Source organism: Oncorhynchus nerka, linkage group LG3 (genome assembly GCF_034236695.1).
Source record: "Oncorhynchus nerka isolate Pitt River linkage group LG3, Oner_Uvic_2.0, whole genome shotgun sequence".
Lineage (NCBI taxonomy): Eukaryota > Metazoa > Chordata > Actinopteri > Salmoniformes > Salmonidae > Oncorhynchus > Oncorhynchus nerka.
In genome coordinates this window covers 19458622-19591333 of record NC_088398.1, presented here as the reverse complement: position 1 = coordinate 19591333, position 132712 = coordinate 19458622, and the positions used below count along the sequence as shown (strand labels likewise).

Sequence of the window (132712 nt, the reverse complement as noted above, 5' to 3'; positions counted from 1 at the left end):
CACTACTCTGACTCTAGCCACCTCAACCTGCCTCTCTCGCACTGAACACTTCCGATACCCAGCAACATGGGCAGCCCTACAGTTGACACACACAACTTCATCCACCGAAACGATACACAATCCTCTATCCCATGCCCTCCTGCACACTTAACACGTCATGGAATCTCCGTCCTACAAACTGCTGCGACATGACCATAAACGGTGCACCTGAAACAGCGCAGGGGATTGTGTACCAAAGCTCTAACAGGATTAATCCTAAGGTGACTCAAAACTCAGAAGGACTGACAGTGACTCCTCTGTTTCACCACACTCACCACTGGGTCTTGTGTCACAGCAAACGGAGGGCATCACAAACACCAGGAATCTTCAGCTTCAATTGATCCACCTCCACACTTAACGCTACCCCAGAAATCACCCATTTCAATTGTGCCTTGTTCCTAAGAGCAAAGCAAGAAACAGATCTCGAACCAAGTTACGTGACACCGAGCGCCCACTCCCCCTGGTCAGAAGAAACACAAAGAAACATCACAAGTCCACTACAGGTTACCTGATTCAACTGCACCCACCTCTTTTCCCTCCCACCCTGAAACCACAAATGGATCCGCCAAAAGGTAAGGACCCACTTTCTCCAAAAATGTCACTCCTACTGGACCAGATTCTTCTTTATCATGTCCATTGATGCCAGGCTCGGCGTCCGAGCTGTTCACTACACCTTCCACCTCACTTAACTCACCCTCATTCACTTCCATTTCCCCTCCAGAACTCGGTCTGGCACACGGCTCACTCTGTTCGCACTTGACATCAATCCTCTTCAACACCCCATCTCTATTTTTATCACCATCTTCCTCAGTTTCAAATTCAACCTTTCCTTTCCTCATTTATCTTCAACCTCTTCTTCATCTTTTTCCCCTCTATTCTTCGTCAGAATACACCTCTCTGTGTCCCTATCCCAATATTCCTCTTCCACTGACTTTGCTTGCGGCCCGGTGGCATCCCGACGTAACTCTCTCTCATAATCCTGCTCACCTCGGAAACGTGTCTTCTCCGGGCGCCAACATTCTGAGAGCATGATCAGAGGCCCCAAACTTAACTCTGTTCTACTCTCGTCACGGTGGAAAACCTTCAGCTCTCCGCTTCTTTAGTCTCTCTGAACGTTGGACCTCGTTCAACGCATTTCCGCCATGTCGACATTTCACAAACAAATTTTACACATCATGTTTTAAAATATATGTTGCTCTCAGGGAATGTAATTCATGGAGCACTGCTCAATTATAGGTTATAGATATGAAGCGCTCTTTGCATTTGAACATATCAAGGGAGGAATCACGGATGCATTTAATTGATGCATTTGCTCCATACACACGCTTGTTATTCTTCATCTTCTATAAATTTCTCTTGGCGGATGGCAACCGAGAGGTGCGTACACCGCCATTGTACTGGAGTGTGACGCGGGTCACGGCCTCTCTATTAATCAATTCCTCCTCTCTAGCCCTGTGTTTCCTCCTACTGTTCTGGAGTGTTGAATTCATTACACTTTGTGACACAAACAATAAGTGAAATTTACGAGGGAAAAGGGAAGAAAAAATGCCCGACCAACTAACCAACTAAACACCCATTAAAACATCAGCACCTTTCCACTGCTTGGGTCTATCTTATCCTACACCAGGCCGGCAGCTTCGGAGGACGGGCCACAGTCATTCAACACACCTTCTAACTCTTCTGTAGTAAAATTTCATACACCTCAAGTACTTCTCTGCTGCTGCCACCACAACATCTATTTTCTGTGATTTACATTCCCTTTCTAAGGTACAGATGATAGCCATGGCTACGAATGCTGAGAATCCAACCTTACTGAAGCACATGTGATTCCTATCACTCTCTATTGGCTTCAGCCTACTTAACGGGAGTCTCTTAGGATCCTTCTCTCTGGACCCATCTTCCTTTACTACACTCTTCACTGCCTCGGCATACGACATCTTCTGTACTACTGTGATCCTGGCAACCTCAACCTGCCTTTCCATCACCAGACACTTCTGATCTCCAGCACCATGGGTACTCCTACCTACAGGTAACACACACACAACTTTTCCCACCGATGCTGCAACCTGATCTCAGAGCATTTTGTTAGTATATGTTACGTCTCGTATGGTTTCTTCATTTGTGGATTTCATCACTCATTTCACATGATATGTTACGAATTACAATTTGTATTATATGTTACGAATTTTCAAAATGTACAATATGTTACCAATTTGCAAAACATACCTTATGTTATGATTTGCAAAAAGTATGATATTTTATGAATTCTAGCTAGGTAGCTAACGTTAGCTAGCCTAGGGGTTAGGGTTAAGGTTATGGTTAAGTTTAGGAGTTAGGTTAAGGGGTTAGGGCAGGGGTGGGCAATTCCAGTCCTTGGGGGCCTGATTGGTGTTACAGTTTTTCCCCAGCCCAGCTAACACACCTGAATCACCTAATCATGATCTTCAGTTTAGAATGCAATTTGATTAATCAGCTGTGTTTGATATGGATGGAGAAAAAGTGTGACACCAATCAGGGCCCTGAGGACTGGAGTTGCCCACCCCTGGGTTAGGGGAAGGGTTAGCTAACATGCTAACAAGAAGTTGCAAATTAGCTAAAAAGTAGTAAGGAGTTGAAAAGTTGCTAAAATGCTAAGTTGTCCGTGTTGAGATTTGAACTCGCAACCTTTGGTTGCTCGACATTTGCGTTACACACCTACCCATCCTCCCCTACCAACCACCCTACTTTAGTTTTTGCCTTAAGTAACTATATGTCTTATGAAACCATACCAAATGTAACATATCATACTAATTTGAATGTTACATATTTTCATGTATTATGTTATGTCTAGTCTATGAGACCAGGCTGCAACTACACATTCCTTTGTCTTATGCCCTCCTGCACACTTCTCACATCTAGGAATCTCCCTCCTACACACTGCTACAATATGACCATAATCTTGGCACCTAAAACACTGTAATGGATTTGGGACAAAAGCGCTCATGGTGCTTGTTATTCTAACAACCACTAACAAGCCATACCTCTGGTTCATTCAGCCATTCCTATGGGGGACATTAATGCAGAAAGAATGGGGTTATGGGATAAACGCTGAAAATAAGGTCTGAGGTTAACACAGGTTTAGGAGATCTTATACTTTTTGTTCTATGAGATAATATCAGTCAGTAATGACATTTATGAATTATGAAGCTTGTATGTGCTTTATGTGCTTCTTTAGATTACATGAATGCAAATAAAATCACAAAAATTGAAAGAAAAAAATCTCTAAAAACTGATGAAGATTATCTCCAGTGGCGTGCAGTTTTGTAAATAATTGCATGCTATTCTAACATTTTTCCATGAGGCTGAGAGAAAATGTTGCTGTTTTAAAGCTAATTTCCTGCACATATTGCCACATATGTCGCTGCATGTAGATTTTTTTTTTAAATTCAGTAATTGACACAAACTGTCTCCAATCAATCAATGTCTGGATGTGTGTTTGGCAGGGGGGGGGGGGTCACCTGGGGGGTATACTACAAAGCAGCATCAATGAGTTAGTCAGCTAACTAAAGATTAAAAACCAGAAATAACCACCTATTGTCTGGTTCATTAAGAAATATAAACTTAGATATGTGTTTTTGGTTGTGGAGTCAACTACATCATGCCATTTCAAGCTTATCTTTCTAAAAAATATAAAGTTATGTCAGAATATTGAGCTGAATATTGAGCTGAGCTTTGTAGCATACCCCTCTGAGCCAGGGGAGGCTGAGTTCCGTGAATCTTGATTGTATACCAAACCTATCATTTGAACTCACAAATATAAGAAGCTTGTGGGAACGTCAGCATGGAAGATCTGCCCATTACATTTTCATGTCCTTTAAAAAAAAAAAGATCCATCGACCTCTGGGTTATGGGCCCAGTGTGCTTCCAGTGCGCTTCCAGTGCTCCACTCTGCTACTAATCACCCAGATTGACCCAAACCCACAATCCATGGTTTTGAAGGAAAGTGCCATATCCATTAGGCCACTGACACAAGTACAGACTGTATGAACTGAAAGAAGCAGGGAACCTGTGATCCCCTGCTCCATGTGCTTCCCATACCGTATGTCTTCGTTCTGTGGTCCTGTGGTTATGAATAGAAAAGTCATCTTTAACTCGCCAACAACCCACTGACGATGGATAGAAAGTTCAGTATGACTCTGTCCATATGAGTATTATTTCATTGTTTGTCAGTACATTCTTTCAGTCTCCAGTTCCAGTACATTGCAACACTCTGTTTTAGCATGTATGTCAGTATAGTCCTGTACAGTGATAGATAGAGGTGTGGCGATGTTTGACCCAGAGCTTAGGGAGTGCACACCTTGGCTGTCTGTGGTCGTGCCCTATAACCCTTGGCGTCTATAGTCGGTAAGGACCATATACTAAGGGGGTTGTACATAGGACAGGGGTGTGAAGGGGGGTACACGTCATCCTCCCACCACCGTACCTTACCCCTGGGCCTGGCCCATATCCGGTTGACAACAGGAGCTTTGGACAGGGCTTTGGGCACCTTGTAGAGGTACACGTCATATTGGATCAGGGGACTGCAGGGGGGCCTCGGCTTGGCGTTTTTGGGAAGGTAGAGCTCCATCTCGATGGTCACCTCGCCCTTTAAGAACACACGCACAGACACACACACACACACACACACACACACACACACACACACACACACACACACACACACACACACACACACACACCAGCTCATAGACACACATCTGTGTGGTTACTTCTACCTAAAACGGTTTCCTACAGAATTGAAACACCAACATAAAGTGCCTTAATAGGACATTGAGCCACCACAAACCAGAACAGCTTCAATCCGCCTTGGCATAGATTCCACAAGTGTCTGGAACTCTATTGGAGGGATGCGACAGCATTATTCCACAAGAAATTGCATAATTTGGTGTTTTAATGGTGGTGGAAAATGCAGTCTCAGGCGCCGCTCCAGAATCTCCCATATTGGGTTATATACATAATGCTAAGCATGATGGGATGTGGATTTCTTATTTAACTCAGGAACCACACCTGTGTGGAAGCACCTGCTTTCAATTTACTTTGCATCCCTCATTTACTCAAGTATTTATTTTATTTAGCCAGTTACCTGTACCATCCAGCTCTTTACATATAACCTTTCCTTCTACCCCTAACCTCCATTGCAGCCGTACATTGATCTACACAGGACAACACATCAGAGAAAGGCCAAACTCTGTGGTGTGAATAAATGTATATTTTTTTCCCTCTCTCCTTTCTTTGGGGAAAGTGGGAGTAGGATTTGACCTCAGTGTGGTAACGTATGGGCACATTTCCATCAGAAAGGCTTCTCTGATGATCGTCTGCATTCCAGACATCCTCATTAATAAACCAGAGTAATGCCAAAATGGTTCAATCACCCTGCCTTTTAGTTTTAACACTTGCTTCCCAGCTGCTCTATGAGCTTTTCTGCCAGTCTGTGTGTTTGTGTATACTTTGACTCTGTGCAATTTTGTGTGCTTCGTGTGTGCTCGTGACTGTGCGTGCGAGCATGTATGTTTGTCTGTGTGTGTATGTATGTGTTTGCGTTGGCCAATCCTGAGGCTCCCTGTGGAATTCACACACCATCGTTCCACCACATCCTCAGCCAATGGCAGTGTGCGGATGAATCCAACATCCCAGCAGGCTTAGGGAGGCAGAGAAAAATATTGACACGCCCTCTTTGTGCCCTCTCTTCCCCCCTTACCTCTCTCTCCCTACCTGAAGCGTGCCCTTCCTCTCTCCTCTCCAGATAAATTATTTGGTAAAGGTGAGCAGGAGTGCATTCATCGTCAGAACGGTGTAAAAATGCTATAAGAACACAAAGTGATGTTAATGTCAGCTAGAGAGAGAGGAAGTATTGTAAGGGGGTTATGTGGAATCAGTGTATTTAACGTCAACAATTCATGTTTTCCTAGATAAACATGAAATCTGCCTAATGCATTCTTGATTTTATATATCTATTATACATCATTTTCTGAGTCTCAGAACAATGCGACACAGTCTGGCTGTTCTAATCGTGTGTGTGTGTGTGCGTGTGTGTAGTCGTGTGTGTGGGGGTGTGTGTGTGAGAGAGAGAAAGAAAGGAATGGTGAGGTCATTGAGTTGGTCCTCTCAAGCTTGGACCAAAGCGACAGAATTGGTTTCCATGGCAACGGTGCCCCCTCTGTCTGAGGCTGCATTTGTAAAGACCCTCCAGCAACAGGGAGGAGAGGAGCGATAGGAGAGAGACGAGAGAGAAGAGGAGAGAGAGGACTGGGGGAACGATGTGAAACATTTTCTGGAGAGAGAGGGGGAATAAGCCAGACAGAGAGGGGGAGAGGTTGATGCCAGAAAAAGAGATATAAAGGGAACAAAAGGGAAAGAGGGTGGGGTGGGGGGCTGTATAAAAATATATTTAGAAAGGGCGAACGGGTTTTAGAGGAATAGAGATAGACCTCTATCTCAGTGCCCAGCTCTCTCAACCACACCATCACCTCTTGTCCTGTGGTGTGATGGACACTGTGCTCTCTCTTCCCAGAGACAAGCCTGAACACACACCCACCCATACACGCACGCACGCATGCATACACACACACCCCCACACACATGCACACAGAAACACACACAAACAGTCAAACCCAGAGTGGCCCCCAGGGAAAGGAGTCCTCAAGTTTCATTGGTGTTGATTGGAGATGGTGGAAATGAAAGAGATGAGGGTAGAAACATAACAGATTCATTGGAGAGTTGTTCGGTCTGCTAAAATGCCAAATAACAATCCCTAATGTAACGGACGTCAAGCTGTTCCATGACAAGTACCACTTTCTCCTGATTGGTCTCACACCAAGGCTCGAACCCAGGCACAATTGAGGAGCAAGTTGCTGAGATATAGCTCATGCAGGTTGAGTGATTTTATATTCCCTGTCCATCCCAAGGACACACAAACGTTTCAGCTTTACACCTTCTTCAGTGTGTGTATGTGTGTGTTTGTGCAAAGCGTAAACATTTTGTCTGAGAAAGGTACAAAGCCAATAGGTCTTCTCGTTTGAACCATGGGTGCTGTGTTGTTCTCTGACATTACAGAGACTGAGGGAGAGATAGAGAGAATGTGTTAAGTGCTGTTGTAGCTGCTTGTCTGCTGTTCATTCCCATAGCCAAACTTTTCCTCTGTAGTGGTTTGAATATTTCTCTGTCCCTATTGATGGGAAAGGGTTCCTCCATCCCCCATCCACGCAACCAAAGGTCCCACAGCCTGAGAAGGGCCCTACAATACCAGACTCTGTCCAATCAGTCTAGAACTCTCTCAATGATCACTCCGACAAAGGCATGGCATCGGAGAGGCCTCCTTTGAGACTCATTGAGAATGCTGTCCGGTATGAAAAATGATGTGTGAACGGGGAATGTAACAGAGGGTGTGTGTGTGTGTGTAAGGAAGAAAGATAGTTATTTGTGTGTTTGGCATGAGTGGTGAGAGAAGAGTTTTTGTTTTGTGTGTTTCAGCTGCAGTTCTGTGAGAACGCAAACTACAGGATCCATGCAAGCTGCAGGTGTGTGGGTGTGTGTGTGTGTGTGTGTGTGTGTGTGTGTGTGTGTGTGTGTGTGTGTGTGTGTGTGTGTGTGTGAGCGCAACCTAAGGAGCTACCAAGATGTAATAAGCCATGCAAGAGTTGGAGAGGGAAAGGGACAGTCTTGTTCAGGAAAACACAGGGACAAAGGTGTCATGTTAAAAAGGTTTATTTCAACAACTCAGATTTTGTTCTCTGTTTTGAAGTCTGTATTCCCAAAAAAGTACAAAATAAAACAAGTACATCAAAGGATTAGAAATCACATCAATGAAAACGAAGACACATTGTGTTGTTTCTTTTATATCAATCCAAGCATTTTTTTCATATATTTATACATACTCACTTAATTAGTCAGACAAACATCGAAACCTCTCAGTAACTTTTATATTTTTTACAATGTTTAACTTCTTTTTTTAAACTCCATATGATTTTTTTCTTTTTACAAAATACACCAATGCAGGCAGGGGAATATGAGTGTATATGTGAGTGTGTGTATGTACATATATGTGTGTGTTTGTGTGTTCTGGTGTGTCGGTTTGTGTGTTCTAGTGTGTGTATGTGCGTGCGGGCAGGGGGTAAGGGGGAGCAGAGTGACAGCAACGAAGGGGCAGGGCAGCGAGGCAGGGGGGCGTGATTGGGCGTAAGGGGTCGCTATAGGCGGTGGCAGGTCAGGGGGGAGTTTCAGCTGGGGTGGCGTGTTTTTTTTTTTTGCAGCGGCGTGGGCCGCTTGGTGGCAGTGTTGCCGTGTTGTAGACGGTGGTTGGCTGGTGGTAGCAGTTGTAGGCGTGGTGGCTGGGATAGAGAGCAGGACTGGAGCTCTCATCCCGACCCAGGCTTCTACATCATGTTGTTCTGCAGTGAGTTTACCTCCGAGGAGTTCTCCTCGCCCAGTACCTTGTGGTTCTCGTGTTTGGGGGTCAGGGAGTTGTGGATGTTCAGGGAGTCGTCCTCCTTGGGCACCGGGGCCTTCACGGGGTCCTCCAGCTTGTTCTGGGCATTAGGATCATCCTGCCAGGGACGGACGGACAGATGGACAGAGGGAAGAGAAAACACGGTTAGGCCCACCCAGTCAGACCGCACAAAACTGTTATAAACCAAACCCTCCCTCTGGTCTACCATGTGGTCTTTTGTTGCATCCTGTTATTGGGACTGTCACAGCATTGGCCAATAGATGGCCTTCAACCAATCAATTTTTAGACCCTTATAGACAGACCACTGCAATTGCATATTTTCATTCCCTTAAAGAGATGACAATATCTGAAATACCATCTTAACATCTTCAAATATTAGAGCCTCTAACTCCACCTGTTACCACCCCTCTCCCTTCCATCCCTCTCTGTAATCCGATTTAATATATTGTTTGGATATAAATATCCCAAAATCCCATATTATCCTCACACTACCTGACTATCCGTCAATGGAAGAGAGCTGTGAGTCAGCTAACTGTGAAAAAGACCCATGTACGTTGGCCGTGGCTATCCATTTGTTTCAACATCATGCTCTCTTTGCACATTTGTTTTGGTTGAAGTGACATAGAGGTGATTGGAGAACTGTATGAGCGACTCCCTCCCACCCTTCATAACCCACCAACAAGCACCCCATCCGTCCAACCGGGAAGCGCATGCACATCCACATGCAAGAACCCCCCCACCATCACTCATCCAGCCCCCTTCACCTCGCTACTGTCCCAATTAAAACACAATGAGCTGTGCCCTCAATGGCATTAAACACATTGTCTGTGGAACCACCTTCATACATACCTACAGTACAGCTGGAGCTGGAAAAACAATGCATTAGGAGACAACTCTGTTTCACTTCAATTCATCCTTTTGGCTGCATTTAATTAAGGTCAAGAACAAGAATGGATTGGCATTCATTTGAACCTGATATTCCTAGCCTGTTATCCTCATTAATATTGCATAGCTTCATCGACCCTGCTGTGTTGAGGTAGAAGTGTCTGCCTGTGCTCAGGCTGACTGACAGACACACACGTGCACACACATATACAAACACACACGCATATACACACAGTCACACACACGCGCAAGCACACACGCACGCACGCACACACACAGGCACGTGCACACACACAGGCACGCGCACACACACAGGCACGCGCACACACGCGCACGCACACACACACACACACACACAAACACACACACACACAGGCACGCGCACTGCAGACCCTGAGGGCTGTGCCATTACGAAACAGAGCTGAATGCTTGTTATTCAATGGCACACAAAAGGGATGGCGAGAGCATTTACCCATTGGCTGATGGCCTAGATAGTAACTTCGGGCAGGACGTGGGGATACGTCACTTCCATGGTTACAGGATAGGGGCCATCTTTCCTTCCGTCAGCGTGAAACTGGAAAATGTGTTTGTTTGTTTGCTGTTGTTTTCCATTGTATTGGGGAACGAGGGTGAGAGGGACTTTGTGGGGAGTTTTTGGAACAGAGATATACGGGGTGTTGAGATGAAGATGAAACATGGACAGATCTTTGTATCCTTCCTGCTTTATGCCTATGTCTGTATGTGTGTGTGTGTGTGTGTGTGTGTGTGTGTGTGTTCAGAGTTGATGTGAGTGTGTCTGGAACAACAACTTTGTGTGTGTGTGTGTGTGTGTTCAGAGTTGATGTGAGTGTGTCTGGAATTGCGTGTGTGTGTGTGTGTGTGTGTGTGTGTGTGTGTGTGTGTGTGTATCTGTGTATGCGTAGTAGAGGAAGGACACGAAGAGGGTGGGACAGGACTGAGTCAAACGATTTGTTACAGATAGATAGAGAGCCTCAATGGTCTTCACTGGCACGGCACAGTACAGTATGGCTCAGCACAGCACAGCAAAGCACAGCCTACGGGGCAGGACTGGACAATAGGGACACCGGTACTATACATCCTGGGACTTTAATCCACAGCACAGGACTGGCATGTCAACATTACAAGGACATGTCAGTATTATGAAAACATGTTACTAAGTATCAGTACAATCCTATCATCACTTTATCAATGTAATATTAATTCAATCAATACATAGCACATAAACATATACATGTATGAATTACTCTAAATATAGACGTTTACTTATCATCTTTATCATTTTGTCAATTGACTGAGTTAGAATGGAATTGACACAAGCCATAGTTAAAGATATGCTGTAAACCAGCATGGTCCATAAAATGACAAGTATTAATGTTGATAGGAGATTAAGGGTAAACGGATACAATCCACTGTACTCGGTCCATGTAATGCTGAAAATAGAGAAACTATTCTCCCTACAACAATATTTCACTCTCTAGTTGTATTATCTGTGTTTCTGTATATATTATAGTGTTTTTATGCATGTTGGAGTGTGTACCGTTTCTGACCGTGTGTTTATCTGAAGAGAGAGTCTCTGTCTAACGAGATTTCTCTGGTTTCAGTCTACTGCAGTGTTTTCTCTTCTGCTAAGAACTCATGTGGGAAGGGTCGATATCCCCTTTCTGAAGGACCCTACAAGGACAACAGCGTACTGCTACTGGACTGCTACAATGCTTATCTCTGTGCCATTTAACCTAGATAAGACTGTACATTTCACATTTTAAATTCTGTTTATTTCGTAGTTGTTATTTTAAGAGCCCACAATATGTAAAGATATGTATCATGTCTAAAATCAGCATTTACTCAAATCCGGAAATGATCCATTAAGAGGTAATGGCTAACTTAACTTATAAACTGACTTTAGATCAGCACTTAGAAGTAACAGCACTAGGTTCTGACTAGCCAAGTTTGGGGCCGTGGATTGGTCCGTTGAGTTGAGAGAGGGTGACTGACAGGGTCACAGTACAACGAGAGCCGTTTAAGGGAGAGGGGGACGGGCCATCTGAGGGGGTTTATCTTACCTCACTGTCGGGCTCCTCTTTGGTCTTACACTCCCAGGTGTATCTGCTCATGGTTTTCTGAAGGGGGGGAAGAGGGTTATATACATAACATCCTCAGAGAGAGAGAGAGAAGAGAAGAGAAGAGGAGAGGAGGGGAGGGGAGGGGAGGAGGAGGAGGAGGGAGGGGAGGGAGGGGAGGAGGAGAGGGAGGGAGGAGAGGAGAGGAGAGAGGAGAGGAGAGGAGAGGAGAGGAGAAGAGAAGAGAAGAGAAGAGAAGAGAGAAGAGAAGAGAAGAGAAGAGAAGAGAAGAGAAGAGAAGAAGAAAGAGAAGAGAAGAGAAGAGAAGAGAAGAGAAGAGAAGAGAAGAGAAGAGAAGAGAAGAGAAGAGAAGAGAAGAGAAGAGAAGAGAAGAGAAGAGAAGAGAAGAGAAGAGAAGAGAAGAGAAGAGAAGAGACCTAGTAAGGGGAACTTCCTAAGGATGATAGCTTATATTCCCAGCTCACATTGAGAGGTAGAGGCTGTCTTGCCCATATAAGGACACTGAAGGATTTGTCTCAGTAACGATGGTGCTTTGTGGCCTTGACATTACCATAGTAAATGTTAGATGAAACTTTTCTGAGGGTACCGTGTTGACATAGAAACACAGGGGTTTTAGTTCATGAACTAGATGGAGGGATTTGAGGTATTGGTTATTCACAATATTAGTTTATGTTTTCTGAGCTTTTTTTAGTAAGAAGTATGTCTCTATGGTGTTGACTGTTCTCTGCAGATGAATCTACATAGTATTTTAATGGACCTTTTTTCCAGATACTCTATACTGGTGCTCTATATGAACTCCTATGGATAGAGAGATGTACTAATACATTGACTTAGAGCTGTAGAGCTAAGCTGCAAACCCAGGTTGAGACTCAAAGAGCAGAGCTATCCTGTTTCAGTGATTAGAAGATGTCTGGAAGATGGGGGTGTTGTATGGTGTTTTATTTGGTTGTGGATGATATTGGGTTGTGGTTACGGTTAGTAGTGTTCTGTATCATGGTATGAACCACTGCAATATGATGCCCCCCAAGTTGTCACTATATTTTATTTACAGAAACATTATCGCAATTACCCGGAAGGAAGAATAACACTGCATCTACAAACAAACAAAGAAACGAGCAAAAGAAAGCTAAGTGAAGCAATTTGCTTGTGGTTATACCAAGTACGACGACCAGAACTATTTGATGAGTTGTGAGAATGTGGCGCCACATCTTATGTCGTAGCACTACTTCTACTCATGCTGCTACGACCATGTTAGCGCTATGCTACCCCCATGCTTCCGTTAGTTGTGCAGCTAGGTCTATACTCTCCCCCGCCACCTACAGGCAGCAGGGGGACGTTGCATCTCAAATGCTTATCCTGACTTAATAGCCCCGCCCACCGTGCACACATCTCGCATACCATCCGCTATCAACCTGATAATAACCCCATAAACTAAATACATTTAATGCCCCCAGATTCACCGCCCCCCCCCCCCCCCAAAGCTCTATTATCGACCAATCAAGAGACTTTCTTCACTTTTCTAACCTATCCAGCCCAAGTCAGGATAAACGAGTGAAACAGACGGACAGAGATACAGAGGCAGAGCGACGGACAGGCTGCTGCAGCGGCTGACATGGCCACCAGGGGGGGCCACCATGTGAGCGATAGAGCAGGCATGCAGTGACATACCGATCGAAGGGAGAGCAGATCAGGGATAGATGGGGTGGAGGGGGTTACAGTGAGGGCTATAGGAGTTCTCTCTTGGTCAAGTCTTAGTCTAGGCAGATAGGCAGAACTGACCACACCACCGGGTCAGGCAGATGTATAGGTAAGATCAACTTATTTCACATCTGCAGTGTGTGTACATGCATGTGTGTTTTTGTGTCACCTTCAAGTGGGATCAATAGCTAACAAAAAAACTCAACCAATAACTGACAATAAGCAATGCACAGTAGAGACTTTACAGCCACGTTGTTGCTATGGTAACAGTGTTGCCTCAGTAACCGGGAGTAGTACTACGCCTGTAGACTTGTCCCATAGCGAAGGAGAACGCCCCCACTGTAACACCCGTCTTGTACCCCGGAGAGGTGACACTCAAGCCCATGCGGAGGAGGGAAGGAAGAAAAGGGTGAGAGAGAGACGAGAACCACGTTACCTGACAGATAATGTTATCATAGTAAGCCAAAGCACGGGCATGAGGGACGTTAGGAGGGGTGTCGCACAGTTTCCTTACATTTGGGTGGGAGCCCTCAGCGATGGTGGACAGGGAGAAATTATCATTGTGCTGCTCCGATGGAGGCCGGTACTTACTGCTGGGAAGAGGAGGAGGACAGGGAGGGGACCAGAGACGAGAGGAAGGGAGGACAGGGAGGGGACCAGAGACGAGAGGAAGGGAGGACAGGGAGGGGACAGAGACGAGAGGAAGGGAGGACAGGGAGGGGACAGAGACGAGAGGAAGGGAGGACAGGGAGGGGACCAGAGACGAGAGGAAGGGAGGGACAGAGACGAGAGGAAGGGGAGGACAGGGAGGGGACCAGAGACGAGAGGAAGGGAGGGAAGGGAGGGGGAGGGGACCAGAGACGAGAGGAAGGGAGGACAGGGAGGGGACCAGAGACGAGAGGAAGGGAGGACAGGGAGGGGACCAGAGACGAGAGGAAGGGAGGACAGGGAGGGGACCAGAGACGAGAGGAAGGGACGACAGGGAGGGGACCAGAGACGAGAGGAAGGGACGACAGGGAGGGGACCAGAGACGAGAGGAAGGGAGGACAGGGAGGGAACCAGGGAGAACAGGTAAAAGAGGATTAAACGAGGAGGAAAGTAGGAGTGGTCACATTGTGGAGGAAAAGGAGAGTGTCGATGGGGAGGGGGAGATTGAAAAAGAGGATGCAGCAAGAGGTGGAGAGAAGAGAAAAAAGAGAGATGAACGGAGAATAGGGAGGATTCAAGGACGAGGGGAAAGTATGTGAAAACAGGGGGCAAAGAAGGTGGGGAGAGAACAAGCAAGAGAGAACTATGTTAGTTACAGTATAGTGCAAGTGTAAGACTTCAGTTTGCAGATGACAGACAGATACCCTCTGTGATGCAACAAATCAGCTGTGAATCAAAAGTAGACTACAGCTATTTCCACTGAAAGTCAATCCTGGGTTGCATTCAATAGAGCACACTGTATAGCAAAATGTTTTGCAACTGAAAACAAAAATGAGAGGTACTTTCCAAACAGGCAACAATGACTCACCATTGACCTACCATTGAAGCACTGTGATTCACTTTGTGTACCCAATTAAACACTTGGAGAAACTTGATATCCAAAACAGACTTCCCAAACAGTCATTTGTCATTTTATGTTATTCTCGAAACGTCTGCTGGCTGGAAAGAGTTTCTCAGTTTCTCTGTCTCTTCTCAATCTCCTTTTCTCCCTCTCCTCATCATAACCATAGTTAAACATCCTCTGAAGTAGACCCATCAGTTCCTACTATTGTCTGACTGAGATGCCGCGCCAACATTTATATTTAATGAGTTCATATGACAGGCCAATCAAAGCTCAAGTAATAAGGAGGGAGAGGAGTGTGCTAGAGAGATGGAGTAGAGAAATAAATAAATAGGGAGACAGAAAGAAGTTTACAATATTTATTATTATTATTTTAATGATGTTAATATTGAAATCTCCAAAGTAAGCTTTGGCAATACATACATTGTTATATCATGCCAACAAAGCAAATTTAATTTAATTGAAAGGAGGATACTACAAGGCTGAGAGAGAGAGAGAGGGGGAGAGAGGGAGAGGGAGAGAGAGAGAGAGAGAGAGAGAGAGAGAGAGAGAGAGAGAGAGAGAGATTTAAGCCGTGGCCCAGGAGAAAAGGGACTAAAGCCAGGGTGTGTCAGTTTTAATCTGTCTCTTCAGCCAGAACACACTCTCCTCTCTGCAAAGATAACGTTACCTGCATCTCTCTCTCTCTCTGTCCTCTGTCCTCTGCCATTCTTGTCACCCCTCTCGCTTTCTCTCTCTTTCCCTCCCTCAATCCCTACTATTTCTCATTCCCTTTCTCCCCCTTCCTCCCATTCATGACCTCTCTCTTTCCCCACCTTCCCCAGCACCTCTCTCCCTCCATCTCTCTCTCGCTCCATATTTCTCTCTGCCTCTCTCTCTGACAGGGAAGCATACCTCATCTTGACTGCGGCACATACATTGTGCAGGCCACTGCAATTATCTGCAGCAGATGGAGGGAGAGAGAGGTGGGCGTCTCATGTATACATGAGCCTCATCAGCAGTGTCCTATACACGCGTGCACACGCGTGCGCACACACACCCCCAGGTCGCACAGCTGTATGTAGGTCAACTTCATCTCCCCTGCCTTGTCTCCCCTCCCCTCTCATACACTCCTGATCAGACTGCCCTACTTTCAGCTGCAGCCAGAGCAGCAATGACATCACTATTTTCAGCTAGCACCGCGCGCTAGCCATCAGCACGCTATCCACCGCACTGACTGCTCCACTTTCCTTCATCATCATCATAATGCTAACATCATCATCCTCAGCTAAGAAATGTGCATTGCTGATGGAAGCATCCACACTCATCCACCCTCCTACATGACTTCACTGTTGCTAGGCAAAACGACTAGCGAAGGCACAGCCGCATCTCATACTGCACTCGTTCTATCTATCCTCATCCTGTTCTCTTTCAATGCAAACTCAATCCCTCCCTTTCTCTCTCTCTCTCTCTCTCTCTCTCTCTGCTTTATCTTTTCTCTCTTTCTGCGTTTCTTCTCTCATCTATCTTGTCATCGTGTTTTCCGCCCCCTCCTCTTCCTCCGCATTCCTTCATTGTCTCCTTCGCTCATTTAATATCCTCCCCCCTTTATCTGATCCCATCCAATTCTCCCCCTCTGTCTGTTCTGTCTATCGCCTCTCCTTGTTTGTGACCCATCCCCCATCCTCCTCTTTCCAGTCCAGCCTCCCTCCCTCCCTTCCTCCCTCCCTCCCTCAGCCTCTTCTCTCGAATACTAAATATGATAATTTTAAAAAGTGCAGGAAATGCTAAGCTTTGTTGATAGTGAGTGTGATTTTTTTTTAAATCACATACATATGCTGTGAGAATACAAGAGCTCAAATACCTGTCTATCTGCTGCCTGGTTTTTCTAGTCCATAAGCTCACCTGCATTTGCACAGACAGTTTTCCATGGGTTCTATGATCTCTGGTTGATCTGCCTGGTTTTTCCTGGTTTTCTTACACCTTTGTGCTAACTGGTTTTATCTGGTCCATAGACTCCCCTATATTTGTGCAGGTTTCCCCAGGCCCCCGCTGTAAGCTTACCTGCGTTTGCGCAGCTTGCTGTTCTCGGTCTTGAGCACGTGGAGCTTCTTGGCGAAGCAGACGATGATCATGAAAAGCAGCAGCACCATGAGGGCCGACGCCCCGATGGTCAGACACAGCACCTGGAACTCTGTCACCACCGACTCACAGCGGGAACCCTTGTGCCAGATGTAGTCCTGGACGTTACACCTGCATGGAGAAGGAGGGATGGAGAGAGAGAGGGGAGCAAAAAGGAGAGGAGAGAAAAAGAAGAAGAAGAAAAAAGAGGAAGAACAGGAAGATGAAGATGAAGACGAAGAGGGGAAGTAGTAGTAGTGGAAACAATAAGGCGTGTGTAATGGAATACGGAGAGGAAAGAGAAGAGCAGCCAGTGAAAGATATGGTGACAGATGAAATGGCCAGATAAGGGAAGAGTGGAGAAAGGCCATGAGAGGAGCGTAAAGGAAATAAATCAAGGATGGAGAGAAAAGAAGGGCGGGTGAGAAATGGAAGAGGGCTTATTTACCAAATAGAACACGTCAACAAAATTGTGTGTGTGTGTGTATCTCTGTCTGTGTGTGTGTCTCTGTCTGTGTGTGTGTGCAGGCTCTAAATGATTTAGATTAGGGTGAGGGCAGTACCACTGTGTCATTCATAGTTCAAGCTTGAACGGTTGGCACACATTTACATCCAGTTTGCTCTGTTTAAGAACATCAAGAATTTCTGTTTATAATTATCCCAAGTGCTTCATTATGTGAGTCTGAAAGCTTTCAGGGCTGAATTCAATCCGTATCGTGGAAGTATTGTGGACAATCTCAGATTTGTACTTTTTTTATTTTACCTTTGTTTAACCAGTTAGGCCAGTTGAGAACAAGTTCTCATTTACAACTGCGACCTGGCCAAGATAAAGCAAAGCAGTGCGACAAAAACAACAAGACAGAGTTACACATTGGCAAACGTTCGATCATACAACACAATAGAAAAATCTATGCGGGAACATTGTCTTTCAATTTAAATCGAGCAGTATCGCGGACCTTCCACGATACAGATGAAATCCAGCCCTGGATGTGGGGTCTAAAAAATGCTCTTCAACATCCCACATATGCAGCCGTGTATATCATTTATGGAAGTGAAATTTCAACTCTTAGTCTAAAACAGACTCTCAGATGCCTTAATTAAGTGTCACCAGCAGGCCGTCAACATGGCTCTATTTGAAGGGATAATGTGATCAGAGAGAAGAAAATAGAACAAAACAAAGAGCCAGAGGCTGTTTTCCACACACACACACACACTCACACACACTCATCACACACACTCACACACACTCAACACACACACACACACACACACTCAACACACACTCAACACACACACACACACTCATCACACACACACACACACACACACACACACACACACACACACACACACACACACACACACACACACACACACACACACACACACACACAGCCATCTGAGCCCTAGACTCTTTTTTTCTCCAGTTTGCCAGTGTACGGTTTCCGCCTGGGGACAAAAATGACAGAGGCAGATGGCTTTTTGTGCTGACTATCTGGCATCTAAATATCTCAGTTCTTAACAAGACTGGAACCTTACTAACCAAATGTGCTGCTTCACATGCTTGTAACCACTACGAGAATGAGTTGTATGGCATGTTGCATAAGAAGACATAGACTCTATAAACTGGGTCGATCACACTGGTTACAAGGGGAAATGGTAATGTCTCTCACTGCTTATAACTTGAATGAAACCATAGTAACCAGATACTATGTATATTCCTGCTGCTACTGTATCTAGAACCTAAAAGGGTTCTTGGGTTGTTCCCACAGGAGAACCCTTTGAAGAACCCTTTTTGGTTCCAGGTAGAACCCTTAGGTTCCAGGTTGAATATCTGCACGTGGATTTTAGGGGGAAATCACCACTTACGGATGGACTCACATTCACTTGGAAGAATTTGAATGTGAAGAGCAAAATAAATGCACCTCTCCCTTCCCCTGTTCCCCAAACACAGGCCAAGAGACCTACAGACTCACACAGATGAATGTAAATGCCCAGTATGAATGGAGGTGTGAGTATGGCCTTTGAGATTCACAGTTTCAATTCAGCCCAGTAAGCGGGTGATGGGGAGCTCGGTTCCTTACAGCACCACTTCCTGCATCCTGCCCCCTTTCTGTCTGAGCTGAACGTGCCAACCGAGGAGCATTGGCTCCGTGCCAGGGTACCAGGGTACCCTCCGTGCCAGAGTACTGTATGTTGGTACAAAGAGGTAGTTTATATAGGAAAGAGAGAGAGAGAGAGAGTAAATTTAAGGAGAGGGTAAGGAGGATGGTTGGTTGCCATGGTGATCCAGCTGAGTCACACAAGAAGCAGATGCAGCACTGATATGTAATTCCACCGCACACACGCACACACACACACACACACACACACACACACACACACACACACACAGCTCTCATGAGACTCTCTCTCGCTTAGTAATCTCTTTATTTCTCATTCTCAATGTCCTCTTACTCCCTCCTTTATCACTTTGCCCCTTGAGTTTCTCCATCGCTCTAATTTATCACTGATTTACCACCTCTTCTTCTCCTCCTCCCACTATCCTTATGTCTCTCTCTCCCCTTCCACTCTCCTGCTCTTTGCCAGCTGCCTCCAGCAGACTTTGGTTTTGACATCATTTAAATGGTGTCCTAAAACAGCAGTCCTAAAAACCGTACAATTTGACTTAAAGATTTTGGTTGCACGTTTTCTCAAGTGTTAAAATCAAACTGAAACAATCCAACTGAAATAAACCCAGTAGAAACATTCACCATTTACCTTAAAAGGCTTGGCTCTTGCTATGCTTGGTTCTCTCTCTCTGAGCTCCTCGTTTAAACACTCACGACTCCCACAGCTTTACCCTAACCAGTTACCCAGTGTAACCACAGAGCCTTCCCTCCCTACCCCATCATTAACTCAATTAAGATTTACCACAACCCCCAATCGCAACCAAATACAGCCCTCTAACCCAGTGACACAATGGAATTACCCGAACCTGAGCCACATCACAAATCCCCTCAATATTAACTTGATTAGGCTTGTAAAGGCTGCTCGACTGCCAACTCCCCTGGGATAGATACCCTAACCTGGCCAAGAGGAGGGGGGCACAGATGGGACGCCCCCCTACTGGGAGGCCCCCCACAGTGTTGTGGGGTGAGGTTGACGGGGGATGAGGGTAGATGGGGGATAGGAAGGAAAGGGGGTTGGGGGCAGGTTAGTGGGGGGTACTGTACAAAGGGAAGGAGAACGAGGGATAATGAAAGGGTAATGGAGTGTAAATGGAGGGGAGGATCAGCAACGTTAATCAGAGCCCAGCATGACTGTCACAACATTGAGCAGTGTTTCCCCTAGTTTAACAACTAGAGCCCCAGCTTAGTCGACCCCGAATCGATAATAAAATAGTAAATTGAAACTCATTTAATTGACAAATGAATGTGTGGAAAGTCATTAGGTGGGTTGCACCATGATCAGGAAAGTGTTATCGATAGAGGAAACAAATCAGTCAAACTATCACCCATATGCCTCCTCTGGCAATACAAAACCCATTACCCTGCTGGGTAACGCTTTACTTGACCCCTAGCGTCATAACACATTATAACACGGCCATAACCATGTCATAACAGCTGACATAACTTGTTATAGCCTGCCATAATATGGTCATAACACTGTCATGACAAATAAATACATTTAGACCTGTTGCGATATATATTGCGTTATTTTATATGGTTATGACACCTACATAAGAGTGTCAAAACTCACTCCATTACACCATAGCTGACTTGCCAACAGTATTTTTATGTTATATAATATTTTCAGGAATTGGCCATATTAAATTATCATTGTAATTGTGCACACATTGATGTCAGACATGCACCTACCCCAATGCTCTGTTGCTGATAACTGGGATGAATGCAGGAGAAGATTTTCAGAGCAGAACAAGACACCCTCTTTTTAACTGATGACTGACACAAGGGCATGTACGTGATAGGCCTATGGTTATAATCCTTAGTCCAAGTAAAGTGACGCAGGATGGTCATAATGCTTCACGACAGTGTCAAAAAGTGTATTTCTTTAGTCCAAGTAAAGTGACGCAGGATGGTCATAATGCTACACGACAGTGTCAAAAAGTGTGTTTGGGTCTGTGTGTTTTCCCTGATCTGAGCCCTCTCACTAGATCTTCATCTCCTGTGTCTGACCTCTTGACCTCTTGAATGACTCTGTGCTCTCTTACTTCTGCTTATTGGTGGAGGGGGTCTTAATATAGCCATAATCCTAGAGGAGAGGGAGTGTGTGCGTGCGTGCGTATGTGTGTGCGTGCACATGCATATTTATTTGTGTGTATACTTGTCATAATGCGACCCAAAATTTTAAATCGCCATGATTACATGGGACTCCTGGTGGTAATACCTCTTTTTAATTATATCAAGCTGCAGGACACACACACACACACTAAAACACAGCTATAACTGTATACACACACACACACACACACACACACACACACACACACACACACACACACACACACACACACACACACACACACACACACACACACAAACACACAAACACACACACAGAGTTAATTTAACCTGGCTCGTCCTGATCTGTTTCCATACTGGCAGGCAGGATGAGCTCTGACTCATTTTCTCTCCTTCGGTCCCTCCTACTTTTTCTCTCTTTCTCTGCCATGTCTATCTCCATCCATCTCTCTCTCTCTCTCTTTCCCTCCTACACTCCATTTTACAGAGTGTTGTCCTCAGTCCTCCAGCTTTGGGGGTAATTATAAAAAATGTTAGCGCTCTCAGGCCATGTCAGTTAGGACAGTAGAGAGAGGTAAACTATTGACGTTAGGTAGATCAAACATTCAAATTAGAACCACTTCATATCCAAACCAACGCACACATGCGCACACACGTGTAGAATGCAAATGCTTACAGTGAACACATACATAGCAGGACATGGCTTTGTCGGTAAACCCCAGAGAGAGATGTGGAGGGCAGACACAACCAACTACTTGTTGGAGTGTGTTATAACAGAGGGCAGAGCCCTTTGCATTCATCCCACTGTAATTCAATTGGGCTGGTGTATGAATCAGCCCCAGTTCACCGTTACACACAGACGCACACAAACTGGGCTAAAATTGTGCCAGAGCTCCACTGACCCATATTGCTTCTTACTCCAACCTCAGACAGAAGTTGGACTGTCCCTCAGTGTAACACAGATCTTCCCTGACTCAGTCCAACAGTCTCGTGGGACAGTGTCATCTAACATGGACTTCTCACAGACATCAAAATCAATGTACGTTAGTGTTTACTGTTTGTTTATGGTTTACTATGATCTCTTTAAGCCCACCAAAGACCTTGTCTTCTATAAGTGCAGTGATAACCATTTACATTTGAGTCATTTATCAGATGCTCTTATGCAGAGTGACTTACAGAAGCAATTAGGGTTAAGTGCCTTGCTCAAGGGCACATTAACAGACTTTTCAACTAATCGGCTCAGGGATTTCGAACTAGCGATCTTTCGTTTATTGGCCCAAAGCTCTTAACCACTACCCGCCGCCACATTGCTGTAATATCCTAGTTAAGTTTTATGGGAGTGATTTGCGATATTGCTCTTGGCTTTCCAATGATTATAAACCAGTATAAAGGATAAGACCAATCTCTGCAAAGATTGGGCATCTGCCATCTCAATCACACACCTCATCTCTGGCCATTAGGCCTGCTGGGAGATTACCTACTGCTGACCTGCCACAGGAAACTGTCAGACTCAAGAGGTCAGGGTCAAGATCACTCAACAGTTGAACTGTGAAGCTGCACACTGGTGAGAAACTGTGTGTCTGCGGGGGGAGGAGAACAGAGGGTCATAATGTCATGATTAGGGCCTTGAGTTGGGAGAGGTTCTACTGGGTTCATGGTAAAAGCAAAACATATATGTGTGTGTGTGTGTGTGTGTGTGTGTGTGTGTGTGTGTGTGTGTGTGTGTGTGTGTGTGTCTCACTCAATCTGCATCTGTGTGTATGCGTACCTGCATGTGTGTGTGTGTCTCAACTTGAGTGTATGTGCACACATACATTTGTGTGAGCTCTCCTGTCGTGTGAACATAATCCCGTTGGCATGGCGACCCTGTCTGTTCGATACATCTGTGCCAGCTCTCATTGCCATCATCATCTCCATCAGCGCTAGTCAGGAGGCGATGGTCATCCAGGGACTAACTACCGCGCATACATTTGCATGCTAATCCACACAGATGTTTGCTAATTTCTGATCTCTCCCTGCTGATTGGTTAGTTCGGTGAGTTACAGGATTAAGGGAAATAAATATCTTGGCATAGATCTGCATAATGACCGGCAGAATGGTTTTATAACAATGGGTTGGATGAGTTTGGGGAGGAGGGGGTTTTGTTGAAGGAAGGGCCTTAGACAGAGGTACTGCTGTGCCCCTCAACAGTTTAAACATCTAGAGATTTAGTGCTCCATTCCATTTAAACTCAAGCTAATACCCAAAATTGAATCAGACATGGGATTTGAAACCCTTTCTGAATCCCAATCTACATATTGGGAAGGTTTCATTTCAAATGCCATTGTTGGGTTCTGATTTCTTGACTTATGAAATCATGAAATATATTTATTCCTTTCACTGAGGGAGAGAGGGTAATTTATCATATTTACATAATGTCAAGCTATGTTATTGTTAGCCATCAGGGATCCTATGGGAGGAGGACAGACACCGTCTGGTACGAGACAACATGACAGCTGTGAGTTGGGGAGGAGTGAGCACTTTGGGGCAGAGGTCAGGTCAGATGAAATGAGGAAGAACAGGTATCACTACGGTTCGGTCAAGCAACAGAGGTGCATTGGCTGTTCAGATGTGTAGGAGACTCAGCATAGGAGAAAGGCTTAAATATCAGTGCTTGTGTGAATATGTCTTTTGTCTGTACAGCTGTTTGACCCTTTGGGATGAATAAACTTGGTTTGAGCTTTCATAGTGTTCGTCAAGTTGAACAGTTGGCGCTGCGAGCAGAGTTCACCACGATTTGCAGTCCAACCAGAAAGTCCAGATCAGTGGAGCAGGAGCTGGCAACAAACGAGGTAGGCACAGTTCCTACACCTGTTTCCACTCATTTTGACATCTTTGGGAGATGAGAATCGTAGGCTGAAAAGTTATAGGATACGGACCTAGAAAGCCTGAGTTTATTCCGTAGGCCCATTGTATTATGCCCGGTCGTAGATTTAAAGGGAGTAAGTCCTGAGCAGGATAGTTCATGTAGAGGGTAAGACTCATAGAGCGAGAGGGTAATTTCCGTGCAGGTGGTCCTGTGGAGGGTAAAACCCTAGTGTAGCGGTTTATCAGCCAGACCCGTAAGGAGGGTGGAGGTCCCAGCCGCAGTGGCCATGCGGCAGTAGAGTGGGTGTGGATGGATAAAGTGACATGCTTGTGTACTAGGATAAAAGGTTGCCATTCAGGGTTAGAAGAAAATATATTTGAACGCTGTTGGATTTGGGTGTATTAGCAGTAGCAATAAAGAGAGGTTGGTTTCATGTCCTGTTGGGGTGGGGAACCGTGACAGATTATGTGGAAATAGGAAGACAAGTGTGAATCATTTTGGTAATGTGTGTTATCAACAACAGTGATATTTGAGGCGCAACACTGGAATAAGACCTTAGGTAACATGTATTCTCCAGTAATACATTTGCAGACGCTATAGTATTGGTTCTAATACAAGGTATTAAGTGCCGTGACCAATTAGTGCCGTGACCTTGGAAAATAGTTGTTAGAAGGTGTCTATTAGAGACGGGAGTGAAGAAATCTAAACACCCTGGACACAGTCGGGAGAGTTTGGGGAATAATAACTATTGAAATGGTGACAGACGGCCCCGATTCTCCCTGTAAAGCGGAGCTAGAGTATTTTAATAACGCCATGGAGATGCTGAAAGAAGCGCACAAGCATTCTACCAATTCGGCTCGAATATGGGAAAAATTTTGCAAACTGGATGAAATTGGGAAACATTTCCCTGCTGACGGAAAATTCGAATCAAATAAAAAACTCAGAGATGCTTTGTACACCGGCTTTGATGACAGGGTTGAAACCTGTGATGAAAACGGCAATTGCGAGGGCAGTGGAAGAAATAGAACAGGATGCTTTGAGAGTGGAATATAACTCTGCTAACTTCGCAGACTCACAGCAAATCCTTCGGAAAGTAGAGGGACAGGAAACTTTCACCTAGCGGTGTATGATTTCGGTACAATCGATATCGGTTCATAGAGATTACAGTTTCTATATGAAGGAAGACGGATGAGATCACGTTTTACACAACTTGTTAATAGATGCCAGGGATCAAATATCGCAGATTCTTTATGATGAGAAATTTGCTAAATTTGCCCAAGGAAAAAGTATTTTGGGTTAAAGAATCTGCCAAGGGGATGGATTCTAATTCAAATTCAAATTATCTTGCCGAATATTCCTTGAAAAACTCTGAAAACCTTGGGGGGGGTTTAATCTCATGAGACAGTTTATGTCGTTTTATTATAAAATAGATTTACATTTCATGTCGTCTTATTCTGAAATAGATTTCTAGAATGGACGAAAGGGTGGAGAGGTCATGAGGAATAAGCATAGGGGTTACCAAACCTAAAATTAACCTCATATTTTTGAACATTGTGGTGCGGGGGTTATGGAGAATCATGGGGAAAAGAGACTCCGTGGTGATATAAAGTCGCCGTGTCTAAGGGTAGTATATGCTAAATAAAGGATACATAAAAGTTGGGGTGGATTAAAACAAACGCTTAAGGATTGGAGTAAGGACAGTGGATTTACCAATATCATGTTTGGTTTATAAGGAATACTTTTGGATTGCTATGTAGCATTAGTGAATGCTAAGGAAAAGTACACTTTCTTTTCCAGAAGAGGAGGGGGTTTCATTATCTCTTGTTGGAATGTTCCCTGAGACTGTGGTCTTGGGGAGAGCAGTTAGTGATATTCGGCATACACGTATCTGGAGTAGGCCATAAATGGAGTTCCCAGATAAGGAAGGCCTGTTCATGTGTGTTTTTGACCTACGGTTTACCACACACACACCAGCACCAGCACCCACACCCAATTTACCGGTCATGAATATGCGTTAGTGGTGTTGATACTGTGGGATTTATTTTGTGGGGTCTTTTCAATTTGGTTTTCAATTGGGTATGCAGAATGATGGACATGTTTAAAATATTTTAAAGTGATTCTGAAGGACATGGAAAGAAAGGGGAAAGGGAATATTTAATGGTGTTGAATGCCCTGTATCTATCCTGACTTTCTGGTGAGGCCTGATCAATCTCACTAGAAATTATCGAAACAGGTGGGATTTAATTATAAAATGAATGAGAAACACTAGTCTCTATTCTGTTTTACCGTTACTTGATGGGATACCATTATTTCCTTATGGAGTTATCAAGAGTTGTAATTCTACGTTGATTGGTTATTCGAATTAGTTTATTTTTTATTTAACATGTTGTTCTTGAATCACGATGTGAATCATGTGTTCAAAGGGGAAATGAACTTTTTTGTACTTCCGGCGCCGACAGAGATGGCCGCCTCGCTTCGAGTTCCTAGGAAACTATGCAGTTTTTTGTTTTTTTACGTGTTATTTCTTACATTGGTACCCCAGGTCATCTTAGGTTTCATTACATACAGTCGAGAAGAACTACTGAACATAAGAGCAGCGTCAACTCACCATCAGTACGACCAAGAATATGACTTTCGCGAAGCGGATCCTGTGTTCTGCCTTTCACCCAGGACAACGGAATGGATTCCAGCCGGCGACCCCAAAAAACGACTTCGAAAAAGGGGAAAACAAAGCGGTCTTCTGGTCACACTCCGGAGACGGGCACATCGTGCACCACTCCCTAGCATTCTCCTCGCCAATGTCCAGTCTCTTGACAACAAGTTTGATGAAATCCGAGCAAGGGTAACATTCCAGAGGGACATCAGAGACTGTAACGTTCTTTGCTTCACGGAAACATGGCTCACTGGAGAGACGCTATCGGAGACGGTGCAGCCAGCTGGATTCTCCACGCATCGCGCCGACAGAAACAAACATCTTTCTGGTAAGAAGAGGGGCGGGGGCGTATGCTTTATGGTTAACGTGACATCGTGTGGCCACAACAACATACAGGAACTCAAGTCCTTCTGTTCACCTGATTTAGAATTTCTCACAATCAAATGTAGACCGCATTATCTACCAAGGGAATTCTCTTCGATTATAATCACAGCCGTATATATTCACCCCAAGCAGACACATCGATGGCTCTGAACGAACTTTATTTGACTCTTTGCAAACTGGAATCCATATATCCGGAGGCTGCATTCATTGTAGCTGGGGATTTTAACAAGGCTAATCTGAAAACAAGACTCCCTCAATTTGATCAGCATATCGATTGCGCAACCAGGGCTGGAAAAACCTTGGATCATTGCTATTCCAACTTCCGCGACGCATATAAGGCCCTGCCCCGCCCTCCTTTCGGAAAAGCTAACCACGACTCCATTTTGTTGATCCCTGCCTACAGACAGAAACTAAAACAAGAAGCTCCCGCGCTGAGGTCTGTTCAACGCTGGTCCGACCAATCTGATTCCACACTCCAAGACTGCTTCCATCACGTGGACTGGGATATGTTCCGTATTGCGTCAGACAACAACATTGACGAATACGCTGATTCGGTGTGCGAGTTCATTAGAACGTGTGTTGAAGATGTCGTTCCCATAGCAACGATTAAAACATTCCCAAACCAGAAACCGTGGATTGATGGCAGCATTCGCGTGAAACTGAAAGCGCGAACCACTGCTTTTAATCAGGGCAAGGTGACTGGAAACATGACCGAATACAAACAGTGTAACTATTCCCTCCGCAAGGAAATCAAACAAGCTAAGCGTCAGTATAGAGACAAAGTAGAATCTCAATTCAACGGCTCAGACACAAGAGGTATGTGGCAGGGTCTACAGTCAATCACGGATTACAAAAAGAAAACCAACACCGTCACGGACCAGGATGTCTTGCTCCCAGGCAGACTAAATAACTTTTGCCCGCTTTGAGGACAATACAGTGCCACTGACACTGCCCGCAACTAAAACATGCGGACTCTCCTTCACTGCAGCCGACGTGAGGAAAACATTTAAACGTGTCAACCCTCGCAAGGCTGCAGGCCCAGACGGCATCCCCAGCCGCGCCCTCAGAGCATGCGCAGACCAGCTGGCTGGTGTGTTTACGGACATATTCAATCAATCCCTATCCCAGTCTGTTGTTCCCACATGCTTCAAGAGGGCCATCATTGTTCCTGTTCCCAAGAAAGGTAAGGTAACTGAGCTAAACGATTACCGCCCCATAGCACTCACTTCCGTCATCATGAAGTGCTTTGAGAGACTAGTCAAGGACCATATCACCTCCACCCTACCTGACACCCTAGACCCACTCCAATTTGCTTACCGCCCAAATAGGTCCACAGACGATGCAATCTCAACCACACTGCACACTGCCCTAACCCATCTGGACAAGAGGAATACCTATGTGAGAATGCTGTTCATCGACTACAGCCCGGCATTTAACACCATAGTGCCCTCCAAACTCGTCATTAAGCTCGAGACCCTGGGTCTCGACCCCGCCCTGTGCAACTGGGTACTGGACTTCCTGACGGGCCGCCCCCAGGTGGTGAGGGTAGGTAACAACATCTCCACCCCGCTGATCCTCAACACTGTGGCCCCACAAGGGTGCGTTCTGAGCCCTCTCCTGTACTCCCTGTTCACCCACGACTGCGTGGCCACGCATGCCTCCAACTCAATCATCAAGTTTGCGGACGACACAACAGTGGTAGGCTTGATTACCAACAACGACGAGACGGCCTACAGGGAGGAGGTGAGGGCCCTCTGAGTGTGGTGTCAGGAAAATAACCTCACACTCAACATCAACAAAACTAAGGAGATGATTGTGGACTTCAGGAAACAGCAGAGGGAACACCCCCCTATCCACATTGATGGAACAGTAGTGGAGAGGGTAGTAAGTTTTAAGTTCCTCGGCGTACACATCACAGACAAACTGAATTTGTCCACCCACACAGACAGCATTGTGAAGAAGGCGCAGCAGCGCCTTCAGGAGGCTGAAGAAATTCGGCTTGTCACCAAAAGCACTCACAAACTTCTACAGATGCACAATCGAGAGCATCCTGTCGGGCTGTATCACCGCCTGGTACGGCAACTGCTCCACCCACAACCGTAAGGCTCTCCAGAGGGTAGTAAGGTCTGCACAACGCATCACCGGGGGCAAACTACCTGCCCTCCAAGACACCTACACCACCCGATGTCACAGGAAGGCCATAAAGATCATCAAGGACAACAACCACCCGAGCCACTGCCTGTTCACCCCGCTATCATCCAGAAGGCGAGGTCAGTACAGGTGCATCAAAGCTGGGACCGAGAGACTGAAAAACAGCTTCTATCTCAAGGCCATCAGACCACTAACATTGAGTGGCTGCTGCCAACACACTGACTCAACTCCAGCCACTTTAATAATGGGAATTGATGGGAAATTATGTAAAATATATCACTAGCCACTTTAAACAATGCTACCTAATATAATGTTTACATACCCTACATTATTCATCTCATATGTATACGTATATACTGTACTCTATATCATCTACTGCATCCTTATGTAATACATGTATCACTAGCCACTTTAACTATGCCACTTTGTTTACATACTCATCTCATATGTATATACTGCACTCAATACCATCTACTGTATCTCGCCTATTCCGCTCTGTACCATCACTCATTCATATATCTTTATGTACATATTCTTTATCCCCTTACACTTGTGTCTATAAGGTAGTAGTTTTGGAATTGTTAGCTAGATTACTTGTTGGTTATTACTGCATTGTCGGAACTAGAAGCACAAGCATTTCGCTACACTCGCACTAACATCTGCTAACCATGTGTATGTGACAAATAACATTTGATTTGATTTGATTTGAAATTACCAGTTCCCTGGGGCCCTGCTCTTTGGGTAAATATACAAATGTATTTTGTTCAGTCTGCATATAGAAGGAAAAATATATGTTAATGAGGGTTGACAGTTACTCCAAATGGATTGTGATATTTGTATTGCTGATTTAATTAAATGGATTGTGATATCTGTACTGCTGATTTAATTTTTTGTCTTTGTTTCGATACAAATTTCACCAGATTGGGTCTGCTGGATTGTTGGGATTCACCGATGGGTTAGATTGCTAACTCCCTGATCTGGTAACTCTTCCGAGAGGTCGCCAGTAAAATAAGGTAGCCTGCAGAGATCTGTTTTACTATCCAGGTCTTGATGCCCTCAATCTCACACAAATTATCAATGAACCTACCAGGTACAACCCCAAATCCGTAAACACAGGCACCCTCATATATATCATCCTAACCAACCTGCCCTCCAACCTGCCCTCCCTCTGCTGTCTTCAACCAGGATCTCAGCGATCACTGCCCAATTGATTGCGTCCGCAATGGGTCTGCGGTCAAACGTCCACCCCTCATCACTGTCAAACGCTCCCTAAAACACTTCAGCAAGCAGGCCTTTCTAATCGACCTGGCCCGGATATCCTGGAAGGACATTGACCTCATTCCGTCAGTAGAAGATGCTTGGTTATTCTTTAAAAGTGCTTTCCTCACAATATTAAATAAGCATGCCTCATTTAAAAAAGGATACAGACCGTGGTTCACTCCAGACCTGACTGCCCTTGATCAGCACAAAAACATCCTGCATTAGAATCGAATAGCCCCCGCAATATGCAACTTTTCAGGGAAGTTAGGAACCAATATACACAGGCAGTTAGGAAAGCAAGGCTAGCTTTTTCAAAAATAAATTTGCCTCCTGCAGCACAAACTCCAAAAAGTTCTGGGACACTGTAAAGTCCATGGAGAATAAGAGAACCTCCTCCCAGCTGCCCACTGCACTGAGGATAGGAAAAACTGTCACCACCGATAAATCCACAATAATTGAGAATTTCAATTTGCATTTTTCTACGGCGGACCATGCTTTGCACCTGGCCACCCCTACCCTGGTCAACAGCTCTGCACACCCCACAGCAACTTGCCCAAGCCTCCCCCATTTCTCCTTCACCCAAATCCAGATAGCTGATGTTCTGAAAGAGCTGCAAAATCTGGACCCTTAAAAATCAGCAGGACTAGACAATCTGGACCCTCTCTTTCTAAAATTATCAGCCAAAATTGTTGCAACCCCTATTACGAGCCTGTTCAACCTCTCTTTCGTATCGTCTGAGATCCCCAAAGATTGGAAAGCTGCTGCGGTCATCCCCCTCTTCAAAGGGGGAGACACTCTAGACCCAAACTGCTACAGACCTATATCTATCCTACCCTGCCTTTCTAAGGTCTTCAAAAGCCAAGTTAACAAACAGATCACCGACCATTTCGAATCCCACCGTACCTTCTCCGCTATGCAATCTGGTTTCCGAGCTGGTCATGGGTGCACCTCAGCCACGCTCAAGGTCCTAAATGATATCCTAACCTCTATCGATAAGAGACAATACTGTGCAGCTGTATTCATAGACCTGGCCAAGGCTTTCAACTCTGTCAATCACAACATTCTTATCGGCCTTGGTTTCTCAAACCTGGTTCACCAACTACTTCTCAGTTCAGTGTGTCAAATCGGAGGGCCTGTTGTCCGCACCTCTGGCAGTCTATGGGGGTGCCACAGGGTTCAATTCTCGGGCCGACTCTTTTCTGTATACATCAATGATGTCGCTCTTGCTGCTGGTGATTCTCTAATCCACCTCTACGCAGACGACACCATTCTGTATACTTCTGGCCCTTCTTTGGACACTGTGTTACCTAACCTCCAGACGAGCTTCAATGCCATACAACTCTCCTTCCGTGACTTCCAACTGCTCTTAAATGCAAGAAAAACTAAATGCATGCTCTTCAACCGATCGCTACCAGCACCTGCACGCCTGTCCAGCATCACTACTTTGGACGGTTCTGACTTAGAATATGTGGACATCTACAAATACCTAGGTGTCTGGTTAGACTGTAAACTCTCCTTCCAGACTCACATTAAGCATCTCCGGTCCAAAATTAAATCTAGAATCGGCATCCTATTTCACAACAAAGCATCCTTCACTCATGCTGCCAAACATACCCTCGCAAAACTGACTATCCTACCGATCCTTGACTTTGGCGATGTCATTTTCAAAATAGCCTCCAACACTATACTCAGCAAATTGGATGTAGTCTATCACAGTGCCATCCCTTTTGTCACCAAAGCCCCATATACTACCCACCACTGCGACCTGAATGCTCTCGTTGGCTGGCCCTCGCTTCATATTCGTCACCAAACCCACTGGCTCCAGGTCATCTTTAAGTCTTTGCTAGGTAAAGCCCCATCTTATCTCAGCTCACTGGTCACCATAGCAGCACCCACCCATAGCACACGCTCTAGCAGGTACATTTCACTGGTCACCCCCAAAGTCAATTCCCCCTTTGGCCGCCTTTCCTTCCAGTTCTCTGCTGCCAATGACAAAAAATCACTGATGCTGGAGACTCATACCTCCCTCACTAACTTTAAGCACCAGCTGTCAGAGCAACTCACAGATCACTGCACCTGTACATAGACCATCTGTAAATATTCCATCCAACTACCTCATCACCATACTGTTATTTATTTATTTTTGCTCCTTTGCACCCCAGTATCTCTACTTGCACATTCATCTTCTGCACATCTATCACTCCAGTCTCTATCACTCCAGTGTTTAATTGCTAAATTGTAATTATTTTGCCACTATGGCCTATGTATTGCCTTACCTCACTTATCTTACCTCATTTGCACACACTGTATATATCCTTTTTTCTATTGTGTTATTGACTGTTTGTTTTGTTAATTCCATGTGTAACTCTGTGTTGTTGTTTGTGTCGCACTGCTTTGCTTTATCTTGGCCAGGTCGCAGTTGTAAATGAGAACTTGTTCTCACCTAGCCTACCTGGTTAAATAAAGGTGAAATAAAAATTAAATAAAAATGAGTCCTGAGACGGTGCATGTGGAGTGAGCGATGAGAGAGACAACATACAAACTTCTCTCATGCTCCTGGTGTACTGGTGGGAGAAAGGAACCAGACTGAATGGTGGTAGCGGCTCAGGTGAGAGACTCGTGTACGTGGGAAAAACTGATGCATCTATTTGGACATTGAAATCGGGGCATTATCAAGTGCCATCAAACGTGACAGGCAAGAGTTACATGTTGGGAAGATGAACTGTAACGCTATCTGAAGAAGACACGCTAGAATGTTAAGTGCCTGGAGAACAGGGGGGGGGGGGGGGGTCAACCGTGCCCGTAATTGTTTAATTGGGGTATCAGGTTTATTGCGGAAGGTCTACACTCTACGAACAATTTAGATAAGAACGCATTGACATACCGATCTTTCAGTACCATGCCACTCGCGACAGGAACACAGGGACAAAGGGGGCTGTAATGAGAAGAGTTATTACCGGCAATAAAAGGTCCCGTTTATAAATGTACATTCTAACCGTGATGATGTGTGCTAGGTTGAGAAACTCGAATTTGAGCGATAGACTAAAGCACTAAGGACTATTATTCTAAATTTGGGTTGGATCATTTATAAAATGTTTTAGTTATGATTGGGATACCTTCGACAGGGAGGTTGTTAGAGAACTCACTGGATGATGGCTTCGTTCAACAATGAAGGTTTTTTGTTTCTTTTGTTTTACCATGTCATCAGACTTTTTATGTTAAATCTCATCAATACATATAGATTGCTGGATGTTACGGTACAATTAATGGCATACAAGGCCCATAGTCTGTGTCTTGTGTTAACACCCAAGGATGAAAATTAAGCTGACGGGCATATGGAGACCAGCATCACATGGGCATAGAACGTAATGGATAGACGGTTCTTTCCCCAATCTTAGAAATTATTGTATTTTCTCTCTTCCCTGCTTAAGTCAATATGTTTTTAGGTTTCGTGGAACATAAGAGTGATCATTGTTCCAGAGGAGGGACTGAGGTATATTGACTAATTGATTTGACATTGTTTTAGTATGGTTATAACTTTAGAAGTGCATTAGGAGTAGTGACCATTGTGTTATGGGTTTGATTGAATGACTTATGTGCAAATGTATCTGTAGCAGAAGCCTGGTACACATGAGGCCTGTGTTTGAGACATAATGTTTACATAAGGCTGTTAAGTGGGATGGAATGTGACTGGGGTGGAGACCTGTGGGGTCTCATAAATAAAGGTTGTGGTGACAGAGTGGTATCATTCTCAGAGATGTCTTTTGTTACAGGAGATAGCTCGTAGGATAGGGAGGACAGCTAACTGTACACAATATATTATGAAATTCAGTTGAAAGTTAAGCATACCCAGATCATGGTGAGAGTAGCAGAGATAGTGTTGGCATTTCAGACACTATTGTCAACTTTCAAAAAACCTGTGTCTCAGAGTTTTGTTAGGTTGAATATTCTTCCAACGTCATTAATCTCTATCCCATTTTATAACAGCCAGCGAACACTTGACAAATTCCATGCAGTAGTTATTCTCACGGCAGTCACTGTAGAGGCAGTAATTAAAGGGGGCTATAGTAACAGCATGGAATTGGACTACAGTGCAAATTAGCGAATTTGAGGTATGCATAGTGCAGTGTCAGTAATAGCAGGGGTTACTTTAGTAGAATTGTTGGGATATAATTTTATGAGGACTCATGCCACATGGCTTGGTAGCTGGTACCTGGGAGACCGATGAGGTTATCGGGGGGCTGTTATTCACGTCACAAATTAGTGATCTTGCCATAAGGGGAGAGTCTATGTTGTCCTGTTGTCAGGAAATGACCCGTGCGTTGCAGTGTGTATATTCCCAGGTGAAAGCGGCACATGAGGAGCAGGAGATAACCAAGGGTACGGACTGAGTTCTGGAGATTGAGTGTACATCAAGATACACCAGGCGGGACAGCGTTGGTCTGGTCCATACACAGTACTCCTTTCAGCACCTGCAGCGGTAAAGATCGTCATGTCTCTTCTCGGTGAGTTCACGCTTCTCACGTTAAATGAGATCCAGCTGCATAATGGGTGAGCGTGAAGACGCCTTGAAAGAGGAAGCGAAGCTAATGAGAGAGAGAAAAACACTAGATTTTACTGTAGACATACAGATGGGTTGGGTCTGGGAGCTACTTTAACCACCATAGTTAGGTTGGGTTAGTTGCTTTATTGGTTAATGCATCATATAAAAGGATAGATGTTGGGGTAATTGTCAGAGGTGTGGACTCGAGTCACATGAGTGGGACTCGAGTCAGACTCGAGTCACAAATATGATGACTTGCAACTCGACTTTGACTTTAACACCAATGACTCGTGACTTGACTTGGACTTGAGCCTTATGACTCGACCTGACTTGATACCCTCCCAAAGCCCAAATATGAAAAATGATACTATTAAAAAAGATTGCCAGCGCATCAACTCTTCATTTAACGGATTACAGTTAGAATCGGACAGCAGCCAATCAAATTGTGCCAGCTGAGAAAAAGTTGTGCGTGGCAGTGCAGAGGAACGCCGGAGGGTGAATTCAGATGGAGCCTTTGGAAAGATAATACCCCAAATTATTTTTGGGGATATAAAGACGACGCTGTATCAACAAAAAATTGATTTTAATTAGCAAAATATGCGGGAAGAAAATTACAGACAGGCGCAACAATTTCCAACTTTGTTCGACATTTGAAGTTGCACAAAGAATGGTAAGTCGTGGCTAATATAGCCGACAGCTATATATTTTATTACTTTACTAGTATCATGTAGGCTAATGTAATGTTATATCAATGAGCCTCTACACAGTCAGTCAGTGTGGGAACGTGATTATTGCACCCAAAATGGAGCTACAACTGGCTAGGCAGTTGGTAGCCTAAATCCTGCCTGATGTTACTGCTGTTCCTAAAACCATTGACATACGTTAGCCTACTGTAACCAGAGAGAGAGAGAGAGAGAGAGAGTGTGTGTGTGTGTAAAGGTTGGGCGATTGTGTACAAGCCTACATCGTGCACGATCGCACCCCATAGTGATCCTCGATAGTCGATCACTACTGGGGGGGGTCTTTCTCACGGCTACCCATGTATTTCCATGGAAATATAAAGTTTAATAGGAAAGTAGTAAATATATAGATGATTTGCGTAAATGTAATATACTAACTACTACGCTTGTTAAAAATGTGAAATGGTATTACATTTTGTGAAGAGCATATTATGACTTTAGGACTTGACTTGATACTTGCCGGTCTTAACTTGAGACTTGACTCGGACTTGCCTGTCTTGACTTGGGACTTGACTTAGACTTGCCTGTCTTGACTTGAGACTTATACTTGTGACTTGTAAGACAATGACTTGGCCCCACCTCTGGTAATTGTACACTTGATAACATTCTGAAGACATTGATGTGAAAGCATATACAGTGCTGAGTTACCTCAAGAGGATGTAGTAGTGATTAGTGATACGCAATTGCCTATCAGGTGACGTGCCTATCATGTGGCAACGGAGGAGATGGGGAACAAAGTGAAAATGGCATGGCTTGGGAACACCTCTCGGAGCCTGTGGCCGGAAAGGGGAAGACTGGGCGAAAGCATGAGGAGGTTCTCTAGGGCCTTCATGTTTGTGGAATCCAGCAGAAAAGTACCCTGGAGGCACAGTTAGGCGAGAGAGAGTGGGAATTGTCATGTTATCAGACGTTGGGTTTTCATGCATATATAATTATGCATAGCTTACATAGCTTGTTAATACTGTTATGTTTTGTGTTTCTCGTTGCTTTTCAAGTCTTGTGCTGTCACTATATTAGAAACCAAAAGGAGAAAGTTGAAAAGAAAGAAGTCCGTCGAGTTTTTACTCTGATAATTAGAACCTAACACCATGTTACCTGATGTGATGGATGAATCAATGCCGCTCGTTTGATGGTTGAGGCAGAATACCACAAGATTTGTCTGTCTAACATCTTATTCCAACCAACCAGCCCCTCCTCCCCCATCCACCCCAGTGACCGTATGAATCCTCAACCTAACATGATGACATGTCATGGCTTTTCCTACTCATGTAACCTGGCTTACACGTTCTCCTCATGGTGACCTCTATAAAGACCTGTTGACCTGGTATCAATGCACCAGGATTGGGAACCTTGTAAAACACACAAAATCACACAACCACCCTTTCACCAAACTTAATCAGTGTTTCATCTAGAAGTACATGTTTCACATTGCAATACATGTTCATATAAAGTAATTGCCTTTTACAATGAAATGCTCACATTACTTTTGATATGATTCCCTTCTAATGTGTTGAAATACATTTGACTATTACTTCATCCGACCGCTGTTAATTGATAATCACTTAACCGTTTGGTAAACCTATAGATTTTATATTGGTTGGTCTACTGCAGATTTTGAGAAGTACAATGAAAATGTATGTTTGTTCATTAAGTAGAAACATGTGAAGTATGATATATACTGTACTGCACGATTACCACTATTCTGATATTACTTCTCAGTAAATTTAAAGAATCAGACAATGACAAGATCAGAGATGTACTGTATGTAATGCATCCCCTATACTGTGAACATATATCCAAAATGATGTTCCTGGGGTATTTTTCTCTACTAAAATTGCATTGGCCAATACAGTACTGTAATATATGTCATTTACGAAGCAGGTATTTTTATCCACACATTTTTGCATGTGACCCCAGTGGGAATCAAACCAACCACCCTGGTGTTGCTAGTGCCATGCTCTTAATACTGTAACTGAGCCACACAGGACCACTGCAATACGTACAATACAATACTGTAAAATACAATACATGATTACAGTACAAGTGGAAGGTGTATGACTGTCATCCCCATGAGCATGCTACCCTCCGCCAGGCCATGGACGAAGCATGCAATGACATCAGAATGCAAAGCTGTTATCAAGGCAAAGGGTGGCTGCTTTGAAGAATCTCAAATATAAAATGTATTTTGATTTTGTTTAACACTTTTTTGGTTACTACATGATTCCATATGTGTTATTTCATAGTGTTGATGTCTTCACTATTATTCTACAATGTAGAAAATAGTAAAAATAAAGAAAATCCCTTGAATGAGTAGGTGTGTCCAAAACTTTGACTGGTACTGTAGGTCAAGCTTGGATCCACCATGCCCCCCCCACCACAGGTGCATGAACAATGAGGACATTTACTGTGATGTCGATGAGAACCTACAGACAAATGCTCTACTGGCTTGATGCAAACGTTATGTTTCTTTCATTCATTGAATTTCTTTCATTTGATTACAGCACACCTATATTGTAATGACATCTGAACAATATATTTTTTGCATCAATGATTGTGAAAGATGTCTTCAATTATCACACACCTTTGATCACACATAGGATAGAAATGATGGGAATTCGATGTTCCATTTTTGGTTGATATTGCCTAATGTGAAAACAGTGTAATATTCTGTAATGTACAGTACTGTAGCATATTGCATTCAAATGAACATTTTGAAACATGTACAGTATCTTGCATTTTTTTGCTATTGGATTAACTGGTTGTTAAAATAACTACATTGAGAAGATATCATCATTATCATTCCTAAGAGTTTATACGCCGCGCACCAAAGCGACTGAAAAAAACTGTATTATACATTGTCTGAGGTTGAGACTGATAGGCTGTGGAGCTTTGGCCAGTGTTGACCATACTCACATGATGCCTAACATTTGGAAATATAATTAGGACAAGACGATAAAATATATGGAAATAGAATTTGTGTGTGTGTGTGTGTGTGTGTGTGTGTGTGTGTGTGTGTGTGTGTGTGTGCGTGCGTGCGTGCGTGCGTGCGTGCGTGCGTGCGTGTGTGTGTGCGTGTGTTTGATTGCGTGATTGATTGTGCACGTGTGGGTCGCGTGACTACCACACTACAACCGGATGGTTGAAATTGATCTGGCAAAACAATGGCCGTATCCTCATAAACGTCTCTTTAAAGCATCCAGGAACACGTGTTGCTTTATATTCTCTAGTCTAAATCACTGAGCTGCCTCATATGGGAGCCCTACTTTCATTTACATGGATATAGGGTTCTGTCTATCTCTCTTTCTCCCCTCCCCTCTCTCTCTCTCCCTCCCTCCCTCTCTCGCTCCGTCTCTCTCTCTCTCACTCTCTCTCTCTCTGTGTTTGTGATGGGGAACTGTTTTCCATCCTCCATCTCATTCACTCATCAGGCTAGCTCATACTTTCTAAACACATTGTCAAGGGTGTAGATATCTGTTATTGTAATATAGATGGGTTTTATTGGGTTCAATGTTTATCTCTGATATGTTAGTGAATTTGATTTCTTCCATCTGGATGCCTTGCCTATGATGTTAGTGCGTGATGGCTGTGTGTGCCAGAGTGTGTGTGTGTTTGTGTGTGTGTGTGTGTGTGTGTGTGTGTACGTTCATTCCATCTCTCACCTGCAGAAGACCCCCATTCCATCCAGTAGGTAGCACTGGCCTCCGTTGAAGCAGTAGCTGGGCAGTGTGTCGCAGGGGGAGCGGCAGGTTCCATTCTGCTTCACGTAGCCCTGGCGGCAGCCACCGGCTCCGTCTGAGCCATCCACGGGTAACGCTGGAGGGGCTGCCGCAGGGCCCTCTGGAGCAGCAGCAGCACCTCCACTGGGCAGACTCTTGTCTGGGGTGAAGGAGCCGGAACCTGGGGGAGCCCTGGGCCTGGAGCGCGATGGAGGCCCGGCAGTTAGCCTCAAGTCGTCATCCCCATCCAAGGTATCAGTAGTGGTGCTGTAGGAGTACTCATCAGGGGTGGGCGACGCACCGTCTTCGTACGGCGTGAGGTAGTCGTAGTTGTCTGGCATGGCCCAGGAAGTGGGGTCGCCACCCTGGAGCTCGTGGGCCAAAGAGGAGGGAGAGGGCGGGGCTAGGTCCAGGCCGCGGCCGCGAGAGGCAGGGTCGAAGAAGTCCACCGTGAGGACGTCTGGGCGGGAGGGGTTAGCAGCAGCGAGTGGAGGGGCAGTGGTGGTGGCCAGATTGGCTACTCCTTCTTGGAAGTGGTGGTCCAGGTCGAAGACGTTGTCTCTGGCGTTCAGCCACGGTGGGTCAGTGTGCTCCTCTTCATCATCTTCCTCCTCCGTGCCACGGGGGTTGCTAGGCAGCAGGAGCTCTGTCTCTGCTGAGTCAGGGCTGATCCTGGGCGGGGCCACCACCTCCTCCTCGGCTGGCAACACCCCTTCTCCCAGCATGCCGCTGCCTTGCTCCTCCTCGGAGCGGGGCATGTGGCCGGGCCTCTGGGTCACTGTGAAGATGGGGCTGACTGAGGTGCTGATCCAGGTCACCTTGGTAACGACATCATTCACTTTGGCCGCTTCTTCGACCTTACTGGGCAGGGATGTCACATTGGCTGTGGTGTCCAACTCAGTGAGATTGGCCCCCAGAGTGTTCCCTGCAAACATACAAGAAAACAATGCTGTCAGGGCCATGACTGAATATCCTTTAATCAATCTGTCCACTTAATGTCATTCATAATAAAAAACACGGACACAAGAACTAGACCTAATATAAGCGGCAGAGACACAGATGTAGGATCTCAATTGGAGCCAGTTTCCTACGACATGAAAATAATCCGGCAGCAACAAGAAATGTGAATTATTATGTGCATTAGAATGAATCAACTTTTTTTGTAGGAGTTGATACATTTTTCATTAGGGCAAGTCAAGTCTGACATTTTTTAAGTGTAAATTACAAACCTTAGAATCCTTTTTAAATCTCAGATACACTACATGTTTGCATTTCCTGCTGTGCAGGAAAATTCTCAGCATCAAAAGAGTGATCAAATGAACATCCTACATCTGTAGTAAACAAACACCAACCGAAACAAACTATGAGATGAACAGTGACTTTCTTGCATTGAGGCTTCAGCCAAAAATCCACACACGAGTTGTGTCAGCCATTGAATGACTGAACATATCGTGACTCAAGTCCCTAGTCATTGGGCGGTATCTGTCTCCCAAACTGGCTCAACAGTCCAGCATTACCCTGAAGCTAAAATGCAAAACAAATTAAACCAAGATGGACTGGCCATATACTTAACCACTGGTAAATGACTTCAGCCAAGTGTAGCTCCTTATTCCTCTCCTAAAGCAGCTTTGGCGAACCCCATGGATTATGTGTAATAATTGACTAATGTACTTGAATGGCAAGAAACTGGGATTAGGGATTATGGTTTGGGGTTTAGGGGCTCCGGGGCTCCCTGTGGGAGGTGGAGTGATCTGGAGGGGAGACGGTCATATGGCATCTTCAGCCTGCAGTCTCACAGAGAGCAGCGCTGAGAGAAACACAGTGAGACACATTACTTTAACCAGACAAACATGTAGTTCAGTGAAAAAGTGTTGGACTTTTTGTTTTCTTTCACAGAAATGCCATCATCATATTTAATAAGCGCTATGCCATTTGTGACGTGATGTCTCGGTTTCAGCGTGAAAACAAAGAAGAAGAACCTTCACACCCACACGAACCATTATCTCATATGAAACAAAATAACTATTTCTTCATTAAACGTGGTGCGTGACAACCAAAGAACTCACAAAGCTTCAACAAAACCAGTTGCTGTTGTACTAGAATTATTTCTAGGAAATATACAGTGGGCCTATAGAGTATTACATTACTAAGCAGATAAAGGTTGTTAATGGGTGCCGTCATGTTAGTATTATGGTAGCAGCCAGGTGGAATCCTGGGTGTTTTACTGCTGTAGTCAGAGAAACAGAGGCTTTCAAAAAGAGGATGAATTTGGAGTTAATCCATCCACCAGATAGACTCGCACTGCTGTTAAAGACATCATCTGACATTCTGAGCAGCAACGCTTTGGCCAAAACCACTATGGCATGCCACGCTTACACACATATCCAGGGAATATACTTAAAGGAATATACTGCACACACACACAGACACACGGACACACACACATACACACACACACACACACACACACACGGACACACACACATACACACACACACACAGAGACGCACGGACACACACGCACACAGTCATTCCCTCATGAAGTGATCAACTCTACAGAGAACAGAACAGGCTAACTCTGTGTGAGTAGTCCCCAGGGGAGCAGGCTACTCAACAGACAGCTCCCTCTGACGGTAAAGAGACACTTTAGTCACACTTCTGTATTTGTTCAGCTCTAACAATTACTCAGTCAGTTTGTGTCTTTTATAGTTGTACGTCTGGAAAACAAACAGAGACAGAAAGTAACGTTCCAAAGACAAGGTCTGTCTCGTTGTTTCTGGCAAAAATGGCCAAACAGTAACATAAGTCTATGTTTCCTGTTGTTTTCACAATCAATAACTAAACGTCCCTTTTTCAGGACCCTGTCTTTCAAAGACTAAAAATCCAAATGACTTCACAGATCTTCATTGTAAAGGGTTTAAACACTGTTTCCCATGCTTGTTCAATCAACCATAAATAATTAATGAACATGCACCTGTGGAACGGTCGTTAGGACACTAACAGCTTCCAGACGATAGGCAATTAAGGTCACAGTTATTAAAACTTCGGACACTAAAGAGGCCTTTCTGCTGACTGAAAAACACCAAAAGAAAGATGCCCAGGGTCCCTGCTCATCTGCGTGAACGTGCCTCAGGCATGCTGCAAGGAGGCATGAAGAATGCAGATGTGGCCAGGGCAATAAATTGCAATGTCTGTACTGTGAGACGCCTAAGACAGTGCTACAGGGAGACAGGACGGACAGCTGATCTTCCTCGCAGTGGCAGACCATGTGTAACAACACCTGCACAGGATCGGTACATCCGAACATCACACCTGCGGGACAGGTACAAGATGGCAACAACAACTGCCCGAGTTACACCAGGAACACACAATCCCTCGATCAGTGCTCAGACTGTCTGTAATAGGCTGAGGCTGGACTGAGGGCTTGTAGGCCTGTTGTAAGGCAGGTCCTCACCAGACATCACCGGCAACAACGTCCCCTATGGGCACAAACCACCGTCGCTGGACCAGACAGAACTGGCAAAAAGTGTTCTTCACTGACGAGTGGCGGTCTTGTCTCACCAGGGGCAATGGTTGGATTTGCGTTGATCTTCGAATGAATGAGCGTTACACCGAGGCCTGTACTCTGAAGCTGAATCGTTTTGGAGGTGGAGGGCCGGTCATGGTCTGGGGCGGTGTGTGACAGCATCATCGGAATGAGCTTGTTGTCATTGCAGGCAATCTCAACGCTGTGCGTTACAGGGAAGACATCATCCTCCCTCATGTGGTACCCTTCCTGCAGGCTCATCCTGACATGACCCTCCAGCATGACAATGCCACCAGCCATACTGCTTGTTCTGTGCATTATTTCCTGCAAAACAGGAATGTCAGCCATGCCAGTGAAAAGCCCGGATCTCAATCCCATTGAGCACGTCTGGGACTTGATGGATCGGAGGGTGAGGGCTAGGGCCATTCCCCCCAGAAATGTCCAGGAACTTGCAGGTGCCTTGGTGGAAGAGTGGGGTAACATCTCACAGCAAGAACTGGCTAATATGGTGCCGTCCATAAGGAGGAGATGCACTGCAGTACTTAATGCAGCTGGTGACCACGCCAGATACTGACTGTTACTTTTGATTTTGACCCCCCCTTTGTTCAGGGACTCATTGTTCCATTTCTGTTAGTCACATGTCTGTGGAACTTGTTCAGTTGTTTATGTCTCAGTTGTTGAATCTTGTTATGTTCATACAAATATTTACACATGTTAATTTTGCTGAACATAAACGCAGTTGACAGTGAGAGGACGTTTCTTTTTTTGCTGTGCTTATAACAGTATTATTCAAAGTATGGTCAGTGCTGTGGCCTAACAGCCTTAGAAATATTTTTGTGATACGTGGCTGTCATTTATGTGCAGTATAAATGTCTAGATTTCATGGGATGTCGGTTTGTCAGGGTTATTAAGTTAGGAGTACTGGAGTTGTACTGCATTGGGCATCAACTCTTTCATCAATTAAAACATTCCATACATGTGGTTCTCTCTTCTAAAATGTCATATAATCACTATATAAGCAATGTCATATCATGGAGAATCATAGGCTGTCCAAAATTTGAATCTTCAAGTGATTACTTCAAGGTAAAAAAAAAAATCATCTTCAAAGGATTCTTAAAACCTTTTACTACAGTGGGCTAAATCAGGGTCACACAGAGTGTTTCTTGGTAGTCTTAACCAAATCTACTTTGAAAAAAGTATACACCTCACACACATGGTTATGTGCTTAAAGAAAAGAAAACACCTGAAAAATGTCAGATATAGAGTTGAAATATATTACATTTGAGTTTGCATACCAATATAACACTGTTTATACTATACATCACAGAAGACTGAAATATAACAAAATCGTTTTACATAGAAACACCGGATTTTCAGCAGGTTTTTATAAATAACGTTAATTAATTATGAAATTACAAAAAATATGAATACCATTCCACCCATGAGGCCACTAGGGGGCGATTTGGTCATTTGACTGCAGGAAAGGTTATTAATCACTTAACAACGTAGACACACACACACACACTCTCTCAACCCCTTCCGTTTCTCTCTGTCTGTCTCTCTCTAAGGAGGACACCAGTGGTGCTCTTGAAGAGCCACTCTATTGGAGGCAGCAGTGTGTCTGTCTGCCAGGGAGCTTTGCTGATTCTCTAAAGTGAGTCTCAATTAAAAATGCATCCTCACATAGAGTCTTGTTAACCTAATTGGATTAACAAGGAGACTTTTGACAGGTCACTGATTTCGCTGGGCACCACCAGCCAGGACTATGGTTGTAAAATTCCGTGAACTCTTCATAAATTCCCTGGTTTTCCAGAAATTCTGGTTGGAGATTTCCAGATTCCGGGAATCCTGCAACCGGGATATCGGGAAAACCAGGGCATTTATTGAAAGTTCACGGGATTTTGCAGCCTTAGCCAGGACCCATAGATAGAGATCCACTGTGAACAGCAGATCCATATCTCCCACTAGTACACAGCTATCTATCTCCTCATCACCTGACCAGGCCACAAATAAAGGCTTTTGATTCAATAAGGAGAACTGAAGTTTAGTCCTAGACACTTCTGCTCACATGCAAGGAGAGTGGGCCGGCCCGTATATATGTGTGGCTGTTTCTGAAGTCAAACTAGAACACATTAAGTTGCTTACGCCATTCTTGGAGTTACTTGAGTTGAGGTTTCCATTGAAAGACTTGTATACACCAGAGACAAATAGCAGTCTCATTCTCTTTAAACAATGTGAAGACACTGATTTGATTTATCCAGTTGCAAGGCGAGACTATTAATACCAGTCCAAAAATACTTCATATTGCGTTTGAGACTGTTTGTGATCAAGAAAAGTTTTAGGAGATCAGAGAATACAAAACCTGCATGTAATTATCTAAAAAAAAAGTGAGTGATCAAAAATGCAATGTAATTTAACGCCTAACTTGAGGTGGGCCTACAGAGGCAAAACTATCGTGTAACTCATGGACTGATATCAAAGGGAGGCTTGTGTGAGATAGAGGTAGGTGACTTACCTATTCAGCATGAGTAACCATACATCCTGAACATCAACCCAATCCCAGCCAACAAGATACACTGTGCCCACTATGACACAGAGTCTGTTAACAAGGCTGTGGTATACGGGATGCCCAATAAAATGGACATTAGATCCACAGGTCCAGCAGGGTGGCAGCCTGGCATGATGCCACAATGGCCTGAATGGGGATTGCCAGGGCATTGCCAGGGTAGGGTCAGGTCCCTGTTTAGACCTGGTCTTCTCACTGTCCCCGGCCTCCACCACTGATTGTCCCCCTGGCCCAGATGGAATCAGGCTCACAGGGGCCACAGCAGACCCCCGGACTTAGGGCTGTCAGAGAGCGGTGTGTGGCGGCCTGGGAGGATGGGGGGGATAAAGTGGTCTTTGTGCTCCACTTTCAGACAGGACAGTCAGACAATGTTACATAAGGAACCCCCTCCCCCCTTAAAATGTATTCTGAGGTGTTTGGGGGGTATGGGGGGGTTGGGGTAGGTTCCAGCCCCTGTAGCGGAGGGCGTGGGTGGCGGTAATGAGAGATATTTGGCATTGCCAGGGGCAACAGGGTTGATGTTGGCTATCTGCCAAGTCTTTTGTTTCCTGGTTAGTTGGGATGCGTTGCCTACCTCCAAATGAAACAGGGGATTGTGATTGGCTATGACAGACAGTAAAGAGGACGGTGATTGTTTGTGACAGATTTTTAGCTCCCAGACAGTGTCTGCTGACACTGACAGAAGGATATAGGGGTGAAGGGTCAATGGTCAGGGTGGCCAGAGCAGTGAGATAAAGTGGGAAAGAGGGGGAGGGAAAGAGGGAGGGAAAGGGAGGGAGGGAAAGAGAGGGAGGGAAAGAGGGAGGGAGAGAGAGGGAGGGAAAGAGAGAGGGGGAAATGGGAGGGAACGAGAGAGAGGGAAAATGGGAGGGAAAGTGAGGGAGGGAAAGAGTGGAAGGGAAAGAGAGGGGGAAAAGGGAGGGAAAGCGGGAGGGAGGGAAAGAGAGGGAGGGAAAGAGGGAGGGAGAGAGAGGGAGGGAAAGAGAGAGGGAAAATGGGAGGGAACGAGAGGAAGGGAAAATGGGAGGGAAAGAGAGGGAGGGAAAAGGGAGGGAAAGAAAGGGAGGAAAAGGGAGGGAAAGCGGGAGGGAGGGAAAGAGGGAGGGAAAGAGAGAAAGCAGTTGAGAGAGAAATGGAGAGATAGAGCGGATGGAGGCACAGAATAAGCGAGAGAGAGTATGGAGATGCCAAGAATGAGAGTGTGTGATAGGAGGATGGTGTCGTGAAAAAGATAAGCAGACGAAATGGCAGTTATGTGAGCATGAGAGAGAGAGATGAACAGCAAAGGATGATAGTCAAGTGAAAAGGATTGTGAGGTTGTGTGTGAGAGAGTGAGTGTGACTGATCACTCGTTTCCATTGATTTTATAGTGAGCTCCCTCTAAACAATCCTCAAGAGAGGACCTTCATACTGTGTATAGACACACACATACACGTGTGCACGTATAACACACACACACACACTATATAACCATATAACCATATACTATGAATAATGCATTAACCTTTTTCTCTTTACTCAATACCATTCATTAATATCGATGAAAGTGGATATGCATGAGTCTGCATTCAGCAGACTAACACCCCTGCACTGATTTCCACCTACCACTGTGCCACTCTCTCAATCTCTCTCTCTCCTTCTCTCTCTCTATACCTTCCTCCCTCCATCACATTAAACCTTTCATTTTTGTGCTCAACAGGTGGCAGGCTGGAGAAGGGCTGTGTTGCCATGGCAACGGTCTTGCCCTCACTGTGCAGAGAGAGTGGATGCAGCGTTGCTAACCTAACAGATCTGCACACAAACACACGCATGCACGCACACACTACAAGGACAAAACGCTAATACTCACATTTCCAGACATAAATATTCATTGCGTAAGAACAAAGGGTGTGTGTGCAGGTGTGTAGCTTACATAACACTTGAAGTTTGTGTATGCCTGGTTGTGTGTATGCATGTGTGTTATCAAAATGCAGAACAGGGAGCCTGTCCTCTCTCAGCATGCCCCTCCGGTGTCCATACTCTCCTCCTTTACCTTCCTGCTTCCTCCTGATTGGTTTAAGTCAGCGGTTCCCAACCAGAGGTAATAGGAACCCTGGGGTACTTGGCCTATCCATAGGGGGCACTTGAGACTCATGATACCATAAAATGCACACGAGGGGGTACCACAGGGGTCCTCCAGGCAGAACTAAATTCAGTTGGTGCTATACAGTAACTAAACAAGGTTGGGAACCACTGATTTAAGTGATTAGCCTAATTAAAAATGAAGGATTCGATAAACTCCCGGCTTTCAAAGGCATCCAGGGATCACACAGTCCACATTAATCCAGCTCATTAATCAGTCATCTTATTATCCATTTTATGCTTGTTTTTCCTTTTGTTCTGTCTTGGGCTGGTTCAGCTGAATGTGCTAGTGTGGTGGATGTCTTTATTAATATATAATAACATATGCCATTTAGCAGATGCTTTTATCCAAAGTGTCTTACAGTCACGCATGCATACATTTTACATACGGGTGGTCCAGGGAATGGAACCCACTGTCCTCGTGTTGCAAGCACTGTGCTCTACCAACGGAGCTACAGAGGACCACCTCTTTGACAGGGGGAGGTGGGGGAATGAATACTAATAGGACAGGGCTCAACTACATCGGTGATGTAATACGCTCCTCTCGCATTGCAGAGCACGGTTCGCTTTGTGGAGGAGACTAGATGTGCGCTGACACATTCGGAGGCGCGTGCACTGACATGAACTCACTGACACGCACACAGACTACTAGAAGGTGCAAGAACACAAAGGTACACACTTATTCTTAACACTATCACAACCTATGGGAATGCTCACACACACGTTTAAACGGCTGGCCAGGTCAAGCCAACCCACACCTATGTTAATGGTCCCCTGCCGGCAACTGGAGGCAAAACCTTGGAGCAGGGGGGTGCAGGTGGTAGGACAGAGAGAACGGGATAACATTATTGTGTCTTCTTCTCTGCTTCTCCCCGTGCTTCTCCTCCTCTGATGAGATGCAAGGTCACTCCACAATCCCCCTGAAGCAACACCGAGAGGAGCTGCCTAAAGCGGGTTTCATGTTACACATGCAGAGGCGTCTTTGCGCGGAGCACGCCATTGTTTGAGATGGAGGGAGGTGGATTGCAGATGTTCTACCAAGCAGCATGTGAGGTGCACGGGGTTGAGGTACACGGGGTTGAGGTACTCCTAATGATTGTAGAGAGAGAGAGAGAGAGAGAGAGAGAGAGAGAGAGAGAGAGAGAGTAGAGAGAGAGGTAGAGAGAGAGAGAGAGAGAGAGAGAGAGAGAGAGATGTAGAGAGAGATAGGGAGGGAGAGAGAGAGGTAGAGAGAGAGAGAGAGAGAGAGAGAGGGAGAGAGAGAGAGAGAAAGAGAGGTAGAGCGAGAGAGAGAGAGAGAGGTAGAGAGAGAGAGAGAGATGTAGAGCGAGAGAGGGAGAGAGAGAGAGAGGTAGAGAGAGAGAGAAAGAGAGGTAGAGAGAGAGGTAGAGAGAGAGAGAGAGAGAGGTAGAGCGAGAGAGAGAGAAAGAGGGGTAGAGCGAGAGAGAGGGGTAGAGCAAGATAGGGAGAGAGAGAGAGGTAGAGAGAGGTAGAGCGAGAGAGGGGGAGAGAGAGGTAGAGAGAGAGAGAGGTAGAGTGAGAGAGAGAGAGAAAGAGAAAGAGAAAGAGAGAGAGAGAGAGAGAGAGAGAGAGAGAGAGAGAGAGAGAGTGAGAGAGAAAGAGAAAGAGAGAGATGTAGAGCGAGAGAGAGGTAGAGAGAGAGAGAGAGAGAGAGAGAGAGAGAGAGAGAGAGAGAGAGAGAGGTAGAGAGAGGTAGAGAGAGAGAGATGTGCACTATTTCTCCAATTTACTTTATATTGATTTTAAAATTACTGTTATGATCAAAATGTGTGTTTTTTCCTAAACTGCTATATAAAAGGCTGGGGGGATTTGGCTTGAAGATTAACACACTGCTTTTCAAAGATAATCTGTTCGTGGCAGATGTGTGTCAGCAGGCCAGAGGAGAGCAGAGGAAAGGAGGGAGAGGCAGGCAGGAGGGAGAGGCAGGCAGGAGGGAGAGGCAGGCAGGAGGGAGAGGCAGGCAGGCAGGCGGGCTGGGAGGCTGACCTTCCCAGAGTCCATCATTCCCAGAGGCCATCACCATGCTGGCCCCAGGGACATAAATCCTGGAAATGTGGCTGAGCCTTGACTACCATTACCCCCTCCATCACCCGTCCAAACCCGCTCGCTCACACAGCCATCATTCTGAGTGGGGGAGGGGAGATGCCTCTACATCCCTCACAAAATGGCACCAAGAAGAGGTGCCCTGTCCCTAACATCTGTCATTGTTAGGGACACCATTCTTTGGTCACCACAGTGTTCACAGTAGAAGGAGCAGGTGGTGCCACTGCCACAGCCCACCAGTGAAGCAAGAAAATGAATAAAAGCCTAGTTCACAAATTTTGTGGAACTAATGTTTTTAATTGTATTTTTATCAGAGGGTTCTGCACCCTCAGCACACCTACTTTCCTGCAGCTATGATTGTATATATTTGGCAAGGCTGACATTATATTATATATTCATCCATTTAATCCGGACATTGTTTAAGCATGTCTTGGCGCATTGGTACCGTCTTCGGTGCCCTGTTGCTGGGCGGTGATGGGCATAAACGGATCCTCTTTTTGCCGGTTGGACAATAGTGCACCAACCCGGACCTGCGACGCGCCAGGGAGATTCCAGTCTCCAGAGGCTACACAGACTGACATATGGATAAATAAATATAGCCTATCATCCCATCCTTCCGCAGACTACATTGCCTGTAGAGTACCAATTCCCGCTCCCATTCCTACAATCACTGGGCATCATCCTCCCATCCAAGCAGAAGTGGCCAAACATAAAATATAATGGTAATGGCGACCGCGTAAGGAAATTGAAATGAAATGAATCGACTAGATTAGGTAGACTATATCCCCATGATGTCATATTGATTCTATCCTTGGGCTATTCATATCCAACAACATTATTAACATGTAAGAAGTGCTGTGATTCAGCATGAGACAATGAGGATAAAGAGTTTTCAGTGTCTTTTCATGTTTTCTATAAAAGCCAAGGCGCGCTGTATCAGAATGTCCGTCCAAATTGGTTGATGAATAATGCAACAGAGACTCCGACCGTAATCCTGCCTTTGTGTCGCCTGGCTCCATCACTGCCAGAGTGACAGCAGCAGCCTAGGGGGAGCAGTCCTAGCGCATCGGCTCGCCACTATTACCCGGTAACACCGATACAGAGAGTGGGTCATTGCTGAAAGGCAATTGTGCCATCCGGCTCTCCAAAAACCAATACAACCTCCATGCAATTGCCACTCTTTGGAATTGACACATTGCCCGACAATATCCCACCCAAAAGGTCATATCATAACCCAAATAAAATATTGGTTTGCGTCCTGGGTAAAGATAACCTATGGTGCAGTGCTTAATTAATTACACTATTCTGAGAGTGAGCGCATGACCAGTCGGCTCTAGTCTACAATAGAAGGCTCACTGGTCCCCTTTGTTGGACTGACTCTCTGTGCAAGTGTGTTTTGTCACTGGTTTCACGGTGGTCAGCCTATCACACGCATGCGAGGGAAAACAAAGAGACAACCCATGCTTTCTTGTGAGTCAAAAATGATATGATTTCTTACCATGTACAAAGAGGGGAATCAAGTGTAGAACCAGAATGCTTGACAGCAGCAGTAGCCTCCAGCATCCCGTGCAAAACCTCGCTTCCTTTCCGTTCATGCTTGCGTGTGATAATGGCCAGAAAATCTGATTATAATCCCTCTCAAAATGAAGTGAGTAAATCTTCCGATTTGATTTGTGCCCCCTATCCACGTTAGACTCCCGCCTCCTTGCGCTTCTCCATAGTAACTTCGTCTTGAGTGGTGTGCTAGTATTTACTTCTCCCGCTTCTTCAATTAACCACAGTTCAATCGTTCAAGGCCCCGTCGCCACCGAATATCGGCCAGACGGAGACCTCGCACAGCCAAGGATGGACGTTCCGTACTGGAGCTGAGTTGAGCGCAAGCGAAAGCTGCGGCTCGGTTGGTTTTTGATTAGAGCGATGGCACTTCACCATAGGACGACTGGGAACGCTCCGCGGAATGTGATGCGATCGGCACTGTTCTCACCATCTGGGAAGGGAAAAGGATTGTTGCTGCCCCCCTCCTCCGGTCTCCTACCCCTCCTCTTCCCAAGGCTTTTTCCCTTTCAATAATTTGGACCAATTTGCTATTCAACTGAGACTTGGATCTTGCCAGTGCACACACTCAGCTCGGCGCTTCAGCAGCCTTTTGAACACAATTTATAAACGGAGACTTAAAATAAAAAATGATAATACTTCTGCGTGAGCGTGCAGGCGTGTGCTTATTTTCCACTGTCAAATGTTTCAAGCATTTCCCTGAAGAGATTGATGCTTTGGCCAAATGTTTGAATAAATCAAGTTAAAAATAAATCATGGGTTTTAAGCACTGTGGTCAAACTATTCGGTGCATGGGCCACATGCCACATAACAGTTGGATGAGAGGGAGATTTAAAGTAAAGTATTGTTTTAATGCTTTAGAAACAACATGTTTTGGTTAATTGTGTGTTAAGATAAAGAAACAAACAGCAGAGACGGGGTGGGGTGTGAGAGACATTGGGATGCAGTGATGAATGCACGAGGGCCCAGGATACTGACGGTAGGGGTCTTGCATTCTTTCACAAGCTACCAGCTCTCACAGCCTCAGGTCAGAATTAGGCTACATGTTCATCCATGTTTCTCAAATGTGAAATTTCGAAGTTCTTCCAAACGTGACATTTCAAGGTGTTTAAGGTTTAGTTTAGTTTAGGCATTTACATCCAAATTCTTAAGATTAGGCATTAACTCCGAATGAATAGGCTTAAAACAATAGCATCAAAAACGTTCTATTGCTGGATTCCAACATGCAATCTTTGGAATCAGAGGCAGATGCTTGAAGCTATTTAACAATGCTCACTGTTGCCCCTAGTGGGCGTTTTACACTTCATCTCCCAACGTTCTCAGACATGGGTGGACTTAGAATACTGACTTGTATCACGAGTGACCTGGCTGGCCACAAGACCATGCAGGAAGACCATGGAGGAAGAGGGGGAAGAAGCCCCGGCAACAGGCTTTTATGTTGTGTGTGTGCGTGTTTTTGTGAGCGTGTGAATGCTTGGCTGCACGCGCACATGTGTGTGTTAATTGTGGAAAGTAAGTCCAGTAGAAATGCAGTGTGAAACAAATGAATAATTGACTTCAAATGAGACTTTTCAACGTTTTCACGTAGGCAGGGTTCAGCTAAATTAAGGATGGTACTCACACATCCTACCTCTCCAACACACCTGACCTGAAGATGATCACTTTGCTTTCTTGTGAGGGCTTTGTGTGTGTGTATATGTGTGTGCCTCAAGCAGTCTGCAGCCCCCCTGCCTACCAATACTCCTCTTTGGGGGAGCAGACAGACAGACAGACATACAGTACAGTACCTTCAGACACAGGGCTGGTGGCCACTCATTCTCCCCTCAATGAACTTTGCTAAGATCTAGAAATCATCTATCAGAGCTCTCCTTCACCAACTGTTCTCAAAGTCTGCAGTCCCCATCCTTTAAAAAAAACATTATACAGAGACATTGTTAGTATCCTCTATGTCCTGAGTGACTATGTATATAGTAACATTTGAGATGGGATCGATTGAGTCAGAGCGACTTGACTTTCACTACCCTCTCTACTCACCCGACAACCCCCTTTATTTTCCCTTAAGAAATGCACCCATCCGGAGCTGAATCAGCCATTTGGCTATGTGTGAGTCAGGTTGATGGGTTAGATGAGGGGATTTCCCCAATGCCCAAATAGACCCCCCAAACCACCTCACCCCAGATCTGTCTCTGGGTGTCATATACTCATTTTGGGTTAATACCTCTTACAGCTATCATGTCTGCTCTAGCCAGGACTGTTGTTATGAAAGCCTCACCAATCGGTTTAATTTTGAACACGGGGCCGTCAACAACGTTGGGATTAGACAATAATCCTCACTCTCCTCTCCCCAAAAATATGTCTGCCCCCCCACCTCAGGGGAACAATTATTATCCGGTTCTGGTGACACAGGGGTACTGGGTGCAGGCAGGCATGCATGCACACAACAACAAAACAAACAATGTAACAATTAGGCAGTTTCTCAGACACCCTGGGGAAGACTGAGGTCATCGTAGGTCAGACTGGAAAGGTGGGAGGTTCAAAGGTCATACCTACCCATCTAACAATCAAAAAAAAGACTGGGACATAATGGATTTTCCCCTCTGATTCCCTTTTTCTTCAATGTTCTAGAAACACCTCCCTTTAGCTCTGTTGTTGAAATGTTCTCAGAATGTTTCTAAAGCTATTGTAGATTATACCGTTGACAGACATTAGACCGTTATCCCTAACCTTTATCTAAGAAACACTGCAAGATGTTTGCTGTGTGGGTAACATATCCTGTGTTAGGTATGAACATGATAAAGTGAGATTGGAGAAGAGTTTAACAGATGATCTCAGGTCATTCAATGACCCACATTACTTTATATACTTACTAATAATATCTCATTATGGTTTCATTATTACAGCTGTGTGGAAGATAGTGCTAATGAGGCCAGACAATGACCTTTTAGGCTGCTTCGCTTCTGAATTCCAGCTACTGTATACATGCCCAGTGAAAACGCTCATGTGGGAGTTTGAGACAGAGGGAGAGACAGTGTTCGTGTGGGAGGTGTCTGTGTGTGTGTGTGTGTATGTGTGTGTGTGTGTGTGTGTGTGTGTGTACATACTCGTAGTTGTGTGTGTGGTGTGGCATGAGGTCTTTATCAATGAATGGAGAAGAGTCTCAGTGGTTATTTTTCCTGGATGAGATACATGGTTGAGACATGTATACTCGGATGGACAGACACACACCGATTCTATTGTACAGATCCATGTTCCAGATGTATTTTACAATCCACTTCCAGTCCAGTTAAAACCCATACTGCCACAGCCTTCCCTTTTTCCCCATCCCTCTTTGTCCTCCTCCTCCCACCTCCTCCTTCTTTCCGTTGCCGTCTGAGCAGTGCTTCTATTCCTAGTGCCGGGTTGGGCTTTGGGGAACACAAGCTGACGTGCTGCTAACCAGAGCAGAACTAAACTGTTTGTACCCCCCTTTTAAAACAAACTCCCATCCCCAAACCCCCCCCCTTTTAAAACAAACTCCCATCCCCAAACCCCCTTTTAAAACAAACTCCCATCCCCAACCCCCCTTTTAAAACAAACTCCCATCCCCAACCCCCCTTTTAAAACAAACTCCCATCCCCAACCCCCCCCTTTAAAACAAACTCCCATCCCCAACCCCCTTTTAAAACAAACTCCCATCCCCAACCCCCCTTTTAAAACAAACTCCCATCCCCAACCCCCCTTTTAAAACAAACTCCCATCCCCAACCCCCCTTTTAAAACAAACTCCCATCCCCAAACCCCCCTTTTAAAACAAACTCCCATCCCCAAACCCCCCTTTTAAAACAAACTCCCATCCTCAAAACCCCTCCCTCTTTGTTTAAACCCCAAACATAGCACGTTGAACAGGCCACCAATTATCCAAACCATCGTCCCCCTCCATACATACTGTACGTAAGCTTCAGCCTCACCCGTTCCAGTCACCTCCCCCTCTCCTCTCCCTCTCTGCACCCAGCAGCAACACCTTCCTCATCCTTCTCTCTCGCTCTCTCTCTCTTCCTCCCTCCTTCGGCAGAAAAGCTTCAGTAATTTGCACGAGCATTTGTTACTATGTACATAGCCAAGGCAACCACCCACTCACAGGCTCCAGAAACTAAGATGGGAGTATAAAAGAATGGTCTAATGCACAGATGGAAACCCACATCCACACACACACGCACCACACACACGCACCACACACACACACACACACACACACACACACACACACAAACATACTTCTCTTTTTTTCTTTGTAAACCAGACATTTCCTGGACCAGTTTTCCTCTCTGCAAATTTACCAGTGTCAAAATAAAGCACAGCCTGGCACGTGTCAATATTTGATCGCCTCTCGTACGTCAATTCCAGTAAACCATTGAGATCAATTTAGCAACATTGGCTCCAATGAGACTGGTGGATGTTTGGCTCATGGAAATGGCACGAGACTAATCTCTGCAGGAACCAGTTAGCCGAGGCCAATGACCAATATGAGAGTGAGAGTTGAGAGGGACTGGCGACTCATGACTCCACCATTCCTAATTCTACAGACTCCATGTTGACATAGTAAGTCAGTAAATACAAGGTTCATGAATAAACAAGACATGACAGTGTCATCAACAGCAGAGTGGGGCCTGTTGAAGGGTTGGTGTGTGTGTGTGGGGGGGGGTTCTGAGTAGAGAGAACAATGAGAGTTAAGTAAGTTGCACACAACACACATACACTTTGATATTATCACGCTGCATTTTTGTACTTTCATTATATCACGTCGTCAACGTGGGCCGTGGATATAGAGATCAATCCTAGCCACTGGAGCCTACTGTCGAGCCACTGACGATTTCTTCTTGCATAATTTGAAGTTTGAGACAGTGACAGACAAAATGGATGCAGGTAATGAGGGAGATGGGGCGAAACGGAATGTTTATGTATCCGTCGGCCAGGACGCAATGAGGCGTGGAAACACAGGTCATAATAGCTCAAGTGTGTGTGTGTGTGTGTGTGTGTGTGTGAGGAGATAGAGAGAGAGCTCTATTGTCATTGTCCCCTCATGTGTTCACAGCTAATGCGTTCTCATCAAATACCCAGCAGAAAGATGACAGAACTGCAGGAATCCAAGCGGGGGCTGCCAGAGTTGCTTTGCCCATTAGGAAGCACTGAAACCTCTTGTCTACAGCACTTTTACAGTCTATGACTGGGATAATTAGCTAAGTACTGCTCAGCAATGGCTTTCACTCAATCAGTCGAGCGGAAGAACAGAATCGGAGCAATTCAAAGAAACATTTGGTAGCCCTGTGTACAACTAAAAGCATGGTAAGTGAGGCTGATTGTGTGTGATGCTACTTTATGCATGAGTCATCCATCGCCAGTGTTTACATTGCAACAGTACAATCGAATGGTATCTAAATGTCATTTCAGGGTAGTTCACACTGGCTTTTGTCAGTTCCATTTACATGTCAAAGGTCACTTCATAGTGGAGAAGGGATAGATGGGCGACTGCAGTACAAAGACTGACATAAAAAATAAAAGCTTGCTTGACCATTTCCCTCCAAAAATACAGTAAATATTGAGTAATAACTGAGAAATGTTGTGCAATACTACCGTAAATTAATATGGTCTGATACCTGCGTTGGAGTGATTAAAACAATGAGATGAGAATGTCTGTGAGGAGAGAGGGATGGTGGGTGAAGGAGAGGAGAGATAAGGAGAGGTTTGCATACGTCACTCCTTTCCCCATCACCCCCTCTGGCAGTGTGAACCGCCGCCCTACTTTAACATCCTCCATCTTTAATAAACCCCTCGCTCACATCCCCCTCAGCGCTTACAGTATGAGACATCAACCGGTCAGACAGGAGCACAACACACACACTTGTCTTACTGCAAAAGCTGATGTGTGGTCTCTGGCACAAAATGGCTGCCGTGCACCACCCACCTAAGTGGATGCTATGTATTGGTTGTGGATGGAGTTAACCATACACAATGTGAAGTGCTTGACGCATGGTGAAAGCACTATTTCAATGCAGTCCGTGATTATTATCATTATAGCACTAAGCCACTGTTCTTTGACACTAACCTGTGTGATGGATTGCCCATGGCGCTACTTGCTCTAGTGCTATACAGTGAAAGAATGTCGCCATGGCAACATCCTCCGTGAAAGGGCAAGGACCCTCTGTGCGTCAGATAGAGATGGAACCTACCTGTTACACAGGCACAGGCGTACGCACGCTGCTAAAAAAAACAGATGGTGTTACTCACACAGGCTGGCATTATTTGCTTCATCCTCCCTACATTTGCATTGCGCTGGAAATATGTTTTCAATGGCACAGAGCATCTATTGCAGCCACACACAGAAACGGGGAACATTTTGCCTAGGTTTGTATGCATTATGGTTTTATGAGGACACTTCTATCCTCTTCTTCCCAATGCCCTATTCATAGACCTGTTTAAGGCCTGTCAACACAAATCACTTCATATTCATGAATCTGTTTATGGATGATACTTATGCATCTGTTTATGTTTACAGCCACTAAATCAAGCACATAGGGCTGGACTATTGGCCCGAAGGGAAGGATGAAATTGACACACCATTGCCATTACCGGTAAGCAAGACAGCTGGGCTGATGCTAAAAACAGTTTGACACAATAGCAGCATGTTAGGCTACTTCAATTACTAAGGGTACTCGATCTGTAGCCTAAGCAACCAAAGCGAGAAACAGGAAGATGGGACTGCAGAGGGAGCAGCGAAGAAAAATAAAATGTTGAAAATCAAGGTGAAGGTAAAATGAGGAGAATGAACATCAAGGGGGAAATCAGAGGAGAGAAGGGGAGCGTGAAGGAGAGCTATGCTTGAGTTGTGAAGAGTAAAGCTCATTGGCAGTGGCAGAATCGGCACAGCTGTGGGAGGGCAGAGGGAGACACTGTGTCAATTATGAAACATCTCATCTCATTCAGGGAGCAGCTAGTCTCTATCCGCGTGCCCATCAGCAGCACACTCTCTCGCTGCGTCTATCTCTACCACTCACTCAGCTGGGGAAGAGGAAGGAGAGTGTATGGAGGACCGGGAGGTTGATCCCCTTGTCTTCTTTCCTCTGTGACCACTGGTAAACAGAAGGACTGGATAGGTGTCCTGTCCACCATATTGCCATGCTTTTATACGAGACCAAAATGTAAACTCAACATATACCAATTTAAAAGATTTTACTGAGTCACAGTTCAGATATGGAAATCAGTCAATTGAGATAAATTCATTAGGCCATAATCTATGGATTTCACATGACTGGGAATACAGATATGAATCTGTTGGTAACAGATACCTTACAAAAAAATGGTAGGGGCGTGGATCAGAAAACCACTCAGTGTGACCACCTCATGCAGCGTGACATCTCCTTCACATAGAGTTGATCAGGCTGTTGATTGTGGCCTGTGAAATGTTGTCCCACTCCTCTTCAATGGCTGTTCAAAGTTGCTGGATATTAGCGGAACACGCCATCGTACACGTCGATCCAGAGCATCCCCAACATGCTCAATGTGTGACATGCCTGGTGAGTATGCAGGCCATGGAAGAACTGGGTCATTTTCAGATTCCAGGAATTGTGTACAGATCATTGCGACATGGGGATGTGCAATATCATGCCAAAACATGGTGATGGTGGCTGATAAACGGAACGACAACGGGCCTCAGGATCTCAACACGGTATCGCTGTACATTCAAATTTCGATCGATAAAATCCAATTGTGTTTGTTGACTGTAGCTGCCCATACCATAACCCCACTCCCACCATGGGGCACTCTGTTCACAACGTTGACATCAGAAAACTACTCGCCCACACGACGCCATACACGTGGTCTGCAGTTATGATGCCGGTTGGATGTACTGCCAAATGATCTAAAACCATGTTGGAGGCGGCTTATGTTAGAGAAATTAACATTCAATTGTCTGGCACCAGCTCTTATACCAACTGCACACTCCCTCAAAACTTGAGACATCTGTGGCAATGTGTCCCCAGCACAAGGTGCACCTGTGTAATGATCATGCTGTTTAATCAGCTTCTTGATATGCCACACCTGTCAAGTGGATAGATTATCTTGGCAAAGTAGAATTGCTCGCTAACAGGTAAATAAACAAATTTGTGCAGAACATTTGAGAAATATGTAATATTTCTGGGATTTTTACATGTTGCGTTTATATTTTTGTTCCGTGTAGACGCCCTTTCAGGTCTGGAGAGGAGCTGTTCAAAACATTGAGCCTGTTTATGTGAAGAGAAGTAGATCGTACAGAGTAGGGGTATGCAACCCTGTTCTGTTTCAGGCACCACACCTGACCATCTGAGCTGATTGATCAGTTCAGTGATTGCCTAAATTCAACACACCTGGTCTTCCAGGTCGGTTAAATCAAAAGCATGAGGTGCTTGTGACCCTCCAGGACCAGGGTTGCCTAACTCTGTTCTAAAGGGTGATGCTTTGTCATTACTGTATCTGTACTGCGTGATCACTGTTTCCCTCCTCTACGGTTGCTCAGATAAAAATAAAAACACCCCTCCCAACCCCCACTCAACCCAAGACATAATCGTCCCTCATCCCTCTCAATAACATCCTCCTGGCCAATCTCCATGGGCAGAGAAAGCCCCCCCTCTCGCCAGATTACAGTGCTGGCTGCCTGGGATTAGGGCTTAAATGACACCAGGATGAATAGACGCCGTTATAATTTTTCCTCATATGCATTTGCAGCTGCTGCATAAGAGCCTAAGCAGCAAAACAACTACACAAAGACCCATCTCTCCCCTGTAGCACCTTGCCTTTGTCCTAGAATCCTCACCAGACAAAATGAAATATGGCTTTAGTTATTTTTTGCAACCATAAAATTATTACCCCGAAATATCTATAGAAAACGATAGGAAAGAGAATATTCTTAACTATTTCCCAGGATAATGTGAGCATTTCGTCGTGCTCTAGATATTTTACACTCCCTGAAATAATACAATATCTATAAAAACCGAACGCGTAAGCACGAAATCCAACATTTAGTTCAGAATAAATTAACTACTGAAAATATCAGACATCACTTCATACAAAAACAATTTATTAGACATTGTCCAGGTCCAAGTACCAACAGACCTGAATAAACAAACAAAAAATGCTACAAACTTCCAAGAACAAAGATAACTCAATCTACACAAAGTTCATTCTTAAAAATACATGACCATAAAACTGAAAAAAGATACAAGATGTAAGGGGGTTCTCATCATTTGTGATATAACAGACTGGAAAGACCTTGAATGAGGAAGTGTGTGAGAGCGTGAGAGAGATGCTGTGTGTATGCGTGTGTGATATTCTACCTGAGGGGGGGGGGTAACAGTAACGCAGCAGTCACGTGGGCAGCGAATGAGAGAGGGGTACTAGAGGTAGCAGAGGGGTGCGTAGAGCAGAGAGGTAGCTAGCAGAGAGCAAGAGCAGTTCTACAGAGGTAGCAGACAGACAAAGAAGGGGGGGAGGTAGAGGTAGCAGAAAGGTGTAGAGGGGTGTTGAAATGAATGGAGATGGATGAAGAGAGGTAGCGCTAGCAGCTACATTATCAGCACCAGAACAGCTAGAAGCCCACTCCACCACCGAGGAAGAGCACATGGTTTTTAACTACAACTATATCACCATACCTAGCTCACTAAAAGGATGGATGAAGGTCAGTGGGATATTCGGCCTGCGTGTGAACAGCCCCCAGGGTACTAGAGCAGGGTTCAGCGAAGTGTGTGAGTAGTACAGTTCTACGCCTGGCTGGTGGGGGCTATGGGTGATGAGAGGGGGGGGGGGCAGAGCAGCTCAGCAGACAGTCATCAAACACCCGTCTCTGCTGTACGCACATTCTGCTCTTCTGACACGCCAACAACAAACAACTGAACACACGCTTCGGACTACAGTGTTTAAGCTTCAGAAGAGCAAAGTGGAGAGGTAGATTCTCAGTAAGAAGAGTGTGTGTGAGGGGAGGGTTACTGGTCCCATCTGTGTGTCGAAGGAAACCCTCATGATCCCATTCATTACAGTACACAACACACATCCCTAAATGATCAACTAGCTCCCCTGGTGTTGTGTTGGGGGGGAAGACGCAAGGGAGGGGGGAAGACGCGAGGGGGGGGACGCGAGGGAGGAAGACGCGAGGGAGAGGGAGGAAGAGAGGGGGAGTTGGTGTTGCGCTGAAGGAAAGGAAGAGACTAGTGTCATTCGAAAAGGTGAGAGGAAAGAGGGAGTTCTCCGATTTTCTCCCAAAATATTAGCTTCATATTCTTTTAAATAGAGAACAAACACAATATATTATTTTAAATGACTGGGAGGAGCCCATCTGATCTGCCCCACACCAGACTGACTGAGGAGAAAACAGTGTTCTTACTAGGAGGGCCAGAGTCACAGACCCCTTGACGCTGTGCCCTGAGAGGGAGGTGTGTGTGTGTGTAAGCCAGGAAGAGTTTTTGGAGTTGAGAAAACACCCAGCCAGTAGCAAGGCCATCAATGAGCTGAGGTTTTACAAGAGGTGTGTGTGTGTGTTGGTGTGTGTTTGTTTGGGGGCAGGGATCTTAGTTGTCAGCAACTCGTGCTGGGGCTGCCGCTTGAGGTCCCACAGACGCTGGGGGCATACCATCAGGCTGTACAGGCGAGGGGCCAGGGTCTGAGGACAGAGAACACACTGGTTTGAGAATGGGACACACCAACACACACTTTCTGGCTGAGTAGGATCTGGAAGGCGGATACAGATAGCATACTCACACATGCCGTTGGGGGCTCCAGGGTGGCGGGGACCCATCATGGGAGGCATGCTGCCAGTGGGGGGGCCACCAGGCATCATGCGCCCTGGCATGGGCTGACCGGGCCCTCCCATTGGTCCTAAACAGAAGGAGAGGCTTGGTGAGACTCTTGGCCTATCACAGAATCAGTGTGCTGGAACATGTTTTTGAAAACAATGCTAGCTGATATTTGGTGTTATTCCCTTGGATATAGTTCCAGGACTGTTGGGGTCTTTGTGTGCTTCTTTGCTGAGAGTCTTTGTGCTCCAGTGTGTGTGTCCTTACCTGTCTGTTGCGGGTGGTGGGGACCCATGGGGTGGAACCCGGGGCCGGGGGGGCCGTGTCCAGAGTGCATGGCGGGAGGGGGTCCGTGGTGGGGGGGTCCGTGGTGCATGCCTGGCCCTGGGGGACCATGGTGGGGTGCGGGGCCCTGGGCCGCTGCACTGGCCTGCTGCTGCTCCATCTGCTGGCGAGCCTTCATCTCAGCATACTTCAGCTGCTCCATGTGGAAGGCCTGGCGCTCCGTCAGCAGCTGCTGCCTCTGCAACTCCAACTGGAGGGGGGTGTCATAATTTTATACTATTAATCATGATTATCATTCTCAAAAGCCCATTGTCCACAAGGACATAAGGTTGACCATTACTCATAGTATCACTTTGAAAAGATAATCATGTCAATAAAGCTAATTTAATTGAACACAGAGCGAGAGAGCGATACATCAAGTCAACAGTGGTATATGACCAGGGTGATGATACAGAAACAGCTTCATTTTATGGATTGATAAATCAAAGAACGAAGTAGAAGCTATAAAGACAAGCGGATCCGAATAGCTGACATTATGACAAAGGGGAAGAGCGGTACAGCGGGAGAGAGGAAAAGCGATGGAATGAGACTGTGGGGAGGAAGAGAGGGGGCAGTGAAACAGGACCACTCTGGAAGCAGGAAGGAGAGAGGGAGCAATGGCTGGAAATGTCGATAAAGGGATTGATTGCATGCAATAAACCACTAACACTCTCTCTGACACGGAATCAACGGGTGAATTCCATTACCATCACAGCGATGGAGAGGTGGAGAAAGAGATGGAAGGAGGTGAGGGAGAGAAAGTCTATTCCCTGTGTGTGCCCTGGTAAGTACATTTGTAGTGGTGGAAAAGTGTGGAGTAGTAAGACAGTGAGGAGTGCCCTTATTTAGTGTGTGTGTGTGTGTTTAAGACAGAGACAATGTGTATATGAGAGTGTGTGTGTAACCCAGTGTTCACAGCCTGTGGTAACGGTAGGAGAGAGGCAGCCTGGGTGCTGTTCCAGAGGGTTATGTAATGGCTGGCTTTTTCATGCACTATTTATCAGGCTGTTCAACTGGGCTGCGGTCCACAGCAGCTCCACGCTTTACAGTTTTACACAAACACTTTCCACTGTCTACCCAGCAGTTAGTTGACCATCTTATTTTACTGCTCTTAAACCATGTGTAACCAAATGGACAAAGCAACGATGCCTGACCCCCCCCCCCCCCCCAAAGTGCTTTCCCTTCATGGGAATGCATGCTTTTTACTCGACTATCCTCTGTGCACTCTGCAACTACCCCTCATAATTACCACCCATTATTAATGCAAACGTTTAATATTGACACTTTTCACTTCCTCTGCTCATGTTGTAGATATAGGCCCACTCCCAAAACCAGCTCGTTGTCCTTCCAAGTTACCCATCTGCCGTTGGCTCTCCCTCACACACATCTCTGAAATGCCTGGATGGATGACAACTGACACGGATATAGCCTAGATACCACTACAATCAAGATGCATATCCAATCCTTTCACATCCCAAAGGGGTCTGAAACTACAAGCGACTTCAACCCACATGCAGTCTCCCACTGAACTACATTTCCCACAATCCACCTCGGCGCCACTACTTACAGCCTCTTTCTCTCGGTCCATGATGGTTTCCAGCTCCTCAAAGTGTCTAAGTTTGATCTCCAGCTTCTTCATCTGAGTCTCCACCAGCAGAGCCACCAGAGATTTGATCTTCCTCTCCTCCACCGCCGCCAGGTGCTACAGGGAAAGGGAGAAACACAGAGGAAAGAGATGTAACAGAAATCGAAATATAAAGCTTCGCCAAACTAGACTGGCCAGGTAGCGTAAGAGTAGCGCAAGCACTTTTGAGCCGTGGGCAAAACTGACACACCAATCAATGAGATGCTACACCGGCAGCGCAAGCATAGCATGAGTGAACGGAGCTGGAGCTGCTGAAGCATCTGTTAAGGCCTCAGGTCTATTTCAAGCATTTCGTTGACTTTTCCCAACTGACAAGTCGGCTCTCGCTTTTGATTTCTGTCTCCGTTTGCTTCTTCTGGTTTCAAACACCAAAAACAGCACATACCGAAAGCGCTATGCTTGCGGTGTAGTTTGAGTTTGATATACAAAGTGCTATACCCTTGGACCTCTGGAAGAAGCTCACCTTGGCCTTGGTGGCAGCTGAGGCGAGGGCAGCAGCGGCAGCAGTGGCAATGTTACCCTCCCCTCCGTCCGGCTCTAACTTCTTCCTCTCCTCTTCCTCCTCTTCCATCGTTCCCTGCTCCTCCTTCTCCTTGTCCTCCTCCGAGGTCTCCATGGCCTCCTCCTTGTCTTTGTCTGAAAACATTGCATAAACATCATTCAAGTCAATGCTGGACTTCTACGACCCTCCCCCAAAAATGGATGATTCAATCGAAGCGGAATAGCCATATACTCTACCTGCTGTAGCCTTGCCCTCTCCTCCCTCGCTCTCCCCCTCCTCCCGCTCCGACGGCTCGGCCATCTCGCTCTTCACCTTCTCTCCCTCAGCCAGCTTCTCAGCAGACTCACTGGGCTTCTCTGCCTCGTCCTTAGACTCAGCCTGAGACAACAGAGACAGGTAAGACTGTGGCGTTACAGCTGATTATATTTACAGAGCCTTCGGAAAGTATTCAGACCCCTTCACTTTCTGCACATTGTGATATGTTACAGAAATCCTCAGCAATCTACACACAATACCCCATTATGACGAAGCGAAAAGAGGTTTATAGAAATGTTAGCAAATTTATAAAAAAATATAACACAAAAATAGCTTATTTACATAAGTATTCAGACCGTTTGCTATGAGACTCGAAATTGAGCTCCGGTGCATCCTGTTTCCATTGACCATCCTTCTGATGTTCCTAAAACTTGGGAGTCCACCTGCAGTAAATTAAATTGATTGAACAAGATGGCACACACCTGTCTATATAAAAGGTCCCACAGTTGACAGTGCATGTCAGAGCAAAAACCAAGCCATGAGGTCGAAGGAATTGTCCGTAGAGCTCCGAGACAGGATTTGGGAAGGCACAGATCTGGGGAAGGGTACCAAAGAAATTGCTGCAGCATTGAAGGTCCCCAAGGACACAGTGGCCTCCATAATTCTTAAATGGAAGAAGTTTGGAACCCCCAAGTCTCTTCCTAGAGCTGGACGCCCGGCCAAACTGAGCAATCGGGGGAGAAGGGCCTTGGTCAGGGAGGTGACCAAGAACCAGATGGTCACTGACAGAGCTCTAGCATTCCAGAAGGACAACCATTTCGGCAGCACTCCACCAAATCAGCCCGCTTGGAGTTTGACAAAAGGCAACTAAAGACTCTCAGACCATGAGAAACAAGATTCTCTGGTCTGATGAAACCAAGATTGAACTCTTCGGCGTGAATGCCAAGCATCACGTCTGGAGGAAACCTGGAATCATCCCTACGGTGAAGCATGGTGGTGGTAGCGTCATGCTGTGGGGATGGTTTTCAGCGGCAGGGCGAGGGAGACTAGTCAGGATCGAGGCAAAGATGAACGGTGCAGGGTACAGAGAGATCCTTGGTGAAATCCTGCTCTAGAGTGCTCAGGAGCTCAGACTGGGGTGAAGAATCACCTTCCAACAGGACAATGACCCTAAGCACACCGCCAAGACAACACAGGAGTGGCTTCGGCACAAGTCTCTGAACATCCTTGAGTGGCCCAGCCAGAGCCCAGACTTGAACCCGATCAAACATCTCTGGAGAGACCTGAAAATAGCTGTGCAGCGAAGCTCCCCATCCAACCTGACAGCGCTTGAGAGGATCTGCAGGAACTCCCCAAATACAGGTGTACCAAGCTTGTAGCGACATACCCAAGAAGACTGAAGGCTGTAATCACTGCCAAAGGTGCTTTAAAGTATTGAGTAAAGGGTTTGAATACTTGTGCTAATTTATCATATATTTTTTAATACATCTGGAAAAAATTCTAAAAACTTTCTTTGCTTTGTCATTATGGGCGTGTGTGGATAAGAGGGGGGGACAATTTAATCAATTATAAGGCTGTAACGTAACAAAAAAATGGGGAAAAGGTCAAGCTTTCTGAATACACTGTATATGCAGGTCAGAACTGAGAAACACCTAACTGAAGATTATAGCTAGACAGGTCCTTGAGAGCGAAGGAGAAAATATACAAAACCCAACAAGGGTCAAAGCTAATGCCCTGCATTTCAAAAAGCCTGCAGTAAAGCCATCGGGACAAGAACCGGCGTGGATCGGCAATGGCTAGTGACGGTTAATGAAGATGTCAACCTCTACAGTGGTCAACCACGCATGGCTAACGTTATCTGTGGCGTTACATTTGCCCCGTGGCCATCCTAAACACAGAGAAATAGGACAGATGGAGAGAATAGAGGAAGCGAAAGACGGAGAGTAGTAAATAGAGGGGCAGACTGTACGACTGCCAGCTTTAAAAATAAAGTTAAAAACGGTTTGATGTCTTCTGTGCACATATGAATGTCCCCTACGACATAACTGCAATGACATGTTCTTCTTTGTTACATTATCTCGCTGTCATACTGTGTTCAACCGTGTTCGATCTTGCCTTGCCATCTTGTTTCAAGAGGATCACAATGCAAATAAGTCCCAGGCTTTATTGTATGTTATCCTCCGCGATTTAACAATGGAAATAAGTCCCAGGCTTTATTGTATGTTATCCTCCGCGATTTAACAATGGAAATAAGTCCCAGGCTTTATTGTATGTTATCCTCCGCGATTTAACAATGGAAATAAGTCCCAGGCTTTATTGTATGTTATCCTCCGCGATTTAACAATGGAAATAAGTCCCAGGCTTTATTGTATGTTATCCTCCGCGATTTAACAATGGAAATAAGTCCCAGGCTTTATTGTATGTTATCCTCCGCGATTTAACAATGGAAATAAGTCCCAGGCTTTATTGTATGTTATCCTCCGCGATTTAACAATGGAAATAAGTCCCAGGCTTTATTGTATGTTATCCTCCGCGATTTAACAATGGAAATAAGTCCCAGGCTTTATTGTATGTTATCCTCCGCGATTTAACAATGGAAATAAGTCCCAGGCTTTATTGTATGTTATCCTCCGCGATTTAACAATGGAAATAAGTCCCAGACTTTATTGTATGTTATCCTCCGCGATTTAACAATGGAAATAAGTCCCAGGCTTTATTGTATGTTATCCTCCGCGATTTAACAATGGAAATAAGTCCCAGGCTTTATTGTATGTTATCCTCCGCGATTTAACAATGGAAATATGTCCCAGACTTTATTGTATGTTATCCTCCGCGATTTAACAATGGAAATGGAAATAAGTCCCAGGCTTTATTGTATGTTATCCTCCGCGATTTAATAATGGAAATAAGTCAATGGAAATATGTCCCAGACTTTATTGTATGTTATCCTCCGCGATTTAACAATGGAAATTAACAATGTTATCCTCCGAAATGGAAATAAGTCCCAGGCTTTATTGTATGTTATCCTCCGCGATTTAACAATGGAAATAAGTCCCAGGCTTTATTGTATGTTATCCTCCGCGATTTAACAATGGAAATAAGTCCCAGGCTTTATTGTATGTTATCCTCAGATTTAACAATGGAAATAAGTCCCAGGCTTTATTGTATGTTATCCTCCGCGATTTAACAATGGAAATATGTCCCAGGCTTTATTGTATGTTATCCTCCGCGATTTAACAATGGAAATAAGTCCCAGACTTTATTGTATGTTATCCTCCGCGATTTAACAATGGAAATAAGTCCCAGACTTTATTGTATGTTATCCTCCGCGATTTAACAATGGAAATATGTCCCAGGCTTTATTGTATGTTATCCTCCGCGATTTAACAATGGAAATAAGTCCCAGACTTTATTGTATGTTATCCTCCGCGATTTAACAATGGAAATAAGTCCCAGGCTTTATTGTATGTTATCCTCCGCGATTTAACAATGGAAATAAGTCCCAGGCTTTATTGTATGTTATCCTCCGCGATTTAACAATGGAAATAAGTTTGTTATATGTTATCCTCAGGATTTAACAATGGAAATAAGTCCCAGGCTTTATTGTATGTTATCCTCCGCGATTTAACAATGGAAATAAGTCCCAGACTTTATTGTATGTTATCCTCCGCGATTTAACAATGGAAATATGTCCCAGGCTTTATTGTATGTTATCCTCCGCGATTTAACAATGGAAATAAGTCCCAGGCTTTATTGTATGTTATCCTCCGCGATTTAACAATGGAAATAAGTCCCAGGCTTTATTGTATGTTATCCTCCGCGATTTAACAATGGAAATAAGTCCCAGGCTTTATTGTATGTTATCCTCCACGATTTAACAATGGAAATAAGTCCCAGACTTTGTGTGTTATCCTCCACGATTTAACAATGGAAATATGTCCCAGACTTTATTGTATGTTATCCTCCACGATTTAACAATGGAAATAAGTCCCAGACTTTGTGTGTTATCCTCCACGATTTAACAATGGAAATAAGTCCCAGGCTTTATTGTATGTTATCCTCCGCGATTTAACAATGGAAATAAGTCCCAGGCTTTATTGTATGTTATCCTCCGCGATTTAACAATGGAAATAAGTCCCAGACTTTATTGTATGTTATCCTCCGCGATTTAACAATGGAAATAAGTCCCAGGCTTTATTGTATGTTATCCTCCGCGATTTAACAATGGAAATAAGTCCCAGGCTTTATTGTATGTTATCCTCCGCGATTTAACAATGGAAATAAGTCCCAGGCTTTATTGTATGTTATCCTCCGCGATTTAACAATGGAAATAAGTCCCAGGCTTTATTGTATGTTATCCTCCACGATTTAACAATGGAAATAAGTCCCAGACTTTGTGTGTTATCCTCCACGATTTAACAATGGAAATATGTCCCAGACTTTATTGTATGTTATTCTCCACGATTTAACAATGGAAATAAGTCCCAGACTTTATTGTATGTTATCCTCCACGATTTAACAATGGAAATATGTCCCAGACTTTATTGTATGTTATCCTCCACGATTTAACAATGGAAATAAGTCCCAGACTTTATTGTATGTTATCCTCCACGATTTAACAATGGAAATATGTCCCAGACTTTATTGTATGTTATCCTCCACGATTTAACAATGGAAATAAGTCCCAGACTTTGTGTGTTATCCTCCACGATTTAACAATGGAAATAAGTCCCAGACTTTGTGTGTTATCCTCCACGATTTAACTCATGTGCATGTATGGCTTTTTCAAGTTTTATGTGTGCTGTTTCTTTTTTAAATGGTTGAATTAATAAACTAAACTAAAGACCTCTCACCCCTGGGCCGTCTCACCTTGTCAGGCTGCTGGGAGTCGGAGTCTGTGTCCATCTTCTCTGTTTCTGCTGGCTCTACAGTGACAGACAGGGAGAGAGGGGCTTTGAGAAGAGGAATAGACAAAGAACAAGACATCTCTCAAGAGAAAATGATCACAAACAGACGATGCATCCCAAGTTGAACCTCACCATGATTCAGACATTGATGTGGTTAGGAATGACAGTATGTGTGTGTGCGTGCGCATGTGCAAATGTGGGAGAAAGTGAGCGAGTCGATGCCGAGTGAGAGTGCATGAATGTGTGCGTTTGAAAAAAAAATACATGTCCGCATGTGCATTTGGACGCGTTTTTTACTATGCGAGTATTGACCTGTATGAGAAATGGTAGACTGCTTTGGGGAGGGTATTGAATGCAATTAGGCCATTTATTGGTTGTTGATGCGTGTATGTGTAACATGCATTTATTCATGTATAATTGCTGATTGAGCGATTGCTGTGTGTGTGTAACAGGCATTGAGGCCGTGGCATAGTGTGTTGACCCAGTTTCAACCCCTTCCCCCACGCCCCATCTGCTGTTCTAATCCACTGGTTACCACGACAGCCGGACACATAGACATTACACACTCTGAAGAAACCTGAAACATCTACGTCGCCCCCCACTGGCCATCCTGATTTCAACTGGCAGGCACCTCAAAATGTATTGGTGAGAATAAACATCTGGCTTTACCCGCGCGAGCACACACACACGCACAGGAGGTAGGTATAAGGTCTAGGTGACCTGCGAACAGCTGGCTACGAGCAGCCTCGTCCTAACCTGTTAGCTGTGGTTTGTCTGTGTCTTGGCCATTTGCTGCCCTCCACTGGTAACACTCAGTACTCCGTCTAAATGTGGGGGGATGTATATGGGTGGGTATATGAGTGAGTATTGCATGCATGAGTATGTTGGATGTATGTGATGAGAGAATGTTTCTGTGTGTTTATATGAAGGCCTGTGTGTTTACACGATTCTATAGGCATTGCTATTCGATACGGTGACTGAGATTGGCTGTTCCAAACAAATTGCTCACCAGAGGTCTTCTGCAGAGAGACAAGAGAGCCATGAAAAATAATCTTTGTCAGTCATTGAAATAAAATTGCTGATATCAAATTGGCTCCTTATTTAAAAAGATGGAGAACGAGCTACGAAGGAAAAATACTGGAGTTTTGGTGCAGGTACAACCAACTAGCGCAAAAATAATATACTGATATTGACAAAACGGTACGAAAAATGATATCCCAATAAATAACTATTGATTCACCCGATTAATGTTGTATACCGTGTGATCGTTTTTATGTTTGTGTACGCACAAGAGTATTTATCTATCTTTGCAAATGTGCGACTGTGTATCTGAATGCATGTGTTTTGCTCCGAGTGTGTGTGTTACCGGTCTTCTCGGGCTCCTCGGGGGCGGTTCCTGCGATGCCGCTGCTCTCCAGGCCATAGGCGGGGTCTACCTTGCCCGTGCTGCGGGCCGCCTCCTGCACCTTCTTCACATGGGCCTCCACCAGCTCTGCTGGCACCTCCTCACGCACACGGCTAAACTCCTCTGGAGAGAGAGGGAGACACTGTAGTTAGCTACACACACAAAGATATGTTCAAACACACAGCGATATTACACACACAACCGTGTCATTACGACACACTACATGCAATGTGATATTACATACAAATTAAAAACATTTTATTTTGTGAATAAACACATTGTGATAAAACACCCTTGCAAATGACCCACGTACCCAGTCCCCACAACACGTACCCAGTCCCCACAACACGTACCCAGTCCCCACAACACGTACCCAGGGCTGCCTTGGCGGCGGCGGAGGCCACACGGGGGTCCACCACAGAGGCCAGGAAGGCCACGGTGCTCATGACAGGGTTGCCTGACTGGCTGAAGGGTACGGGCTGGTAGGCCAGGGGGCCCAGGGACGACTCAGAATTCTCCAGGTAGGGGTCCTCGATGGGCAGACGCAGGAAGTGCAGGATACACTCGTCCTGGGTGCGCGAGCCCACGTGTTCCGACACCTTGTTCCAGTCGTCCTTGTACATCTCCAGAGCCTGGTAGGGAGGCGATAGAGGAATGAGAAGGGTTCTGATAGGCTGGTAGGTTTTAGATTATGTGTGTGATTGGTCAGCTGGTCTGTTGTGACTGACGTACCTCCAATAGGAGCAGAGTCTCCTGCTCGGTCCACTCCCGGCCACCGCTGGTTCCTTTACTCTTGGGGTTCTTCTTGGAGTAGAGGTCATTACGCAGGCCAAAGTTCTGCATGTCAGAGGGCTTGTCTTTGCCCTTCTCTGGGAAGTTGAGCATCTGCTGGCCAGAAGGGATCTAGAAGGATGGAGAGACAGGGGAGGAGGTTGAAAGGAATCACACTGTGGTCAGAGGATGCAATGAATACTTTCACAACATTTATGACCCATTAAATAATCAAACTCAACGGTTACAGACACACAACGCCTGTATGTGTATTTGGATATAACTCGCTATCGGCACTAACTTTCTTGAGTTTAAAGACCCTTCCCCTAGCCCCTACTCCCTCAGTATCCAACTACCTGAAAGAACTGGATAGATGAAAGAAATATGACCATAGCTCCATGTAGTTGTTTATCTAACCTGTGGGGGGCGGTGGTGCATCGGCGTCAGGCCAGAGGGGGTGTCAGCCAGCACGTTGAAGTGGGGGGTGGGCGGGGGGCCCATGGGGAGGGGGCGGCTCTCAGCATCCACCTGGTAGTTCACCAGCCCCCACTGCTCCAGGAACGCATGGACCCTAGTAGAGAGAAAAAACAAACTGGAACAGTAAGGGACAACCTAAACGTGTCCTATAAAAAACAACATATATTACAAAGTGTCTTGCATACGGTGCGCCCTGACGAACAATGTCCTAACTTTTGCCCTAGGGAATCCATTTCACGTTAAACCCTTGACCCTTCACCTCATGACGGCACACACGTCACCCGTCAGGTTCCTGCGGCAGGAGGTGGAGGTCAGGTACTCCTGGGGGTTGAGCCGGTACGTGTCGATCATGAAGTTACGGTAGGCCAGGTATCTGACGGGGACAAACACATTTTACAAAAAAACACAGAAGGGTCTGAACAAATAAGGACGTCATGTGTTAGACAGCAATGGATGTGTATTTGTACGATGAAAGATTCTTAGTGAAAGCGTGCGTCTGCAGTTCTTTAATGGGTTGAGTGAGTTGATGTGTTGGGCAGTGTTCTCCACTGACTCACATTTCTGGGGACTTGGACTTGTTCTTGCCGTTGAAGAACTCTGGCAGTGCACGCCTCTCAATCTCGTGGATACTGAAAGAGGGGGCGGGGGGGTAAACTCAAAACACAGCCCAACACCCCCATGCTACACTCCCCACACACTAAGAACAGTGGGGCCATCCTCACCAGTTGTAGTCGAACCAGGCGGCGTAGCTGGGGATGATGATGTGGTGGGTCTGCTCGGTCACGTTGTCCTCGCTGGAGTCGATGAGGCGGTTGACCTCGGCCTTGCCCTGCTCCTCCTCCTCCTGCAGGGGGAGACAGTCACACGGATTGGATCAGACCAACATAGGCAAGAAAGGAGAGCAGAATTTTGGCTGGTGCTTGCTTGGTCAGTTTCTATTATATATGAATGGAGGATACAATATTAGAAAAGCAGGAGTTCCAGATTAAATCAGGAATAATCCCACCCCAAATGGAGAAAAACTGGATCTGAATGAGTTAACGCTGCACTGGAAAATGCTCGTAATCTAACGCATGCCTCAAACCACTCGTAGAACAGCTAAGTGCATTGTTAGCTGCTTTTTTGCCCTCCCGCGTCACTTGATACACAGTAGACCTCAACTAAACATAGAACCACATGGTTTATCAGTCTGTGACCGCTGATAACGTCAGAACAAAGTTGACTACAAATACAAAAGTTGCCAATATCTTTGCGATGGATACAACAGAGTTCTATTTTGCTAATTGTAGGCTACTGTCTAATTTGTCTCAATACATTTCATGATGTGTAGCCTATTGTAGGTGGTAATAGGCCGTAGGTGGTAATAGGAGCTGATCAGTCATCAGTATTGTGAAATAATTATAATTTTAAGAAAATATTTGAATGGAGAAAGCTGATTGAGACCAGTACTCTCTTTCGATCCTATCAGTATGGACACATATTCCAACGATGCACTTCATGACCGTTCTCTCAGCGTGGTGTTTTTGGAAATGCATGTTACGTCTTCGGCAGTTGTAGGAAATATGCATTGTTAAAAACAGCCGTAGGCCTAAGTTCCATCGCTATCGGGAAACCGGGCCCAAATCTACAAATGGGTAGACATTGCCTCTAAAACAGAAACCAGGTGAGATATTTTTCCATCTCCCGTCTGGATTTGCTAAGAAGTGGGGGATAATCTGACCGTGGATCTATCAATGACGACTATAGTTGTGGGTGAATAGGGAAAGGTTTACGATGAAGAGGGAGAAGAGACAGCATTGAGAGGCAATCATTAAAGGGTTTTCAGGAAAAGCTGGTGTTACCTTGCCTCCAGAGACCACAGAGTCATCCTCCAGATCATCTAGAAGACAGAGAAAGCATTAGGACGTCACTATCCATTGCTTGACACAATACATCTCGGTGATTGACTGTTTAGTACTGGGACAGGCAGATACTTCTACACATACACACTCACCCAAATCTGCCACTGCCCCTCCCTTCACTGGGGTGTTCTCGCTGTCTTTCTTAGAGTTCACTGAGGACAGGGGAGGGGAAAAAAGGCTGAAGAATAGCCAGAGTATAGTAGGGGTGAAATGCACTGACAGAGGCTATTGGCTCTCTTTTCTCTTGTAAGGTCTCTCTTCAAAAGCAACCACGGAAATAGATACAGAGGGGGGAGGGGGTTGCAGAAGTGGGACATTGCAGATGGGACTGGGTCAAAAAGGCCATTTTTAGTTAAGTGCGTTTGGCTTAGAGCACGTTCAGCTGGAATAGCACTCCATTCAATGCACCACTGAAGAAAGTCCCCCCAGGCAATGCCATGCCATCTTGGCAAGGACAGAGCACACAGTTAGAAAATAACTCACTCAGAGGAAAAAACTGCAGTTACTACAGAGATGAATAAACTGCAAGTCAACATGGTGACAAGCATAAGATTGATGCACTGAGAGAAAGAAACAGGACCATGAGAGAGAGAATGGGAGACTTACAACATGTGATTTAGAGTGACTGAGGCAATGAAGGAGAAGAGGGGACCACGAGGAGGAGGAGAGGTAGGGGTGAGAAAGAAGACAGAGTGAAGGATCAAGAGGGAGGAGAGCAGATGTGGGAGAGGGAGACAATGAGAGGGACGAGTTGGACAATCAACTGACCGTTCTTGGGCAAAGTGACCTCCTCCATGCTGGGAACAGGCGAGGGGTCCTCCATGTCCTTGGTCAGGTCCTCTTCCTCCTCCTCGTCCTCGCCACGGTGGCCACGACGCTTCCAGTGAGACCCAGGGTTCCTGGGGACAGGAGAAGAGATCAAGGGTCAGTGGAGTTTTCCTAAGACACTGATCCATGGTCAGTTTAGTCATTTTCTCCCTAATGACTAAGGTTAGGATTTGGGAAGGTTAAGCTGGTCATAGATCTGTGGCTATAGGGGGACTCACCCCTTCTTGCCACCCTTCTTGCGGGACTCAGCTGGGGTGGTCGGGGGAGATGGCGAGCGCCTCCTCTTCTTCCCGGCGGCGTTGGCCTTGCGCTCCTTGCGATCGGGTGTACGGGAAGACTGATCAGAACCACGAGGGATGGCCAGATGAGAGAGAGAGAATGAGAGGATGGAACAGTCTCACACAGAGGGGAGTGGGGGAGGAGGAGAAGAGGGAGGATGTGGTGGTGAGGAGAGGAAGGAAGAGTTTGAAAGGACGGGTGACACGACACAGACAAACAAGACAACAATCCACAGAGTGCAGCAACTCACTTAAACACACACTTCCTAAGAATCCATAACACACGCCCCAGAGTTTGGCCTACCTCCTCCTCCTTTGGGAAGATCCTCTGGCGGAAGCTCACAGTCTTCTTGTTCTCGTCCACCTCATAGTCTTCCTCATTCATCCACTCGTTGAAGGCATCGGTGTCCAGGACCCACTTGGCATGCACCTGGGAGAGGAGGAGAGGGAGAGAGCAGTCGAAACTAATCCACTACTCAAGGGTGGTGTTGTCTGCTAGTACTTTTCAGGCTGGTGGCGGAGGTTGATTTGGCCTATATAAAACATTAACATGACTGGATGCTCCATTCTCACCTTCCAGGGCTTCTCAGAGGTGGGTGGGTCCTCCACATCCCCCTCCACGTCACTGGTGGACACCCAGGTGTCATAACTGACCACACAGAGAAGAGGGGTTAAAGGTTAGTAACAGGTCACAGTGGGTGGACATGTAAGAGGGCAGAGTGGACCAGCAAAGCTGTAGTCTAACAGTGCCAGGCTCTCACCTGTCTGGGTACATGCCCCAGTGCACCAGCACCTGCTTGTCCTTACGCATGACCGGACGCAGCCACTCCTCTGCAAGACAAACACACACTTTTTTATCAGCGTATACACACATACTCGAGTAATGCATACAGACTACTGTATTAATAATAGTATATTACTGTATACACACATTACACTTTCTTTGAAATGTGATATGAGAGTAGAGTAAGCCTCTGTAAGGTGACCATAAGGAATTAGATTCAAAGAATATAGCACAATCCAGACTACACCAGAACTTAAGGCATATATATAAAAATATATAATTTTTGAACATTTCATCAATTTAGCAGACGCTCTACCAACTGAGCCACATGGGACCAAGTAACAAAGTATATGATATATACATTGCAAGGGGGAGCTTTATTTCCTTTCTCAGTAGAGCACATCACTTACCATCCTCCTGCTGGGTTAGAGAGGGGTAGATATGATGGGTGGCCTTAGACTTGTCCTCGGTGATAGAGCCCTAAAGGAAAGGAAGGAGAGTAGCTTTATGATGCCATTTGAATTTCTGGTGAATGGTGAAACAATCCTACCATTGGTTGGTAGGATTTGGGTGGTCGTGTCTTACCTGGTGTCTTTTGATGATGTCCTTCAGCTTATTGGCCTGCTTCTGCTCCATGTCAGGCACCAGGAACACGGTTGGTCGAGTCAGGCAGTTATTCTGAACCAGGGTCTTCTCTACATTCAAGAACATCTCCACATTCCTGTCCATCCTGGAGGGGTTCTGCAGGTCAAACCTACGCCTGCACAGATAGGAGGGATAGAACATGTTGTTAATTACAGTCTCAACTCCACAGGGCATCTTTTTCCCCCCTCCCTCTATTGGAGCAACCACTACCTTCTACGGTGATTCCGTGATTAGGTGGGAATGATGCATTTTATAAAAAAGTATTCAAATCAAGACCCTACTCACCAGCCCTGCTCGCTCTTGAACTTGTAGGTGGAGCCCAGGATATGACACAGAGCACCCCCTGCCTTGAAGTCCAGGAAGGTCTTGGTCTGATGAGGCAATACAGAAGAAAAGGCGAGGGACATTCACGCAAGCTAGCTCAGATAGATAAAAACATGGCAAACTACTGTGACATAAAATGTGCAGAAGTGATTGGGAAGCCCTAAAACACTACAGCCCACTCTTCCCTTGCCCAAAAAATATCACTGTGTGTGTAGGTCCCGTCCCTGTCCTGGTCAGGTGTAAAGATGTGTGTGGAGGAGATACTCACAGGTAACTTGGTGAGGGCAGGGTTGTTCACCCTCCGTCCGAAAGCATCTTCCTGGAACTGAAGCAGCTGCACCACCAGCCCTGCCAGGGACTTATTGGAGGGAGAGTCTGCCTGTACATACTGAGACACCACAAAGCCACTGTGTTAGTCAGGGCGGCACACTCATGTGTGACAAAGGAGGGATTGAATATTGTGAGACCACAGAAGTTTTAGGCTACATTGGTCAGACAAACACATGGCCAATGCAGGCACACAAGATCTCATGAGTAGATAGCTCATACTATAACAGCAAAACAGCAGCCTTTAGGTAAATGTGGGGTGATATGACATCACTTTTTCTTTCAGTGAGGCCCCTTCCCTGGTCACTGAAAAGAGTGGCAAAGTATATGAAGCAAAGTAACAAGAAAATAAATACAGTAGAAAATAGTTTACAGTAGCTAGCTATTTCTTTTCAACAGTTGTTTTGGGAAATCCACATCCATGCTGAGATGTTTTGCTGCAGTCAGCAAAGGCAGCCATTGCTTGGTTGTGTGTGGAACACTTTGTCTCCAGCGCAAAGTAGTTCAGTGCGAGGTAGTCAAGGTTTCCCATCAAGACGATTCAGCTAATTACTTGGACATAAATATAAGTCATCAATGGACCAATCGACCTGTCTGCTACTCTCTGGTCAATCACAATGTTACCAAACGTTACTGTAGCTAACTAATGTTGTTAATTACATCAAGTCCCGTGCCTTGCCAGCGTTGTGCTGAAAATCTCCCCCTTGACAGAATTCCCCCCTTCGCATTCATTGCAGCGACTTGGTTGCTAGTTGAGATTTCTGCACTTCACGCATCTTAGTAAGTAGCATGAAGCATTTTTGTCTGCAGTTTTCGGTTTTGCTTCAAGTGTATGAAGTGGTTCTAGCTTGTATGGCGCCCTGAGTGACCCCCCCCCCTTCAGCGGCCGACCGCCCCCGGGGGCGCCCCATGCCGCCCATACCTACATCCGCTACTGATTTGTATTAGTCTATAAATAAATCTCGTTGCCAAAATTCGTCACCCCTCCCATGTCTTATTCGACTAGTATTTTTGAAAGTGTAAGGATAATAATTCAGCCATAGTTGCTCTGAAATGTGTATTGCTTGCCAACATCTTATTCCCTCTTTGTTTAATATAACACACATACACACATTACGCATTTCGGTTGCCTATCCTTACGAAGTGTGTTATATAGAAAGTATTTGACTCTGATGTGTGCCACAGAAAGTATTTAACTCGGCACAACACCTGTTCACCGCAACAATGTTTACATCAATGATACCGTTTCAAGACATGTTAACTAACTAGTTATCTTACCTACTTAAACTAGTTTTCGTTGCGTTAGATAGCCAGCTACGCTCAGATAGAGTCAGATGAAAACAGGAGTAATTACGTTAGCTACCTTGCTACCCTAGATTGGTAGGTTACACAAACAGACAACTCTTCAGCTAGTGTCGGCGGTGCAACAAATCAAACGGCCGGTACGATAGCTATTCAGTTAGCAGCTAATGTTAGCTAGCCTAACAATCGCTTGACATGTAATGTTCATGTTGTTGGGTAATGTTGTGATGGACATCTTTAGATGCATGAAGCTAGCTATCTAGTCATATCTAGTTTGCCACAAGTACTTAATAGGAGCGATATATTGAAAGAGATATCTAGATAGCACTTCCATTGTGTTAGAGACGCGTGCCGTAACGTTGGAAATCAATGGAGGTTAAAACCACCGCTCGCTAACCTTTTTGTAGTGTTTCCCGATCCATTGGCGCACCGAATCGATCTGAGAGACCGTTTCTGCGCTCTCCCAGTATTTCGACGAAGGACCTCCATCTTTCTTACGGCCCACCGTAGTACCAACGCCCACAGGGCCGGCTGCAGGTCCCCCTGAACCCGTTCCACCCGCTGCAGTTGCCGCTGTCGCCATTGTTTCTTGTCCTGTCCGCTGCTATTTCGCTTCTCAACCGCGTCACTCACCAGGGGGGATGCGCATGCGTGAAGTTATTTAATCTCGCGATAAAGAGGGTTCATATGGGTGATCTGCTTTTCATAGACAAGTATTCTTAGCGTGGCCGTTAATTTAATGCAGAAAGTATGTTACTCAATTATGATGCATTTTTATCTCGTTACAATATCCATGTTACATCTAGAGAGGTCGCCATAGTCTTTGATGCAATTCCATCTGGAACTCTCATGTTGTTTAGAGGTGTAACCAGACCTCACCCTCTTGACCTACCCTCGCTTAATCCAGTTGACTCTCCAGTAGGAAAACATTTTTTCTGGATATCTGGATATTGTATCCATTCCTTATGTCACAATTTACTGGAATACATTTGTCAATAATTTCAGTTGGAAAAAAGACTCGTTATTACCACACAATTACCTGCTTGTTAACAAGGTCAAAGAGGTCTCTTTCAGAATGCGAATCATTACCTGAAGAAACTCAAAAAAATACATTAACATTAACTGTGCTTTTTGTGTTGAGCATCCAGAAACAGTTTTGCATTTATTTTTGCATTGTCTGCTTGTAAAGAAATTATGGAAAGGTATTCATAGTTTTATAATTGTTAATATTCTTCATGACTTTTGTTTTTATGTGAGAATGTGCTATAAAAATGCTATAACTATAAAAATGATTTTTTAAAACAATTTTACCTCATAAATCTAATTGTGCTAATGGCAAAATGTAATATTCATAAATGTAAATTCACAAATAAAAAAACACTCTTCCGTGTTTTCCATAAGGAATTCCAGCAGTACATTAAGACCATTCAACATTCTTCTAATAAGAAAGCTGTTAAATCAATCAATGTGTGCATCTTTTAAGGTCTTTGTATAATCGGTAATTTGTTGTACACCCTAGCATATGTTATCATTGTCTGTTTGTATACTTCTTGTATGTATACTGTTTTTTCTGCAATAAAAAATACATGAAAAATAATCATAAATAAATCAATTAAAGGTCAGGGTTCCATAGCCACAGGCAATACAGCAGAAACTGGATAGGCAGCAAGACCAGGTGGACTGGGGACAGGGACACCCTTACAAAAAAGATGACCGTTTTGAAACGTGCAGTAACTGCAGTCGACTGTGGTATTTTGGACGCAGGAATTGCATAATAACTGTAGTGTAATGCAGTGTAACTGCAGTTATAGTCCCTAGGGCTCAGGTCCTGCAGGGGGGGAGAGGGAGAGAGAGATGGTAGAATTAGAGGGAGCACCTAATAAGACAGGAGAATTACACCAGATAAGACAGACTGACACTTTTCTCCAGAACATAGACTACTGCAGCATAGATAGTGAGACTGGGGATCGGGGGAAACTGTGGCCCTGTCCAACGATATCCCCGGACAGGGCCAAACAGGCAGGATATAACCCCACCCACTTTGCCAAAGCACAGCGCCCACACTACTAGAGGGATATCAACAGACCACCAATTTACTTGCTACACCTCTTCAGACGAAGAGGAGGAAATCTGCCGTTACACTCCTCTTTAAATCTGTGTATTCCTCCAAAGCTGAGTTGTCCTGAGTCTGCACAACTCTGCCAGGACCTAGGATCAAGGGAGACACAAGTGTTTTAGTACTCTCTCTTTCTTGACACAATGATGAAAATAATCATGGCCTCTAAACCTTCAAGCTGCATACTGGACCCTATTCCAACTAAACTACTGAAATAGCTGCTTCCTGTGCTTGGCCCTCCTATGTTGAACATAATAAACGTCTCTCTATCCACCGGATGTGTACCAAACTCACTAAAAGTGGCAGTAATAAAGCCTCTCTTGAAAAAGCCAAACCGTGACCTAGAAAATATTTTAAAAACTATCGGCCTATATCGAATCTCTCATTCCTATCAAACATTTTAGAGAAAGCTGTTGCGCAGCAACTCACTGCCTTCCTGAAGACAAACAATGTATACTAAACGCTTCAGTCTGGTTTTAGACCCCATCATAGCACTGAGACTGCACTTGTGAAGGTGGTAAATGACCTTTTAATGGCATCAGACCAAGGCTTTGCATCTATCCTAATGCTCCTAGACCTTAGTGCTGCTTTTGATACCATCGATCACCACATTCTTTTGGAGAGATTGGAAACCCAAATTGGTCTACACGGACAAGTTCTTGCCTGGTTTAGATCTTATCTGTCGGAAAGATATCAGTTTGTCTCTGTGGATGGTTTTTCCTTTGACAAGACAACTGTACATTTTGGTGTTCCTCAAGGTTCCGTTTTAGGACCACTATTGTTTTCACTATATATTTGACCTCTTGGTGATGTCATTCGGAAACATAATGTTAACTTTCACTGCTATGCGGATGACACACAGCTGTACATTTTGATGAACCATGGTGAAGCCCCAAAATTGCCCTCGCTGGAAGCCTGTGTTTCAGACATAAGGAAGTGGATGGCTGCAAATGTTCTACTTTTAATCTCGGACAAAACAGAGATGCTTGTTCTAGGTCCCAAGAAGCGGAGATCTTTGTGGGCTATACTCGGCCTTGTCTCAGGATGGTAAGTTGGTGGTCGAAGATATCCCTCTAGTGGCGTGGGAGAGTGGGTGGGGTTATATCCTGCCTGTTTGGCCCTGTCCGGGGGTATCGTCGGATGGGGCCACAGTGTCTCCCGACCCCTCCTGTCTCAGCCTCCAGTATTTATGCTGCAGTAGTTTATGTGTCGGGGGCTAGGGTCAGTCTGTTATATCTGGAGTACTTCTCCTGTCTTATCCGGTGTCCTGTGTGAATTTAAGTATGCTCTCTCTAATTCATCTTGGCCAAGTTCTGTTATAACCTCCACCTGGCACAGCCAAAAGAGGACTGGCCACCCCTCATAGCTTGGTTCCTCTCTAGGTTTCTTCCTTCTGGCTTGGTTCTGGCCTTTCTAGGGAGTTTTTGCTAGCCACCGTGCTTCTTCACCTGCGTTCCTTGCTGTTTGGGGTTTTAGGCTGGGTTTCTGTAAAGCACTTTGAGATATCTGCTGATGTAAGAAGGGCTTTATATATAATTTTGATTTGATTTGATAACAATTTCCTTGTTGCTGTGCCTGTCCTTTTCCATCAGTCCTCCCTTATTTTTCTGCAAATGCTTCCTGTTATTGTATCACACACAATCCCACACATTTGATCACATACTGTATAACTCCATAAACTGGAATCATGTTTCAGTTATTTACTTGAATGTTATTGCACCTTATCTGTTCTGAAAAATACCATGCATGAAAAAACAAAGCAATATAAATCTCATTATCTTTGAATTGGTATCTGACTGGTGTATAGTGAAAGTGTATACACCCATTGCAGCCTTCACATTTTGCTGTATTAAAATTACATCTAAAAAGGGATTCAATTACATTTTCTCCCCTAACAATCTACACAACCTAAGTGAAAGAAACATTCTAGAACATTTTTCAAATTAATCCAAAATTAAGATGTGTTGATTGTGTATGTCTTCACACCCCAGAGTTAACACTTGGTGGAAGCACCTTTGGCAGCCATTTCAGCTGTGAATAATTTGGAATAAGATTTCACCAGCCTAGCACAACTCTTAAGGCAACATACTGTATATTCACTGTATTTGTCAAAATTGCTCAAGCTCAGGAAATTTGGTTGAGAATCATTGAACAGATTCACAGAACAGACTCCTAAAACTCTGTGAAATGGAGGTTTATGGGTATCTTGCCCCAACTGGTAAGGATAAGCGCCATCACTTTTAATTCCATTTTAGTATTATTGGAGTAAGGAATCATAAAGGTTATTATTAACTTATTCAGAGCAATCATCTCTTCGACCGACTCATTAAAAAGTGTAACCACAATTGGGTTGTTTCTCAAAAATCTTTTTTTACTATCTTGTGCCGAAAGAATGTGGCTTTACAGGGAAAGCCACCTAGTCATCAATGTGGGAATTTTATTACGCTCAAAACACCATTAATTAGTGATTTTGTCACGGTTTTCTTCTATCTCCTCCTCTGACGAGGTGGTGTAGCAAGAATCGGACCAAAATGCAGCGTGGTAATTTTGATACATGTTTAATAAAGCGAATAAACACGAACAATACAAAACAACAGACGTAACGTGAAATCCTAAACAGCCTATCTGGTGCAAACTAACACAGAGACAGGAACAATCACCCACGAAACACTCAAAGAATATGGCTGCCTAAATATGGTTCCCAATCAGAGACAACGATAAACACCTGCCTCTGATTGAGAACCACTTCAGGCAACCATAGACTTTTCTAGAAAACCCCACTATACCACAATCCCAATACCTACAAAAAAAACAAGACTAAACACACCACATAATAAACCCATGTCACACCTTGGCCTGACCAAAATAATAAAGAAAACACAAAATACTAAGACCAGGGCGTGACAGAACCCCCCCAAGGTGCGGACTCCCGGCCGCACACCTAAACCCATAGGGGAGGGTCCGGGTGGGCGTCTGTCCACGGTGGCGGCTCCGGCGCGGGACGTGGACCCCACTCTGACAAATTCTTAGTCCACCTGCATCGCGTCCTTTGATTGGCGACCCTTGCCGCCGACCTTGGCCTAGTAACCCTCACCAAGGACCCCACTGGACTGAGGGGCAGCTCGGGACTGAGGGGTAGCTCGGCACTGAGGGGAAGCTCGGCACTGAGGGGAAGCTCGGCACTGAGGGGAAGCTCGGCACTGAGGGGAAGCTCGGTACTGAGAGGAAGCTCAGTACTGAGAGGAAGCTCAGGCAGGTAGTTGGCTCTGGCAGATCCTGGCTGGCTGGTGGTTCTGGCAGATCCTGGCTGACTGGCGGTTCCGGCAGAACCTGGCTGACTGGCGGATCCTGGCTGACTGGCGGATCTGGAAGATCCTGGCGGATCTGGTAGATCCTGGCTGACTGACGGATCCTGGCAGCTCCATGCTGATTGGCGGCTCTGGCTGCTCCATGCAGACTGGCGGCTCTGGCTGCTCCATGCAGACTGGCGGCTCTGGCTGCTCCATGCAGACTGGCGGCTCTGGCCGCCTTTAGAAAGGGTTCTATATGGAACCCCAAAAGGTTCTACCTGGAACCAAAAGTGTTCTACCTGCAACAAAAAAAGGGTTCTTCAAAGGGTTCTCCTATGGGGACAGCCAAAGAACCCTTGAAGGTTCTAGATAGCTCATTTTTTTCCAAGAGTGCATGTGTAGGAAAAATGCATTAACAGTTTAGCATTTTAATTTCATACTGTAAGTATTGTTATATTGTCACGGTCGTGGTAATAACACTCGGACCAAAACACAGCGTGATATCGGTTCGACATATTATTTGAAGTGAACCGCACAAAAACAATAACCGTGACGTTCTGGAATGGAGTGCAATGGAACAGGCAACAACACAAAAACAAGATCACACAAAACACAGTGGGGAAATGGCTGGATAACCTAGATTACCCACCCTAGTCACACCCCGACCTAACCAAAATAGAGAATAAAATGGCTCTCTATGGTCAGGGCGTGACATACACTGCTCAAAAAAATAAATGGAAAACTAAAATAACACATCCTAGATCTGAACGAATGAAATATTCTTATTAAATACTTTTTATTTACATAGTTGAATGTGCTGACAACAAAATCACACAAAAATGATCAATGGAAATCAAATTTATCAACACATGGAGGTCTGGATTTGGAGTCACACAAAATTAAAGTGGAAAACCACACTACAGGCTGATCCAACTTTGATGTAATGTCCTTAAAACAAGTCAAAATGAGGCTCAGTAGTGTGTGTGGCCTCCACGTGCCTGTATGACCTCCCACAACACCTGGGCATGCTCCTGATGAGGTGGCGGATGGTCTCCTGAGGGATCTCTTCCCAGACCTGGATTAAAGCATTCGCCAACTCCTGGACAGTCTGTGGTGCAACGTGGCGTTGGTGGATGGAGCGAGACATGATGTCCCAGATGTGCACAATTGGATTCAGGTCTGGGGAACGGGCGGGCCAGTCCATAGCATCAATGCCTTCCTCTTGCAGGAACTGCTGACACACTCCAGCCACATGAGGTCTAGCATTGTCTTGCATTAGGAGGAACCCAGGGTCAACCGCACCAGCATATGGTCTCACAAGGGGTCTGAGGATCTCATCTCGGTACCTAATGGCAGTCAGGCTACCTCTGGCGAGCACATGGAGGGCTGTGCGGCCCCCCAAAGAAATGCCACCCCACACCATGACTGACCCACCGCCAAATCAGTCATACTGGAGGATGTTGCAGGCAGCAGAACGTTCTCCACGGCGTCTCCAGACTCTGTCACGTCTGTGACATGTGCTCAGTGTGAACCTGCTTTCATCTGTGAAGAGCACAGGGCGCCAGTGGCAAATTTGCCAATCTTGGTGTTCTCTGGCAATGCCAAACGTCCTGCACAGTGTTGGGCTGTAAGCACAACCCCCACCTGTGGACGTCGGGCCCTCATACCACCCTCATGGAGTCTGTTTCTGACAGTTTAAGCAGACACATGCACATTTGTGGCCTGCTGGAGGTCATTTTGCAGGGCTCTGGCAGTGCTCCTCCTGCTCCTCCTTGCACAAAGGCGGAGGTAGCGGTCCTGCTGCTGGGTTGTTGCCCTCCTACGGCCTCCTCCACGTCTCTTGATGTACTGGCCTGTCTCCTGGTAGCGCCTCCATGCTCTGGACACTACGCTGACAGACACAGCAAACCTTCTTGCCACAGCTCGCATTGATGTTCCATCCTGGATGAGCTGCACTACCTGAGCCACTTGTGTGGGTTGTAGACTCCGTCTCATGCTACCACTAGAGTGAAAGCACCGCCAGCATTCAAAAGTGACCAAAACATCAGCCAGGAAGCAGAGGAACTGAGAAGTAGTCTGTGGTCACCACCTGCAGAACCACTCTTTTATTGGGGGTGTCTTGCTAATTGCCTATAATTTCCACCTGTTGTCTATTCCATTTGCACAACAGCTTCCTAAGTGGACAGTTTGATTTCACAGAAGTGTGATTGACTTGGAGTTACATTGTGTTGTTTAAGTGTTCCCTTTATTTTTTTGAGCAGTGTATATTGAGTACATTTATTCATTTACATCTGTTTTATTGAAACCGTACTTACTGTAATGTCTCCTATCATTGTACTGTATTGTATGTTAATGTATTCGGAGAAGATAAAGTGTAACACAACACCAACGTTTCCGAAGCATTTCATGGTGTTTAGCATGTACACACACTCTCACATATGCAAGCTCACACATACTGTATACACACTCACTTGGTCAGATATAAGAGTGTGGATTGCAATTGCACTAGAGAGTAAGAAAACATTGAAGTAATTTTATAATTATACACTTTTAGTCTATTTTTATTTCATTTACTTTAGTCATCATCTGCAATAGAATATCTGAAGTGGAATAAGAATACATGCAATATGTTGCCTGGTTCCTGTATGCTTTTGAGATTCTATAAGTAGCAATGTTAACTACTCTGTAACACATTGAACATGTTTCCTGTTATTCCCTTCCGTACAACTATATCCTGATCATTCAATTATACTGTCTCTATCTTGCGATGAATTGGAATCATGTTTAATTTCTTACTTCCGGCGCCGACAGAGATGGCCGCCTCGCTTCGCGTTCCTAGGAAACTATGCAGTTTTTTGTTTTTTTACGTGTTATTTCTTACAGTGGTACCCCAGGTCATCTTAGGTTTCATTACATACAGTCGAGAAGAACTACTGAACATAAGAGCAGCGTCAACTCACCATCAGTACGACCAAGAATATGACTTTCGCGAAGCGGATCCTGTGTTCTGCCTTTCACCCAGGACAACGGAATGGATCCCAGCCGGCGACCCAAAAAAACGACTTCGTAAAAGGGGGAAACGGAGCGGTCTTCTGGTCAGACTCCGGAGACGGGCACATCGTGCACCACTCCCTAGCATTCTTCTCGCCAATGTCCAGTCTCTTGACAACAAGGTTGATGAAATCTGAGCAAGGGTAGCATTCCAGAGGGACATCAGAGACTGAAACGTTCTTTGCTTCACGGAAACTTGGCTCACTGGAGAGACGCTATCGGAGTCGGTGCAGCCAACTGGTTTCTCCACGCATCGCACAGACAGAAACAAACATCCTTCTGGTAAGAAGAGGGGCGGGGGCGTATGCTTCATGGTTAACGTGACGTGGTGTGATCATAACAACATACAGGTACTCAAGTCCTTCTGTTCACCTGATTTAGAATTCCTCACAATCAAATGTCGACCGCATTATCTACCAAGGGAATTCTCTTCGATTATAATCACAGCCGTATATATTCCCCCCCAAGCAGACACATCGATGGCTCTGAACGAACTTTATTTGACTCTTTGCAAACTGTAATCCATTTATCCGGAGGCTGCATTCATTGTAGCTGGGGATTTTAACAAGGCTAATCTGAAAACAAGACTCCCTCAATTTAATCAGCATATCGATTGCGCAACCAGGGCTGGAAAAACCTTGGATCACTGCTATTCTAACTTCCGCAACGCATATAAGGCCCTGCCCCGCCCTCCTTTCGGAAAAGCTGACCACGACTCCATTTTGTTGATCCCGGCTTACAGACAGAAACTAAAACAAGAAGCTCCCGCGCTGAGGTCTGTTCAACGCTGGTCTGACCAATCTGAATCCACACTCCAAGACTGCTTCCATCACGTGGACTGGGATATGTTTCGTATTGCGTCAGACAACAACATTGACGAATACGCTGATTCGGTGAGCGAGTTCATTAGAATGTGCGTTGAAGATGTCGTTCCCATAGCAACGATTAAAACATTCCCAAACCAGAAACCGTGGATTGATGGCAGCATTCGCGTGAAACTGAAAGCCCGAACCACTGCTTTTAATCAGGGCAAGGTGACCGGAAACATGACCAAATACAAACAGTGTAACTATTCCCTCCGGAAGGCAATCAAACAAGCTAAGCGTCAGTATAGAGACAAAGTAGAATCTCAATTCAACGGCTCAGACACAAGAGGTATGTGGCAGGGTCTACAGTCAATCACGGATTACAAAAAGAAAACCAGCCCCATCACGGACCAGGATGTCTTGCTCCCAGGCAGACTAAATAACTTTTTTGCCCGCTTTGAGGACAATACAGTGCCACTGACACGGCCCGCAACTAAAACATGCGGACTCTCCTTCACTGCAGCCGACGTGAGGAAAACATTTAATGTGTCAACCCTCGCAAGGCTGCAGGCCCAGACGGCATCCCCAGCCGCGCCCTCAGAGCATGCGCAGACCAGCTGGCTGGTGTGTTTACGGACATATTCAATCAATCCCTATCCCAGTCTGTTGTTCCCACATGCTTCAAGAGGGCCACCATTGTTCCTATTCCCAAGAAAGCTAAGGTAACTGAGCTAAACGACTACCGCCCCGTAGCACTCACTTCCGTCATCATGAAGTGCTTTGAGAGACTAGTCAAGGACCATATCACCTCCACCCTACCTGACACCCTAGACCCACTCCAATTTGCTTACCGCCCAAATAGGTCCACAGACGATGCAATCTCAACCACACTGCACACTGCCCTAACCCATCTGGACAAGAGGAATACCTATGTGAGAATGCTGTTCATCGACTACAGCTCGGCATTTAACACCATAGTGCCCTCCAAGCTCGTCATCAAGCTCGAGACCCTGGGTCTCGACCCCGCCCTGTGCAACTGGGTACTGGACTTCCTGACGGGCCGCCCCCAGGTGGTGAGGGTAGGCAACAACATTTCCACCCCGCTGATCCTCAACACTGGGGCCCCACAAGGGTGCGTTCTGAGCCCTCTCCTGTACTCCCTGTTCACCCACGACTGTGTGGCAACGCACGCCTCCAACTCAATCATCAAGTTTGAGGACGACACTACAGTGGTAGGCTTGATTACCAACAACGACGAGATGGCCTACAGGGAGGAGGTGAGGGCCCTCGGAGTGTGGTGTCAGGAAAATAACCTCACACTCAACGTCAACAAAACTAAGGAGATGACTGTGGACTTCAGGAAACAGCAGAGGGAACACCCCCCTATCCACATTGAGGGAACAGTAGTGGATAGGGTAGTAAGTTTTAAGTTCCTCGGCGTACACATCACAGACAAACTGAATTGGTCCACCCACACAGACAGCTTCGTGAAGAAGGCGCAGCAGCGCCTCTTCAACCTCAGGAGGCTGAAGAATTTCGGCTTGTCACCAAAAGCACTCACAAACTTCTACAGATGCACAATCGAGAGCATCCTGTCGGGCTGTATCACCGCCTGGTACGGCAACTGCTCCGCCCACAACCGTAAGGCTCTCCAGAGGGTAGTGAGGTCTGCACAACGCATAAAGATCATCAAGGACAACAACCACCCAAGCCACTGCCTGTTCACCCCGCTATCATCCAAAAGGCGAGGTCAGTACAGGTGCATCAAAGCTGGGACCGAGAGACTGAAAAACAGCTTCTATCTCAAGGCCATCAGACTGTTAAACAGCCACCACTAACATTGAGTGGCTGCTGCCAACACACTGACTCAACTCCAGCCACTTTAATAATGGGAATTGATGGGAAATTATGTAAAATATATCACTAGCCACTTTAAACAATGCTACCTAATATAATGTTTACATACCCTACATTATTCATCTCATATGTATATGTATATACTGTACTCTATATCATCTACTGCATCTTTATGTAATACATGTATCACTAGCCACTTTAACTACGCCACTTGTTTACATACTCATGTCATATGTATATACTGCACTCAATACCATCTACTGTATCTTGCCTATGCCGCTCTGTACCATCACCCATTCATATATCTTTATGTACATATTCTTTATCCCCTTACACTTGTGTCTATAAGGTAGTAGTTTTGGAATTGTTAGCTAGATTACTTGTTGGTTATTACTGCATTGTCGGAACTAGAAGCACAAGCATTTCGCTACACTCGCATTAACATCTGCTAACCATGTGTATGTGACAAATAAAATTTGATTTGATTTGATGTTTTAGTTATTTGTCTCAATGATTATGTCACAGGGTGGAAAAGTGACATGTTCTAAGGTCTGAGTTGAGCAGGCAGATTGAAGCAGAGGCAAACAACAAAAGGTATATTTTTATTTTCATACGGCGTGGTTTTCAGTTGTCATCGTTTCAGTAATCAAGTTTCAATACATTCTCAATTCGTTTTCACAATTCAGTGAGAATGCCTCATCTCCGAATAAAATGTTCTCTTTATTTTTCATTTAAAAATCATGTTACTTCAAATCATCAGACAAACATACAATCCAAACCAAAGAAACAAAGGAGCCCATTAAGCAGCGCAGGCCAGCAGGCAGGTTACAAAAAGGATCCACCGAAGCAAATGTTTCACACAAAAATAAATAAACACCCATATTTACTCATAGCAAAAACCAAAGTCCCCTTGAGCATGAAGTCCTCCAATACCTGCTAGCAGCTCTCCCACATGATGTCCTTGAGCATGAAGTCCTCCAATACCTGCTAGCAGCTCTCCCACATGGTGTCCTTGTGCAGCCAGAGCCATTCTTGTAGCCGTCTACAAGACAAAAGTCAACACATTATTGTTCCTGTCATTGGGACGAATGTGTCATGGTCACAAGAGAACATTCTCTAGGAGTGTTTTGTCTAGTTCCCAGGATGGTCCTGGAATGTCATTGAGGACCAGATAAGGATGTTTTTAGGACGTTCTCAGGACATTCAGTGTATCAGTTGTCAGGATGTCTATAATGGTCCCAAAGAAACGTCACTAGGATGTTGAAAAGGATCCTGTCCGTCAGTGGTTAGATTCCAGCATTTTACAGAAGTATCTCTTCTGTTCCCTCCACGAATGCCCGGTCATAATACAAGCAGCCCTGTTGATGATTAACTGGAGATGGTTGAGACCTGTCTTATCGCACTGATGTGGGGCTGGAAGTCAAACTATGGAACAGTAGGGGCAGGTGACTAGTTATCATGGTATGGTAAATTGTTAGGAGGATGTCCTTGGAGACGAGGGGTGGGGGCGTGTTTGACTTTGTGACTGGTGTATAAATGAATCAGTCAGATTCAGCTGTCTACAGAGCTTTTACCTACATCAACATCAACAGTGACCTTGTTTTGTTGAGTGTGAAGGTAAGAGGATATTAACATCTAATACTGTTTGGAATTGTCTTCTATTATGTTATATTTTCTACTTTACACAACCACACGTTAAATGTTGATTTTCATAACAGTTATGGCATAATAATAATGTCTTAATTCAGCAGTGGGTTGAATTCAGATGGGCGTGATGTTCCCATAATCCAATCCTTTACTAAAATGCATGCTGATGTGTTTACAAGGAGAAAGACTTGTAATTCTATTTAAAAAAGTAGCAAGTTCACGAAAGGAGAGAATAGTGCTAAGAGTAATGCAGCACCTCTCATGGTCCTTTCTGCTAATATCATACTCTTGAATTACGTTCTTTATTAAGTAGAACTTATACAGAAATGTATGCCTGTTATATAAAAATAAGTGCCCTTTAAAAAAAATCTAATACAGTATAAATAATAAAGTATTTCTAAATAGCCAAAAATCTGCCTTTGGACATGTCCCTTTTCTGAGGAAGATTTTAACCCAAAAATGTCCCGAAGTCTTCACCATAATAGTAAAGCCCTTGTTATTTTGTTGCTTTGACAATGTCATTTCCGAAGATTATTACTAATTTCACCAGATTAGTGATACATTTACATTTTCAAGAACAACCATGCTACGGGAACTGAAGTCTCATTTTCATATGGTGATTAGTTTTTAATAATATTTTCAATTAAAACATGGTAGAAAACTGAGCGGGGCAAGAATAACACTTCAACCATGTTACACATAGATGACTAGAAATGTTTAAAACATGTTTTAAATGAACTTCAACATGTGCTCTTTATGACAGAATGTTAAAATGAGTTCAAATGAATAGTACAAAACATTTAAAAATTACACTCCCCAAAATTCTCTTGGTGTTTATTCTTTTTACGAGTTGAGTAAAAACAATATTTAAAATGTCTTTTTTTTTCAAGTGTGCTGAGTTTATAAAAATGATAAATTGTGATTGAATTGAATGTTTCTGTGGACTGGTTCCTATTAGACCCATTGTTGACTTGCTCTGGGCTTTTCCTCCAGGATGGTGAGATCAGCCATGATGTTCCTCTTGTTGAATCTCCTGGGACTGGCAGGCTCTATTGGCGCGACCGTCCCAAGTAATCACATCTTTAATTCCTTTCCTCCTGTTATTAACTGATAGATATTAAACCTGGTCTCAGAGCATTTCGTATCATTCTGTACGTAAACCAAGACTCTCCATTTGATATGATATGTTACGTTTGATATGGTTACATAAGACAGATGGTTACTTAAGGCAAAAACTATAGTAGGGTGGTTAGTTGGATAGATAGATGGGCGGACGTATAACGCAAACCTCTAGCAACCCTAAAATCGGGAGTTCGAATCCTATCATGGACAACTTTAGCTAAATGGCAACTTTTTGACTACTTACTACATTTGAGCTACATTGAAAATGAAAGGGGTTCACCTAGGGCTCATGATAGGGGCTGTACCAAATGTTTGATGTATTATAATAATTATGCTTATGTTGTATTAATAGAAGGGGAGGGGCTATAAGACCCCTCCCTCCTTACATTTATTGGGTCCTAGACTACAAATTAACAATATATATAGACATTGTGAGGTTTAATATTGTTCCACAGTACTTTTCTAGGCTCTTATGAAGAAACTGTCTGAGAAATGTGTGACTGTGAAGACAGAACTCTGCAGGGGAGTGTAAGAGATAAGAGATTAGTTAGACATTCCACTCTAAATCAACTTGGACATTTACTGCTAAGCTTTTAGATAGCTATATAAACAAGAGTTTTAGTGTTGAGTAGGCATGGTTTTGGTATCAGGAGTAGAAGATAATGATGTAGGCAGTGACATCACTAGGGTTGGACTTCGGGTTTAATAAAATAACTTGGGACCTTTAATATTTTGCAGAACTTACTCAGAAAAATGTGTGCTATGTTCCTGGGGTCAACTTCTGTCTGCAACTGCATTAATAAAGCTTTTTGAATGGTTTAATTAAAGATATTGTCACAATGCTAATTACACCAATGAGCCAATGATTGACAAGGAACAAGGAAACAAGCCCCAACAAAACTACTTAGCAAATTAGCTAACCTAACCTCAACCTTTCTCGACCAACCCTTCCCCAAACCCGAACCCTTGAACCTAACTCCTTAAAGTAACCCTAACATTAACCCTAACACCTGGCCTAGCTGACTTTAGCGAGCTTGCTAATGTTAGTCAGCTAGCTTGCATTTGTAACTTATCATACTTTTTCAAATTCGTATCATATTATACATTTAGCGAATTCGTAAGATATCATAAGTTTGCAAATACGTAACATATAAAACGTTTAGCAAATTGTAATATATAATACCGAATTGTAATTCTTAACATATCATACGAATTGGGTGATGAACATCTACAAATTAGTACATAACCTACGAAACATAACATATCATGCTAAATGGTGTGTTATGCATTTACATACAGAATAATACAAAATGCTCTGAGACCAGGTTGAGATATTATGCCCTTTAAATTAACAGGGCAAGGTCTCTTACTATGAAATGTGAGGAAATATTATATCTCAATGTATTTACGACACAACTTGCAGATTTATGTACTAGGATCATATCCGGGGCCTTGGCGTTAAAAAGTGATGGCTGAAAGATGGCGCCGGCAGACCTGGCAGCTCTGCTTCCAGCTCCTAAGCAGCTTTGCAGTATTTAGTTTTTGTGTGTGGTATTTCTAACATTATTAGCCCATAACGTTTTCGCGTTATTACATACAGCCGGAAATAACTTTTGGATATCAGAGTGGCGGTAACTCACCAGCATTACGACCAGGATTACGACTTTCCTGAATTGGTTGCGTTGTTCGCACCACCCAGGGCAATTTAACTTATCCCAGAGGCTGCTCCAAGATGACGCTGGCAGAGAAGAGGTATTCTGAGTGGACTTCTAGTCCAACTCAGGAGGCGGGCAAACCATCCACCGCTTCAGAGTCTATTGAAACTGTGCTGCTGCTCCAGTTTCAACTGTTCTGCCTTATTATTATTCGACCATGCTGGTCATTTATGAACATTTGAACATCTTGGCCATGTTCTGTTATAATCTCCACCCGGCACAGCCAGAAGAGGACTGGCCACCCCACATAGCCTGGTTCCTCTCTAGGTTTCTTCCTAGGTTTTGGCCTTTCTAGGGAGTTTTTCCTAGCCACCATGCTTCTACACCTGCATTGCTTGCTGTTTGGGGTTTTAGGCTGGGTTTCTGTACAGCACTTTGAGATATCAGCTGATGTACGAAGGGCTATATAAATACATTTGATTTGATATTACTTGCTAAAGTTCAGACTCTGGACAAAAAAGTAGACGAGCTCAGGGCGAGGATCTCCTTCCAGAGAGACATAAAGGACTGTAACATACTCTGTTTCACGGAATCATGGCTCTCTCCAGATATACACTTCCCGTTCATACAGACAGTTGGGTTCTCAGTACATTGCGCAGACAGGAATAAAGAACTCTCCGGGAAGAAGGGCGGTGGTGTATGTTTCATGATTAACCACTCATGGTGTGATTGCGATAACATTCAGAAACTCAAGACCTTTTGTTCACCCGTCCTAGAACACCTCACAATCAAATGCCGACAGTATTACCTCCCAAGAGAATTATCTTTGGTTATAGTCACAGCCGTGTATATTCCCCCTCAAGCCGATACCATGACGGCCCTCAAGGAATTACACTGGACTTGATGCAAACTGGAAACCACATATCCTGACCGAAGTTCTATCAACAAATTAACTGTAGTACCTGCGCTGGGAAAAAACACGACCACTGCTATTCTCTCTTCCGGGATGCCTACAAGGCCCTCCCCCGCCTCTGCAAATCAGATCACGACCCCATTTTGCTCCTCCCTTCCTATAGGCAGAAACTCAAGCAGGAAATACCTGTGCTAAGGTCTATTCAATAGTAATTTATTTCAGTTACATTAGCTTTCTTGGGAAGAGGAACAATTGTGGCCATCTTGAAGCATGTGGGGACAGCAGACTGGGATAGGGATTGATTAAATATGTCCGTAAACACACCAGCCAGCTGGTCTGCGCATGCTCTGAGGACCCTGCTAGGGATGCTGTCTGGGCCGGAAGCCTTGCTTGGGTTAACACGTTTAAATGTTTTACTCACGTCGGCCACGGAGAAGGAGAGCCCACAGTCTGTGGCAACGGGCTGTGTTGGTGACACTGTATTGTCCTTAAAGCGCGCAAACAGGTGAAACAGATCAGTTTAGAGACCCACCGTTGCTCACGGGCATCTAGCTTTGGTTTCGTCATTATATATGTCAGGGGGTTGTTACCTGTTAGGACTGTGGATCTATTTCCCTTCAGCCAATGGGTAAACGTATCACATCCCACTTAAGAGCGAAGAACTTCTTATCTGTGTCATGGGTAACGGGACTGGGACCTCAACAGAGTTTTATTTGCAAGTGTCTGGCTAAGTCCTACACTTAAGCCATCCATTGATGCATCTATTAATAGAAGAAATGGTCTGCTAAAGTCTGGGTGATCCAACATGGCTGTTTGGTAGACTGCAACTTTTAGCTTCTCCAGTGCTTCCTCACATTCAGAAGTCCAGTCTTGAGGTTACAGACGTTTTAGGGCACCGCCATGAGGTTTTCCTTGTTCTCCTTTTCAAAAGGCTTGCATCTAAGAGTGGCATATAGTGCTGGGTCAGGGCAGTGCTTAACAAACATCATGGTCAGCTCATGACCTGGATCATCCACTCTTTTTCTCTGTCTTTGCAAGCACTCATTGGCAAGGTCAATTTCTTTGTTCAGTCTGACCCAATAATCCAAGAAGTATCCTAATGGAATTGTGGATGAGATTGCCTCTCCAAAGTGCTGACTCAGTATATTGAATATGGATTCAGGGTCTCTGCTTATGCTAATGGGGGGGTTTCACAGAGCCCAATTCTGACTATGTCTTCAGCCTGCCCCATCAGTCTGTCCTGTATCTCTTGCCCCTGTGCTGATAAACTGCACCCCTTCTGTTTCAAGTCAGCTTGCTTAATTTCTTGTCATTCAGTCACTGTGCACCGGTCTGTTCTCTGATGTCTGACTTCAGAATTAGGTTGACCTTTGACCAATCAGGTATTTGTACGGTGGTTTGGGGAGTGCTTGGATCAGCCCCTGCTAGACTAGCGGCAACTTGATTTCCTAATTCACTGCACAGTTGTTTGACTAACTCTGCCAGGGCTTGCAATTGGGTTCGTTTTTTCATTTTCACCCCCTATGGGCATCTGGGACTTTTCACTGTTATCATTGCCTGGTTGGCTACTGTTATCATGCTATGGTTGGCTACTGCTTGGTAGCTTGGCCTTCTAGTATCGACTGCTGAGTATCTAACAGGACTGGCTCTAGCACTATGTTCCACCATACTGGCCAACTGAGCCCCACCCCAGTGGTAATAACTTGTGGACCTCTCACAGTAACACTAACCGGAGTAACATGTACATTGTTATCACCAACAACTGATACATACCTGTTCTGTAATCTCAACAACTGTGGTGTACACAACATATTGTACAACGTTAACCTTGCCCTCAAATGTTCTAGACGTGTTAAGTCGACCCAGTTCTGTGTAGGGGTCCCCCGGCGATCCGTTGCAGTTGATCTGTTGATCCGGGTCATTGCACCAGTCTGTAGCGGTCTTTATATGTACCACAGAAGAACCAAGAAACGAAGAGCGACACCACGGCTGTCTTTAGGGGCTTTTATGTAGATAATATTATGAAAAGACAGGACAGGAATACATCAGTCTCCAATGCACCATCTGACAAATTGTTCTTTCTCTCTGTGCTTTCTCAGACTCCCACAATCACATTCATACATAAAGTCACAATGTATAGAATAAAATAAGTACAAAGAATGTATAATAGTAATTCTTAGACAGTAGAACCATACCTGTAATTATATCATGAAAAGACAGGACAGGAATACATCAATCTCCAATGCACCATCTGACAGGTTTTTCTATAGAGGAGCATGAAGAAAGATGAAACCCTGTCTCACATCTCTAATGGATTGCTAGGTGCTTTCAGTGTTGACAGTATTAAAATACAACAACTCATGTAAAAAAAACACTGTAATACAAACAAGCTACAATGTGAAATCACATTTATCCCATTCAGTCCGAAGTGAAAAAAACTCCCATAATGCAAAGCCAGCAAAATCGGCAGTTCAGCTAACCATCTGCATCACAGAAAGCAAGCAACAGCAATACTTTTAGCACTCTATAAAACTATATCAATAGCAATGATAAAACTCTGAAACGTACTTGTTTTAATAGTCTCACACTCCCTTATAACAATATCTACAGCATTAACCTTGGTATGCATTCTTTATTTAACATTACGGACTTCTACACCGGAGTAATCTGCGACACATACCTTTCTCTCGCAGTGTTTTCTTGGACTGAGGAGAACGGGAGCTACGGTTAGTACCAGGGTGTTAGTAGGTGACGTAAGCACCCAGATTAAATAAAATACATTTAATTTAATAAAAAACGAAGATGTTAATATCATCCAGCTACTGTAGCTGCCTACTTAACATTAACAGGCAGTACTAGTAGCGCAACAATTGAAACTAGAAACCAAAGGTTAAGTTCCTGGCGATCATAGCGATCTGACTCCCCCCCTTCTATCTGAATTTGGAATATTCCTTTTTGCGGGCTTGGGCCATTGACCCTCAACCTGGAGGTTCTGTTCTGCATTGTGCACTAGTTTGATGTAATAACCATTTTAACTCTCCTACACTGGCACCACACAGCCAGGTCTCTGACCTCTTCCCTATAGACTGCCTCATCATTGTCGGTGATCAGGCCTACCACTGTTGTGTCATCGGGAAACTTAATGATGGTGTTGGAGTCATTCCTGGCCATGCAGTCATGAGTGAACAGGGAGTACAGGAGGCACGCACCCCTGAGGGACCCCTGTGTTGAGGTGGCGGATGTGTTGTCACCTACTCTTACCACCTGGGGGCGGCCCGTCAGGAAGTCCAGGATCCAGTTGCAGAGGGAGGTGTTTAGTCACAGAGCCCTTAGCTTAGTGATGAGCTTTGAGGGCACTATGGTGTTGAACGCTGAGCTCTAGTCAATGAATAGCATTCTCGCATAGGTGTTCCTTTAGTCCAGGTGTGAAAGGGCAGTGTGGAGTGCAATAGAGAGTGCATCATCTGCGGATCTGTTGGGGCGGTATGCAAATTGGAGTGGGTCTAGGGTTTCTGGTATAATGGTGTTGATGTGAGCCATGGCCAGCCTTTCAAAGCACTTCATGGCTACAGACGTGAGTACTACGAGTCGGTAGTCATTTAGGAAGGTTACCTTAGTGTTCTTAAGCACAGGGACTTTGGGGGTCTGCTAGAAACATGTTGTTATTACAGACTCAGTCAGGGACAGGTTGAAAATGTCAGTGAAGACACTTGCAAGGTGGTCAGTGCATGCTCGGAGTACACATCCTGGTAATCCGTCTGGCCCTGCGGCCTTGTGAATGTTGACCTGTTTAAAGGTCTTACTCACATCGGCTACGGAGAGCGTGATCACACAGTCGTCCGGAACAGCTGATGCTCTCAAGCATGTGATTTAGCTTGTCTGGTAGGCTCGTGTCACTGGGCTGCTTGCGGCTGTGCTTCCCTTTGCAGTCTGTAAAAGTTTGCAAGCCCTGCCACATCTGACAAGCATTGCAGCCAGTGTAGTATGATTCAATCTTAGTCCTGTATTGATGCTTTGCCTGTTTGATGGTTAGTCAGAGAGCATAGTGGGATTTCTTAAAAACCGGGTTGGAGTCCCGCTCCTTGAAAGCGGCAGCTCTACCCTTTAGCTCAGTGGTGGAATAAGTTCCTATAATCCATGACTTCCGGCTGGGGTATTTACGTACAGTCACTGTTGGGATGACATCATCTATGCACTAATTGATGAAGCCAGTGACTGATGTGGTGTACTCCTCAAAGCCATCGAAAGAATCTTGGAACTTATTCCAGTCTGTGTTAACAAAACAGTCCTGTAGCTTAGCATCTCCTTCATCTGCTTCAAATGGAGGGCGGGGGAGAGTTTTGTACACGTCTCTGTGTGTGGAGTAAAGGTGGTCTAGAGAACTTTTTAGGTAAAAACAGATTTAAGTTTGCTTATGGCCATATACAGCTCATTGATTGCGGTCTTAGTGTCAGCATCGGTTTGTGGTGTTAAATAGACTCTCTTGGTAAATAGTGTGGTCTACAGCTTATCATGAGATACTCTACCTCAGACAAGCAAACCCTCGAGACTTCCTTAGATTTCATGCACCAGCTGTTGTTTACAAATATACATAGACTGCCACCCTTTGTCTTACAATATGTAATATCCTGGTTAAAAAGTGTAAAACCCGCCAGCTGTATGTTATTCATGTCGTCGTTCAGCCACGACTCGGTGAAACATAAGATATTACAGTTTTTAATGTCCAGTGGGTAGGATATACATATTCATAGTTTGTCTATTCTATTATCCAATGATTGTACGTTGGCTAATGGTACCAATGGTAAAGGCAGATTACCCACTCGCCGTCGAATACTTATAAGGCACCCAGACCTACGTCCCAGAAATGTCCCTCTCTTTCTCCAGCGAATGACTGGGATGAGGGCCTTGTCGGGTGTCTGGAGTAAATCCTTTGTGTCCGACTCGTTAATGAACAAATCTTCTTCCAGTACAGGGTGAGTAATCGCTGATATCTAGAAGCTCTGATATCTAGAAGCTCTTTTCGGTCATAAGAGACGGTGGCAGAAACATTACGTACAAAATAAGTTACAAATAACTCCAAAAAACACACACATTAGCACAATTGGTTAGCGGACCATAAAACGGCGCCATTACAACTTTGTGGACGCTTTTACCAGAGGCTGCCAAACTGCCTGCTAGCTTCTTATGGCTTGGGGCAGTATTGAGTAGCTTGGATGAATAAGGTGCCCAGAGGTGCCCAGAGTAAACTGCCTGCTCCTCAGTCCCAGTTGCTAATATATGCATATTATTAGTATTTTTGGATAGAAAACACTCTGAAGTTTCTAAAACTGTTTGAATGATGTCTGTGAGTATAACAGAACCCCATATGGCAGAAAAAATGAGAAAAAAATCCAAACAGGAAGTGAGAAATCTGAGGCTTGTAGTTTTAACTCAGCCGCTATTGAAGATACAGTGGGATATTGGTCATCTTGCACTTCCTAAGGCTTCCACTAGATGTCAACCGTCTTTAGAACCTTGTTTGATGCTTCTAGTGTGAAGTGGGGCTGAATGAGAAGGGAATGAGTCAGAGGTCTGCCTGAGTCCCACGAGCTGACCATGCGCGGTCACGTGAAAGTTAGCTTGCTTTCCATTGCTTTTCTACAGACAATGGAATTCTCCGGTTGGAAAATGATTGATGATTTATGTTAAAAACATCCTAAAGATTGATTCTATACATCGTTTGACATGTTTCTACGGACTGTAACGGAACTTTTCGACTTTTGTTTGCTCGTCTGCTCGCGCGTCATGAATTTGGATTACTGGGCTGAACGCGCTAACAACAAGGAGAAATTTGAACATAAATGATGGACATTATCGAACAAAACAAATATTTATTGTGGAACTGCGATTCCTGGGAGTGTATTCTGATGAAGATTATCAAAGGTAAGTGAATATTTATGATGCTATTTCTGACTAATATTGACTACCCAACATGGCGGATATTTCTTTGGCTGTTTGGTCTCTGAGCCCCGTACTCTCGCATTAACCTCTCTGGGATATGTGGGACACTAGCGTCAGGGAAAATGCAGAGTGCCAAATTCAAATAAATTACTATAAAAATTTAACTTTCATTAAATCACACATGCAAGATAGCAATTAAAGCTACACTTGTTGTGAATCTGAATGTCAGATTTCAAAAGGCTTTTCGGTGAAAGCAATCAATGCTATTATCTGAGGATAGCACCTCTGTAAACAAAGAGAGAAACCATATTTCAACCCTGCAGGCGCGACACAAAACGCAGAAATAAAAATATAAATCATGCCTTACCTTTGACGAGCTTCTTTTGTTGGCACTCCAATATGTCCCAAATGGTTCTTTTGTTCGATTAATTCCGTCGATATATTTTCAAAATGTCCATTTAATTGGCGAGTTTGATCCAGAAATACACCGGTTCCAACCTGCGCAACGTGACTACAAAATATCTCAAAAGTTACCTGTAAACTTTGCCAAAACATTTCAAACTACTTTTGTAATAGAACTTTATGGAATTTTTTTAACGTAAATAATTGATAAAATTTAAGACGGGATGATCTGTGTTCAATACAGGAAGAAAACAAACTATAGCTAGCTTTCTGGTCACGCGCCTCTATCTAACAGTACACTTCAAGTGACCCTCGTTCAAGATGGCCGTACTTCTTCATTACACAAAGGAATAACCTCAACCAATTTCTAAAGACTGTTGTGACATCCAGTGGAAGTGATAGGAACTGCAAGAAGGTCCCTTAGAAATCTGGATTCCCAATGAAAACGATTGAAAAGAGAGGGACCTCAAAATACATTTCTGAATGGTTTGTCCTCGGGGTTTCTCCTGCTAAATACGTTCTGTTATACTCACAGACATGATTCAAACAGTTTTAGAAACTTCATAGTGTTTTCTATCAAAATATACCAATAATATGCATATCTTATCTTCTGGGGATGAGTAGCAGGCAGTTGAATTTGGGCATGCATTTCATCCGGAAGTGAAAATACTGCCCCCTGTCACCAAGAAGTTAAGGAGAAGTTTATCTAAAGTTCCATGTATAATAGTTGTATCTTTTATCAATGTTTATTATGAGTATTTCTGTGAATTGATGTGGCTCTCACGCTTTGGAACTACTGAACATGACACGCCAATGTAAACAGAGATTTTTGGATATAAATATGCACTTTATCGAACAAAACATACATGTATTGTGTAACATGAAGTCCTATGAGTGTCATCTGATGAAGATCATCAAAGGTTAGTGATTCATTTTATCTCCATTTGTGCTTTTTGTGACTCCTATATTTGTGCTTTTTGTGACTCCTATCTTTGACTTTTAATTGTGAGATTTCTGTTGTTTGAATTTGGCGCTCTGCACTTTCACTGGCTGTTGTCATATCGATCCCTTTACCGGGATCTCAGCCCTAAGAAGCTAGTGTTGTCACGATACAGAAAAGTTTACTTCGATACAGATACCAGGTTAAGTATCATGATATTCGATGCCAAAACCATACAACGGAAAAAATAGTATTTTGAGTGTTGTTACTCTTTAATTCAAGTGTGTATACACTCAGCATTTCTGTAGCACACACGAGCATGTGATGGAGTTTGCAAAACACATGGCCACTGGATTGATGCAAATAATAATGATTCTGCCAGGTAGGGATAGATGACTTTTTAGATTACTTTTCATTTAAAAAGTTTTTAGGAAACCATACCGCACCGCACACACAGATCAAATGTAATCATTTTATAATAAGTTAAATACATTTAGTTGATTTCCAAACGTGAGACAAATTTAATAGAAGTACCAAAAGTACCAAATTTCTATTACCAAACCATTTTTCATGTTTCAATAGTGGCTGCAAAAGTGAGCCCCTCTGTTCTCAGAAGTGTTGATGGCTGGGTGCTGGATTATCATGCACTGCATTGTGCCATTATGCCATTGTGCCGGCACATGTGAACCAGAACCTAGAGTATTTTATTTTCTCCACGTTTTCAGAACTTAAGGAATACATTTAATGTATTATTACTTAATGTCATGTTATTTTATAAAAATGTTGCTTAATAACTTATTTTATACATGACTATGGATTAATTATCATCTACATCGGCGGCCATTTAGTCTTGCGCATCCACGTTAAGTTTGCAACAAGCATCCCTTCTCGGATGTTTTCATATCATCTGAATTCATGTTTGTACTAAATGTCATGATTTTATCTACCATGTAACATTTTTTTTTCGCTAAGGCCCTGGACATTCAACAGATTAGAAAACTGTTATTCTGTTTTGACAGCATCATTAAATTGTTCCTCTATACTCACTCAATGATGTGTTCACCTGCAGGAAATCTTGCCTTGCGTGGAAAAGCTACACAGTCAGACCTCATCGAGAACCCATGGCACGGTTACAGTCATGCCTCCAATGCCATTGATGGGAACCGCGATTCACATTTCCATCATGGGTCCTGCACTGCCACTGACGAATCCACTAACCCCTGGTGGAGAGTGGACCTGCTTGATACCTACATAGTCACCTCCATCACCGTCACCAACAGAGGGGATGCTGTTCCTGAGAGGCTTAACGGGGCTGAGATACGAATAGGAAATTCTTTAGTGGACAATGGCATTCATAACCCTCTGTGAGTCAAGATACTGTGGTTTTTGAACTTGTATTTACAATGTGTTGTTACTGTTTATGTCCATGAAGAACTCCATTAGAGTAAGCAGAATATACATAGTGGACTTACTGTACATAAAAACCCATGCAGGCAGGACAGATAGAAACAAGCAATGCTGGTGAAAAGTTTCAACCCCACTCACAGGTTACCACCAGACCACAGGCACAGTTATAGATATCAGCATATCATCTCCTGTGTCTTGTTACTTTAGTTTAAATCAAGTTATATAGTTCATGAGGCAGTATTTTCCAGTAACGAGGTCAGTAAAACACATTTCTCTCTCCAGGGTTAAAACAATTCCCTCCGTTCCAGTTGGCAGTTCTCTCACCCTTGCCTTTGACCCAGGCTTCAAAGGACGCTATGTGACTGTGGTTCTACCAGGCCAGAAAAGACTTCTGACACTCTGTGAAGTGGAGGTTTATGGCTACCTTGCCCCAACTGGTCAGAACTTATAATCATTTATATATATAATGAACAGTGTGTTATAAGTACAACTTTTGTTATATTCTCTGTAATGGTAGTCTAAACATTAATCTCTACGATTACAGTGCATGAATATGTTTACACATGTTCCAACAATTGTTTGATAAGATGATAGTTATTGTGTGTTATGCTCTATTTTGTCCAGGAGAGAATGTGGCTCTATATGGAAAGGCCACCCAGTCGTCTTTGTATGGGTTTGGCATTCCAGGCAATGCTATTGACGGGAATCGCAACGCTATTTGGATAGGAGGGTCCTGCACCCACACTCTACAGGACATCAACGCCTGGTGGAGGGTGGACCTTCTGAAGACCTACAAAGTGTTCTCCATCATCATCACCAACACAGTCGACAGTGTTCCCAGCAGACTCAATGGAGCTGAGATACGCATTGGAGACTCCCTGGAAAACAACGGCATCGACAATCCTAGGTGAATTACTGTAGGAGAGTTGAGGTCCATTTAACTTTAAGTTTTAAAGATTAAAGTCAAAAGTCTTGACACACCTACTCATTCAAGGGTATTTGTATGAACATAACAAGATTCAACAACTGAGACATATCAAATCAAATCAAATCAAATGTATTTATATAGCCCTTCGTACATCAGCTGATATCTCAAAGTGCTGTACAGAAACCCAGCCTAAAAACCCAAACAGCAAACAATGCAGGTGTAAAAGCACGGTGGCTAGGAAAAACTCCCTAGAAAGGCCAAAACCTAGGAAGAAACCTAGAGAGGAACCAGGCTATGTGGGGTGGCCAGTCCTCTTCTGGCTGTGCCGGGTAGAGATTATAACAGAACATGACCAAGATGTTCAAATGTTCATAAATGACCAGCATGGTCGAATAATAATACGGCAGAACAGTTGAAACTGGAGCAGCAGCACAGTCAGGTGGACTGGGGACAGCAAGGAGTCATCATGTCAGGTAGTCCTGGGGCACGGTCCTAGGGCTCAGGTCCTCCGAGAGAGAGAAAAGAAAGAGAGAATTAGAGAGAGCATATGTGGGGTGGCCAGTCCTCTTCTGGCTGTGCCGGGTGGAGATTATAACAGAACGTGGCCAAGATGTTCAAAAATGACCAGCATGGTTGAATAATAGTGAAACTGAACAAGTTTCACAGACATGACAAACAGAAAATGGAATAATGTGTCCCTGAACAAAGGGGGGGGGGGGTTCAAAATCAAAAGTAACATTCAGTATCTGGTGTGGCCACCAACTGCATTAAGTACTGCACTGCATCTCCTCCTCATGGACTGCATCAGATTTGCCAGTTCTTGCTGTGAGATGCTCAATGAGATTGAGATCCGGTCTCTTCGCTGGCCATGGCAGAACACTGACATTCTTGTCTGCAAGGAAATCACACACAGAATGAGCAGTTTGACTGGTGGCATTGTCATGCTGGAGGGTCATGTCAGGATGAACCTGCAGGAAGGGTACCACATGAGGGAGGAGGATGTCTTCCCTGTAACGCACAGCATGGAGATGGCCTGCAATACCAACAAGCTCAGTCCGATGATGCTGTGATACACCGCCCCAGACTATGACGGACCCTCCATCTCCAAATCGATCCCGCTCCAGAGTACAGGCCTCAGTGTAATGCTCATTCCTTCAACGATAAACGCGAATCTGACCATCACCGCTGGTGTTACAAAACCGTGACTTGTCAGAGCACTTTTTGCCAGTCCTGTCTGGTCCAGCGATGGTGGGTTTGGGACAAAAGGCGATGTTGTTGCCAGTGATGTCTGGTGAGGACCTGCTTTACAACAGGCCTACAAGCCCCCAGTCCAGTCTTTCTCAGCCTTTTGCGGACAGTCTGAGCACTGATCGAGGGATCCGGGCAGCCGAGCGGAAATGGAGGAAAACTCGCCTCCCTGCGGACCTGGCATCCTTTCACTCCCTCCTCTCTACATTTTCCTCTTCTGTCGCTGCTGCTAAAGCCACTTTCTACCACTCTAAATTCCATGCATCTGCCTCTAACCCTAGGAAGCTCTTTGCCACCTTCTCCTCCCTCCTGAATCCCCCTCCCCCTCCCCCCCTCCTCCCTCTCTGCAGATGACTTCGTCAACCATTTTGAAAAGAAGATCGACGACATCCGATCCTCGTTTGCTAAGTCAAACGACACCGCTGGTTCTGCTCACACTGCCCTACCCTGTGCTCTGACCTCTTTCTCCCCTCTCTCTCCAGATGAAATCTCGCGTTTTGTGACGGCCGGCCGCCCAACAACCTGCCCGCTTGACCCTATCCCCTCCTCTCTTCTCCAGACCATTTCCGGAGACCTTCTCCCTTACCTCACCTCGCTCATCAACTCATCCCTGACCGCTGGCTACGTCCCTTCCGTCTTCAAGAGAGCGAGAGTTGCACCCCTTCTGAAAAAACCTACACTCGATCCCTCCGATGTCAACAACTACAGACCAGTATCCCTTCTTTCTTTTCTCTCCAAAACCCTTGAACGTGCCGTCCTTGGCCAGCTCTCCCGCTATCTCTCTCAGAATGACCTTCTTGACCCAAATCAGTCAGGTTTCAAGACTAGTCATTCAACTGAGACTGCTCTTCTCTGTATCACGGAGGTGCTCCGCACTGCTAAAGCTAACTCTCTCTCCTCTGCTCTCATCCTTCTAGACCTATCGGCTGCCTTCGATACTGTGAACCATCAGATCCTCCTCTCCACCCTCTCCGAGTTGGGCATCTCCGGCGCGGCCCACGCTTGGTTGCGTCCTACCTGACAGGTCGCTCCTACCAGGTGGCGTGGCGAGAATCCGTCTCCTCACCACGTGCTCTCACCACTGGTGTCCCCCAGGGCTCTGTTCTAGGCCCTCTCCTATTCTCGCTATACACCAAGTCACTTGGCTCTGTCATAACCTCACATGGTCTCTCCTATCATTGCTATGCAGACGACACACAATTAATCTTCTCCTTTCCCCCTTCTGATGACCAGGTGGCGAATCGCATCTCTGCATGTCTGGCAGACATATCAGTGTGGATGACGGATCACCACCTCAAGCTGAACCTCGGCAAGACGGAGCTGCTCTTCCTCCCGGGGAAGGACTGCCCGTTCCATGATCTCGCCATCACGGTTGACAACTCCACTGTGTCCTCCTCCCAGAGCGCTAAGAACCTTGGCGTGATCCTGGACAACACCCTGTCGTTCTCAACTAACATCAAGGCGGTGCCCCGTTCCTGTAGGTTCATGCTCTACAACATCCGCAGAGTACGACCCTGCCTCACACAGGAAGCGGCGCAGGTCCTAATCCAGGCACTTGTCATCTCCCGTCTGGATTACTGCAACTCGCTGTTGGCTGGGCTCCCTGTCTGTGCCATTAAACCCCTACAACTCATCCAGAACGCCGCAGCCCGTCTGGTGTTCAACCTTCCCAAGTTCTCTCACGTCACCCCGCTCCTCCGCTCTCTCCACTGGCTTCCAGTTGAAGCTCGCATCCGCTACAAGACCATGGTGCTTGCCTACGGAGCTGTGAGGGGAACGGCACCTCAGTACCTCAGGCTCTGATCAGGCCCTACACCCAAACAAGGGCACTGCGTTCATCCACCTCTGGCCTGCTCGCCTCCCTACCACTGAGGAAGTACAGTTCCCGCTCAGCCCAGTCAAAACTGTTCGCTGCTCTGGCCCCCCAATGGTGGAACAAACTCCCTCACGACGCCAGGACAGCGGAGTCAATCACCACCTTCCGGAGACACCTGAAACCCCACCTCTTTAAGGAATACCTAGGATAGGATAAAGTAATCCTTCTCACCCCCCTTAAAAGATTTAGATGCACTATTGTAAAGTGGCTGCTCCACTGGATGTCATAAGGTGAATGCACCAATTTGTAAGTCGCTCTGGATAAGAGCGTCTGCTAAATGACTTAAATGTAAATGTAATGTGTGTTCCTGGTGTATCTCGGGCAGTTGTTGTTGCCCTCCTGTTCCTGTCACGCAGGTGTGATGTTCGGATGTACCAATCCTGTGCAGGTGTCGTTACACGTGGTCTGCCACTGCGAGGATGATCAGCTGTCCATCCTGTGTCCCTGTAGCGCTGTCTTAGGCATCTCACAGTATGGACATTGCAATTTATTGCCCTGGCCACATCTGCAGTCCTCATGCCTCCTTGCAACATGCCTAAGGCACGTTCACGCAGATGAGCAGGAACCCTGGGCATCTTTCTTTTGATGTTTTTCAGAGTCAGTAGAAAGGCCTCTTTAGTGTCCTAAGTTTTCATAACTGTGACCTTAATTGCCTACCGTCTGTAAGCTGTTAGTGTCGTAACGACCGTTCCACAGGTGCATGTTCATTAATTGTTTATGGATCTATGAACAAGCATGGGAAACAGTGTTTAAAAGCTTTACAATGAAGATCTGTGAACTTATTTGGATTTTTATGAATTATCTTTGAAAGACAGGGTCCTGAAAACGGAACGTTTCTTATTTTGCTGAGTTCATATATATATATATATATATATATATATATATATAGTGCCAAAGGTTTTTATATTATTGATCGATTGACTATGACTTTTCCAATCACCCTGTAGCGCTATCTGCAGAGTTAGCTCCAGGTATATGTAGCAATTCTTCAGCCATTTCTAGACCTGCTACCAAACAAAAGCTACATATGGAAAGTACCAAAACAAATTGTATTTTTAAAATTTCACCTTTATTTAACCAGGTAGACCATTTGAGAACAAGTTCTCATTTTCAATTGCAACCTGGTCAAGATAAAGTAAAGCAGTGTGACAAAAACAACACAGAGTTACACACAAACAAACGTACAGTCAATAACACAATAGAAAAATCTATGTACAGTGTGTGCAAAAGTAGAAGAGTACAGAGGTAAGGCAATAAATAGGCCCTAGAGGAGAAATAATTACAATTTAGCATTAACACTGGAGTGATAGATGTGTAGATGATGATGTGCAAGTGGAGATACTGGGGTAGGGTTGCTGAGCTGTTGGCCGGGGTGCTGAGCTGTTGGCCGGGGTAGGGCTAGCCAGGTGGAAAGCATGGCCAGCCGTAGCAAAATGCTTATTGAAATGATTGATTATCGTAGTGCTCTTATTATCCATGGACTTTACAGTGTCCCAAAACTCTAACGATTCTGTCTCTTCGCAGCAAATATGCATATGCATATGCATTGCTGCTATGGTTGTGTCGTGTCTGTGGCATCATTAAAGTGAAGACTGTTATTTTATCAAATCTATTCTCTGTAATTATTATTACGTGATTAAACTAATCATGTAAATGTAAATAACTAGGAAGTCGGGGCACAAAGGAACATCTTCAGATTTCAAAGTTATACTTTTCCTAATATAACTCTTCAGATATTTTAATATCTAATCAATTAGTCTTCTAATTAATTAATGATTCTTTACCTCACGTTAGTCTCATTCCAAAAGTCGTAAATTGTTGGTTATCTGCACGAACCCAGCCTTTACTATGAATCTTCCATACATCAATTGTGTTATTCATTTATTTACTAACTATCTAAATAATCACAGAAATGTATAAACAAACAGCAGTTATGGTTACAAGGAAATAAGGGAGGTTCCCTAGTGAGCTACGCCGATATGACGGCTTGGTGGACAAAGGGAAGTGGGTATGGACTGAGAAGGGCGGGAAAATCGAAAAGGCTGTCGCAACAAAGTTGATAATTATATTAAATTGAAATTCTAATCCTTTTCTCACTCAGTCGGGAATAATTGTAATCAATATATATTTACGCTCAGTGTGTCGTTGTGATCTCTGTTGGAATCGTCTGTCTTTCTGTTGGAAAGTTCATCCGAGCGTCTCTCTCTCTGCTTCCCTGAAGTCTTTCGTGGTTAGAATGGATACTTCAGAGTACCAATCAGAAATGTTCTTATAGAATAGATGTTTTGGCGGTTGTCGGTCTTCGCATGTCAGGTTGACATAATTTCAAGCTGCAGACTAGTAATTAGTATCGAAGAGTTGCTCTTATTCTTTCGGGATCGATAGTCTCAGAGTTGAACCATTTCCACCCTTGTAGCCAATGCTCCACGTGGTATGGTTAGGAATTCAACAACCATTACAACCTTAGCTTATACTGAGGTTTTTGTGGTCTCTACTCAACCTTCGCCCCCTCAGCTGACCGAGGTACGCGTGGTCTGAAGAGGATTTCTTCAGGTGGGTTTTTTATTCATAACAGTAGAAAAGGGCTGTCCCATGAGCCAGATCATGTCTGTGCTCGTGGGGGCAGGCCAATGACTTAGTTAAACTTTAAAGGGAATACAATTCTCTCACATCAATGGTTCAACAATACCTTACATAATTTCACAAATAGTTTCATCTTTACTCATTAATTTTATACAATAATTAGACGCACACCTCATAATGAAGGCACCTGTATAAATAGAGTTGTGGTAATGTGACTGTATTGTCTTTCATGAGGTCACAAACATGAAATAAAATGGATCGGGTTGTAGCTGGCTTCTCCACTGACCATTTACACATTCTCCAAAACATGGATATTGTTCAGTTCTCAAATTCTGTGATGTAGAAGAAGTTACTTTGTTCTCGTTATGTGTCTCTTTCTGCATGGCCAGGAGGAGAGAGTCTCCTCCAGGAATTTATGACCTGAGATAACAGAACCTGGGTGTAGGAGAGGAGAGAGGGGAAGGCACTCGCTATACCCAAAGAGGGCCATGTCATGACAGTTGTATCCCCCATATACTGTATATAACATTATTTTGGTTGCAATAACTTGTATAATAATTTAAATTGAAAAATTATACGTTTTGAATCTGGCGTCATATACGTTTTAAAGATTAGTTGAAGCAATGAGGCTTGGAAAACCAACCAAGCCTATCAGCAGGCAAGGTGGAGCTATAACCATATAAATAAATACAGTGCCATCGGAATGTATTCAGACACCTTGACTTTTCCCACATTTTTTCCCCGCCTTATTCTAAAATGTATTAAATAAAAAACATCCTCAAAAACTGGTTTTTAGAAATGTTTGCTAATTTAATACAAATAAAAACAGAAATACCTTATTTACATGAGGTCGAAAGAGTTGTCTGTAGAGCTCAGAGACAGGATTTTACGAGGCACAGATCTGGGGTAGGGTACCAAAAAATGGCCTCCATCATTCTTAAATGGAAGAAGTTTGGAACCACCAAGACTCTTCCTAGAGCTGGCCACCCGGCCAAACCCGGCAATCAGGGGAGAAGGGCATTGGTCAGGGAGGTGACCAAGAACCTGATGGTCACTCTAACAGAGTGGAGATATGAGAACCTTCCAGAAGGACAACCATCTCTGCAGCACTCCACCAATCAGGCAGTTATGGTAGAGTGGCCAGACGGAAGCCACTCCTCAGTAAAAGGCACATGACAGCCCACTTGGAGCTTGCCAAAAGGCAACTAAAGACTCTCAGACCATGGGAAACAAGACTCTCTGGTCTCTCTTTGGCCTGAATGTCAAGCATCACTTCTGGAGGAAACCTGGCACCGTCTCTATGGTGGAGCATGGTGGTGGCAGCAGCCGTGCTGTGGGGATGTTTTTCAGTGGAAGGAACTGGAAGAGTAGTCAGGATCGAGGTAAAGATGAACGGAGCAAAGTACAGAGATCCTTGATTAAAACCTGCTCCAGAGTGCTCAGGGCCTCAGACTGGAGTGAATGTTCACCTTCCAACAGGACAACAACCCTAAACACACAACCAAGACAAACAGGAGTGCCTTCGGGACAAGTCTCTGAATGTCCTTGTGTGGCCCAGCCAGAGCCCGGACGTGAAGCCGACCGAACATCTCTGGAGAGACCTGAAAATAGCTGTGCAGCAACGCTGCTCATCCAACCTGATTGAGAGGATCTGCAGAGAGTTGTGGGAGAAACTCCAAAATACAGGTGTGCCAAGCTTGTAGCATCATACCCAAGAAGATTCAAGGCTGTAATCATTGCCAAAGGTGCTTCAACAAAGTAAAGGGTTGGAATACTTATGTAAATGTGATATTTCAGTTTAATTTGTATACATTTGCTAACATTTCTAAAATACTTTTTTTGCTTTGTCATTATGGGGTATTGAGTGTGTAGATTGATGAGTGAAAAAACTATTGAATCCATTTTAAAATAAGGCTGTAACCTACCAAAATGTGGAAAAGTCAAGGGGTCTGAATACTTATCCTGCCTAATTTACTTAATGGTTATGTTAGAGGGGCAATCTGTGATTGGGACATACATTTTTATACTTTTAAATTAACGATTCATACCCAAAGTAATGCTGATTTTTAAAGTATATAACTCATAAATACCTCATAAGCTTAGTTCAACTGTCATACCCCATAAGATCCCAAAATATAAAATAGTTTTTCTCCAATGTTTGTAAACAATTTAGATTTAAACAAACACTTTATAGCCTCAAAACATTGTTAAAACTCTAATTTTGATATTATGAATGGTCAGTCCTTGCATCCTCAGTTTTTGACCAAAACGATTGTTGCGTGTCCGGCAGAAGGGCACTTTCTTATTTAACCTTTATTTAACTACTTTAAGTACCCTGAGATAGGGGCTTAATATCCATTTGGAATTGAACAGAAGTGGCTATCAGTAGGTACTATAGTAGTCTGTTTCTGTTTTATCCTGCAGGTGTGCTGTGATCTCCTCTATCCCAGCTGGCACTTCTAGCACCTTCCAGTGTCCGGGGATGGAGGGTCGATATGTCATCGTGGTCATTCCAGGGAGGAAGGAGTACCTGACCTTGTGTGAGGTGGAGGTGTACGGATCACCCCTGGATGGGACTGGGCCTACATGTAATTAAATCAGATCGTTAACTCTTAACAGCACCCTGCAATGTTTGGGGAATGTATTGTCTTACGAAAAACAATGAATGTTTTTTACTATATTTCCAGGGGTGGCAGGGTATCCTAGTGGTTAGAGCTGTTGGACTATTAACTGAAAAGTTGCTAGTTCAAATCCCCGAGCTGACAAGGTACAAATCTGTCGTTCTGCCCCTGAACAGGCAGTTAACCCACTGTTCCTAGGCCGTCATTGAAAATAAGAATTTGTTCTTAACTGACTTGCCTAGTAAAATAAAAAATATGTTAATTATCAAAAATGTATATTTACTTTCAAAAAACAAATTTGGTCCCCTGTTCTGGAAGTTCCTCTTGCACACAGTTTTTTGGAAGTTTGGGTATAACTTAGCCAACATTTTGTGTAACACAAAAATATTCATACATTTTTTGTTGCCTAATTATTGGTTAGATGGTTCTCATTCATACTTAGAAATACATATAATGATGTAATACTATTGCTATTATGCTAAAATGAATTAAAGGTGAAATCTTGGATCTGGAATCTTTCCATTATGTATTTGGTTGTTTGTGCTTGTAGTCTGTAAATAGGTCCATTTTGGCCTCTGTACAATAATCCACTCTTTGCCATTCCCTCTAAAGTTGTATCCCTATCTTCTACTCTAAATGATTCAATTGTGGTCGGAATTACTGCAGATGACTTTATTGCTTGCTGCCCTCATATCATAAGACATGGTGAACAAAGTTTGAAAGACCATAAACATAAGCAAATATTTACCAGCTGCATTAATATACGGCTGAATGCTACTCGGATGACCAGACGAGGACCAGACCAAATCAAGCATACATCAACATACGTTTAAACTCCACTGGACGTTAGGTTAGAGAATATGACAGAATCCACCACTAGTCCATTGAATGCCTTTGACCTTATTTGGACATAATACTAGTGATGCTAATTTGTTTACGTAATGGTAATTTTAATTGTACTTAATAAAACAAGATGTCAAAGATGAAAAATCAGCACTTGAAAGTAGGCTTGAAGTGAATACTACCAAACTACCTTGAAAGTAATACTACCATAGGCAACACCATGGGGTTATTAACAGTGACCATGAGAAGGAATACAGCGCCTTTGAAAGTACGTTTTCCACATTTTGTTGTGTTACAGCCTGAATTGAAAATGTATAGAAATTTATATGTTTTTGTCACTGGCTTGTATAAACCCCAAAATGTCAGTGGCTTGAGTCAATAATGTGTTATTAATTGGGAGTCCCATAGGGCGGCGCACAATTGGCCCAGCGTCGTCAGGTTTAGGGTTTGGCCGGGGTAGGCCGTCATTGTAAATAATAATTTGTTCTTAACTGACTTGCCTAGTTTAATAAAGGTTAAGTAAAATAAATACAAAAGTAAGCTTGGCAAGCCCAAATAAGTTCAGTAGTAAAAATGTCACATAATAAGTTGCATGGACTCACTGTGTACAATAATAGTGTTTAACAAAACATTTGAATGGCTACCTCAGCTCTGTACACCACTCATACAACTATCTGTAAGGTCCCCCAGTCGAGCAGTGAATTTCAAACAGAGATTCAACTGCAAAGACCAGGGAGTTTTTCCATTGCCTCACAAAGAAAGGCACTTATTGGTAGATGGGTAAAAAATAAAAAAGCATGCATTGAATATCCCTTCAAGCATGGTGAAGTTATTAATTACACTTTGGATGGTGTATCAATACACCCACTCATTACAATGATTACAGGCCTCCAATTACAGAGTTTAATGGCTGTGACAGGAGAAAACCGAGGATGGATCAACAACATTGTAGTTACGCCACAATACTAACCTAATTGACAGAGTGAAAATAATGAAGCCTGTACAGAATAAAACTAGTTCAAAACATGCATGCAGTTAGCCACAAGGTGCTAAAGTAATGCGGCAAAAAATTTGGCAAAGCAACTAACTGTTTGTCCTGAATACAAAGTGTTATGTTTAGGGCAAATCCAATACAACACATCACTGAGAACCACTCTCCATATTTTCAAACACTGTGGTTGCTGCATAATGTTATGGGTATTTGTGTAATTGTTAAGGTCTGGGGAGGTTTTCAGGATAAAAAGGAAACGGAAGGCAGCTAAGCACAGGCAAAATCCTAGAGGAAAACCTGATTCAGTCTGTTTTCCACCAGATACTATGAGATTAATTCACCTTTCATCAGGAGAATAATGTAAAACATAAGGCCAAATCTACACTGGAGTTGTTTACCAAGAAGACAGTGAATGTTCCTGAGTGTCCGAGTTACAGTTTTGAATTAAACCTACTTAAAAATCAAAGGCAATACCTGGTTGTCTAGTAATGATCAACAACCAAGTTGACAGACCTGGAACAACATTGAAAAGAATAATGGGCAAATGTTGCTCAATCCAGGTGTGGAAAGCTCTTAGAGACTTATCCAGAAAGACTGTAATCGCTGCAAAAGGTGCTTCTACGAAGTATTGACTCAGGGATGTTTAATTTTCAATACATTTGCAAATATTTCTAAAAATGTGTTTTCACTTCGAGTGATCTCTCACTCTGAGGAAGTTATGTGACTGTGGTTCTTCCAGGTCAGAACAGTCTTCTTCACAGTTCTGTGAGGTGGAGGTTTATGGGTACCTCTCCCCAACTGGTAAGGATAAGCCCCATCACATTTAATTCCATGTGAATATTATTGAAGTGGCGGCAGGGTAGCCTAGTGGTAGCCATGTGTAACTCTGTGTTGTCTGTTCACACTGCTATGCTTTATCTTGGCCAGGTCGCAGTTGCAAATGAGAACTTGTTCTCAACTAGCCTACCTGGTTAAATAAAGGTGAAATAAAAAATAAAATAAAAAGAGCGGTGGACTAGTAACCGGAAGGTTGCAAGTTCAAACACCTGAGCTGACAAGGTACAAATCTGTCATTCTGCCCCTGAACAGGCAGTTAACCCACTGTTCCTAGGCTGTCATTAAATATAAGAACTTGTTCTTAACTGACTTGCCTAGTAAAAAAAAGTGAAGTAAGTAACTCAGAGCAATCATGTCTTCTACTGACTCATTTTATGCAGACAAATATTCAAGTGATGTCTTGGATATACATACTGTATGATACGATACAGCCATGTATCGTTGCCTCAACAGTAGTTACACATTGGTTTAAAGCCGGCTGACGAATCCGTAAATTGTGAAGCTTTAGATAGCCTCCAATACTCTACTCAGCAAATTGGATGCAGTCTATCTATCACAGTGCTATCCATTTTGTCACCAAAGCCCCATATATTACCCACCACCCTGACCTGTATGCTCTCATTGGCTGGTCCTCGCTTCAAATTCGTTGCCAAACAAAGTCTTTGCTAGGTAAAGCCCCACCTTATCTCAACTCACTGGTCACCATAGCAGCACCTACCCAGAGGCTAGTTTTTACTCAAAAGGACAAGCCAGGGCCCAAGTCCACCATTGTTCCTTTTCCATCAACATACCATGAAAATAATATACTTTGACAACTATTCATGTTTTTTTTACCAGTTAATGGCATAATGACTAGCTTTTTTTCTGCTCCAGCAGGTATATTTCACTGGTCATCCCCGAAAGCCAATTCCTCCTTTGGCCGCCTTTCCTTCCAGTTCTCTGCTGCCAATGACTGGAACGAATTGCAAAAATCACTGAAGCTGGCGACTCATATCTCCCTCACTAACTTTAAGCATCAGCTGTCAGAGCAGCTTACAGATCATTGCACCTGTACATACCCCATCTGTAAATAGCCCCTATAACTACCTCATCCCCATATTGTTATTTTTTGTTTTGCTCCTTTGCACCCCAGTATCTCTACTTGCACATTCATCTTCTGCACATCTATCACTCCAGTGTTTAATTGCTAAATTGTAATTAGTTCGCCACTATGGCCTATTTATTGCCTTACCTCCCTAATCTTACCTCATTTGCACACACTGTATATAGACTTTTCTATTGTGTTAGTGACTGTACGTTTGTTTATGTGTAACTCTGTGTTGTTGTTTGTGTCACACTGCTTGCTTTATCTTGGCCAGGTCACAGTTGTAAATGAGAACCCGTTCTCAACTGGCCTACCTGGTTAAATAAAGGTTAAATAAATGAATAAATAACTAAAAATATATACTCCTTCAATTACAAGGGGGATTACATGGATATCAGCATACTAATGCAAGTGCTAACAATTGTCTTGTCCAGGAAATAATGTAGCTTTACAGGGAAAACCCACCCAGTCATCATTGTGTGGGTTTGGTTTTGCTTACAATGCCATTGATGGGAATCACAACAATATTTGGGAAGATGGTTCCTCCTCCTACCAACACCAAAGTTAAAGTTAACCCTTGATGGCAGTTGGACCTTTGTGGACTCATAAAGTGTATTTGACAAAAAATTGGTTAGCATAACTGTGTACAAGCTGTAGAGATAGTTAGAGGACACAACATCCTATCTCTCCCATTATGGCGTCTCTGATAGCATGAGCAGTGCCATTGAGGCCGTCTCTATTTTGAAGTAGTACATTTTTATTTTCTTCTATGAGTTGGTAAACAAACTGAAGGGGTATAAAGCCAAGGTTGAATATTTACTGCCACCTGTAGTTACAGAATATTTGCTCACGAGTATAATTCATTGGCTGATCCCTCCTGGAATTATGTGATCCTTCCTTAACTCATAGAAAGTCCCACCCAGTTGAGTACTTCAAAATGGTGAAAGTCCTCAATGGCACTCCATATGCTAAAACAGGCTTTTAGTCACTTGAGTCCTCTATCTATCTCTATGGTACAGCCTGACTTACAACACCAGGAAATGTGTTGAATTGTCAACATTATTGAGTGGTTCACTATATGAGTATGATGAGTTAACATGGAGCTGCTTGTTTCATAGTTACTGTTTTGAAGCAGTTTCGATTTCCTCCTGCAGGTGTGCTGTGATCTCTTCTTCCAGTTGGCTACTCCAGCACCTTCCAATGTAACGGGATGGAGGGTTGATACATCAACGTGGTCATTCCAGGAAGAAGTGAACACCTGACCCTGTGTGAGGTGGAGGTCTATGGGTCACCACTGCACTGATAGATCCAGAGCACTTATTACCAAAATGTAATCTGGAGCACACACTGTTTTCTGGACATGATAGATTTTTATTTTTTATTTAACCAGGTAGGCTAGTATTACAACTGCGACCTGGCCAGGATAAAGCATAGCAGTGTGAACAGACAACAACACAGAGTTACATATGGAGTAAACAATAAACAAGTCAATAACACAGTAGAAAAAAATAGTCTATATACATTGTGTGCAAAAGGCATGAGGAGGTAGGCGAATAATTACAATTTTGCAGATTAACGCTGGAGTGATAAATTATCAGATGGTCATGTGCAGGTAGGGATACTGTTGTGCAAAAGAGCAGAACAGTAAATAAATAAAAACAGTATGGGGATGAGGTAGGTAAATTGGGTGGTCTATATACCGATGTACTATGTACAGCTGCAGCGATCGGTTAGCTGCTCAGATGGCAGATGTTTAAAGTTGGTGAGGGAGATAAAAGTCTCCAAAAGTCTCCAAAATGTTTGCAATTAATTCCAGTCACAGGCAGCAGAGAACTGGAAGGAAAGGCAGCCAAATGAGGTGTTGGCTTTAGGGATGATCAGTGAGATACATCTGCTGGAGCGCGTGCTACGGGTGGGTGTTGCCATCATGACCAGTGAACTGAGATAAGGCGGAGCTTTACCTAGCATGGACTTGTAGATGACCTAGAGCCAGTGGGTCTGGCGAAGAATATGTAGCGAGGGCCAGCAGACTAGAGCATACAGGTAGTAGTGGTGGGTGGTATAAGGTGCTTTAGTAACAAAACGGATGGCACTGTGATAAACTGCATCCAGTTTGCTGAGTAGAGGATTGGAAGCTATTTTGTAGATGACATCGCCGAAGTCGAGGATCGGTAGGATAGTCAGTTTTACTAGTGTAAGTTTGGCGGCGTGAGTGAAGGAGGCTTTGTTGCGGAATAGAAAGCCGACTCTAGATTTTATTTTAGATTGGAGATGTTTGATATGAGTCTGGAAGGAAAGTTTACAGTCTAGACAGACACCTAGGTACTTATAGATGTCCACATATTCTAGGTCGGAACCATCCAGGGTGGTGATGCTAGTCGGGCGTGCGGGTGCAGGCAGCGAACGGTTGAAAAGCATGCATTTGGTTTTACTAGCGTTTAAGAGCAGTTGGAGGCCATGGAAGGAGTGTTGTATGGCATTGAAGCTCGTTTGGAGGTTAGATAGCACAGTGTCCAAGGAAGGGCCAGAGGTATACAGAATGGTGTCGTCTGCGTAGAGGTGGATCAGGGAATCGCCCACAGCAAGAGCAACATCATTGATATATACAGAGAAAAGAGTCGGCCCGAGAATTGAACCCTGTGGCACCCCCATAGAGACTGCCAGAGGACTGGACAACATGCCCTCCGATTTGACACACTGAACTCTGTCTGCAAAGTAGTTGGTGAACCAGGCAAGGCAGTCATTCGAAAAACCGAGGCTACTGAGTCTGCCGATAAGAATATGGTGATTGACAGAGTCAAAAGCCTTGGCCAGGTCGATGAAGATGGCTGCACAGTACTGTCTTTTATCGATGGCGGTTATGATATCGTTTAGTACCTTGAGCGTGGCTGAGGTGCACCCGTGACCGGCTCGGAAACCAGATTGCACAGTGGAGAAGGTACGGTGGGATTCGAGATGGTCAGTGATCTGTTTGTTGACTTGGCTTTCGAAGACCTTAGATAGGCAGGGCAGGATGGATATAGGTCTGTAACAGTTTGGGTCCAGGGTGTCTCCCCATTTGAAGAGGGGGATGACTGCGGCAGCTTTCCAATCCTTCCGGATCTCAGACGATATGAAAGAGAGGTTGAACAGGCTGGTAATAGGGGTTGCGACAATGGTGGTGGATAGTTTCAGAAATTGAGGGTCCAGATTGTCAAGCCCAGCTGATTTGTACGGGTCCAGGTTTTGCAGCTCTTTCAGAACATCTGCTATCTGGATTTGGGTAAAGGATAAGCTGGGGAGGCTTGGGCGAGTAGCTGCGGGGGGGGGGGGGCTGTTGGCCGAGGTTGGAGTAGCCAGGAGGAAGGCATGGCCAGCCGTTGAGAAATGCTTGTTGAAGTTTTCGATTATCATGGATTTATCGGTGGTGACCGTGTCACCACCAGTGCAGTGGGCAGCTGGGAGGATGTGCTCTTGTTCTCCATGGACTTTACAGTGTCCCAGAACTTTTGGAGTTAGAGCTACAGGATGCAAATTGCTGCTTGAAAAAGCTGACCTTTGCTTTCCTGACTGACTGCGTGTATTGGTTCCTGACTTCCCTGAACAGTTGCATATCGCGGGGACTATTCGATGCTATTGCAGTCCACCACAGGATGTTTTTGTGCTGGTCGAGGGCAGTCAGGTCTGGAGTGAACCAAGGGCTATATCTGTTCTTAGTTCTGCATTTTTTGAACGAAGCATGCTTATCGTTTTGGGGATACATGATCCCCTTTGGGATCACCCCCCATCCCCCCTGAGCTGTAATGTGGCGCAGGGAACGCAATAAATAATCCTAAAAATATTTAACCTCCACAGAATCGCTTGAAAAATGGCTCAAATGAAAGATAAAGAAGTTATTTATCTACCCAGCAAGTCAGATTTCTAAAATGTTTTACGGCGAAAACATAGCACATATTTATGTCCAACCACCACTGCATACATACCTCATTAGCATAGCCAAGTAGGAAAAAATATACAATCAACAAACGCAGGATTAAAAGAAAAATCATTTCACTAACCTTTTGAAATCTTCATCAGATGACAGTAATATAACATGTTACACAGTACATTCATTTTTTTTCAATAATATGCAATATATATCCATAAATCTCTGTTTACAATTATGCATCGTTCAAAAAATGCTACTGCAATGTCAGGAGAAATAAAATAGCTCCGGCAGATAACGTCAGCAAACAAGGAATACACATCATAAACTTTGACTAAATATGCATGTTTTACATATGTATGGCAAGATAAACTTCTTCTAAATACAATCGCTATGTTACAATTATTTTTAACGTTACATTTTGCGTTCACTAGGCTATAATAGGGAGGCGGCGCTCCCATTTAGCATACTGACTCCTCTATCTTGGAGTCGACAGAAACCCAAAATGAAGACATAAATATTCCCTTACCGTGGCTGTTCTTCCATCAGAAGACCTGGAAGGGTTAATACTCACCAAGTTAGCATTCAGTTTTCAAGTCTGTGTCTTTCGGTTCTCAAACTAGCCACTTTTCGGTCGAAATGTATGCAAATTTCAAGTGGATGCGCACCAAAACGTCGAAAGTATACATTATATTTCGAGTAAACTTGTCAAACTATGTTTATAATTAAGCCTTAACATGTTATAAAGGTCTACAGCAATCGTGAGGGCGAACAGAGAAACACACGTTGTTCAATCCATCCTGAGGGAAAGAGAGAGAAATATCCCAGCTCGCATTGGTGAAACTTTTTTTTTGCGTCACCGGGACGTTTGGGCACGCTGAACGTCTCGTGAGCGCGCGATTCTCACAGTTACACGCCTCATCGAAAGCAGGCTTCACGCTGAAGACGTAGAAACTGTTTCCATGGTTATAACTGCTTGGGAAGTGTGTATACGATGACGTTGAAGTGGTGGCAACTTTTTTCATTACAAGAGAGACTTTGGGAGAATGCATGCCCTGAGACTTCTGCTTTACATAGAGACAAAATTTAAACGGTTTTAGAAGCTTTAGAGTGTTTCCTATTCGATAATAATGCTATATGCATATATTAGCAACTTTTGACAAAAATTTATCATGTTTTATATGGGTACCGAATTCCTCCAGAAGGGGCAGTATTCTGGGGTAGCCTTATCTAAGATGGTGAGGAAGTTACTTTTAAAGAATGACCAGGCATCCTCAACTGACGAGATGAGGTCAATATCCTTCCAGGATACCCGGACCAGGTCGATTAGAAAGGCCTGCTCGCAGAAGTGTTTTAGGGAGCGTTTGACAGTGATGAGGGGTGGTCGTTTGACTGCGGACCCGTAGCGGATATAGGCAATGAGGCAGTGATCGCTGAGATCCTGGTTGAAGACAGCGGAGGTGTATTTGGAGGGCCAGTTGGTCAGGATAACGTCTATGAGGGTGCCCTTGTTTACAGAGTTAGGGTTGTACCTGGTGGGTTCCTTGATGATTTGTGTGAGATTGAAACCTACCATCAGTAACACACTACCCCGCCAGGGACTCAAATCCTGCAGTGCGAGACGTGTCCCCCTGCTTAAGCCAGTACATGTCCAGGCCCGTCTGAAGTTTGCTAGAGAGCATTTGGATGATCCAGAAGAAGATTGGGAGAATGTCATGTGGTCAGATTAAACCAAAATATAACTTTTTAGTAAATCCTCAACTCATCGTGTATGGAGGACAAAGAATGCTGAGTTGCATCCAAAGGACACCATACCTACTGTGAAGCATGGGGGTGGAAACATCATGCTTTGGGGCTGTTTTTCTGCAAAGGGACCAGGACGACTGATCCGTGTAAAGGAAAGAATGAATGGGGCCATGTATCGTGAGATTTTGAGTGAAAACCTCTTTCCATCAGCAAGGGCATTGAAGATGAAACATGGCTGGGTTTTTCAGCATGACAATGATCCCAAACACACCGCCCGGGCAACGAAAGAGTAGCTTTGTAAGAAGCATTTCAAGGTCCTGGAGTGGCCTAGCCAGTTTCCAGATCTCTACCCCATAGAAAATCTTTGGATGGAGTTGAAAGTCTGTGTTGCCCAGCAACAGCCCCAAAACATCACTGCTCTAGAGGAGATAGAGGGCCAAAATACCAGCAACAGTGTATGAAAACCTTGTGAAGACTTACAGAAAACATATGACCTCTGTCATTGCCAACAAAGGGTATATAACAAAGTATTGAGATAAACTTTTGTTATTGACCAAATACTTATTTTCTACCATAATTTGCAAATAAATTCATTAAAAATCCTACAATGTGATTTTATGGATTTTTTTCCGTTTTGTCTGTCATAGTTGAAGTGTACCTATGATGAAAATTACAGGCCTCTTATATATTTTTAAGTGGGAGAACTTGCACAATTGGTGGCTGACTAAATACTTTTTTGCCCCACTGTATTTTTGGAGAGAGTCATTTTTAAAATTAGTAGTTCGAACTGTTTGGGTATGGACCTGGAAAGTATGACATTACTTTGCAGGCTATCTCTGCAGTAGACTGCAACTTATATATTTTTAATGATTTAACTAGGCAAGTGAGTTAAGAACAAATTCATATTTACAATGACGGCCTACCGGGGAACAGTGGGTTAACTGCCTTGTTCAGGGGTAGAATGACGGATTTCTAGCTTGTCAGCTCAGAGATTCGGCTCAGCAACCATTTGGTTACTGGCACAACGCTCTGACCACTAGGCTACCTGCCACCCTAAATTATATTGTAGGTAACATTCTCCACACTCTTAGAAAAAAAGGGTTCCAAAAGGGTTCTTCAGCTGTACCCATAGGAAAACCCTTTTAATTAAAACCTCTTAGGGATAGGGCTGTTTACTGCCCCCTTTGGAGGAATTGGGTGCCCATATTAAACATAATTTTTTTTTGTCAAAAGTTGCTAATATATGCATATAAAAAATATTATCGAATAGAAAACACTCTAAAGCTTCTAAAACCGTTTAACCTCTTGCCTCTAGTTGGGACGCTTGCGTCCCAACTAGAGCTCTGGAAATGCAAATGTGCTACGCTAAATGCTAATAGTATTAGTTAAAACTCAAAAGTTCATTAAAATACACATGCAGGGTATCAAATTAAAGCTACACTCGTTGTGAATCCAGGCAACAAGTCAGATTTTTAAAATGCTTTTTGGCGACAGCATGAGAAGCTATTATCTGATAGCATGCACCAATACACTACAACAGAAAAGCACAGCAGGGGACGTAAACAAAATAATTAGCATTTCGGCGTTACACAAACCGCACAATAAAATAGAAAACAGTCATTACCTTTCACCATCTTCTTTGTTGGCACTCCTAGATGTCCCATAAACACTATTGGGTCTTTATTTCGATTAAATCGGGCCATATAAAGCCAAGATATCGTTATATGTAGACTGTGTGATAAACGAAAAAAACAGCGATTTCACAACGTAACGTCATTTTTTTAAATTCAAAAAGTAGACGATAAACTTTCACAAAACACTTCAAATACGTTTGTAATGCTACTTTAGGTATTAGTAAAGGTTAATAAGCGATAAAAATCATCCGTAGGCGATGTAAATATCATTAGCTGTCGTCTTGGAAAAAATTTCAGGAGAGAGCTCTTCCGGAATGATCTGGGCGGAGACCGGAGGTAAGTCGTGCCCCTCTTTCGGTTCAACCAAGAATCAAAGAGGATTCAATTCACAAGACTCTAGACAACATGGGGATGCTGTGGGAGTTGAATGCTCGGTCTTATCTAATTCGGCTCACTGTTAACAATTGCTTGAAGTGGCGCAAGGATATTTATTTCCATTTTCTGTGATCAGGTTTTCCTGCGCTTTCCGATGTAACGCACGTTATGTAATAGCCACAGTCGTGATTTAACCAGTTTTAAAAACGTCCGAGGGTTTCCTATCCACACATTCTAACCATATGAACGTACTATATTCCTGGCATGAGTAGCAGGGCGCTGAAATGTTGCGCGATTTTTAACAAAATGTTCAAAAAAGTAGAGGGTCGACTGAAGAGGTTAAATTTTGTCTCTATGTAAAGCAGAACTCTCAGGGCAGGCATTCTCCCAAACTCTCTCTTGTCATGAGAAAAGTTGGCCCAACTTTGACGTCATCGCCCCCACCCTTCCCAACCACTTACAGGTCTGGGAACAGTCCCTATGTGTTCAGCGCGATGCCTGCTTTCAATGGGGCTTCTCATTGTGAGAATCGCGCGCTCACGAGAGTTTTAGCGGGCTGAAAGCTCTCGGTCACGCGAAAAAAAAGGTTACTATTATGCGCGCTCTGCTCGGGTGATGTCTTTTTCCCAGGATCGATTAAACGATGAGTGTGTTTCTGTTCGTCCTCACGATTTCTGTGCACCTTTATAACACGTTAAAGCTTAATTATGAACATAGTTTGACAAGTTTACTCGACATATAATATGTAATTTCAACGTTTTGGTGCGCATCCACTTGACTTTTGGCTACATTTCAACCGAAATGTGTCGTTTTTGAGAACCGAAAGACACAGACTTGAAAACTAAACGCTGTTTTGGTAAGTATAATCCCTTCCAGGTCTTCTGATGGAAGAACAGCAAAGGTAAGGGAATATTTATGTGGTAAATTTGGGTTTCTGTGGACTCCAAGATAGAGGAGCCATAATGCTACTTTTTGAGCGCCGACTCCTAGTATAGCCTAGTGAACGCAACCTGTAACATTAAAAATAAATGTAACACAGCGATTGCATTTAGAAGAAGGGTATCTTCCTATACATATGTAGAACATGCATATTTAGTCAAAGTTTATGATGTGTATTCCTTGTTAGCTGACGTTATCTGCCGGAGCTATCGTCATTTCTCCGGACATTTTAGTAGCATTTTTTGAACGATGCGTCATTGTAAACAGAGATTTATGGATATATATAGCATATTATTGAAAAAAACATAAATGTACTGTGTAACATGTTATATTACTGTCATCTGATGAAGATTTCAAAAGGTTAGTGAAATTATTTTTCTTTTAATCCTGCGTTTGTTGATTGCATATTTTTTCCTACTTGGCTATGCAAATGAGCTATGTCTGCGGTGGTGGTTTGACATAAATATGTGCTATGTTTTCGCCGTAAAACATTTTAGAAATCTGACTTGCTGGGTAGATAAACAACTTGTTTATCTTTCATTTGAGCTATTGGACTTGTTAATGTGTGGAGGTTAAATATTTTTAGGAATATTTTTTGCGTTCCATGCGCCACATTCCAGCTGAACGTGTGGGGGGGTGTTCCTAATTTGGAACGTGTGTCCCCATCAGGTTTTAAGTTCCTGGTAGAACCCATTTGGGTTCCATGTGGAACAGGGTTCTACATGGAACCTAAAAGGGTTCACATTGAACCCAAAAGGGTTCTACCTGGAAACAAAAAGGGTTCTTCAATGTGTTCTCCTACGGGGACAGCCGAAGAACCCTTTAAGGTTCTAGATAGCTCCTTTTCTTCTAAGAGTGTATGTGTAGGATAAATCCATGTTAAAATTCATTAACAGTTTAGCATTCTAATGTCACACTGTAAATGTTGTTATATTGAGTACATTAATTTATATCTGTTTTATTGAAACCGTACTTACTGTAATGTCTCCTATCATTGTACTGTATTGTATGTTAATGTATTTGGAGAAGATAAAGTGTAACACAGCACCAATGTTTCGGAAGCATTTCTTGGTTTCACCTAGAATGCAGTTATCAAAGATATTTGGATTGGAATATTATGGCCTAACCCTATGTTTTTAAATTCTCAAAACCAAGACATTTAGCTAAGTCACCTGTGCACGCACACAAGCATGCACACACACACACACATACTGTATACACATTCACTTGGTCATGTATAAGAGTGTGGATTGTAATTGTACCAGGACCATAAGTAAATAAAGGTAAAAAAAAAAAAAACATTGAAGTAAATTTATAATAAGACACTTTTAGTTTACTTTTATCGAATTGAATGTAGTCATCAATTGCAGTAAAATATCTGATGTGGAGTATTTCATCTTTACTAGATGCTGTTCTTCCACTAACCTCACTGCAACTCCCCTCCAAGTCTCCGACCACTACCTTGTATCCTTTTCCCTCTTGCTCTCATCCAACACTTCCCACACTGCCCCTACTCGGATGGTATCGCGCCGTCCCAATCTTCGCTCTCTCTCCCCCGCTACTCTCTCCTCTTCCATCCTATCATCTCTTCCCTCTGCTCAAACCTTCTCCAACCTATCTCCTGATTCTGCCTCCTCAACCCTCCTCTCCTCCCTTTCTGCATCCCTTGATTCTCTATGTCCCCTATCCTCCAGGCCGGCTCGGTCCTCCCCTCCTGCTCCGTGGCTCGACGACTCATTGCGAGCTCACAGAACAGGGCTCCGGGCAGCCGAGCGGAAATGGAGGAAAACTCGCCTCCCTGCGGACCTGGCATCCTTTCACTCCCTCCTCTCTACATTTTCCTCTTCTGTCTCTGCTGCTAAAGCCACTTTCTACCACTCTAAATTCCAAGCATCTGCCTCTAACCCTAGGAAGCTCTTTGCCACCTTCTCCTCCCTCCTGAATCCTCCTCCCCTCCCCCTCCTCCCTCTCTGCAGATGACTTCGTCAACCATTTTGAAAAGAAGGTCGACGACATCCGATCCTCGTTTGCTAAGTCAAACGACACCGCTGGTTCTGCTCACACTGCCCTACCCTGTGCTCTGACCTCTTTCTCCCCTCTCTCTCCAGATGAAATCTCGCGTCTTGTGACGGCCGGCCGCCCAACAACCTGCCCGCTTGACCCTATTCCCTCCTCTCTTCTCCAGACCATTTCCGGAGACCTTCTCCCTTACCTCACCTCGCTCATCAACTCATCCCTGACCGCTGGCTACGTCCCTTCTGTCTTCAAGAGAGCGAGAGTTGCACCCTTCTGAAAAAACCTACACTCGATCCCTCCGATGTCAACAACTACAGACCAGTATCCCTTCTTTCTTTTCTCTCCAAAACTCTTGAACGTGCCGTCCTTGGCCAGCTCTCCCCGCTATCTCTCTCAGAATGACCTTCTTGATCCAAATCAGTCAGGTTTCAAGACTAGTCATTCAACTGAGACTGCTCTTCTCTGTATCACGGAGGCCCTCCGCACTGCTAAAGCTAACTCTCTCTCCTCTGCTCTCATCCTTCTAGACCTATCGGCTGCCTTCGATACTGTGAACCATCAGATCCTCCTCTCCACCCTCTCCGAGTTGGGCATCTCCGGGCGCGGCCCACGCTGGATTGCGTCCTACCTGACAGGTCGCTCCTACCAGGTGGCGTGGCGAGAATCTGTCTCCTCACCACGTGCTCTCACCACTGGCGTCCCCCAGGGCTCTGTTCTAGGCCCTCTCCTATTCTCGCTATACACCAAGTCACTTGGCTCTGTCATAACCTCACATGGTCTCTCCTATCATTGCTATGCAGACGACACACAATTAATCTTCTCCTTTCCCCCTTCTGATGACCAGGTGGCGAATCGCATCTCTGCATGTCTGGCAGACATATCAGTGTGGATGACGGATCACCACCTCAAGCTGAACCTCGGCAAGACGGAGCTGCTCTTCCTCCCGGGAAGGACTGCCCATTCCATGATCTCGCCATCACGGTTGACAACTCCATTGTGTCCTCCTCCCAGAGCGCTAAGAACCTTGGCGTGATCCTGGACAACACCCTGTCGTTCTCAACTAACATCAAGGCGGTGGCCCGTTCTTGTAGGTTCATGCTCTACAACATCCGCAGAGTACGACCCTGCCTCACACAGGAAGCAGCGCAGGTCCTAATCCAGGCACTTGTCATCTCCCGTCTGGATTACTGCAACTCGCTGTTGGCTGGGCTCCCTGCCTGTGCCATTAAACCCCTACAACTCATCCAGAACGCCGCAGCCCGTCTGGTGTTCAACCTTCCCAAGTTCTCTCACGTCACCCCGCTCCTCCGCTCTCTCCACTGGCTTCCAGTTGAAGCTCGCACCCGCTACAAGACCATGGTGCTTGCCTACGGAGCTGTGAGGGGAACGGCACCTCAGTACCTCCAGGCTCTGATCAGGCCCTACACCCATACAAGGGCACTGCGTTCATCCACCTCTGGCCTGCTCGCCTCCCTACCACTGAGGAAGTACAGTTCCCGCGCAGCCCAGTCAAAACTGTTCGCTGCTCTGGCCCCCCAATGGTGGAACAAACTCCCTCACGACGCCAGGACAGCGGAGTCAATCACCACCTTCCGGAGACACCTGAAACCCCACCTCTTTCAGGAATACCTAGGATAGGATAAAGTAATCCTTCTCACCCCCCTTAAAAGATTTAGATGCACTATTGTAAAGTGGCTGTTCCACTGGATGTCTTAAGGTGAACGCACCAATTTGTAAGTCGCTCTGGATAAGAGCGTCTGCTAAATGACTTAAATGTAATGTAAATGAGTAAGTATACAAGCAATATGTTGCCTGCTTTTGTACATTCCCTTTAAGATTCTATAAGTAGCAAAGTATACAACTACTCTGTAACACATTAAACATGTGTAGATGTTTCCTGTTATTCCCTTCCATATCACGATATCCTGATCATTCAGTTATACTGTCTGTATTTCGCCATAAGTTGGAATCATGTTTTAGTTATTTATCTCAATGATTATGTCACAGGGTGGAAAAGTGAGTTGAGCAGGCAGAGTGAAGCAGAGGGAAAAAGTATATTTTTAACATGTATATTAATACGTCATGGTTTACAGTCGTCACCGTAGGCCAGCAGGCAGGTTGCAGCAAGGATCCACCGAAAGCAAATGTTTCACACAAAAATAAATAAACCCACTCATAGCAAACAACAAAGTCCCCTTGAGCATAAAGTCCTCCAATACCTGCCAGAAGCTCTCCCACATGGTGTCCTTGTGCAGCCAGAGCCGTTCTTGTAGTCTTCTAGTTCTTGTAGTCTGCTTTTGTCTAGTTCCCTCTATGGTCCTGGGACGTCAATGAGGACTAGATTAGTATTTAGGACGTTCTCAGGACATTCAGTGTATCAGTTGTCAGGATGTCTATAATGGTCCCAAAGAAACGTCACTAGGATGTTGAAAAGGATCCTGTCCGTCAGTGGTTAGATTCCAGCATTTTACAGAAGTATCTCCCTCCACGAATGCCCGGTCATGATACAAGCAGCCCTGTTGATGATTAACTGGAGATGGTTGAGACCTGTCTTATCGCACTGATGTGGGGCTGGAAGTCAAACTATGGAACAGTAGTGCAGGTGACTAGTTATCATGGTATGGTAAATTGTTAGGAGGATGTCCTTGGAGACGAGGGGGGTGGGCAGGGTCATTGACTTTGTGACTGGTGTATAAATGAATCAGTCAGATTCAGTTGTCTACAGAGCTTTTACCTACATCAACATCAACAGTGGCCTTGTTTTTTTTAAGGTAAGAGGATATTAACATCTAATACTATTTGGAATTGTCTTCTATTACGTTACATGTTCTGCCTTACACAACCACACATTAACTGTTGATTTACATAACAGTTATTTCATAATAATAATAATAATTCAGATGGGCGTGATGTTCCCATAATCCAATCCTTTACTTAAATGTATGCTACTATGTTTGCAAGGAGGCTGTGATTGCAAAGAGACAGCAAGCTGGACTGTATTTTATACTGAAAGACTTGTATTCTATTTTTAAAAAGTAGCAAGGTCACGAAAGGATAATGCTAAGAGTAACGCAGCACCTCTCATTGTTCTCTCCGCTAATACTATACTCTCTTGAATTACGTTCCTTATTAAGTAGAAATTGTGCAGAAATGTAAAAGACTGACTAAAATAAGTGCCCTTTAAAGATTGCATGGAAAATTCAATATATGAATAAATTATTTCTAAGCAGTCTAAAATCAGCATTTTGACATGTCCCTTTTCTGAGGAAGATTTTAACCTGAAAATGTTCCAGTTTTCGCTATCATTGTAAAGCCCTTGTTACTTTGTTGCTTTGACAATATAATCTCCGGAGACTATTATTAATTTCACGAGAATAATGATTCATTTACGTTTGACTCTCATTTTCAAGGTCAACCCTGTTAAGGGAAGTTAACTTTCAAATCAAATCAAATCAAATGTTATTAGTCACATGCGCCGAATACAACAGGTGTAGTAGACCTTACAGTGAAACGCTCACTTACGAGCTCCTAACCGACAGAGCAGTTTTAAAAAATCCGGATAAGAATAAGAGATAAAAGTAACAAGTAATTAAAGAGGAGCAGTAAAACATAATATATACAGGGGGGTGGCGGTACAGAGTCAATGTACGGGGGCACCGGTTAGTTGAGGTATTATGTACATGTAGGTAGAGTTAATTAAAGTGACTATGAATAGATGACAAAAGAGAATGGCAGTGGTGTGTAGGGGGGGGGGCAATGTGGATAGTCTGGGTAGACATTTGACTAGATGTTCAGGAGTCTTATGGCTTGGGGGTGGAAGCTGTATAGATGCCTCTTGGACCTAGACTTGGCGCTACGGTACCGCTTGCCGTGTGGTAGCAGAGAGAACAGTCTATGGCTAGGGTTGCTGGAGTCTTTGACATTTTTTAGGGCCTTCCTCTGACACCGCCTGGTATAGAGGTCCTGGATGGCAGGAAGCTTGGCACCAGTGATGTACTGGGCCGTTCGCACTACCCTCTGTAGTGCCTTGTGGTCGGAGGCCGAGCAGTTGCCATACCAGGCAACCAGCTATCGGTGGTGCAGCTGTAGAACCTTTTGAGGATCTGAGGAGCCATGCCAAATCTGTTCAGTCTCCTGAGGGGGAATAGGTTCTGTCGTGCCCGCTTCACGACTGTCATGGTGTGCTTGGACCATATTAGTTTGTTGGTGATGTGGACACCAAGGAACTCCAAGCTCTCCAAGATCTCAACCTGCTCCACTGCAGCCCTGTCGATGAGAATGCCGGCGTGCTCTGTACTCTTATTCCTGAAGTCCACAATCAACTCCTTTGTCTTGATCATGTTGAGGGAGAGGTTGTTGTCCTGGCACCACACAGCCAGGTCTCTGACCTCCCTATGGGCTGTCTCATTGTTGTCGGTGATCAGGCCTACCACTGTTGTGTCATCAGCAAATTTAATGATGGTGTTGGAGTCGTGCCTGGCTGTGCAGTCATGAGTGAACAGGGAGTACAGGAGGGGGCTGAGCACGCACCCCTGAGGGGCTCCAGTGTTAAGGATCAGCGTGGCGGATGTGTTGTTACCTACCCTTACCAACTGGAGGCGGCCCTTCAGGAAGTCCAGGATCCAGTTGCAGAGAGAGGTGTTTAGTCCCAGGGTCCTTAGCTTATTGATGAGCTTTGAGGGCACTATGTTGTTGAACGCTGAGCTGTAGTCAATGAATAGCATTCTCATATAGGTGTTCCTTTTGTCCAGGTGGGAAAGGGCAGTGTGGAATGCAATAGAGACTGCATCATCTGTGGATCTGTTGGGGCGGTACGCAAATTGGAGTGGGACTAGGGTTTCTGGGATGATGGTGTTGATGTGAGCCATGACCAGCCTTTCAAAGCACTTCATGGCTACAGATGTGAGTGCTACGGGTCGGTAGTCATTTAGGCAGGTTATCTTAGTGTTCTTGGGCACAGGCACTATGGTGGTCTGCTTAAAACATGTTGGTATTACAGACTCGGACAGGGAGAGGTTGAACATATCAGTGAAGACACTTGCTAGTTTTTAGTTTATTTTTATTTTACCGTTATTTTACCAGGTAAGTTGACTGAGAACACGTTCTCATTTACAGCAACGACCTGGGGAATAGTTATAGGCGAGAGGAAGGGGATGAATGAGCCAATTGTAAGCTGGGAATGATTAGGTGACCATGATGGTATGAGGGACAGCTTGGGAATTTAGCCAGGACACCGGGGTTAACAC

General features: G+C 44.4%; 4 protein-coding genes across 15 annotated transcripts in view; 2 read left to right on the top strand and 2 right to left on the bottom strand.

Annotated features, from left to right (window-relative positions):
- Nucleotides 1-7766: 7766 nt before the first annotated feature.
- LOC115103774 (chondroitin sulfate proteoglycan 5-like) lies at nucleotides 7767-51787 on the bottom strand. Of its 8 annotated transcripts, XM_029624745.2 has the most exons (7): nucleotides 51170-51787; nucleotides 39338-40319; nucleotides 16799-16987; nucleotides 13721-13799; nucleotides 11491-11547; nucleotides 9882-9983; nucleotides 8533-8621 (listed from the first exon to the last, which is right to left on the bottom strand). In XM_029624745.2, exons 1-6 carry the CDS (start codon nucleotides 51264-51266, stop codon nucleotides 9897-9899), a joined length of 1491 nt encoding a protein of 496 aa, XP_029480605.1. In that variant the 5' UTR covers nucleotides 51267-51787; the 3' UTR covers nucleotides 8533-8621; nucleotides 9882-9896. The 8 variants fall into 8 exon arrangements, with proteins under 8 accessions (XP_029480577.1, XP_064865481.1, XP_029480570.1 ...); XM_029624717.2 differs by lacking the exon at nucleotides 9882-9983 and having other exon boundaries at nucleotides 7767-8621; nucleotides 51170-51783; XM_065009409.1 differs by lacking the exon at nucleotides 9882-9983 and having other exon boundaries at nucleotides 7767-8621; nucleotides 13721-13796; nucleotides 51170-51783.
- Nucleotides 51788-60295: 8508 nt separating this feature from the next.
- LOC115103758 (SWI/SNF complex subunit SMARCC1-like) lies at nucleotides 60296-79319 on the bottom strand. Of its 3 annotated transcripts, none has more exons than XM_029624673.2 (26): nucleotides 79093-79319; nucleotides 77335-77454; nucleotides 77028-77113; nucleotides 76683-76857; nucleotides 76508-76577; nucleotides 76075-76144; nucleotides 75887-75962; nucleotides 75618-75743; nucleotides 75254-75372; nucleotides 74976-75106; nucleotides 74300-74359; nucleotides 74148-74185; nucleotides 73029-73150; nucleotides 72864-72935; nucleotides 72566-72679; nucleotides 72247-72400; nucleotides 71791-71961; nucleotides 71432-71690; nucleotides 71020-71181; nucleotides 69616-69671; nucleotides 64728-64869; nucleotides 64453-64625; nucleotides 63912-64046; nucleotides 62288-62555; nucleotides 61986-62102; nucleotides 60296-61887 (listed from the first exon to the last, which is right to left on the bottom strand). In XM_029624673.2, exons 1-26 carry the CDS (start codon nucleotides 79276-79278, stop codon nucleotides 61796-61798), a joined length of 3294 nt encoding a protein of 1097 aa, XP_029480533.2. In that variant the 5' UTR covers nucleotides 79279-79319; the 3' UTR covers nucleotides 60296-61795. The 3 variants fall into 3 exon arrangements, with proteins under 3 accessions (XP_029480533.2, XP_029480542.2, XP_029480551.2); XM_029624682.2 differs by having other exon boundaries at nucleotides 75254-75348; XM_029624691.2 differs by lacking the exon at nucleotides 74300-74359.
- Nucleotides 79320-91331: 12012 nt separating this feature from the next.
- Nucleotides 91332-114308, top strand: LOC115103751 (fucolectin-1-like). The gene is made up of 6 exons (XM_029624660.2): nucleotides 91332-91432; nucleotides 92456-92532; nucleotides 103504-103798; nucleotides 104124-104278; nucleotides 104466-104748; nucleotides 112901-114308. The coding sequence occupies exons 2-6, from the start codon at nucleotides 92457-92459 to the stop codon at nucleotides 113070-113072; spliced, it is 981 nt and encodes a 326-aa protein (XP_029480520.1). The 5' UTR covers nucleotides 91332-91432; nucleotide 92456; the 3' UTR covers nucleotides 113073-114308.
- Nucleotides 114309-130147: 15839 nt separating this feature from the next.
- LOC115103739 (fucolectin-6-like) overlaps nucleotides 130148-132712 on the top strand; it is a 21076-nt gene continuing 18511 nt past the window's right edge. The window contains exon 1 of one of the 3 annotated variants that reach the window (XM_065009339.1): nucleotides 130148-130237. In XM_065009339.1, coding sequence (XP_064865411.1) covers nucleotides 130163-130237 — 75 coding nt within the window. In that variant the 5' untranslated portion in view covers nucleotides 130148-130162. The remainder of the gene's footprint in view (nucleotides 130238-132712) is intronic. The other 2 variants (XM_029624648.2, XM_065009347.1) reach the window with 2 other exon arrangements.

Excerpts from the sequence above, each read along its gene's own strand:
- LOC115103774 (XM_029624704.2), bottom strand. The coding sequence starts at position 51,266 with ATGAACGGAAAGGAAGCGAGGTTTTGCACGGGATGCTGGAGGCTACTG. Across the intron at positions 40,320-51,169 it reads GATTCCCCTCTTTGTACATG|GGAACACTCTGGGGGCCAAT; the intron begins GTAAGAAATCAT and ends GTATGTTTGCAG. Across the intron at positions 13,800-16,798 it reads AGCAAGCTGCGCAAACGCAG|CAGTAAGTACCGGCCTCCAT; the intron begins GTAAGCTTACAG and ends TCCTCTTCCCAG.
- LOC115103751 (XM_029624660.2), top strand. The coding sequence starts at position 92,457 with ATGGTGAGATCAGCCATGATGTTCCTCTTGTTGAATCTCCTGGGACTG. Across the intron at positions 92,533-103,503 it reads TATTGGCGCGACCGTCCCAA|GAAATCTTGCCTTGCGTGGA; the intron begins GTAATCACATCT and ends GTTCACCTGCAG. Across the intron at positions 104,279-104,465 it reads TGGCTACCTTGCCCCAACTG|GAGAGAATGTGGCTCTATAT; the intron begins GTCAGAACTTAT and ends TATTTTGTCCAG.
- LOC115103758 (XM_029624673.2), bottom strand. The coding sequence starts at position 79,278 with ATGGCGACAGCGGCAACTGCAGCGGGTGGAACGGGTTCAGGGGGACCT. Across the intron at positions 71,182-71,431 it reads CGCCGCCAAGGCAGCCCTGG|AGGAGTTTAGCCGTGTGCGT; the intron begins GTACGTGTTGTG and ends CTCTCTCTCCAG. Across the intron at positions 64,626-64,727 it reads AGAGGGCAAGGCTACAGCAG|ACAAAGACAAGGAGGAGGCC; the intron begins GTAGAGTATATG and ends CAATGTTTTCAG.